The sequence below is a fragment of the Lithobates pipiens genome, unplaced genomic scaffold (genome assembly GCF_037356315.1).
Source record: "Lithobates pipiens isolate NorthernLeopardFrog02 unplaced genomic scaffold, aLitPip1_a1.2 Scaffold_25, whole genome shotgun sequence".
Lineage (NCBI taxonomy): Eukaryota > Metazoa > Chordata > Amphibia > Anura > Ranidae > Lithobates > Lithobates pipiens.
The window spans coordinates 222544376-222688554 of NW_027507787.1; the positions used below are offsets into that span (position 1 = coordinate 222544376).

A 144179-nucleotide genomic window follows, 5' to 3' on the forward strand; every position below is an offset into this window, starting at 1 on the left:
TAGATATATATATATATATATATATATATATATATTATACAGTATATATATATATATATATATATATATATATATATATATATATATATATATATATATATATATATATATTATACAGTATATTTTAAAGGTATGTTTTCAAATGTTTACAAATTTATATGTAAATATAATATATATAGATATATATATATATATATATATATATATATATATATATTATACAGTATATATATATATATATATATATATATATATATATATATATATATATATATATATATATATATATATATATAAATCTATAGTTAAAAATTATATATAAACTATTTCTATACTATATATAAATACATACATAGTTTTATATATTATATATAGTATAGAAATAGCATACATATAATATATAGTGTATATAATATATATATATATATTATATTATATACAGTATATATATATTATATGCACTATATATTATATGTATGCTATTTCTATACTATATATAATATATAAAACTATGTATGTATTTATATATAGTATAGAAATAGTTTATATATCATTTTTAACTATAGATTTTTATACACACACACACACACACATATATATATATATATATATATATATATATATATATATATATATATATATATCTATATGTATATATATATTTATATATATATATATATATATATATATATATATATATATATATATATATATATATATATATATATATATATATATATATATTTATATTTATATATAAATTTGTAAATATGTGAAAACATACCTTCTACAGATACAAACATAATAACTGGAAGTAAGTACATACCAAGTGGTAAACAACATACATGGTGATGGTAATGATACTATTTGCATGCATTTTAAAGTTACTGAATTGTTTCTGTAGTAATAATAATAATAATTATTATTATTATCATTATTATTATTGTTATTGTTATTAAAGTTTAAAAATGAATTGAAAAGGGAAAATATGTTATTATTTAAGTAAATAAAATTAAAAAATGAGAAGGAAACTCAAAATAATTAGTAGGGAAGATGATGAAAGAAAAAAAGAATTTGAAAAACAAAAATAGAAAAAAAAAAAAGATAAAATAAATAAATAAATAAAAATGAAAAAGATGATTCATATAGTGATTTTATTTTTGTATGCTGCTGTCATCCTTGTCAATACTGCTGATTAATAATTATTGTTACTCTCTTCATCAATTTTTATTGCCATCTTCCTAGCTGCTGTGTGAGTCACATTGATAAGTCACATGTCCCTGGCAGCTGTATGGCAAAAGGTGGGAAAATAAATAAATAAATAAATCTCTGCATCTCTCAGCGCACAATTTATCGCACAGTTTGGTTTAAACGCTTCGCATATTAAAATGGTTGATTTCCTGAGGAAGGTAAACATGCAAATCGCTTCATTGACAGAGCTCATTACCCTCACAATCAGGATTTGGGAGGAGAGAGAATGATACGTTTGTCAGCCTCATCTCTGGCTCGGTCATTGTTTATCTGCCAATGTCTTCAGCCAAAAAAAAAAAGCTGAGCTAGAACAGGTGTGTGCGGTGCCCGGCGCTGCCAGGGCGTTCACCCATTTCACCCATACACCGACACCAACCCACCGCATCTCCATCATAGGGAAATACAAGAAAATACAATAAAATGCTGGACTTACTTGCAGGAGGCAGCATAGACACAACCATTTCCATTCTAGGAATAAATACCGCCTATTGCAATCAAATCAAAACACTATCATTAAATATTAAATGAACGAATCATTCGTCTGTTATACTAATAATGTGTTTATTAGCCTTTTTTGGGTTTGATTATATATAATTGGTGGCGTTTGGCATTAGTTTTATCCGTATGTCTGGATCGTTCCCAGTTTATGGATCTGACTTTATATACAGGAAAAATATATATTTTTTGTACCTGTCATTAGAAAATAATTTAAAATTATGCTTTTGCATTTATAACGACAGTCTTGGAGCAAAGGGGGGGGGGGGGGGGGGGGTATTTAAATTGTTGGGATAAACTGAGCATGTATTTTTTTTTCTACCAATGAAATAATAATGAATATAAATGTGATTGTTGTTGTTTTGGTTGTCATTTTACTGTTACATAGAATTAAAGCACAAAATATGAAATAAAAAAAATGTATTCATTGATATGAATTGAAGTTTTGAAAATATAATATTATTTAATTGAAGTATTATTTCGTTGACATATATATATATATATATATATATATCTTAATGAAATAATACTATATATATATATATATATATATATATATATATATATATATATATATATATATATATATGTATATTATTTTCCACAGCATTCCTCCCCACATATATTTAGTAAATTTTTCTTGAAAACATTAGGAGAGCAATCTTGCCAACCAGTTTAAAACATATTTATTAAAAAAAAATAAAAAATACTATGTACAAAGATTGACGCTTTCCCTTATTCCACATAGGCATCTGTGCCAGTCAGTCGTCAGGACAAGGGTTAAATATTCGTGCAGTCCTTTTGTACAGAGAAAGGGAATAGGTGGGGAGAGGTAATAAAAAATTATATATAATAAAATTGTCAAATACCAAATGATAATACATTAAAAAAAAAAATTGTCGCAGCAAGGCGGGACAAAGGAGACCTAGGTCTGGTGTATCTTCCATTGTGGTTTTTGAGGGCAGAACAGGGACACTGGTAGTCCAGAGGGCAGGATTGGGGCACTGCTTAGTAGTCCAGAGGGCAGGACTGAGGCCCTGATTAGTAGTCCAAGAGGGCAGGACTGGGGCCCTGTTCAGTAGTCCAGAGGGCAGGACTGGAGCACTACTCAGTAGTCCAGAGGGCAGAACAGGTACACCGGTAGTCCAGAGGGCAGGACTGCGGCACTGTTCAGTAGTCCAGAGGGCAGGACTGGGCCCTGTTCAGTAGTCCAGAGGGTAGGACTGGGACACTGCTCAGTAGTCCAGAGGGCAGAACAGGTACACCGGTAGTCCAGAGGGCAGGACTGCGGCACTGCTCAGTAGTCCAGAGGGCAGGACTGGGGCACTGTTCAGTAGTCCAGAGGGCAGGACTGGGGCACTGTTCAGTAGTCCAGAGGGCAGGACTGGGGCCCTGTTCAGTAGTTCGAGAGGGCAGGACTGCGGCACCGTTCAGTAGCCAGAGGGCAGGACTGCGGCACTGCTGGGTAGTGCAGAGGGCAGGACTGGGGCACCGTTCAGTAGTCCAGAGGGCAGGACCCGGGCACCATTCAGTAGTCCAGAGGGCAGGACTGGGGCACAGTTCAGTAGTCCAGCTTGCTGTTGTATAAATTATAGAGTGGCAAGGACATGTTGCTGCCAGGGTAATAGAGAGGGGCAGGGAAGGCTATAGACCTGGGTACTGGGACCCTCAGGATTGAATTGTCCCTGAATACCAGTGGCATGCTTACAAGAGTCTGTGCAGAGGCGTGTGCCATGTTGGCAGCCTCGAGCTCGGCGGACAGTTGCCTTTTCCATTTGTTCCTGCGGTTCTGGAACCAGGTCTTCACCTGGGTCTCTGTCAGCTGGAGGCTGGAGGCCAGGCATGCCCTCTCCGAGCTGCTCAGGTACCTCTTCATGTCAAAGGTGGACTCCAGCTGGTAGACTTGGCTCCTGGAGAACACCGTCCGGGTCTTCTTCTTGGAGCAGCCCTGCTTGTCCCCGGATGAAGGGGTGCGATGTCTCTCCCGGTCCCTAGGGTAGTCCTGGGGGCTCCTCTCTGAACCGTGCGATCCCCGGGAATTGTCTGCCAAAGAAAGAGAGAACAAGCCGGTCAGTGTCAGCCTGGGAGTCCCACCGGGCACCGAGATCGTTAATGCCCTCTCTGCGGGGGGCACCGGGGCGCTACAAGGGGCTAATCTGACACTCTCCTGAGCCAGGAGGGCCACATAAAGCGCTTATCCCCTGTATGAGTGGGGGCACCCTGTGTGCCAGCTATAGAATCACTGGTACTTTCATCAGTTATAGACTATATATATATATATATATAGTATTATTATTATATATATTATAAACACACACACACATATATATATATATATATATATATATATATATATATATATATATATATATATATATATATATATATATATATATATATATATATATATCCGCACGTGTGAATGTATTTAGCATTTGCTAATTTTATATTCTTTTTCTATGCAATCTCAATTTTTCAAATTACTGTGTATATATATATATATATATATATATATATATATATATATAGATAGATAGATAGATAGATAGATATAATATCTTTATATATATATTTGCTTAGTGACATACATAGAATTTATAGCACAGTACGTCACAAAAACAAAACATATATACAATTTCTACCTTAAATTAGCATTAAAACAATTATCTATCTATCTATCTATCTATCTATCTATCTATCTATCTATCTATCTATCAGTCAATCTTACTATCTGTATATTTATCTATCCATCATATTTATATTCATTATTTTTTCTCGCTTTTATCTATTCCTTTATCCAGTTATCAATCTATCTATTATCTATTATTTTTCTCTCTCTTCTCTATATCTTTATTCAATTATCTGCTTATCTATCTATCTATCTATCTATCTATCTATCTGTCTGTCTGTCTGTCTGTCTATCTATCTATCTATCTATCTATCTATCTATCTATCTATCTATCTATCTATCTATCTATCTATCTATCTATCTATCTATCTATCTATCTGTCTATCTATCTCTCTCTCATCTATTTATCTCTCTCTTATCTTTATATCTTTTTATCTATCCATCTTTCTATCGATATATTTATCTATCTATACATGGTATATCTATTTAGTATTTGTCTCTCCCGTATATTCCTTTATCCATCTCTCTCTCTCTCTCCTTCTCTCTCTCCTTCTCTCTCTCTCTCTCTCCATCCATCCATCCATCCCACCATTTATCTGTCTATTATGCACTGTATGTCCTTATCTCTCTGCTTTATTAGTAAGCAGCAGAATCCATAGAGAAGGATTTGTCTGGGTTTGATTGATGACATTTTCTTTCTCCCTATGTTCCATTATTAACCCTGTGGTGTCCCCCCCCCCCTCCCCCAGGCCGGTGTACTTGTCTATGGTGGAGATGAATGGGGGGGCGATGGATGAGAGCACATTATCCTGTGTGGTGAATTATTCAGGGCAGGAAGCACAGTGGTGTCACACTGGGCAGATTGAGGAGGACTCCGGGAGGTTGGTGTCAGTGTGAGCCTCCATCACAGCTCAGCCTCCTCCTGACATTTTCATCTCATCTCTTTTACTGCCTAATATAAAAGAGGACGGTACACAGCACTAAACGCCGCACCAAGCCTAATAAAACCCAGGCTGGGTCCTGGCAGGGGGCTGGCAGGTGGATCACGGAGTGCCCCATGCCCAGGTAAGGTGGGTGCTCACTGGGAAAGAGTGCCCCTTCCCCTGGGTGCACCATGTTCAAATAAGGTAGGTGCTCACTGGGATAAAGTGCCCCTTCCCCTGGGTGCACCATGTCCGATTAAGGCAGGTGATCACTGAGACAGAGTACCCCTTCCCCGGGTGCACCATGCCCAGTAAAGGTAGGTGATCATTTAGACAGAGTGCCACTTCCCCTGGGGCCCCCATGTCCGATTAAGGCAGGTGATCACTGAGACGGAGTACCCCTTGCCCTGGGTGCCCCATGTCCAATTCACTTAGGTGCCCACTGAGACAGAGTACCCCTTTCCCAGACTGCACTATGTCCGATTAATGTAGGTGCTCACTGGGACAAAATGTCCATTTCCCTGGATGACCAATGCCCAGTTAAGGTACGTACTCATTAAGATAAAGTCCAGTTAAGGTCCCAGTTAATTAAACTACTTACTAAAACAGAGTGCCCCTTAACCAGGTTGCCCCAGTCAGTTAAGATAGGGTCTCACTGAGACAGAATGCCCCCTCCCCTCGGTAACCCCACGCCCAGCTAAGGTAGGTACTCACTAAGACAAAGTCCAGTTAAGGTCACAGTTAAGGTAACTACTTAGTGATACAGAGTGCCCTGTCCCCTTGGAGTCCTATGCACAGATAAGGTAGGTTTTCACCTGGACAAATTACCCTCTCCCCTTGGTGCCCTATATGCCCAGTTAAGGTAAGTTCTCACTGAGACGCATTGCCCTCTCCCCTTGGTTCCCCATAAAGGTAGTTACTTACTGAGACAGAGTGACCCATACCTTTGGTGCCATGTATACCCAGTAAAGGTAGGCACTCACTGAGAAGCATTACCCCCTCCCCTTGGTTCCCCATGCCCAGTAAAGGTAGATTCTCACTCAGACACATTATCCCCTCCCCTTGGTTCCCCATACCCAGTAAAGGTAGGTACTCACTGAGACACCTGTGCTGGTTGCAGGTATGTACGGCTGGTTCCCTGGGCTCCTTTCCGGCTGATTCAGAACAGAAGCATGTGCCTCCTCTCCATCCCTCGTCCTGGTCCTCGTCCTCTGATGATGAGCTGGGGCTGGGCTCTCTGCTGGTGATGGGCTCCCTGGCACAAGGCTTGGCACGTCCCCGCTCAGATGTGGTGCCCTGCAGGATGGACTGGATGGTGAAGCTGGAGAGGGTGGCTGGGGCGCACTTAGTGACCTCTTCCTTGCTGCTCATCCTGAGTACATAGGAAGAAAGAGGAGAGGATGAGGATGATGGAGATGCAGGGAGAAGGTGTGGTGGGAGGAGGTGGTGGGGGTGGGGGGGGGGGGGGTTGCTATATTTTATTATTATTTCTTTTTATTGGGGGGTGTCTTGGCTTCCAGTTTGCACACACAGGCTACACTCCCTCCCCTCCTCAGCACTAAAGTCCCCACTGATCTCTAGACTGCCTGCTGGTGTGGCTACATTTGCATGACACTCACAGCTCCAGAGGACCAATCACAGGCTGCAGACAGCCCCGGAAAAATTGAAATTCCAGGGTAGGCTCACAGCCCCCATACACCTGTTATCAGTGGTAGGGATGGCATAGCAGTGGATGAGAAGGCATCTCAGATCACTGCAGGTGAAAGGAGTTCAGGTTAGCTCTCCTGGGGTCCTTGAATCCCAACCAGGACACTATCTGCATGGAGTTTGCATGTTCTGCCTGTGCTTGCATGTGATTTCCCCCCACATGCCAAAGATATGCTGTGGTGGCTTAATTAACTCCTCTATAAATTGGCCCTATTATGTATTAAGGGATCTTATATTGCTCCTGGGGGCTTACATGGCTGCAGGCGCCAGGTTAGATCTCCTGATGTCCTTGAATCCCAACCAGGACACTATCTGCATGGAGTTTGCATGCTCTGCCTATGCTTGCATGTGATTTCCCCCACATGCCAAAGATATGCTGTGGCAGGTTAATTAACTCCTCTATAAATTGGCCCTAGTATGTATATGTGAGATATGGACCTTAGATTGTAAGCTCCTGGGGGCTTACATGGCTGCTTGCTTCAGGTTTGATCTACTGAGGTCCTTGAATCCCAACCGGGACACTATCTGCATGGAGTTTGCATGCTCTCCCTGTGCTTGCATGGAATTCCCACACTCCAAATATATGCTGGTAGGTTAATTAACTCCAGTCTAATTTAGCTCTATTATGTATATGTGAGAAAGAGACCTTAGAGTGTAAGCTCCTGGGGGCAGGGACTGATGTGAACATAAAATACATAAAAATTGCCTGCACAAATCTAAATACCCGTAATAAACAATCTGTGTGCACAACATTGGAAGCAAGAGCAGAGGACAATCTGGGCAAGGCAGCTCTGTATTTCTATAGTATTGGAACAAGTGGAGCTGTTATCAATAATCTTTTCTCATCTGGAAGATAAAACCTTCCGGGTTGCTGTTGACAACAGATCCACCATTGTGCCACTTTTCTTTCAGTAAATGAATCCCTGTGCCCGGTTTGTTTCATTAAACTGTGTCAGCTACCCACAAAAAAAAAAAAAACATTTAGGCTAGAGTCACACTTGGGTTAATAAATAATAATAATAATAAAAAAAAATATTCAATAATAATAAAAAAATGCTAATTGGTATGTTGTGTTATTGTTCATTTATTGCACTTTACGGGAAAATTAATTTGGACTTTGCTGTGATTTTTTACATTTTGTTGCCAGTGTTCTTTTTTTAAAACAAAATATTTATTGTTGTATAAAAGATAACAATTACAAAAAAACAAACAAACATGACATGCTTTAGTACAAAAAACAAAAAAGACAAAAAAATACAACAGAAAAATAACATGGACTAAGGATTCAGGTCTACCCCATTCCCCCAAATCCACCTACCTTCTCTCCAGGCCAGCTGTGAGCTCAGTGAACCTACCTAATTTTATCTAAAAAGGGAGAAATGGAACTCTGGGTTCGATTTACTAAAAATGTAGAAATCTGGTGCAGTTGTGCACAGTAGCCAATCAGCTCCTAACCTCGGCTTGTTCAATTAACCAGTTGCCGACCAGCTGCCACAGTCGCACAGCGGCAATAATGGCTCGGCTGGGCGAAACAACGTTATGTAACGTCGCTTCGCCTGCACGCGCGCCCCCTGCTCGCCCACGGAGCCAATGCGTGTGCCCGGCTCCCTTGATCGCCCGTGGCACATGGAGAACCGGGATTTGTGTGTGTAAACACAGTTTCCGGTTCTCTGAGGGGAGAAGAGACAGATTGTCTGTTCATACAAAGTATGAACAGCGATCTATCTCTTCCACTACACAGTCCCCTCCCCCTTCAGTTAGAACACACACTAGGGAACACAGTTAAAGCCGAGCTCCACCCCCCCCTCCATAATTGGCACCTTTCAGGGGGGAGGGGGATGCAGATACCTGTACAGTACAGGTATTTGCACCCACTTCCGGCAAGATATCCGCAGAATCTGCGGATATTTACGCCACTTCCTGCGGGTCCCCCGCTGTCTGCTGGGAAACACACGGATCCCAGAGACAGCGGGGACCATCTTTATTGTGCAGCGCGACTCGCGCATGCGCAGAAGGGAACCGGGAAGTGAAGCCGCAAGGCTCCACTTACTGATTCCCATACCTAAGATGGATGCGGCAGCACCCGAGAGACGATCGAGAGATCGGCTTCGGGTGCCGACATCGCGGGCGCACTGGGCGGGAAAGTGTCCTTATTTTAAAAGTCAGGAGCTGCAGTATTTGTAGCTGCTGTCTTTAAAAAAAAAAACGGCGGAACTCCCGCTTTAATCCCTTGATCGCCCCCCTAGTGTTAACCCCTTCCCGGCCAGTGACATTTTTATAGTAATTGATGCATTTTTATAGCACCGATCGCTGTAAAAATGCCAATAGTCCAAAAAATGTGTCAAAAGTGTCCGATGTGTCCACCATAATGTCGCACTCCTGATAAAAATCGCAGATCGCCGTCATTACTAGTAAAAATAATAATAATAATAATAAAATGCCATAAAACTATCCCCTATTTTATAGACGCTATAACTTTTGCGCAAACCAATCAATATACGCTTATTGCGATTTTTTTTAAATCAAAAATATGTAGAATAATACACATTGGCCTAAACTGAGGGAAAAAAATCGTTTTTAAAATATTTTTGGGCATAATTATTATAGCAAAAAATTAAAAAAAAATGTTTTTTTTCAAAATTGTCGCTCTTTTTTTTATGTTTATAGTGCAAAAAATAAAAACCGCAGAGGTGATACAAATACCACCAACAGAAAGCTCTATTTGTGGGGAAAAAAGAACGTCAATATTGTTTGGGCGCAACTTCGCGCGACCGCACAATTGTCAGTTAAAGCGACGCAGTGCCGAATCGCAGAAAAGTGCTCTGGGCAGGAAGGGGGTAAAATCTTCCGGGGGCTGAAGCGGTTAAAGGGTAACTCCACTTTTGTGGGAAAAAAGTTAGCAAATAAAAAAAATAATAATAATATAGCGTATAAAATTGTGACACAAGTCATACTGTAATTGAATATTATTAAAAATGACATTTCCTTTTCAATCTGCAGCTCTGTCGTTTTCTGGAAAATGCAATATGGCAACCTGGAGGCGTTCTGTACATAGACGGTGTACAGAACGTAATTTCCTGCTTGTGTGATTGGCTTACTGATTTTTCCAGAAGTCTGCACTAAGATACAAGTCAGATTTTGAGCATCTCCTGCAACAGAAATGTTATTTTTGGTGAGATACGCTCAAGGGGAAGCCGCGAACCTTCCCTTTCAATCGAAGACCCTGCAGCTTGTCTTATTAGAGCCCTGCAGGTGCAGCAGCTGATTGATAATTATAAAACCACTCCCATACAGATGGCACATGGACACAGACAAGCAAACAGCTATTCCTTCAGAATAGCAAAAGGTAGGAATCTGCAGCAACGTTTGTTAAAATCCTTGAAATGCACATAGATCACCCAGAGGGGAATGTATTTTTCTCAACAAAAGTGGAGTTATTATTATTATTATTATACAGGATTTCTATAGCGCCAACAGTTTACGCAGCGCTTTACACTATAAAAAGGAGACAATACAGTTATAATACAATAAAATACAAGAAGATTAAGAGGGCCCTGCTCAGAAGAGCTTACAATCTAATAGGTTACTCTTTAAGCGTTGCCAAAAAAAAACCTGGAACCCGATTGGCTAGCATGCACAGCTGCACCAGATTTTGCACTCTCCAGTCTTAGTAAATAAACCCCTGTCTCCCAGGTTAGGCTGGGTTCACATATATGCGGCTGCGGTTTTGCAGTCCGGAGTCCGGTGCGTTTCTGTTCACCGGTTCAGGTGCAATTCAGGTGCAAATTTTTCCCTGAATTCGCACCTGAGCCAGACCCAAAAACGCAAAGGAACCCTTTTCAAAACTGCACCGTGGTCACCCCCCCCCCCCCCATGTGCGAACCGACTCTCCATTGAAACCCAAATACATTCACGTGCTTTGCAAATTGGACGCGGTTAAAAAACGCATCCAAATTTGCATATATGTCAGCCCAGCCTTAGAGGATTGTAACTTAAATGTTGGGCCCAGGAGTGATGAACCCCCCCCCCCCCCCCCCCCCCCACTAAAGGCCAGAGGTGGTCTGTAGAATTTTTAAACACAAAAGCAGCAGAAATGTGCAGTAAATACAATATTTAATCTAAGGTGCTCATTTATAGCAGAATGCATTTTTAAACAAAGTGCAAACACATATACAAGATAAATGAATGAGCCTGGTTTACACCATTCACATGCAAAAAAAAAAAAAAGTATTTTTTTTGCATCTGAAGGCTCCAAAATGCATGTGAATGCACATAAATGCAGCATGGTACAAAAAAAAAAATGCAAAAAAAAAAAAAATGCACTGCAAACACTCTGCAAATACATGTAAATAGGGAAAAAAAAGACTAAAAATACACAGAAAATGCATTATAAATGCATGTAAGCAGGGGCATTTCTAGATCTACAAAAGATCTGGGGCTAGAGCCCATAGCAATGTAGTAAAGAAAGTCATACGCTTGGGAGGACATACACATGTACTGTATATAATATATGTGTGTGTATATATCCCCAGAGAGCCCCCCCCCCCTTACATCAGGGTCCCCAGAGAGCCTCCCCTTAAATCAGGGTCCCCAGAAAGCCTCCCCCTTAAATCAGGGTCCCCAGAAAGCCTCCCCCTTAAATCAGGGTCCCCAGAGAGCCTCCCCTTAAATCAAGGTCCTCAGAGAGCCTCCCCCTTAAATCAGGGTCCCCAGAGAGCCTCCCCCTTAAATCAGGGTCCCTAGAGAGCCTCCCCTTAAATCAAGGTCCTCAGAGAGCCTCCCCCTTAAATCAGGGTCCCCAGAAAGCCTCCCCCTTAAATCAGGGTCCCCAGAGAGCCTCCCCTTAAATCAAGGTCCTCAGAGAGCCTCCCCCTTAAATCAGGGTCCCTAGAGAGCCTCCCCTTAAATCAAGGTCCTCAGAGAGCCTCCCGCTTAAATCAGGGTCCCCAGAAAGCCTCCCCCTTAAATCAGGGTCCCCAGAGAGCCTCCCCTTAAATCAAGGTCCTCAGAGAGCCTCCCCCTTAAATCAGGGTCCCCAGAGAGCCTCCCCCTTAAATCAGGGTCCCCAGAAAGCCTCCCCGTTAAACCAGGGTCACCAGAGAGCATCCCCCTTAAATCATGGTCCCCAGAGAGCCTCCCCCTTAAATCAGGGTTCCCAGAGAGCCTCCCCCTTAAATCAGGGTCCCCAGAGAGCCCCCCCTTAAATTAGGGTCCCCAGAGAGCCTCCCCTTAAATCAAGGTCCTCAGAGAGCCTCCCCCTTAAATCAGAGTCCCCAGAGAGCCGACCCCACTTACATCAGGGTCCCAAGAAAGCCCCTCTTAAATCAAGGTCCTCAGAGAGCCTCCCCCTTAAATCAGGGTCCCCGGAGAGCCTCTCCCTTACTTCAGGGTCACCAGAGAGCCCCCCACTTACATCAAGGTCCCCAGAGAGCCTCTTCCTTAAATCAGGGTCCCCAGAGAGCCCCCCCTTAAATCATGGTCCCCAGAGAGCCTCCCCCTAAAATCAGGGTCCCGAGAGAGCCTCCCTCTTAAATCAGGGTCACCAGGGAGCCTCCCCCTTAAATCAGGGTCCCCAGAGAGCCCCCCCACTTACATCAGTGTCCCCAGAGAGCCTCCCCCTGCATCAGGGTCCCCAGAGAGTCCCTCACTTACATCAGTGTCCCTAGAGAGCCCCCCTTACATCAGGGTCCCCAGAGAGCCTCCCCCCTGCATCAGGGTCCCCAAAGAGCCCACCTTACATTAGGATCCCCAGAGAACCTCCCCCTTGCATCGGAGCTTCCAGAGATCCTCCCCCTTAAACCAGGGTCCCCAGACAGCCTCCCCCTTAAATCAGGGTCCCCAAAGAGCCTCCTCCTTAAACTAGGGTCCCCAGAGAGCCTCCCCCTTAAATCAGGGCCCCCAGAGAGCCTCCCCCCTGCATCAGAGTCCCCAGAGAGCCTCCCCTCTCCTTGGGGACCCCTGCAGAGACTCGGAGCTATGGGCCCCAGATTCTGGACTATAGCCCCAAAAGCCACCCCCTAGCGATGCCACTGCATGTAAGTATGCTTATGGAACCACGCCCTGCTCTAAACGTGATTGGTTGTAGCACTTAACTGACAGTCATAACTCCTTTTTATAAGATAGAAGGTTGCTGTGTTTGAATCAGTGTGTCAGTCAAGGCAAGCAAAGATTAACAATAATTTCAGTTGGTTAAAGTAATATTAAACCCAAAAATTGAATATAATGCGGCTTACCGATCATTAGATGTGGTGGCTGCGTTTGTTTTTTCTTTTTTTTTTGGCGTTTTCCCTCTGTTTTCACCTGATGATTTGGCCAGTAACATACCTTCTGTATTAGAATGTAGAATGCCCCCACTCTAGAAGAAGGAGCACAGAGGCACCTCTGGACAATGTACTAGATGATTTAGATACACTAACAAGTTGAAGCCAAACTCCAGCTAATTCTTTATAAGCAGTTACTTTATTCTTTTTGGGATAAAGGTTTTACATGCCAGTGGAAAATGGTTTGTCTCAACCGTGTAACTGCTACATATGCAGAATAGCTTGTTCTGTTGTGGGATCAACAGATGACAATAAAGGAAAGAAAGCCTAAAACAGAAAACCAATGCATCCATCACATGTAAGGATTTGTAAACTGCAAAATGAATGTTTGCTTTTGGATTTAATACTGCTTTAATTTTTTTTTTTTTTAACCTGCTTAGTAAACCAGGATAGAAATTAAAAAACACAGAATTTAATTTGCACATGATGCACTATTAGGTTATTTTTAATGGTTAGAAAATATTTAAAAAAAAAAATGAATTTAACTTGCACATGATGCACTAATAAGTTATTTTTAATGGATAGAAAATATTTAAAAAAATTGAATTTCATTTGCACATGATGCACTATTAAGTTATTTTTAATGTATAGAAAATATATATATAAAAAAAAGAAAAATAGAATTAAATTTGCACATGATGCACTATTAAGTTATTTTTAATGTATAGAAAATATAAAAAATATATAAAAAATATAAAAAAAAGTATAAAAAAATACAGTAAAATCCGATGTTCTAATCACCCACCCACAATGAACACCCCTCCGCGCTTTATGGACAATCGTCTACTAGTTTTTGAAAAATACAATATAACATGAGATATTGTCCCATATGAAGCTGCTGCTTATTTCAAAACAACATGTGAACTGGCAATATTTAAAAAAATATTTTTTAAATATTGCCAGTTCACATATAAAAAAAAATTGAATTCAATTTGCACATGATGCACTATTAAGTTATTTTTAATGGATAGAATATATAAAAAAATAGAATAAAATTTGCGCATGACGCACTATTAAGTTATTTTTAATGGATAGAAAATATAAAAAATATATATAAAAAAAATAGAATTAAATTTGCACATGATGCACTATTAAGTTATTTGTAATGGATAGAAAATATAAAAAATATATAAAAAAAAATAGAATTAAATTTGCACATGATGCACTATTAAGTTATTTTTAATGGATAGAAAATAAAAAAAGAAAGTAGAATTAAATTTGCACATGATGCACTATTATGTTATTTTTAATGGATAGAAAATATTTTTAAAAATAGAATTAAATTTGCACACGATGCACTATTAAGATATTATTATTATTATTATTATTTCTTTTAATAAATCATTATACAAAGATTAGTTATTTCATGTAATATTCTGTCACCAAAAACAAAGTAAAGATTTTTAGCATACAGCAGTTCAATAATAAGAAATACATTTTTGTTTTTTTGCCATTCTATTGGTATTCGGGTTAGCCATTTTGAATTTTTGTCCGGGCACAGGGCAGAGCTCCCAACTTCTTTTCATACAGTTATAGATTTTATTTAAAAGGCACCATTGATTTTCCATTGCATGTAACTACTTGGCAATGACAGCAGGACTTTACAGAATACAATGGCATCTGCTGCACATCTTTAAAATTTTTCCTTAAAATATTTTTATTTTTTTATTTTTTTAACATAAGGACTAAAAATGAAATTTAATTGCCGTCACCTCATGTTAAAAATTTCCAGAGAGCTTTCCAAAACTGAACACGTGTATAACAAATTCCTGCTGCTGAATGGAGCTATTTGATGACGCACCCACGACTTCCTAATCCCAGCCAATACAACTTTATCCGACCTCCTTTCTCTCTATTATATTTAATAAGAAGAAATTATACAATTCCCATTTCAGATTTTGTTTTATCAATTTCCATTATCAAAGTCATGGTGATTGCCAAGTCTGACAGATATGGGGGTTCCAGGCGTGGTATGCATACATTTTAATTAGCAGATTGAATTTTAGATGTACTGGTTCTTTAAAAAAAAAAAAAAAAAAAAAAAAGCAAAGACATTAATTCAGCAAAAAAAAAAAAAAAAAAAACAGAGATTGTGCATATAAGTTTTATTTTTCTTCCCTAATATCCCCCCTCCCTTCCCTCTTAGTGTGTATGATTGCTGGATGAGAGACGAGCGTCTGGCGCCTGGAACCTGAGACAATGCTATTTCATAAAGGAACCCTCTTACACCATCACCCAATGCCAGCAGCCGTGCCTGTCACCCAGCCCCCCAGCTCATCGGATTACCTGTCATCTTTATTGGGGGGGGGGGGGAGTAAGAGAAAAAAGATTCATGAATTAATGTTGCATTTGGTGGAAATGGTTTATTGATCCCCCCACAATGCCCCTTATCTGGTCAGAGCGCGTGGCTATTTTTAGGCGTCCGCAGGCTGGCTTCTGTAGTAAAATATCTGATTTACTAACAGGCTTCTCGAGGTCGTCATAGGTAAAGATCATGGCTACGTCTATGTGTTAGGGGATACGGTCATGTGTGTTTATGCAGAAATATAAAATATAGCCGAAAACCCGTGTCTGCACCTTGGCCACCCTAGGGGGAAAAAAATGAAAGATTGCAGGAATTGGAGACCATGTCAGATGTATTGCGGATTGTATTGTAGTGCAGACCCCACTGCCCACCACTGGGGGGCTTATCGATTGAATGGGTTATTAAGCCTTTTGCCATTGCTATTGGTCCCCCTTGTTTAACCAGCTAAGGTCTTTGCTCCTTCTGGTCCTCCTCCAACATAAACATGTACTCTTGGTTCTGCAAGTCATTGGGTTTCAGACAGAGCCACTGATAAGGCAGTTTCAACCAGCCCCCCAGTACTGGACCCGGGACCCAGCAATTCAAAAGGGGGTGGGGGCCCAGGCATCTGCTGAGCGAGAGGGCTGACTGTACTGTCCTACAGTCTCAAGGTAGTCACAGGTAAAGACCATTACTATGTCTATGCATTAGGGCAGCGGCCTCCAAACTGCGGCCCAGGGGCCTCATGTGGCCCCTTTGCTTTAATCAGGCCCCTTGGGACACTATTCCCCCCACTGATACAAGGCACTATTCCTAGTACACCAACTACGGGGCATAATTCCTGCCACGAAAGCCAGGGCCGCTGATAAGGCAATAGAGCCAGCCTTCCTGTACTGGACCCGGGGCCCCATCAGTTCAAAAAAGGGGTGGGGGCGGCCCAGGCATCTGCTGAGCAGCAGCCAATGAATTTCCATTATTATCACACCCCGCCAACCAGGAGGCAGGTCTGTGAGGCCTGTTTCCCGATTAGGCCAAAGAGGTAAGGCGTTCCTATTGGATGCCTAGCGCTTTGGGTAGAAGAGACACGCGGTGGAGAAAGCCGGAGAAGCTGCCCACAGCCCTGCCATGCGAGCGGGCAAGTAAGTGCCGAACCGTGCGCGCGCGGGGTGCTGTTTCAGTGCCACGCCACCGGGGGGAGGGTGTTGTTTGTTTGCCACCCCCCCAAAAAAAAAGAAGAACCCACCAGCCGCCACTGATCTGCAAACTTCTTGCAGCTCATTGACTCAGACATCAGCCCTCAGGCCAGGGAACTAGTATTTTCAGAAGGAGAGACTTTAACAGTTCAGGTTTTCCTTCAAGCATCTTTTTCTGCTTTTTGAAAATTACACGGCGTCTTTATATTCCGCATTCATGTAAAAAAAAAAATAAGAAAATGACTGGACACTATAGAAATCGATAAAGACAAATGTCGGGGTGTTTTCAAATGATATTTTCATTAACTTCAAACCGGTCTATTATGCGCACGTTATCGAATAAAGTGCCGGTAATGTTGTTAAATGTCCGTCACATGAGCACCGTTCTTTGAGCAGAAGTAGAATCTTTAAATACTCACTTGATAGATTTAATTAATGGACTAATTGATTCGAAGAAAAAAAAAAAAGAAAAGTGAACTATGCTCCGCTCGATCTTCCCTCCTCCCGCTCGTGTCTGTACATCACTAAACTCCCCATATTAGGAACTGGAAAAGCTTACAACAAAAAAAAGACAATCTATAGGGATATATCTATAGAAAATGTATTTCCAGGTATAAAAAAGTACAAACAATTGTAATATCCTTGTTCATTATCTGTCATAAAACTCTTCATCCCATTTAGAAGACACACATCGGTCTGCAGGACCTGCACTTCCAGTTTAAAACTGAAGTTTTTGCAGCAATGAACCCCAAAGCAAACATTTACAGTGGCTAATTGGCTTAAAAAAAAAAAGGGTGGGCTTGGGGGCGCAGAACACTGCGCCCTGAGCCCACCCAGTTATGTGACTATAGCGAATTAATATTTACTATTGTCTTCCTGATTCTCCTCCCAGCCAATCCCGGCTCTGGAAGCGGGTCCTGAGACCCGATTGGCTGAGAGGAGTAGCAATCCTATTGGCCACCGAGGAGGAGGAGGAATGAGAGGCAGGGGGAAGCCACGCCGTGCCGCTGTGAAGCCGAGGAAGGAGGAGAAGCCCGCGCCCTAGAGGGGGTAAGTGCCGCCACTGATCGAATGCCTTGATGGGTGGATGTCAGTCCGGAGCAGTGCATGTTCCAATGCAGGCTACATTTTCCATTCATTAAAACTTCCAACTTTTCACTGTCAACTACTCAGCAACAACAGAGTGGATATATAAAAATGAAAGAGAGATAGATAGATAGATAGATAGATAGATAGATAGATAGATAGATAGATAGATAGATAGATAGATAGATAGATAGATAGATAGATAGATAGATAAACAAATATATGGATAAAGGAAAAGATGAGAGAGAGACAAATAAAAAAATGATATACCATGTATACATAGATATATAGATAGAAAGACGGATAGATAAAAAGATAGAAAGATAAAAGAAAGAGGGAGTGATAGTTAGACAGATAGATAGATAGATAGAAAGAAAGATAGATAGAGCGATAGAAAGATAGATAGATAGATAGACAGACAGACAGACAGACAGATAGATAGATAGATAGATAGATAGATAGATAGATAGATAGATAGATAGATAGATAGATAGATAGACAGATAGATATGAGTCTGACTAGATGCAAGAGAGACACAGGGGTTGATTTACTAAAGCTGCAGAGTGCAAAATCTGGTGCAGCCCTGCATAGAAACCAATCAGCTTCCAGATGTTATTGTCAAACCTTAGTTGAACAAGCTGAATTTAGAAGCTGATTGGCTACCATGCGGAGCTGTATCAGATTATGCACTCTTCAGTTTCATGAAATCAACCCCATAGACACATAGATGCATACATAGATAGATAAATGGATAAAGGAAAATACAAGAGAGAGAGAAATAATAGATAGTTAGATAGATAGATAGATAGATAGATAGATAGATAGATAGATAGATAGATAGATAGAAATAGATTAGAGAGAGCGAGAAACATGCATACATAGATGGATAAATAGATAAAGGAACGGAAAAATAATAGCTAGAAAGATAGATAGGTAGATAGATAGATTGATTGATAGATAGATAGATAGATTGATTGATAGATAGATAGATAGATAGATAGATAGATAGATAGATAGATAGATAGATAGATAGAATAAAATAATATATTATAATATCTTAAAAAAAGAAATAAAAAGGGGATTTATGTGGTTCCCAAGGCAGGAAGTTAGGGGATATTTGGGGGGGGGGGGGAGAGAGAGAGAGAGGGAGTGATATGGATAGATAGATAGATAGATAGATAGATAGATAGATAGATAGATAGATAGATAGATAAACAAAGAGATATATGGATAAAGGAAAAGATGAGAGAGAGACAAATAAAAATATGATATACCATGTATAGATATATATATATAGATATAAAGATATAAAGATAAAAGAAAGAGGAAGTGATAGTTAGATAGACAGATAGATAGATAGATAGATAGATAGATAGATAGATAGATAGATAGATAGATAGATAGATAGATAGATAGATAGATAGACAGAGAGATAGATAGATAGATAGATAGATAGATAGATAGATAGATAGATAGATAGATAGATAGATAGATAGATAGATAGATAGATAGATAGATAGATAGATAGAGAGATAGATAGATATGACTAAATGCAAGAGAGACACAGGGGTTGATTTACTAAAGCTGCAGAGTGCAAAATCTGGTGCAGCCCTGCATAGAAACCAATCAGCTTCCAGATGTTATTGTCAAACCTTAGTTGAACAAGCTGAATTTAGAAGCTGATTGGCTACCATGCAGAGCTGTATCAGATGCACTCTTCAGTTTCATGAAATCAACCCCATAGACACATAGATGCATACATAGATAGATAAATGGATAAAGGAAAATACAAGAGAGAGAGAAATAATAGATAGATAGATAGATAGATAGATAGATAGATAGATAGATAGATAGATAGATAGATAGAATAATAGATATATAGATAATATAATATAATATCTTAAAAAAAGAAATAAAAAGGAGATGTGTATGGTTCCCAAGACAAGAAGTTAGGGGATATTTCCCCATTGTGGGCACAGGCAGCAGTAAAAACCTGACAGGGGTTCTTACGCTTTCTAGCACTATCCAAAATGTAAAAAAAAAAAAAGCAGCAAAAATGCTGAAAAGATGTGGAATGATGAGGCCATCAAAGAGCAGCAAATTGAAACCACAGAACATCGATATTGATCGTAAAAATGCTGCGATGAACACAATGAAGAAAATAGTCACAGAAAGTGAATTTGTGTCGGCAAACAGATCAGAGAGCTTAATAAATAGGCCTCATGGTGGCTCTTGGCTCTGTCAGCTTGGAACATTTCTCCTTGTATGGCCCAAGTGATGAAGCAGCCCTCCGCCCAGGAGCAGGCCGGGTCCCGGGTTGTTGATGAGAAGTTTTCAGTGCATTGCCTGTAGATGTCAGCATTTCTTATTATAGCCTTGGAGGAGGTTCATCTGAGATTTAGGGTTACTACTAACCATCAGTCCTTCCATAGGCACCCTTTTTGAGTCTCAATAAATTCAGCAAAACATTAATTAAACATTTCTGTGCAAACTTAAAACCTGTGCTGACAAGATACAATACATAGACTACCTCAATGCTTTATGAATCACTGACCCAGAACAAGTACCCAGATCTGGAGTTTCCTCTGACTTTACCAGGTGCCTGCTTTGATATGCAGCTGACAGTATTGAAGTCAGAGACAGGCAGGTACAGTATCCAGCACTTTCAGAAAAAGTCCAGCAGTTGCAGTCCATGTATTTACTTCAGTTCATCTCTTTTTAAAATGTCCACAGACATTATTTCAGCTTTACATTCAGACATTTCTGTAAAGTTCTATATAGTCTGCCTTATTGTCTCTTGACAGTAATCTGAAGATCTTAGAACACATTCTGGTGATGCTGGAACACACTTGATGGTGATCTTAGAAGACACCTGCTGGTGATCCTGGAACACACCTGCTAGTGATCCTGGATCACATCTTCTGGTGATACTGGATCACATCTGCTGGTGATTCTGAAACACATTTGCTGGTGATGCTGGAACACACCTGATGGTGATCCTAGAAGACACCTGCTGGTGATCCTGGAACATGCCTGCTGGAGATCCTGGATCACATCTGCTGGTGATTCTGGATCACATCTGCTGGTGATTCTGGATCACATCTGCTGGGGATTCTGAAACACATGTGGTGGTGATGCTGGAACACACCTGATGGTGATCCTAGAAGACACCCACTGATGATCCTGGAACATGCCTGCTGGCGACCCTGGATCACATCTGCTGGTGATTCTGTAACACATGTGCTGGTGATGCTGGAATACACCTAATGGTGATCCTAGAAAACACCTGATGGTAATTCTGGAACACGCCTGATAGTTATCCTGGAACACACCTGATGGTGATTCTGCATCACATCTGCTGGTGATTCTGAAACACATTTGCTGGTGATGTTGGAACACACCTGATGGTGATCCTAGAAGACACCTAAAGGTAATCCTGGAACACACCTCATGGTTATCCTGGAACACACATGATGGTGATCCAGGATCACATCTGCTGGTGATGCTGGAACATCTCTGCTAGGGATATCAGAACACATTTGTTAGTGATCCTGGAACACAACTTATGGTGATCCTAGAAGACACCTGCTGGTGATCATGGAATACATCTATGGTGATCATAGAAGACACCAGATGGTGATCCTGGAACATACCCGATGGTGATCCTGGAACACATCTGCTGGTAAGGATGGAACGCACATGCTGGTGATGCTGGAACACCTTCCTTGGAGTGTTTAGCAAATAAGGCATAAATGGAATTCATATCCAAATTCATCTTTTGCTTTTATACTGTATCGAGTACAGTAGATTCATCAGCCATAGCATAGCTTTCGAATGGAACACCAGACTAAACTTTTTTTGTTTTGGATAGCGCGTGGATAGGTTAGGACATACTTCAGATTTTTGCTACTGTCTGTGACTCGGTTGGGAGGAATTCCCTGCACCTCCTGTCACATCGGTGTCCACTGTTAGGGTTACAGAGAAGATTAGGGTTAATGTTATGGGAAGAATTCGTTTTACAGGGAGGGTTGATGTTTACATTATAGTGAAAGGTTGGTGTTACGGTTAAATCAAGGGCTAATATGAGGGATACAGGGTGGATTAATAATATTAGGGTTACAGGGAGGATAAGCTAGAGGGCTCAATGAGGGTTTAGTGTTAGGGTTACAGAGGGGATTGGTGTGAGGGTTACAGGGAGGCTACAGTAACAGAGAGGGTTAGTGTGGTGATTAGTGTTACAGGCAGGATTAGTGTTAGGGTTACAGGTAAGAGTTACAGGGTAGATCAGTATTAGGCTTACAGGGAAGGGTTAAAGTGGGAGTTACAGGGTAGATCAGTGTTAGGCTTACAGGCAAGGGTTAAAGTGAGGGTTGCAGGGTAGATCAGTGTTAGGCTTACAGGCAAGGGTTAAAGTGAGGGTTGCATTTAGATCAGCGTTATGCGTACAGGGAGTATTAGTGTGAGGGTTAAATGGAGGTATAGAGTTAGGGTTACAGAGAGGATTAGTGTTAGTATTACAGGGTATTTTAGCATTAGCGTTAGAGGTTGGATTAATGTGAGGGTTACAGGGAGTTAAGTGTAGGGATTAGTTTTACAGGAAGGATTAGTGTTAATGTCACATGGGTTACATGGTAGGTTAGTGTACAGATTAGTGTTGCAGAGAGGATTAGTGTTCATGTCACAGAGGTTACAAGGAGGCCAAATGTTGAGATTAGTGTTAGGGTACAAGGAGGGCTAATGTTGAGATTAGTGTTAGGCTACAAGGAGGGCTAATGTTGAGATTAGTGTTAGGGCACAAGGAGGGCTAATGTTACGATTAGTGTTAGGCTACAAGGAGGGCTAATGCTGAGCTTAGTGTTAGGGCACAAGGAGGGTTAATGTTGAGATTAGTGTTAGGGCACAAGGAGAGTTAATATTGAGATTAGTGTTAGGCTACAAGGAGGTCTAATGTTGAGATTAGTGTTAGGCTACAAGGAGGGCTAATGTTGAGATTAGTGTTAGGGCACAAGGAGGGTTAATGTTGAGATTAGTGTTAGGGTACAAGGAGGGCTAATGTTGAGATTAGTGTTAGGGCACAAGGAGAGTTAATATTGAGATTAGTGTTAGGCTACAAGGAGGGCTAATGTTGAGATTAGTGTTAGGCTACAAGGAGGGTTAATATTGAGATTAGTGTTAGGGCACAAGGAGAGTTAATATTGAGATTAGTGTTAGGCTACAAGGAGGTCTAATGTTGAGATTAGTGTTAGGCTACAAGGAGGGCTAATGTTGAGATTAGTGTTAGGGTACAAGGAGGGCTAATGTTGAGATTAGTGTTAGGGTAAAAGGAGGGTTAATGTTGAGATTAGTGTTAGGCTACAAGGAGGGATAATTTTGAGATTAGTGTTAGGCTACAAGGAGGGATAATTTTGAGATTAGTGTTAGGCTACAAGGAGGGCTAATGTTGAGATTAGTGTTAGGGCACAAGGAGGGTTAATGTTGAGATTAGTGTTAGGCTACAAGGAGGGCTAATGTTGAGATTAGTGTTAGGGTAAAAGGAGGGTTAATGTTGAGATTAGTGTTAGGCTACAAGGAGGGTTTATGTTGAGATTAGTGTTAGGGTACAAGGAGGGTTTATGTTGAGATTAGTGTTAGGGTACAAGGAGGATTAATGTTAGTAGAGCATTTAGGCAGGGCATCATTCTGCATCTTTCGGGATGTCTATGAAAAAAACCAACATCCCGGATCTCCTGGCACAGAAAGCTAACATATTGTAGAAAAGATTTAACCCTAAATTTGTGGTTGAGCAGTTACATAATCTCTTTTATCTTCTTCATTACTAACCTCTGTTGGGTCCCTGTATATTTTCCAACTTAATCTGTCAATTTAGATCCTTTATCTCGGTCAGTGTCTTCCTTGTGATCATACTATTAGACCTCTCACCTTCCTCTCTAATAGTGTATCTTCCACCCCTTTGTTACTCTCCCCAGGCCCCCCGCCGTCGCCTTTCTCTGCCTAGAAGAGGGGCAGGTGCAGGATAAAAAGGCCTCTTCTTTTAGAACATTAACCTTTTCAGGACTCTACCCCATGGACCAGACACATTACAAATGGTCAGCTTTAATCATGATGTCAGGTCATTAACCCTGGGAGACCTCCTCATTGAAAAAACTATCAGAGGGTCTGTCCTCCATCAGACCATGTGCAACTCCAAATTCATTCACACATTCAAAAATGTAGGCATTCTCCTAGGCCAGTTTATAAAATCATTTAGGGAGTGCATAACAGAGGTGTTTGTTTAAAAAAAAAAAGTACTTAAAGGGTCAGTCCATCCATTTTGGTTTTTGGTTGATGGAGGAGAGTTGCGTTGCTTAAAGGGGGTTTCCAGTGACCTCAGCGGGAAGATCTCTGCAGTTGCGCTCCTAGGAGCACGAATCTGCCATGGGATATAAAGGGACCCCCTTTCTCTTACTGGATTTTGTATAATTGAATTTATGAGCCAGAAAGCCACCTCAGCTGATAAAGATATCCATGTACTTGATTTCATTGGTACAATGTGAGATACATACTAGACATGTGCGATTCGTTTCGTACGAATCTCAAATTCGTACGAATTTCCCTAAATTCGTACGTACGGGAGGATCCGAAATACGAATTGCCATGCGTCTGAATTCTGTACGAAATATGAATTTTTGTTTACGAATCCGAAGGAGGAAGTCAGCACAGCACAGGGATGGTGGGAGCCCCTCATCTAACGAAAATTCGTATTTCGGATAGGAAATTCTTCAACGGAATTTCGTATTTCGGATATAAAAACCAAACTTCCATCAGCATCGACTGTCATATTGAGGTATATTTTTGCCGTTAAATTCATTGTAACGAACGTTCGTACAAGTTAACGAACCTAACGACAATTCGTATTTCGTACGAATTGAAACGAAATTTCGGACACGAAATACGAAGTACGAATTCATTTTAATACAAATCATAACGGAACAGAACGAAACTGATTTATTGACGGCCCCCATGTCTAGTACATACAGGATCGGAGTTGGACCCTCAGGTATCCCTGGCTTTGTAGTGCTGTGCACCAAGTTCATTAGTTATCGTGGATTCATTTGGGTTAGAGTCATCATGTTTGCCATTTCTGGGAAATGCTTGGAGGTCAATGGGAAAGGCATAATTAAGGCGGTTTTCGGTCCTTTTTAATGGTGCAGTGGGCTTTGAGAGTTATGAAGGCTCCACAACTCTGCCCCCAGCTACCATCAATAGCCTAGTCTCAAAATACCAACCTAATCATTCTGTTTGTTCCTCCCAAGACCTCCTGCTCTCTAGCTCCCCTTGTCACCTCCTCCCATTTTCTCCTCCAGGACTTCTGCAGAGCCTCTCCCATCCTATGGAACTCCCTACCCCAAACTGTCCGATTATCTCCTAACCTGTTTGCTTTTAGATTAGGGTGTCATTGAGGCCTCAGCGTACAACCGAAGTGGGGATCGGCAAAAATGGCCAGCCTTGGGCAGCCTCTCTTACCCTCCCGGAACATTATCATTATTATCTTTTGCCCATTTTGATTGGCTAGGCCTGGGTGATTATTTCAGGCCAAGGCCCGGGTTCCGATGCTATATGATTGATCAACAGTACAAGCTACTGCATGCTACTTGTTTAGCTAACTATTTAGCGCTATTCCTGGCAATTAATCCCTAGCCATTTTGGTAGAGTGACTGAGCTAATAAATATATCCTAAGTAGACCTAAGCTTGGCATATAGCAGTAGCATTTTGTTAGGAAAAAAACAAATGGTTTTCAGAATGTTCATTCTTGCTTTCCATATGAAGTGCAGCCATAAATGTTTGATAAAATACAATAAATGTTTAATAAAATACAATGGATATATTTGATGCTTTAATTTATATTTTTCTTTTGTTTTTTGTTGTACAACTAAAGTTGTCGGACTATAGGCTTTCATATTTAAACAAATGAATCATCACGTTCTTTCCTGAAGAAGCCATATGGTGAAACGTGTAGGAAAAAAAATATGGACGTGACTACAGTAAATCACTGTTATTTATAGAATGTTTTGCACACATCTTTGGCTATGATTATATTGCATGTACTGTTTTTATGACATTGTTCATTTAATAAAAATTGTATATATTTTTTTATACATTGTTGATTCATATTTTGTAATTTTTAACCTTTAAAGTCCCACGTCTCCCAAATGTTTCCATCAATTTTCTAATGCCGCTAACACACGACCAGACTTTTCGAGGGACTAGGTCCGACGGTCTTTCTGACAGACTTTCGAAAGGATTTCCGACTGACTTTCCGAATGAACGGACTTGGCCACACACAATCACACCAAAGTCCGACGGATTCGAACGCGATGACGTACGACCAGACTAGAATAAGGAAGTTCATAGCCAGTAGCCAATAGCTGCCATAGCGTTGGTTTTCGTCCGTCGGACTAGCATACACACGAACGTATTTCTCGGTCCGGTGGAAAAATTTAACACATGTTCTATTTCTAAAGTCCGCCGGATTTTTGGCAAGCAAAGGTCCGATGGAGCCCACACACGATCGATCGGACTCGTTCCATCGGATCTTTGCTGTCAAAAAGTCCGGTCGTGTGTACGTGGCATAATAGTTAATGGGGTTGAATCCATGCTTTTTGGACCATGGTGTTAAGGAAAAGCAAAGGAGAAGGATGAAAAATGATTCTAAAAACCAACGAAATTCCAACTGTGGATGTGATTTTATTTTAGGAAAAAAATTATTGTATTGTAATGCAAAATCAAAACATTGGCGTGGCAATTGGATAAAAGTTTTCCAAATTTTCATTCGAAATTTGCCATAAAAGTATTATCAAATGTTCTGAAAAAATTTTTTTTCTGAATTTCCATACCGTCGTTCAGACTAAATTCTACTAGTATATGGCCAGCTTTGGTAATAGCATCTCACCTGTAGCATTCCTGCAGGTTATGTCAGACGTCTGGCAGATCACTAACAGAAGATGTTTGTATGGTGCAGCCATTGTTACAAGTGCAAGAACAGGTGTATAATCACTGGTATAAGCAGAAGTTATTTACAAAAGACTGGAGAGTGTCTGAGATGTCTCTTATCTTCTAGTATGGGGGTGAGGTACATGATACCAAGAAGATAACCCAAACACTGATGTTTCATCAGATAATCCACCTACTGTGTGTATGTGTAAATAGGGGAACGTGCACATGCACACAAGGAGGCATGCTTACTGTATATACCCAAAATAGAAAATGCAACTTTTAAATAACCCTTCGGATCACCGAACCAGAGACTGCTTTGTACTAGTTCAGACCCTTCTTGAATCTCCAGCTCACACCGCTAACTAGTTTTCACCTGTCAACAGCAGTTTTGGCACTAATCAGTCTACAAGAAGAGGAACACGTCATCTGATTCTCCTAAGTGGAGTGCACTTATCATAAGCGACAATTGTTTTTTCTCAAACTTGAGCATTAAAAAATAAGACATACAAAAATCCAAAACACATTGGATATGGAAGACAGCAATCAACAGCACATAGGCGCTGAAAACAATGTATGTACCCCATGCCACATACATTGGTGTACGCTGTACAGTTTACGTATAAAATAAGGATAATGAAGTGTCATTCCTTAACAATATCAATATTCCTTATGCAATATCAGCATAGCTATTGAAGTAGATGGTCCATGACTAGGTCCACTGGAGCTAACCCAGGAACATATAGCCACGAGGAACACAATTTGTCAAATTTTCCCCTGCTACCTCCGTGTTGGTAAATTAACTTTTCAAGTTGGATGGTATCACCTATTTGTGTAATCCATTCCTTCGCAGTAGGCGGTTCTGTGGACTTCCAATGCCTCAAAATTAGTTTATAGGCTTGAAAAAAGGCTCTGGCTATATCCTGCCTTGGAATATCCTCAACCAGAAGGTCATCTAAGATACCCAACAAACAATATTTAAGGTCTTCTGGAATCTGGACTTGAAAAACCTTATTAAGAGTATCTATGACCTTCTTCGACAATTCCTGTTCTTCAAAAAATAATTAATGCAGAATCAGGGAAAGGGTTAATCTCAAAAACATACTTATATATCAATAAGGGGGGAATGGGAGGGATGGAACGCCCTTTGTATAGGCGAAAATGGGAAAAATACGTGGGAAACATCCCTGAAACTCAGTGGAACAGAATCTTGGAACTGGCCCCATTGGTCTCGCTGCACCCCTCTCAGAGGATGTCACATCTGTTCTTGCTATATAGAACCTATTATACCCCTCGAAAACGTTATCAGTTTGGCTGCCGACCAGACTCAAGATGTCCTAGGTGTGGGGACTTAGAGGCAGATGTGTACCATATGTTCTGGAGATGCCCGAAGTTGTTCTGTTACTGGACGGGGGTGACATCGATTATTGATCGGACGTTTGGAACTTCCACTGAGTTGGAAGCAAAACATTGCCTACTAGGTTTACTGGATGGAGTGGGATACCCAGGAAACAGTGAGCTAGCTGCTATGAGATGCTTATTTCAAGCTAGGAACTTGATAGCCCAGAGATGGCAGTTGGTGTCACCGCCATCCAGTGGAGAATGGCTAAACAGTATGAACGAGGTAATTCTCAAGGAGAAATCGGTATATATAAAGCATGGAGCACTAAAGAAATATGACTCGATCTGGAAACCCTGGTGGGAAGCAATAGGGATATATCCATACATTTTATTAGTGTACAGAAACACACAAATGTCGGGCAGTGACCCAAAAAAAAATATTTGGACCGTGAGAGAGTGGTAGATGAACGAATGAGAGGAATGGAGGGAGTTGTGAGTGGCAAGCGAATGGGTTGGGATTTGAGCTATAAATAGAACCTTAGACAGGACCCCTTATAGGAGGCCTACTCTGCCCCAGAACCTCCCATAAAATGCTCACCAGTTTATCTATATTGCCTATTTGAGGAATGGGAAGCACCGGAGAGGGAGATTGGGCCCAGGAGGTAATGTCTGTTTTTATATCCTGTGTTAATTCTTCTGGAAAAATTTCAATAAAGAAATAAAAAAAAATAATCTATGACCTTCTTCCAATATAAGTGCAACTTTGGGCACCTCCATAGGAGATGTATCAATTCTCAATAGGATTTTCCGACAACAAAAATGTGGATTTTTTTCTGAAGGATGTTGGCTCAAACTTGTCTTACATACACACAGTCACACAAATGTTGTCGGAAATCCCGAACGTCAAGAACATACAACGACAAGCAGTGAAAAATTAAGTTCAATAGCCATTGTGGCTCTTCTGCTTGATTCCGAGCATGCGTGGACTTTTGTGCGTCGGAATTGTGTATGCACGCTCCGAATTTCTGACAACAAGTTTTGTTGTTGGAAAATTTGAGAACCTGCTCTCAAACATTTGTTGGCAAAAATTCCGACAACAAATGTTCTATGGAGCATACACACAGACGGACTCTCCGACAACAAGTTCACATCCAACATTTGTTGTCGGAAAATACTATCCTGTGTACAGGGCATTAGGGCAGGTGGGATCCGATCGCACCCCCATGCGAGCCAGTCTGACCGGTGTATAATGCTCCCTCAGAACTAATTGGGAAAGGCATTGGGCCACATTTAGTGAGCACTGGGTAACGGATTGTAGAGCCTCTTCCCAGGGCCGTCTTTAATATTGATCAGACCCATGGCAAAACTTTTCTTGGGCCCCCCCACCCCCCACCCCATGCAGTTTTGCGCTCCACCTGCTCTGAGACATACAATAAATAGCAGCTAGACTCAAAATCAGTTTACCGAATCAGATCAGGCAGCCCTTGCGATTGGTTGCCAGAGGTTACAGTGTATCATTACCGCTCACTGAATGGTTGCTAGAGGTTACAGCACACATTACGGTTCACTGATTAGTTACTAGAGGTTACAGCACATCAATTCTGCTTGTTGAGTGGTTGCTAGAGATTACTGTGGATATAACTTCGGAGGGCATGATATACATATCAATGCCGACAGCCACCGCTATTTACATATGAATGCCACTGCTATTTACATATGAATGCCGGTAATTTAAATGTAAATGCAGGGTCTGCAGGTGAGTCATCTATACACAACAAAAGGGCAGAGCTAGGCAGCATTAGTAGCAGCACTTCACACTGAGATGTTGAGACACAGCACAGGACTAAAACCTCAAGGGATGAGGGAATTTAAACCAGGATAGTTGGCAAGTATGAGACAGCTGCTTTGGGCCCCACAACAATGACAGGGCCCGGGGCAGCTGCCCCTTTTGCCCTTCCTTAAAAACGGCCCTGCCTCTTCCCATTGTTCCTCCTCAAAGGCCCCAACATCCTGCTCCCCTCGGGACATTACTTTAAGAGGTGAATCTGGAAGAAACGTATTTAGTAACATAGCATGTCACAAAATAACCAGGTATAGAGCACCAGGGAAGGGGTTACAAATGGTAAAAGAAATTGGATCATACTAGAGTAGTTAAAAAAAAAAAAAAAGTATTGTATGGCAAGAAATGGCACAATCTAAGGCCAATAATGGAAAAACAGCTTCACAATAATTGGCTAGCAACGTTTCTCCATTAGTAACATAGCATAACTGCTGGAGATAAACCCTTTGTAATTGGAAACCTCCAACATATAATTAAAGATAGGGGTAGGCTCAGGTACCCATTGATTGTCCAAGATTTTTAGAAATATTACCATTACTGTATGGACCTAGAATCTTTGGCTCTGGCATTAACGTTTAATTCCATATTTTAACATTTTCATTTACAAGAAACACAAATGTACCAAAACCACAACTTAAGCTGGCCATAGATTTTCATACGTAGGTTCACACAAACATCATCATCAGAACATTCAAATTTTGTGTGAAAGTCCTGAAAAATTTTGTTCAATTGCTACGACAATGTTGCAAATTTTAACGTTCAATTTCAATCGGATAAGGAACGAGTAAAGTTTCCCATTCCTCTCCTTTCATTTTCTTCTTCACCGCGGTGGAAAATGATTGGCGATTTAAGCACAGTAATCATTAGAAAATCAAACAAACATTTTTAAAATGGCTGTTTATGAATTCATTTTTACCACTGTATAGCTAACCCTAATGTAGTTGTCAATGAGGCTGCAAGAAGTTGTAAGATTCATTAAATTTGTTATTATTTTCGGCAGCCTTGAACTCTCTATCTCTGTTGCTCAGCACAAGTGGTTCTCAAGCTGCAAAAATCGCTTTTGGACCAGGAAAGCAAGTTGGTGCTGGCATGAGAGAGATAATATCAGTCATAGCGAGACATTACTACTGCTAAAGATAGTGCCAGCTTTGTAATTACAACAGGACAAAAGTACGGGGATGAATCCAGTGGTAGCATTCACAATGCTTTAACAGCTTTGCCTGTATGGAGGATGGAGGTAAGAGTTTTCTTTCCCATAGATATGGGCCATTGAAGTCATAACCCAAAGATGTAGGTGAATGGCCTATACAACCAACATATTAGACATGTGCTAGCCTTCCTTTGTATAAAGAACAGGGCCAAAGAACATCTTTGTAAAGACACTGGACCTTGGAACATTTGTATAATGGACAGTCGACCAAAGAACAGTTCTATAAAGGACAGTGGACCAAGGAACATTTCTATAAGGAACAGTGGTCCAAGGAGTATTTGTATAAATAACAATGGACCTAGGAACATTTGTATAAAAACAGTAGACCAAGAAAGATTTGTTTGAGGACGTTGGACCCGAGGAACATTTGTACAAAGGACAGAGGACCCAGGAACATTTGCATAAAGGACAGTAGATCAAGGAATATATGTATAATGGACACTGGATTGAGGAGCATTTGTGAAATGGACAGTGGATCAAGGAGGGTTTGTATAATGGATAGTGGACCAAATAACATTTGTATAATGGACAGTGGACTGAGGAACATTTGTATAAAGAACAGTTGACCAAGAAACTTTTGCACATTGGACAGTGGACCTATTAACATTTATATAATGGACAATGGACTGAGGAGCATTTGTATAATGGACAGTGGATCAAGACATTTTTGATACTGGACAGTGGGCCAAGGGTCAAGAGACATTTGCATAATGGACAGTGGACCTAGGGACATTTTTAGAATGGACAGTGGACCTCGGTAAATTTGTTTAAAGAACAGTGAGCTAAGGAACATTATAATGGACTGTGGGCCAAGATTTGTATAAAGGACAGTGGTGGATTCAGGAACATTTGTATGATAGACAGTGGACCAAGGAACATTTTTAGAATGGACAGTGGACCTAGGAACATTTGTATAAAGAACAGTGGACCTCGGTAAATTTGTTTAAAGAACAGTGAGCTAAGGAACATTTGTATTAAGAATAGTTGCCTTAGGAACATTTTTATAATAGACAGTGGACCTAGGAACATTTTTATAATGGACAGTGGACCTAGGAACATTTTTATAATGGACAGTGAACCTTGGAACATTTTAATAATGGACAGTGGACATTGGAACGTTTGTATAATGGACAGTGGACCTAGGAACATTTTTATAATGGACAGTGGACCTTGGAACATTTTTTTAATGGACAGTGGACCTTGGAACATTTTTATAATGGACAGTGGACCTTGGAACATTTGTATAATGCACAGTGGACCTAGGGACATTTTTATAATGGACAGTGGACCTTGAAACATTTTTATAATGGACAGTGGACCTTGAAACATTTTTATAATGGACAGTGGACATTGGAACATTTGTATAATGGACAGTGGACCTAGGAACATTTTTATAATGGACAGTGGACCTTGGAACATTTTTATAATGGACAGTGGACCTTGGAACATTTTTATAATGGACAGTGGACCTTGGAACATTTATATAACGGACAGTGGGCCAAGGAACATTTATATAAAGAACAGTGGACCTTGGAAAATGTGTTTAAAGAACAGTGAACTAAGGAACATTTCTATAATGGAGAGTTGGCTTAGGAACATTTTTATAATTGACAGTGGACTGAGGAGCATTTGTATAATGGACAGTGGACCAAGAAACATTTGTAAAATTGACAGTGGACCAAGGGACATTTGTATAATGGACAGTGGACCTAGGAACATTTATATAATGGACAGTGGACTGAGGGAAATTTATATAATGGACAGTGGACTGAGGAGCATTTGTATAATGGACAGTGGACCAAGAAACATTTGTATAATGCACAGTTGACCTAGGATTATTTTTTTAAAAGGTACATTTGTATACTCTGATTTCACTGTACTGTACACTTGTAGGCTTCTCACAGTGTGCATTAGAAGCTGCGGCACATTAGATAAAGCTTGTCTCATTTCCTGGCTGGAGGACATCCAGCATCATCAAGCTCTTTCCCTCCCAGGCATACTGTACATGGCCTACCCTTCCAATCAATAGATTTGGGTTCTTTTACTCAGTAAGGCTCAACGTCAAATGTGAGCATTATCCAGGGTGGTCTACATGCAAATGCAGAGTGCCCAGGAACGCTGACTCTTGACACCCACCCATCAATGCATTTTGATATTTGCATAACAGCTCCAAAGGGTCAGGCAAATGCTTGTATCAAGTCTAAAGGCTGTAAAGAGGAGAAGGCAGTGTACTGCAATGTTTTCTTGAACCTAAGTAGAGCACCCTGGCAGCCCCTCCCACCAACCATGAACTATGATGTCACTGAGACTGAAAAAAGGTATGTAATGAAAACAGAAAGGTCCTATTTAAAAATTCATTAGTATGTTGAAAGGAGAGAGAAATCGGGGAAGACAAAATAGATGTAGATTAAACCTCAGGGGTATTGTGAAAAGGACCTCTTTAGTAAATTAGTCATAATATTCCAGACTTTATGGGCGTCTATTCTTTTTCTGTACCAATGAACAAATCTCAGTCATGGTTTTATTGGTGCAACATGGAGAAAGAAAAAAAATATTCACATTCAGGGTTTAAACTAAAACAAACAAAAACACATTCGGTTTGCTATGCTACTGTGGTGTCTCATCAACTTTCATCTCCATCCACCAATCAAATTGTGAGAGGCGACAGACAATAGATGTATTCACATAGATCCAAGGTGAAACCTAAAATTTCCGGTCTGGTTATCTATACATACAAATAACAATCATTGTATGAGGGAGTTAAATCTATCATCTTCTATCATCCAGTACATTATCCCCACCATGGTCAGCATTGCAGCCATTTCGTTATTTTAGTTCAACTCCTGCAAGAATTTCCAGTGGCCACACAAATGATTTGTGTCTCCAGTGGAAAAGCGTGGCAGGTTAATTCCATTATACAACAAAGAGGACTTGTTTCTAAAACATGATCCTGGACAGAGGAAATTCTTGTATAGGGCCATCTCTAGAAAGCTCAACTTTTATCTTCTACAGAGGGCATGAGTTACCGGAATCAGATACCAATTGTTATTCAGCCTAAGAAAAAGCACACTGAGAAATTTGAGTTGCGTCTGCTCTCTCCACATGCATGCTAAGTTGTAATTTACAATCTGCAGGAACATGGCGATTTCCATTTAAAGGCAGAGTAAACAGGAACTACAACTGCTTTGGGTAAAAAAAGAAAAAAAAAATATATATATTTTTTGAGTTGATTTTGCAATTAGAACCCCTGTCAGGTTTTTACTGCTTTCTAGGCTTCCGTTAGTTAGAAGGTAAAAAAGAGACCTTAACGCCTGAACGAGGTTTTGCAATGTGTTACTAAAGCTCTACATATCTTTGCAACTACAGTACTTAGACCCCTTTCACACTGAAGCACTGCTAAAACAAAAACTAAACTAAAGCACCCAGGGGCGGACTGACCATTTGGGCACTCGGGCATAGCCCGAGGGCTCCATGCCACTAAGGGGCCCCATCAGGTTTGCCAGCCTCAATAAAACCAGGGACAGTATGTAAAAATCTGTGTTTTTTAAAAAAAATCCCAAGATTATAGCTGCCCCGCCTCTCCAGTACCTTTGTGTGTATGTGTATTCTGTGTGTGTATACTGTGTGAGTATATTGTGTGTCTGTGTGTGTGTATACTGTGCGGCCCCATAATCCATTGCCTGGGGGCCCCATAATCTCCTATTGCCCGGGGGCCCCATAATCTCCTATTGCCCGGGGGCCCCATGAGTTGTCAGTCCGCCCCTGAAAGCACCGGTCTTTTTTTGCAGTGGTTTAGCGGAGTTTTATCTGTGCTTTTGCTGCGCTTTTTTCGGGCACTAGCGGGCCGCTTTTTTTTTTAACCGCTTTAGCCCCGGAAGATTTGGCTGCTTAAGGCCCGGGCATTTTCCGATACCCAAATAAAATTAACGTCCTTCTTTTCCCACAAATAGAGCTTTCTTTTGGTGGTATTTGATCACCTCTGCGGTTTTTACTTTTTGCGGTATAAACAAAAAAAGAGCAACCATTTTGAAAAATATATATATATATGTTTTTTTTACTTTCTGCTATAAAACACAGCCAATAAAAAAATTTGAAAAAAATAATTTATTCATCAGTTTAGGCCAATATGTATTCTGCTACATATTTTTGGTGAAATAAAATCCCAATAAGCGTATATTGATTGGTTTGCGCAAAGGTTATAGCATCTACAAAATAGTGGATAGATTTATGGCATTTAAAAAATATATATATATATTTTTTTTTTACTTGTAATGGCGGCGATCAGTGATTTTTAGCAGGATTGTGACATTGCGGCGGACAGATCGGACACCTAGCTGACACTTTTGACACTTTTTTGAGGACCAGTGACATTATTACAGTAATCAGTGCTAAAAATGTGCATTGACACTGTATAACAGACACTGGCAGTGAAAAAGTTAACATCAGGGGGCGAGCAAAGGGTTAACTGTGTTCCCTCCATGTGTTTCTAAAGCCTTGTAGACACGATCAGATTTTCGGACGACCGAAGGTCCGTTTTTTTTTTTTTGTTGCATGCTTGTCTTATGTCGAAAGTGAAGAGGTTACTTACTCACCATACGAAAATTCTCGTACGACAGAATACGTCAGAAGTGATGTAATGTGTTGAATAGCTTTGTATGTATTGTTTAGTTTCTGAGCATGCGCAGTCTTGCTTCTTTTTTTTTTTTAGGAAAACCATACTAATTAAACAAAAATCAGACGTTGAATTCACGTCCGACAAAAATGTTATAGTCTGTACAACCAGCTTTTGTCTGACCAGATCCTGCAGTGCCAGACGTGCCCCCCTGCTTAAGCCAGTACATGTCCGGGCCCGTCTGAGGTTTGCTAAAGAGCATTTGGATGATCCAGAAGATGATTGTAAGAATGCCATATGGTCAGATGAAACCAAAGTAGAACTGTTTGGTAGAAACGCAACTTTTTGTGTTTGGAGGAGAGAGAATGCAACCAAAGAACACCATACCTACTGTGAAGCATGGCGGTGGCAACATCAGGCTTTGGGGCTGTTTCTTTAAAAAGGGAACAGGACCATTGATCCGTATATATGAAAGAATGAATGGAGCCATGTATCGTGAGATTTTGAGTGCAAACCTCCTCCCATCAGCAAGGGCATTGAAGATGAAACGTGGCTGGGTCTTTCAGCATGACAATGATCCCAAACACACTGCCCGGGCTATGAAGGAGTGGCTTCGTAAGAAGCATTTCAAGGTCCTGGAGTGGCCCAGCCAGTCTCCAGATCTCAACCCCATAGAAAACCTTTGGAGAAAGTTGAAAGTCCGTGTTGCCCAGCGACAGCCCCAAAACATCACTGCTCTAGAGGAGATCTGCATGGAGGCCAACATACCAGCAACAGTGTGTGACAACCTTGTGAAGACTTAGGCCGCGTACACACGGGCGGACTGTTCGCCCAACTTTGTCCGTCCAACAGTTTCGGCAAACAGTCCGCTCAAAATTAGCATGGACGGACATGGCCACACACGACGAACGAACAGTTTGCTGAAACCGTGCGCGATGACGTGAACGGCACGTACGACGGGACGAAAAATACGACGTCCTATACACTGCATTATAACTTTCGGCGTGTAAATCCTTTCTGAGCATGCGCGGAACTTAGTTTGACGAACAAGCCTACACACGGGCGGACTGTTCGCTGAAACAAGGTTTCAGCGGACAGTTTTACGGAATTTCCGAAAAACCTTGTTCGTCAAACTGTCCGCTGAAACTGTCCGCTGAAAGCCCACACACGAGCGGACTGTCCGCCCAAACACTGTTCAGCGGACAAAGTTGGGCGAACAGTCCGCGCGTGTGTACGCGGCCTTACAGAAAATGTTTGGCCTCTGTCATTGCCAACAAAGGATATATAACATATATTCTCCAAAGTATTGAGATGAACTTTTGATATTGACCAAATACTTATTTTCCACCATAATTTGCAAATAAATTCTTTAAAAAATCTTACAATGTGATTGTCTGGATTTGTTTCCACATTTTGTCTCTCATAGTTGAGGTATACCTATGATGACAATTACAGGCCTCTCTCATCTTTTTAAAGTGGGGTGCACCCTTAAAAAAAAAATTTAAAGTCAGCAGCTACAAATACTGCAGCTGCTGACTTTTAATAATCAGACACTTACCTATCCCAGGGTCCAGCGATGCTGGGGAACGAAGCTCCGCTCGTCCCCCCCACCCCTCCGCTCGGCGGCGCCGGCATTCTTACTGTGGGCACCCAGCTGTGGCTTCACAGCCGGGCACCCACTGCGCATGCGCAAGCGGCGCCAGCTCGCCGTGACACCTGTCATGTGTCCCAGATGACTGATTGCACCGAGGGGAAGTGACGTCGGGTGCCCGGGCACTGAAGGAGGCAGACTACGAGGGACCCCCTAGCAACAGGCATTTAGAAGTGAGTGAAAAAAAAATGCAATTAATTTTTTTAAATTTTTTGGGGAATTTTACTCATATTTTTATTTTTTTGGGGGAAACACCACTTTAAGTGGGAGAACTTGCATAATTGGTGGCTGACTAAATACTTTTTTGCCCCACTATATTGCCCCACTATAAAAAATATATATAGACTTGCACCTAAATAGGGAAACCGTAGTCCTTGTAAAAATGTATAGAGTTATATATATATATATATATATATATATATATATATATATATATATATATATATATATGGGAATTTTACTCATATTTTTTTTTGTTGGGGGGAAACACCACTTTAAGTGGGAGAACTTGCATAATTGGTGGCTGACTGAACTATATATATATATATATATATATATATATATATATATATATATAAACTCTATACATTTTTACAAGGACTACGGTTTCCCTATTTAGGTGCAAGTCTATATATATTTTTCATGAGCTGCATATTCCCTCACACTCACTTTTACTTTAGTTTAATGACAGGTAATTAAATAAGAGTCCCAGCAGCAATGACAGCATAAAGCCAATCCAGCATATGTCCGGCCCTGGTATCTCAGCTGTCAAGATAAGGTGTTACAGTAATTAAATGTGTGATAACGTCTTTGTATCAATTACCTGTCAGCCCTGTGGACAGCTATTATGCACAATGAACAGGGAAACACAAGCAATAAAGGAATATCTAATAACCTTTGGTGAGAGGTAACCAAAAGGTGGGCATGGATAAAAGCTGAACTCTACAGCCGGCCAAAATGTGAAGGCCCGGGGGTCAGAAGTGCAGTTTTGGGCCTTTAATTCCAGATATTAATAGATCTGCCCCGCAGTTTTATATAACTCTGGCAGGTTTATTTAATGAGGCGAAGACTGCGGTGCAAAGTGCGGTAACCTATAGGAACTACTCAGCATTGATTTATTGATTGGAACCTCCAATCAGAGGTCTGATTAGTTGGTATGGGTTAGTTCAGTTTTCACACTAGATGCTCAATTCACAAAACTAAGGCCCCTTTCACACGGGGCGGATCAGTAAAGATCCGCCCCGTGATGATCCGCTCGCTCAGCGGGGATCGCTCCTGAGCCGGCTGCGGACAGGGCGGTCTCCGCACACTGTGCGGGGACCGCCCTGTCAGCTCTCTGCTCTCCTCTATGGGGATCGGACGAGCACGGACCGTGTGTCCGTGTTCATCCGATCCGCTCTGCAGACGGACAGAAAAATAGGATTTTCCTCCGTCTGCAGAATCGGACATTTGCGGAGGCGGAAGATATCGGGTGTCTGCGGATGCTCATTGTGCTTGCGGATGCTCATCACACTTTGATTTTCAAAAAGTGACAAAGTGTGAAAACCCAAAGACAAACATTGATATTATTGCAGCTTACCAGTTTTTTTTTACACTTCCTTTCCTAGGGTGACAACGAGGTGGAGAGGCAGAGCGGTGAAGTCACACTATCCACCTTGTCCAATCAAAGAACGCTTTGCATTCATTTAGGACAGGAGTCTCCAATTTTTTTAAGCAAAGGGCTGGGAGACTGTGGTCAATGGAAGTAGAAATGCCCCAGCATGCATCAGTGGGAGTAAACAATTCCTTGAGGATGGGGGTCAGTAGGAGTAAAAAAATAAAATTACAAAAGAGCATATTGTAAATAGGAGGAGGGATAATGCCCTCCTCCTACTAATTAGTATTGGTGGGAGGAATAGGGCCCAAGCATTGGTGTCAGTGGAAGAAATAGTGCCCAATTGTTGGTGTCAGTGGAAGAAAAAGTGCCCCATTGTAAGTGTCAGTGGGAGGACTAGTGCTCCACTACTGGTGTCATTGGAAGGAATAGTTCTCCACTACTGGTGTCATTGGAAGGAATAGTTCTCCACTACTGGTGTCAATGGGAGGAATAGTTCTCCACTACTGGTGTCAGTGGAAGGAATGGTACCTCAACCTTATCGATAGTAGGAGGAATAGGGCCTCGTATCAGTTGGGAGTATTAGTGATCCAAAGGCTTGATAAAGGCAAGCAAAGGGCCACATCCACCCCATGACCCAGTTTAGAGACCATCGATTTAGGACATGCAAAGCATTCTCTGAATGGTGCCCATTCCCAGTAGCCAATCTGCTGTGTTCACAATGCCATTCAGCAAGGTATATGAAAGAAAGTGGGGATCACTGGAGTAGTGGTGTCTACTTCAGTGATTTCCAGCTTCCAGTGGCATCGGCCAAGTATGGTCCAGTGCCTTGAAAATGTATTCATACCCCTGGAAATGTTCCACTTTTTGTCATGTTACAACCAAAAACGTAAATGTATTTTATTGGGATCTTATGTGATAGACCAACACAACGTGGCACATAATTGTGAAGTGGAAGGAAAATGATAAATGGTTTTCCAAATTTTTTACAAATAAATATGTGAAAAGTGTGGTGTGTATTTGTATGGCGCCCCCCCTGAGACAATATACTTTGTAGAACCCTCTTTCCCTGCAATTACAGCTGCAAGTCTTTTTGGGGATGTCTCTATCATCTTTGCATATCTAGAGAGGGACATTTTTGCCCATTCTTCTTTGCAAAATCACTCAAGCTCAGTCAGATTGGATGGAGAGCATCTGTGAACAGCAATTTTGAAGTCTTGCCACAGATTCTCAATTGGATTTAGGTCTGGACTTTGACTGGGCCATTCTAACACATGAATATGCTTTGATCCGCTGGGAGTCCCTTCAGTTGTGACTCATTGAACTCTCATTTAGGGTCCCATTCTCTGTAGGGTTCCTCCAGAGGTTGCAGAGGATCCTTTGAGCTGTGGCTCATTGACCTCTCATTTAAGGTCCCATTCTCTGTAGGGATCCTCCAGAGGTTTCTGGGGATCCCTTGAGGTGTGGCTCATTGACCTCTCATTTAAGGTCCCATTCTCTGTAGGGTTCCTTCAGAGGTTGCAAAGAATCCCTTGAGCTGTGGCTCATTGACCTCTCATTTAAGGTCCCATTCTCTGTAGGGATCCTCCAGAGGTTTCTGGGGATCCCTTAAGCTGTGGCTTATTGACCTATCATTTAAGGTCTCATTCTCTGTAGGGTTCCTCCAGAGGTTGCAGGGGATCCATTGAGCTGTGGCTCATTGATCTCTCATTTAAGGTCCCATTCCCTGTATGGTTCCTCCAGAGGTTGCACGGGATCCTTTGAGCTGTGGCTTATTGATCTCTCATTTAAGGTCCCATTCTCTGTAGGGTTCCTCCAGAGGTGGCTAGGGGTCCCTTGAGCTGAATATGATTGACCTCTCATTTGATCATGCCTGTATAGTTCCAAGGCCAAGGACACTCGGCGCAGCCCATGGCAAGACACCAATGATCTTTTTAACTATCTATGAGGAGGACATTCTGACCACCACTGGAAGGGGGGACATTTTCCCACTACCCACAATGTTTTTTGTTTTGTTTTTTAGAAGGGGTTCCCTAATATCTAAAAATAATTTAAAGGGTTCCTCTGGAGACAAAAGGTAGTGAAAGGCTGCCCTTTTCTCTTCTTATAAAAAAAGTTCTTGTTTAAGGTTGGATAATGGCCACGGATGTGACTTTACCATCTACAGTTGTACTATTGACAGACACTCATAATGGCGGAGTATGTGGATCAGTGTTCTAGGCCTTCCTATCCTGGGAAAGACAAGCCTGTTAGGGGGACATTAAGGTTCATGAAATGAAGATGGTTTGTAATGGGCCTGCCAGTCAATAGCATCCAGCATAGCGAGGCATATGTTAGGAGCGGGGGGTCCCTGCCTGCCATGGCTAGATACATCGGGCTACTTGGCTGAGGCACAGTTGGGGACAGAATTTACAACCTCTCTAGACAGGCCGTGAAATCTCCTCTGTCAGAGCTAAATGGGCAGGTTTTATACACCCATTTCAGCTTCAGCTAGTTAAATGAGCACATCTGTCAGCTGAGCGGAGGATCTCAAAGGCCTTTCGGGCTGGTTCTTCAACTCTGTAACTAGGCATACTCCACAAATCAAAGTCTTATTCCCGTTTTAGACACCTCATATCCAGGCCGTACAGCAGCCGCGTCTACATGGCGGCAGCCCCGGCTCTTCTGCAGGGGGGAAAGTGAAACGCACACTTCTCACTTAATTCAGGAGGCTTATGAAAAATTGATTCCATTGGACAGCCGCTACTAAAACCTGAGCGCCGGGGCCTGTTTCATAAATAGCCTGAATAACTAGATTGAGGCCTGGCTAAACTGAACAATGTAAAAAAAATTAGGACTTTGGAGAGCAGAATGGTTCTTTTCGTTATTTGAAGCAGAACTCTACATGGTTGAACTGTTTCTACCTGCGAACATATTCGTAATTCTGTTCGGCCAGTCCTCTAGTTCACACATCTCTGCCTTTATTGCCAGGGCAATGTCACCACCGGAAGCCCCAGAGAGATATAAAAAGCTGGTGAAGTCAAGTAGGCCACATCCATAAGTGACATATAATCACACACATAGGTTGGACTTGATGGACTTGTGTCTTTTTTTCGACCTCACCTACTATGTAATTCATATATCCGTTTTTGGTGGACAGAGTAAATAAAGACTAATGATAGGTAAAAAGAGAAAAGTGATCTGGATAGTATTTCAATTTTCTGGTATGTTCTGGATCCCTCCTTGGGGCACCATCCACCTATTACCAGGCAGAGCCTTTGGAATCCACACTTTATTCTGAAGTGTGATGAAATATTTACAAGTCCAAGAAAGTGTGGAGGGGGGGTTGTAGCAGCTCAGGTGTAATCCAAGAAGAAGCATTGACTCCTTCCAAGCTGGGAGCCTGCAAGATGATCCTGAGCTTAAGCCGGCTTTGGGAGCCCCAGCGCTGCAAGAGTATAAAGCACAGCCCCCCCCCCCCCCCAATGTACCCTCGAAATGCCAAAAACTGCGTGCACACCGACGGAACCCTCTGCAGTTACCCAGCTACAGAGCTCAGCTTATGCAACCTGGTTAATTTACTAAAGGGAATGTTAGTGAATAAGGTGAAGCTTTGTTTAAGCTTAATCTTATGTAAGGGAAATTGAAATAAAAAAAAACAGGGTTTTTCTAAGCCCCTGTACGCACCGTCGGAGATTTCCACAACCAAATCTGTCGGATTTTGCCCATCGGATTTTGTCCGTCGGATCTTGTCCGAAACTGTTGCATACACACGGTCAGACAAAGTTGGCAAAAAAATCCAATCTTTCAGAACGTGATGACGTAATTATTCAGGCTAGTAGCCAATAGCTTTGATGTAGGAATTTGATCTGAGCATGCGTGGCACTTGGTCTGATCAAAATTCTATACACATGATCGGAGTATGTCCGATCGGCCCACTTGGTCGGGAAATATTTCCAACATGTTGGAAAATTGGGTCCGACGGATATTCCGACGGAATCAGTCCGATGCATTTCACATATCACAGTCGGATTATTCGACGACACGGTCCGATAGGACACATTCCGACCGTGTGTACAAGGGCTTAGACATGGTTGGCTGATCAAAGTGAACGCTTTATTTTACTAAGCTCAGCGAACAATTCACTTTGCTAAGAGAACATTCATTGTGCCAAGTGAACTTTTCCTTTAGCCCTTGTACACATGGAAAATGTCCAATCGGACCATGTTGTCGGATAATCCGACCGTGTGTGGGCTCCATTGTTCTGTTTGCGTCGGAATATCCGACCAACAAAGTTTTAGAGCTGGGCTATAAAATTTTCCGACAACATGGTCCGATCGGACTTTGTCCGATCGTTAGTAGAGAATTCCGATCGGACAAAGTGCCACGCATGCTCAGATCAAATTCCTAGACTAAAGCTATTGGCTACTAGCCTGAACGTAGTCCCGTCCTAACGAAATAACGTCATCACGTTCTGAACGATCGGATTTTCCAACAACTTTGTCTGACCGTGTGTATGCAACATCAGTTTCGGACAAAATCCGTCTGACAAAATCCAACGGATTTTGTTGTCGGAATGTCCGACCGTGTGTACAAGGGCTTTAAGTGGTTGTAAGCCCTTACAGACCACTTTTGTGCTACAGGTAAGCCTATAATAAGACTTACCTGTAGCTACCCCAGATATCCCCTAAACCTATACGATTCAGGAGATATCCCCTGTATTTGCATGTGCCGACGTCATCGACACATGCGCACTGACATAAACTGAAGCAACGGCACGTATGTGCCGCTGCTTCAGTGAGTGTGCCGTTACCGTGAACATGCGTGGGAGGGAGGTCATAGCAGCTTCCGGCCAATCACAGCGCCAGAGCCGCGATACCTGGAAGTAATCCCTGGAGTGATGTCGCGGTGCTGGTGCTGTGTACGGGCACCACAGTGAGGGCTTCGATCTCAGGCGAGTATTACATAATGAGCTAGTGTGCTATGCATACTAGCTCATTATGCTTTTTTCTTGCAGGTGTTAGTTTTTTTTTGACCACTTCAGCCCCGGAAGATTTGGCTGCTGAATGACCGGGCCATTTTTTGCGATTCAGCACTGCGTCGCTTTAACTGACAATTGCGCGGTCATGCGATGTTGCATTCAAACAAAATTGACGTAATTTTTTTCCCACAAAGAGGGCTTTCTTTTGGTTGTATTTGATCACCAAATACTTAGATTTTTTTGTGCTATATACAAAAAAAAGCACCATTTTTTTTCTCAGTTTAGGCCGATATATATTCTTCTACATAATTTTGGTAAAAAAAAATTGCAATAAGTGTATATTGATTGGCTTGTGCAAAAGTTGTGCAAAAGTTGTAGTGTCTACAAAATAGGGCATAGTTTTATGGCATTTTTATTATAATTATTTTTTTCTTATTAGTAATAGCGGCGATCTTGCGATTTTTATCATTATGGCGGACAGATCAGACACTTTTGACACTATTTTGGGACCATTGACATTGATACAGTGATCAGTGCTATAAAAAATGCACTGATTACTGTGTAAATGACACTGGCAGGGAAGGTATTAACCACTAGGTGGCGCTGTAGGGGTTAAGTGTGTCCTAGGGAGTGATTCTAACTGTGGGGGGAGGGGCTACCTAGAACATGACACTGATCACTGCTCCCGATGACAGGGAACAGTAGATCCCTATCATGTCACAAGGCAGAATGGGGGAAATGTTTACAAAGACATTCTGCCTCTCCACACTGCAAGCGTGGGCCACTGGCGAACATCAAGGAGTGATTCTAACTGTGGGGGGGGGGGGGGGGGGTGGGCTACCTAGGACATGACAGCGATCATTGCTCCCGATGACAGGGAGCAGTGATCTGTCACGTCACTGGGCAGAACGGGGAAATGCCTTGTTTACATAGGCATCTCCCCGTTCTGGGGCTCCGTGACACGATCGCTGGGGACACCAGTGGACATCGAGTCCGCGGGTCCCGCAAGCACGGTACACGGTGCGCACGCCCGCTAGCCCTGCCATTTAAAGGCAGGTACGCCCATTTTTCCACCGCTGCCATTGTGCCGACGTTAAGGCTTGATTCCCACCTATGCATTTTTAGTGCTTTTTGCATTTTGCAGATTTGCACCACAGCCCATTTATCATGGTTTCCTATGGAACACGTTCTGTAGTGCAAATCTGCAAAATGCAAAAAGCACTAAAAATACCATAGGTGTGACTCCAGCCTGAGCCCTTGTACACACGGTCGGACATTCCGACGGAAAATATCCGATCGGACCGTGTTGTTGGATAATCCGACCGTGTGTGGGCGCCATCGGACTGTTTCCGTCGGAATATCCAAACGACAAAGTTTTAGAGCTGGGCTGTAAAATTTTCCGACAACACGATCTGATTGGACTTTGTCTGATCGTTTGTAGAGAATTCCGATCGGACAAAGTGCCACGCATGCTCAGATCAAATTCCTAGACCAAAGCTATTGGCTACTAGCCTGAACGTAGTCCCGTCGTAACGAAATAACGTCATCACGTTCCAAACGATCGGATTTTCCGACAACTTTGTCCGACCGTGTGTATGCAACACCAGTTTCGGACAAAATCCATTGGACAAAATCTATCGGACAAAATCCGACGTATTTGGTTGTCGGAAAGTGTACGACCGTGTGTACAAGGGCTCAGAAAGATGAAGAAAAGATGATCCGCTCTCCGGTGATTGCTCTTAAAAAATGTTGTATTTATTAAAAAGCCACAGTGACCAAACGCAAATACGAAAGTTTGACGCGTTTCAGCCTTTAAGGCCTTATGCAGGCCATACATGGTCGAGTTTCAAATTAATTTTCTTTTCTAAATCAGAAAATTCATTTTTTTTTGTGATCCGATGGTGCCACCATTGATTTTCGAACTTCGGCCAACCAAGCCTTCCATTTCACCTCCATGTTGCTACAGAAAAGAATTTTCTTGGCCGGGAATCTTCTTTTTCTCTCCGTAAATTTTCTTTTATCTCCGTAAATTTTCTTTTCTTATTACATTTCTCGCACGATTCTCCCATCATTGGTTAGAAAATCGTTTGTTTTTCAAAAAATTTCCAACATGTCCGATTCCTTGAATTTTATTTCCACACGAAAATCAGATGTGTTGCTGCAGCCCACTAATGGTGCGAAATTCATACGAAAATTCTTAGATACGATTTTCGAAAAAGAAAATTCTTTCGAAATTCGAACCGTGTATGGCCGGCATTAGTCATAACCACCCGACGTATATTGGCGAGTGGCTATAAAAAATAAAAAAAAATTCTACTGGTGTATGGCCAGCTTAACTAGCCAATAATCTGCACCCCCAGCTTGTCCAGGGGTGTACCGGCTGTCCAATCAGAAGCCTCCCCACCCTGCAGTAAGTAGCCAGTAAAGCTCCGCAGTATCCGTTTCTCGCCATCAGGGAAGGGTTAACGTGTATTGGCTCAGCAATATTGTTCCCATCGAGGTTAGCTGTGAGCTTTCATGAAGCCTTAATAAAAATTGATCTTTTTCTCCTCCTCTTTTTTTTTTTTTTTTTTGCTGCACTTAGAAAATAGGCTTGTAGCTCAGCTGTTATATTGGGAGAAGTCTATGGGGCTAAATGACAGATGGAATCATAAACACGTTTGATCTTGGAATCAAGCTTTACTAAATATTAAGCACAGCCTGCTCCCTCTCGTCCCCCCCCCCCCTTTTAGATTTTTTTTTTTCTTTGCTAACAGGGACTGAGGTTATGATATATGACATGTCCAAACTTTAAAATAAGGAAATTACCAGAGAAAATGATTGCAATAAATTTTCTAAGTATAAACGTTGATTATTTTTCGATTTTCATTCAGAAGATATTTTGGAGCAAATGGCACTCTGGCTAGAGAGGGAGGGGGAAGGAGGGAGAAAGGGAAGGGAAAAAAAAAAAGGGGGGGGGGGGGTTGGTGGTCTTTTGGAGAACCCTGAGCCCTAGAGGTGTACAATTTATGTAATCTGTGCTTGGATAATGAATTGGGTAATTTATTGGAAAACAGAAAAGTCCTACAGATTGGATCAGCATTGCTTTAGCCTGCCTCTCCCCCCCCCCAGCCTACCCCCCCTCCTCCATCCATCAAGTTCCAATTAACGGTCCAGCCAGAGAATGCCTTTTAATGGCTTTCCAATCTAGTTGCCTGATAAACCCATCAATTCCTCTGGGAGGAATTAAGAAAATCGACCGGCCCTCGGCGTTGTAGTGTCATTCTTTTCTGCAACTATATGTCAAATTAAAAACACAATTAAAATTTAAACTGTTCCAATCAGGGGCTGCCCTCCAACCTATGTTTCACTTAATAGAACTTTGATGAAATTCTGATGCCTTGTGCTCTATCAAGAGGGAGCTGAGCAGACAAGGGGGGGGCAGGCTGGGATGGTACCGCCAGGAGCCGAGCCCAGGGCAGGAAGAGGCGGAAGGGGGGGGGGGGGCAGGCTGGCAGGCAGAACTCCGTCTCTGTGGGATACATAGGAGGCACCAGGTGACAGCAGAGCAAGGTGGTTCCGCAGGGTGGAGCACAAGGGGTTAAAGGGGTAGCTGGAAGAGTCAATAGAATGAATGGGCTCGTCTGTCCATTGACATGCAACGCTGGTCCACAATTAAGGCAGAAGTCAAGGACGGTTCCTGAGGATTCTGGGATTTTCTTTCTTCCAACCACGGCAAATATATGAAAACAGGAGCTCATAGTAACGACTTGCGATCGACAACGGCTAGTATAGTGATGGGGTTTGTTGGGACTTGTAGTAGGGCCTCCAAGGCTGTCCATCATTGACTGGATGTGTGAACCTTGGGGGGGGGGGGGGGTGTTGGTTCTGGAAACCAATCAGATTTCAGCTCCAGTTTTTCCTCAGCTCAGTTTCATAAATATAAGTTATCAGATTGGTTGCTGTGGACAACGGTCACGTTCTCTCTTTGCTCCACTGCCGTTTAATAAATCAGCCTTAGTGCTCTCAGTATACTGCTTGCAAATAAATCTTTAAATTGGTTGTAAAGGCACAAGGTTTTTTACTATAATGCATTCTTTGCATGAAGGTAAATAATCTTCTGTGTGCAGCAGCCCCACAACGCAATGTCCACAAGAGCCTTGGGCTCTCCCGGACTCGCCCTCCTGATTGGCCCCCTAATACTTACCTGAGCCCCCTCTCTATCCAGCAACGTCCACACAAGCCTTGGGCTCTCCGGGACTCGCTATCCTGGTTGGCCCCCTAATAACTGAGCCCCCTCTCTATCCAGCGATGTCCACAACAGCCTTGGGCTTTCTAGGGTTCGCCCTCCTGATTGGCCCTCTATTACTTAATTGAGTCCCCTTTCTATCCATTGTTGTCCACAAGAGCCTTGAGCTCTCTGTGACTTGCCCTCCTGATTGGCCCCCTAATACTTACCTGAGCCCCCTCTCTATCCAGCGATGTCCACAAGAGCCTTGAGCTCTCCAGAACTTGCCCTCCTTATTGGCCCCCTAATACTTGCCCGAACCCCCTCTCTATCCAGCAATGTCCACAAGAGCCTTTTTGCTCTCCGGGACTCACCCTTCTGATTGGCCCCCTAATACTTAACTGAGCCCCCTCTCTATCCATCCAGTATTCGCCCCCAAACCATATACTTACCTGAGCCCCCTCTCTATCCAGCAACATCCACACGAGCCTTGGGCTCTCCGGGACTCGCCCTCCTGGTTGGCCCCCTAATAACTGAGCCCCCTCTCTATCCAGCGATGTCCACAACAGCCTTGGGCTTTCTAGGGTTTGCCCTCCTGATTGGCCCTCTATTACTTAATTGAGTCCCCTTTCTATCCATTGTTGTCCACAAGAGCCTTGAGCTCTCTGTGACTTGCCCTCCTGATTGGCCCCCTAATACATACCTGAGCCCCCTCTCTATCCACCCAGAACTCGCCCCCAACCCATATACTTACCTAAGCCCCCTCTCTATCCAGTGATGTCCACAAGAGCCTTGGGCTCTCCCGGACCCGCCCTCCTGATTGGCCCCCTAATACTTACCTGAGCCCCCTCTCTATCCAGCGATGTCCATAAGAGCCTTGACTCTCCGGGACTCGCCCTCCTGATTGGCCCCCTAATACTTACCTAAGCCCCCTCTCTATCCAGTGATGTCCACAAGAGCCTTGGGCTGTATGGGACTAGTCCTCCTGATTGGCCCCCTAATACATACCTGAGCCCCCTCTCTATCCACCCGGAACTCGCCCCCAACCCATATACTTACCTAAGCCCCCTCTCTATCCAGTGATGTCCACAAGAGCCTTGGGCTCTCCCGGACACGCCCCCCTGATTGGCCCCCTAATACTTACCTGAGCCCCCTCTCTATCCGGCGATGTTCACAAGAGCCTTGACTCTCTGGGACTCACCCTCCTGACTGGCTTTTGACAACAGCAGAAGCCATTGGCTTCTGCTGCTGTCAATCACAGCTAGTGAGCCAATCAGGAGACGAAGGCCGAGCCATGGCTTTGTGTGTGAACAGACACAGGGAGCTGTGGCTCAGGAAAGCACCTGCTTGCTATGGGGGCACCCGGCAGGAGGGAGGGGCCAGGAGCCCCAGCGAGGGACCCGAGAAGAGAAGGATCTGAGCTGCTCTGTGCAAAACCAACTGCACAGAGCAGGTAAATATAACATGTTTGTTCTTTAAAATAAAAAACAAGACTTTAATATCGCTTTAAGTAAAGATTCAGACAGTGGTTCCCAGCAAGGCATACTGGGAGCTGAGCTTCAGCAAATGGCAATCCGGGGCTGCTAGCTCAACTATGACATCATTCTTTCAGTTACAAGTAACAGGACCATTTTAAAGAGATAGTAAACCTAAAACCAAAAATGTAACATATTGCTGTTTACCAATCAATAGATTTTTCTTTTATTCGCTTTTTCCCTGGTGATCTGACCACTAACACACCTCCTATCTTAGCTAGATGCAACTCTGGAGGAATGAGAAGAGGAGGCACATCAGACAGCACCATTGTCAGTCGGGGGGGGGGGGGGGGGTAGTGTTAACTGTGATTGACAGACTGGATTCATATGAACTGAGTGTGTTTCTAATTAATTATTATGTCGGCACAGAGTGGCACTGTGGACATAAAGAGTAAGCCCCGTGCCTCGTCCCTTACTGGGAGAAGTGTTTTGGAAAGAATTCAATGGGACTTAATGGGCACCATATTACACATAGTCAAAAATAGTTAAAATGTTAGAAATGTATTGAAAAAATATTAAAAACACAATGTAGATATATAACACATACTGATAGATAACCCCGTCCAAAGGGTAGCTGACAATGCCACAAGCCTTCAGCATTGGCACTGGGCTAGCGGCATTGTCAGCTACCTTTTGGACGGGGTTATCTATCAGTATGTGTTGTATATTTACATGGTGTTTTTAATATTTTTCTATATTTTAATAAAATTTCTAACATTTTAACTATTTTTTGACTTTTAATCTTTACAAAACACTACTGAGTGTGTTTCTTTTTATTTTTTTTTCAAATCTTTTATTTATTTCAAGAAACACAAAAACACAAAACACACACATCTTCTCTAGATATGTCCTAATAAAAAAATAATAACAATTCAAATATATCAAATTAACATGGTTCATCTAGAATCATAACATTTGAAAATATCATAATATATATTACATAATGACCATATCTACCCCTCCTAACAGACACCTTCCCACGTTATTTCTCTATACCTCGATATCTATTCCGTCATATTATAACCTATTGCCGAATGTGTTCCTATGCCTCAAATTTTCTCAAACTTAATATACAAAAAAAAGAAAAATGTGTGTTTCTAAGATACTTATCAAGAGCCCCCCCTTTAATTTAACTACCATGCTGTCTTTATGGTGACTAAAGCCTCGTGCACACGATCGGATTTTCCGCAGACAAAACCTCAGACATTTGTCCGAAGGCGTGTGCTTGGATTTTGTCTTGCATACAAACGGCAAGGAATTGTCGGCCAACAAACACGAACATAGTGACGTACTACGTGGTTTTTCAGCTCTTGAGCGCCACCCTTTGGGCTCCTTCTGCTAATTTTCATGCTAGTAGAAGTTTGGTGAGTGTTGATTTGTGCTTTTCAGTTTGCGCTTTTAATTTCGTGCTTTTCAGTTTGTTTCTGAACAGCCGTTTGTCAACGAGACATGTTGCGGAATCAGAGGAGATAAGGTGTTATTTATTATTGGCCTTGGAGTTAATGCTTTGACCAGGGGCAGACTGACAACTCATGGGGCCCCCGGGCAATAGGAGGGTATGGGGCCCCCAGGCAATCAGACATTATGGGGCCAAACAGTATACACAAACACAAACACAGTATACAATCACACAGTATACACAGACATGTTTCTATTAGCTGAGAAGGTACTGGAGAGGTGGGGCAGCTATAATCTCTGGATTTTTAGACCAAAAGGATGTCGGTGAGGGACATTTCAGAGACAGATGTAAAAAAAACACAGATTTTTACATACTTTCCCTGGTTTTACTGAGGCTGGCAACCCTGATGCAGTGCCCGAGTGGCCCAATGGTCAGTCTGCCCCTGGCTTTGACCCGAGTCCAGCCCGGGAACAGGAGGAGGAGGATTTCTTGAACCAAAAATTGGTTGCTTTATTAATTGTAACCAATTATGTAAAATGCCTTTGCTGCGGTAGCTCCAGGAGAATAATCTGGATGATTTTCAAAATTTTCAAAATTATCTACGGACCCCTGCTTTCACCAGCTCTTGGCATTTTTGACCCCCTATATTAAGAAGCAGGACACATACATGAGGCTTTTATTTTATTTTTTGGTTGAATAATAATGATTTGATTTGTTATATTTTCTATATTTTTGGATGCATAGAATGCACTTTTTTGGTTAAATTCTATTGGCAGATAGCATGTCTAATTTTATTTTATTTGTTTTCTTTTTTTAACCTCACGAGCGGTAACCCCGAGCCAGACTCGGGATCGCATCGCTGGATACAGGGAGGACACAGGGAGAGTTGCTTACCTTGTCCCCTGGATCCAGCGATGTCCTCCGCGCTGTGTGATCGAGCCGTCCTCCACTCGATTCACAGTGCCGAATGCCACCGAGCTCCATTCCCTGCGGCGTTACGACGCACAGGAGCGGAGATCGGCGCCAAATTAAAAAAAGTAAAAAGACACAAAACACACACAGTACTGCAATCTTACAAATTACAGTACTGTATAACAAAATTACACACCCCCTTTGTCCCTAGTGGTCTGTGCAGTGCGCTGCAGGCACTTTTATATTATAAATACTGTTTTTTCTGCCTGAAATTTGGAGATTGTCCATAGCGACCAAAAAGTGTCCCTTTTTCACTGTTTTAGGATTTGATTACATTATTGAATAATTTTTATTATTCTTTATTATATTATAAACTTTATCATACCCGGGATGTCCGCTAGACTCTGGTTTGAACAGATTAAGGGAGTTATTCCTAAGAATTACAGGACTACAATATAAAACGCCAAATTTCCATGCAAAATAATTGTACCGCTTTCAGCACCTAAAACCAGAACTAATCACACCGCCAGGGAGGTTAATACACAATATAAAAATAGTGTAGAATAATACTTGGCTATGTGTTTTACTTCAAATGAGAGTTTGGGAGTAGGCAGTTACATTTAAAAAAATACAAAGTAAAATTGACAAGGAACACCAACATAGATGTATCTTTGATCGTAAAAACTACGGGATAATGGTGTTGTGGTAACTTGCCCAAAAAAACAAAAAAAGCAAAAACAAGCATAATAATATTATTCTTGATATCACTAGAAAAAAAAATCCTTTGAAAAAGCAGCTGCATTATTATCCCATTATAGAAGAAGAGAATTGTGCGCTGCATTTCCAGATTTCATCATTTGCCGCGTCACGAATGTTAATTCTCCATTACGAACGCTAGTTTACAAGACCGACCGCTTCCGGCTCATAACCTTGCTTCCGAGCATGCGCGTTTGTACTTTGGACTTTTTTTCCGGCGGACTTGTGTACACACGCTCGGAAAAATCCAACAACCGACATTTGTCCTCGGGAAAATTTAAAAACCTGCCATCCAACATTTGTTCACGGAAAATCCGACAACAATTGTCCGATGGAGCGTACACACGGGTGGATTTTCCGCCAAAAGCCTGACATCACACAATTCTCGTCGCAAAATCCGATCGTGTGTAGGAGGCTTTACTCACATTGGGCTGGAATGGTTCCCCACTGGAAAGTTGGTCCTCTTATTTTCAGATTATGTGTAGAAGGCCATTGGGGGTTTACTGAATGTACCGTCGTTTTCCAGCCGAGAGGCAGTGCTTTCACCTCGGCTGACTCATTTGCACCTCTATGGGCAACATACACATTCTATGAATTCTAGTCTACTCTACTGGCTGATATTACTCTATTAAAGATTAGAAGTGGGTTCCAGTGTATTGATTCTGTATCATGTGCTCCTGAAGAAGGATTCCTGAAATACGCCAAGTCCACATGTGAACTATAAGTGGAATATTTGCATGTTGTGAACCTCTATGGGGATGGTAATTTTTAATGTTGTGTAATAGATTTTTAATGGTACATAATTAAACAGTTTTAATATTGATTGATGATGATTTTCTAGGAGGTGGACAAATAGAAGGAGATTTACTAAAACTGGAGCACTCAAAATCTGGTGCAGCTGTGCACGGCAGCCAATCAGCTTGTTCAATTAACCACTACAGCCCCGGAAGATTTTACCCCCTTCCTGACCAGAGCATTGTTTGCGATTCGGCACTGCGTCGCTTTAACTGACAATTGCGCGGCCGTGCGACATCGTACCCAAACAAAATTGACATCCTGTTTTCCCCACAAATAGAGCTTTTTTTGGTGGTATTTAATCACCTCTGCGGTTTTTATTTTTTGCGCTATAAACAAAAAAAGAGTGACAATTTTGAAAATAGAAGCAATATTTTTTTACTTTTTGCTATAATAAATATCCCCAAAAAATATATAAAAAAAACAATTTATCGCTCAGTTTAGGCCGATATCTATTCTTCTATATATTTTTGGTAAAAAGAAACAATCGCAATAAGCGTGTATTGATTGGTTTGCGCAAAGGTTATAGCGTCTACAAAATAGGGGATAGTTTTATGGCATTTTTATAAAAAAATTTTTATTAGTAATGGCGGCGATCTGCAATTTTTATCATGACTGCAATATTATGGCGGACACATCGGACACTTTTGGCACTATTTTGGGACCGTTGTCATTTATTCAGCGATCAGTGCTATAAAAATGCACAGATTACTGTGTAAATGACACTTTCAGGGAAGGGGGTTAACACTAGGGGGCGATGAAGGGGTTAAGTGTGTCCTAGGGGAGGTGTTCTAACTGTAGGGGGGGTGGGCTACCATCGACATAACAGCGATCACTGCTCCTGATGACAGGGATCAGTAGATCCCTGTCATGTCACAAGGCAGAACAGGGAAATGCCTTGTTTACCAGGGCATCTCCCCATTCTGCCGCTCCACACAGCAAGCGCAGGCCACCAGCGAACATTGAGTTCCCAAAACCCGCGGGCACGCGCCTGACGCACACCATGGGAGCGTGCCCGCGGGTCCTGGGAACTCAATGTTCGCTGGTGGCCCGCGCTTGCTGTGTGGAGCGGCAGAATGGGGAGATGCCCTGGTAAACAAGGCATTTCCCTGTTCTGCCTTGTGACATGACAGGGATCTACTGATCCCTGTCATCGGGAGCAGTGATCGCTGTTATGTCGATGGTAGCCCACCCCCCCTACAGTTAGAAGACCTCCCCTAGGACACACATAACCCCCTCACCGCCCCCAATAGGCGGTAAATTTAAAGGTACGTACAGGCACGCCCATTTGCCTGCCTGTTCCACTCTGCCGACGTACACCTGTGTGCGGCGGTCGGCAAGCAGGTAAGCTTTGATAATAAAACCTGGAAGCTGATTGGTTTCACCAGTGCTTGCACGCTCTCGTTTTATGCCCCATACACGCGGTCGGAAATTCCGATGGAAAAAGTCCGATCGGATTATGTTGTCGGAAAATCCGATCGTGTGTGGGCTCTATCGGACTTTTTCTATCGGAATTTCTGACGGAAAAAGTTTGAGAGCTGGATCTAAAGTTTTCCGACAACAAAATCCGATAGGACTTTTTCCAATCGTGTGTAGAGAATTCCGACGCACAAAGTGCCACGCATTGCTCAGAAAAAATTTGGAGATGAGAGCTATTGGCTACTGGCCTCTACGTAGTCCCGTCGTACTTGATTTACGTCACCTCCTTCCGAACGATCGGATTTTCAGACAACTTTGTGCGACCGTGTGTATGCAAGACAAGTTTCGGCCGAAATCCGTCGGGAAAAAAATCTGACGGATTTTGTGGTCGGAATGTCCGACCGTGTGTATGGGGCATTAGTAAATAACCCTCTATAGCACACGCAGTCTGGGCTTCTCTCCCGCTATAGGTTTTTTTTGATTCTTGTCTGAGAGGCGCAAAAAGAAAAAAAAAGAAAGAAAATCTCTCAAATGTGAGGGAAAATCTCCTCTTAGACAGTTGTCATTGGAACAGGTGTCCCCGTTACACGATTTCCCTTGGTTTTCCCGTTCTGGTGAAAACTACAATTTTCAATTACCCTTCACTTTCTGCTCTTTGGACAATGAGCACCAAGACAAATAGAGGGGTGACTCTACCCAGCGGGGACATAGACCGCAATACAAATCTGGGGTACAGCCCTGGAAACGTGATCTTTCCTGACCTCTGAGGGTCAGCTGCGCCAATCTTCACATCATCGATCTACCGTTCATTATAATTATAAGCAACGCTTATATTATATATATTGAAAACCAAGAATTTCTCCCAAAGACACTTGATTTCCCGTAGTAACCCAATTAACCAAGCTTCTTTTTTAGATGTGGTGTTTACAAGTTAAAAATATATATATTTTTTTGCTAGAAAACTACTTAGAACCCCCTAAAATTATACATTTTTTTCTAACATCCTAGAGAATGAAATGCCGGTCGTTGCAATACTTTCTGTCACACCGTATTTGCACAGCGGTCTTACAAGCGCACTTTTTTAAAAATAATACACTTTTTTGAATTAAAAAATAAGACAGCAGTAAAGTTAGACCAATTTTTTTTATATTGTGAAAGATAATGTTACGCCGAGTATATTGATACCCAACATGTCACGCTTCAAAATTGCGTCCGCTCGTGGAATGGTGACAAACTTTTACCCTTAAAATTTTCCATAGGGGACAATTAAAATTTTTTACAGGTTGCATGTTTTGCGTTACAGAGGAGGTCTAGGGCTAGAATTATTTCTCTCACCCTACCGATCGCGGCGATACCTCACATGTGTGGTTTGAACACCGCTCTCATATGCGGGCGCTACCCACGTATGCGTTCGCTTCTGCGTGTGAGCTTGTCGGGACGGGGTGCGTTTAAAAAAATGTTTTTTTCTTATTTATTTTACCTTTTACTTTTTATTTTTAGACTGTTTAAAAAAAAAAAATCTGACACTTTTATTCCTATTACAAGGAATGTAAACATCCCTTGTAATAGAAAAAAAAGCATGACAGGACCTCTTAAATATGAGATCTGGGGGTCAAAAAGTCCTCACATCTCATATTTACACAAAAATGCAAAAAAAAAAAAATAATTCATTTAAAAAAATTCAAAAAATAAAATGCTCCTTTAAGAGCTATGTGCGGAAGTGACGTTATGATGTCACTTCCACCCTGCAGTGTCATGGAGATGGGTGGCAGCCATCTTCCCCACACTCGTCTCCATGTCAGCCCAGGGGACAGGCACGATCGCTCCGGTAAGCGGCGGAGGGCACCGGATCACGACTGGGGGGGGGGTGGCCCTCTCCCGCCATAGAAAAAAGTGATCTTGCGCCGAATCCGCCGCAGAGACCACTTTTATCTTGTATCGGACCACCGGCCGAACGCGGGGATACCAGGGTTATGACATAACATATGCCATAACAACGATATCCATCCCCAAAGTAGGGACGTACATCGGCGTGCGGCGGTCCGGAAGTGGTTAAAGTGTAATTAAAGAAAAAAATATTTTTTTTATTTTGGGTAACCCCCCCTGGCGGCATGATTATGTCTGATTTTTGAATGTCAAAGCGGTACAATTTTTTGCATGGAAATTTGCCATTTTACATTGTAGGCCTGTAATTCTTAGGAATAACTCACTTAAATCTTATTAAGTCTAGTGGACATCCCAGGTATGATAAAGTTTGAAACACAAAGTCATAAATTATAATATAATAAATAATAATAAATAATATAATATAATATAATATAATAAATAACTATAAAAAATAATAATATAATGTATGATGACAAATTTACCCAACAAACCACTATTGCTCAATTCTGCAAGTTATTCTAATTCATCATTATTGCTGCGCTTGAAAATGATTCCCCTTTATATCCCATATACAATGCCTTGAAAAAGTATTCATACCCCTTGACATTTTCCACATTTTGTCAGGTTACAACCAAAAACGGAAATGTATTTTATTGGGATTTTATGTGATACACCAACACAAAGTGGCACATAATTGTGAAGTGGAAGGAAAATGATCAACGGTTTTCCAAATTTGTTTACAAATAAATATGTGAAACGAGCGGGTGACAGCCCCTCTGCTTTACCAATAAAAACTGACCACACTAAGCAGGGGAGCACAGTGTAGTCAGTTCTCTAGCTGTGCTGGGAACTCAGCCTGCTCTACCTCCAATGAACAGCCTTTCACTGGGCTCAGTGTACCGTTGCTTCTCCTCCTCCAGCTCTTATGCAGCTGAGAACAGAGGAAACACAGAGAATGTCATCACTTATAAGAAAAGGGAAAAAAAGGAATTTATGATGTTTTTCTTTAATATCTATACACAAATATTTTGCCTTTAGTTTCTATTTTAACCGCTTGCCGACCAGTGCGCGACGATATATGTCGGCACAATGGCACGGCTGCGCAAATGGGCGTACAGGTACAACTCCCTTCTCATTGGCTTACCACTAAATAGGCTATCCCCACTTCAGTCCATCATGAACGCTGCTGCCAGACTCATCCACCTCGCAAACCGCTCAGCGTCTGCCATACCTCTCTGCCAATCCCTCCATTGGCTGCCACTCAACCAACAATTTAAGTTAGATACTAACAATAACTTACAAAGCCATCCACAACCTGGCCCCCAGCTACATCACTAACCTAGTCTCAAAATACCAACCTCCAATGGTTCTCTTCACTACTCCCAGGACCTCCTGCTCTCAAACTCCCTTTTCACCTAATCCCATGCTTGCCTTCCGGACTCCTCCAGAGCTTCTCCCATCCTCTGGAATGCTCTACCCCAATCTGTCCGACGTTCTCCTACTTAGTCCACTTTCAGACGATCCCTGAAATCTCAAACCCTTCAGAGAAGCCTATATGGCCCCCACCTAACAACTATACATTTATTTTTCTCCATCAGCACATCCCCCGCAGTTATTACCTCTTGTATCTCTTGGCCTTCCCTCTAATGCCGCTTACACGCGATCGGAATTCTCATCGGAAAATGCTCTGAAGGTTTTCCCGTCGGAATTCCAATGGAATTTCGCTCAGACTGTCTTGCCTACACACGGTCACACCAAATTCCGACGGTCAATAACACACGACTTACAACGCGTTCGACGGCACTATAAAAGGGAAGTTTAATGCTTCTGAGCATGCGTCGAATTGTTTCCGAGCATGCGTCGGAATTTTGCGTGACGGAATTGAATCCGATAGAAAGGTTTTCCGTCTGAAAAATTAAGAACAGGCTCTCAATCTAAAGACCGTCGGAAATGCTGACAGAAAAAGACCGATGAGCATACACACGGTCAGAAAATCCGATGCAAAGCTCCCATTGGACTGCTTCCATCAGAAATTCCGGCCGTGTGTATGCGGCATTAGATTGTAAGCTCTAAGGAGCAGGGCCCTCTGATTCCTACTGTATTAAAGTGTATTGTATTTGCACTCTCTACCCTCAAGTTGTAAAGCGCTGTGTAAACTGTTGGCTCTACATAAATCCTGTATAATAATAATAATAATAAAAAAAAAACTACATTCTTACAAACTGTGGGGCCATTAGAACTAATGTAGCCACCCTCTTACAGGAAGTTGGATCACAGCAGCAATAAACGAATAAAGAATAAGGCTTTTACTGATTAAAATTTTGGTGTTCGATTAATCGATTTTTTTTAATCGATTAATTTCGATTAATTATAACACACATACAAATCCAACTACTGTTTGCTGATATCCTTGCATTGCAACTCTGCATTAGTCAGTGGTAAATGTGGTATACACTATATACAATCACCCGACACTAGTTAGTTTCCACAATCCATGACTTAACTTCACAGTTCACACAAATACATTTTAAATTCAAACTGTAGCACTGACGTAAGTCATTTTTTTCCACATTAGGTTGACAATCCCTCCACCTCCGGTCTAACTAATCCCTCTCACCTTATGGCATGGACCCCTGTGCAAACAGGTGGTCATGCAAGCGGGTATCAAAAAGGTTAACACAAACTTCTCTCACGTCTCCTTAGATCTCAGCAAGGACTCCAGGTCATGGGTAGAAAGAAAAGATCTAAGTGCTCACCGCTTAAGGGTCGGTTCACACAGGGGCGACCCGTCAGGCGACTTAGCCGCCTGATAAGTCGTGTTCCGCTCTATGCAATGGAACCATTCTAATCGGAGCGACTCAAGTCGCTCCGACTTAGAAAAAGGTTCCTGTACGACTTTTGGGGCGACTTGCATTGACTTCTATACAGAAGTCATTTCACAAGCCGCCGCTAAAGTCGGATCCCGGTCGCCTGAGGCAGTCGCGCTGCAAGTCGTGCTGCCTCAGTGTGAATGGGCTCTAAGTAGAAGATTTAATTTTTGTGTTCAAACACAAACTACTCACATAAACATGATAAAAAAACACAGCATGTAAAGCTGACAATCGTGTTGGTTCCGTAGGGCAGCAGCGGGTGACGTCATGGGTAGCTCCTCCTCCGTACGCGTTACGTTCAATCAAAACTTCGACATCACCGGACTCCTCCCCCTTCCCTTCGTTAGCAGACGGAGGCACTTGGGGAAGGGGGGAGGAGTTCGGTGACGTTGATGTCTGTGACGTCACCGGATCTCCGACGGAATTCCCTGAAGACCCGGAGAGGTGGGTACCAATCAAAAGAATTTTGATTGATCAAAAAAATTTCATCGATTAATCAAGGAATTAATGTTTAATTTCCACAGCCCTAATAAAGAGTAATAAAAAAAAGGAATTTGGAGATTTAAAGGAGGCAGAGTAGGTACTTTTTTAGGATTTATTTTTAAAACCAGTTTAGCATAACTTTTTTTTTTTTGTATGGTCAGAAACAGCTTCATAATCTGGAATGGAGACCCTCATGAGATATGAAGAACCCATGAGTGACTCAGTCCATCAGTCCATCAGTCTCCACACACAACTGTAATATGAATATGAGGTTTGGTGGACTGACCTTTCAATGAAATGGTATTTTATGGTGTGTTCAGTGCAGGTGCTCTAAGCTATCCCCCCTCTCCTTCCCCATCCCACAGTGGCATACTTTACATTGGAATTGAAACATTTGCTGCTTGATGGGAAGGTCACATAGGATGAGATACTGGAGGTAAGGGGGGGGGGGGGGGTGCATAATATTACAGGGGACATTTAACTAAGTGCTGTTTAGGAGGGGAGGGGGGTGATTGTGAAAATCCTGAAAACATAACACAGATGAATAGGGCCCCTGTTCCTGAATGGTGACCCTGATTCACACACAGCCTCCTAGCCTGCAGTGCTGTTTGTTAAAACTTGTTAATCTAATAACAGCCATGAAAGGCTCATTTGGCTGCTGGAGAACAAACCAAGGTCACTATAAGTGACAGCATAGCATGGAACAATTCATTTGAAACAATATTTTACAGACATTTGACGATCAATATGGACCGGAGCATTATGCTGCAGCAATCTGTTAATGTTTCTTAATGGGCTGCTCATTGGCTTCGCACACTCTTCCCAGTCGATAGACTAAAGTGATTATTTGCTGCTACACTCCGGCTTCATAGTCGGCTGGATGATGAGGATGATGGTGATGATGATGATGGGACAGGTTTAGCATATGCAAAGCTGCTGAGAGGGTCATGTCTGTCCCCTGCTTGGTCATTGTCATCCTCACAAGAAGGGGGGGGGGGCACTTCCCAATGCAAGATCAGGACATGAATGAAGGGGAATGAAACCCCTCTTTTTACATGAACTAAAGACCTGATGTGGGTTATATTTAAGGAGAGAATTGGGATAAAAGTAGAAAAGTATTGCTGAGGAATAGTAAATGTGGTAAATGTGGGGTCTCTCTTTACAAATTCTGCTCTGATCAGCCTCAACCCTTTAATTGTCCGTATCTCTCTCTCTCTCTCTCTCTCTCTATCTCTCTCTGTATATATATATATATATATATATATATATATATATATATATAGATATATCTATAGATATATATCTATGGATATAGATATACAGTATATATATATATATATATATATATATATATATATATATATATATATATATATATATATATATATATATATATATATATACTATATATATACTATATCTATATATATATATATATATATATATATATATATATATATATATATAGTATACTATATATAAACTATATCTATATATATATAGCTAGATATAGATAGATAGATAGATAGATAGATAGATAGATAGATAGATAGATAGATAGATAGATAGATAGATACTGTATATCTATCTATCTATCTATCTATCTATCTATCTATATAGCACAGAAAATATATGTGTAGAGGGTAGAGGTTCTCTTTACAAATCCCCACCCCCACCCCTGATGAGTCCTATGGAGGAAAGACGGTCTAAGGCTGGCCATACATTATACAATTTTCTTGTACAATTTTCCTTTAGATTGACCAAAACCCATATAATATGAGGTCAGACCTAACCACTTTCAATTTGTATGCAGTTAGGTAGGCCCTTGTACTACTACATAGTTTAAGGTAAATCTAAAGGAATATGAATAAGTAAATTGTATGATGTATGGCCAGTTTTAGCATATATCTCCTTTAGCTTTAATTAGACACGTGTCTCAATAAATACTATAAGTATATAAGTAATAAGTACTGTAGAGGAATTATATGTGTGCATGTATGGGGTTTCCCTTTACAAATCCATGCCCGGTGAACAAAGGAGAGACATCTTTAGCATACACACCCTTTAACCAGCTATATATATATATATATATATATTGCAGAGAAGTTATATGTGTTTAAGGTTCTCTTTTCAGGTATTCAAGTCTTTCCCTGATGAGCCCTAACAAAGGAAAGGCAGCCTAAGGCTGGCCATACATTATACAACTTTCTTGTACAATTTTCCTTTAGATTTACCAAAGCCCATATAATATGAGGTCAGACCTAAACACTTTCAATTTTTTATGCAATTATGCAGGTCCTTGTACTACACAGTTTAAGGTAAATCTAAAGGAAATTGAATAAGAAAATTGTATAATGTATGGCCAGCTTCAGCATATATCTCCTTTAGCTTTAATTAGACATGTGTCTAATTAAATACTAAAAGTATTGCAGAGGAATTATATGTGTGGGGTTTCTCTTTATAAAATCTTTATAAAATCATGCCCTGATGAGCCCTAATAAAGGTTGATTAGCTGTATATATATATATATATATATATATATATATATATGTGTGTGTGTGTATATATATATATATATATATATACATATACATATATATATATATATATATATATATATATATATATATATATATATATATATATATATGTGTGTGTGTGTGTGTGTGTGTGTGTATATATACATATTTATATATATATATATATATATATATATATATATATATATATATATATATATATATATATATATATATATACACACACACATATATGTTTGTGTGTGTGTGTGTGTACTGCAGATGAATCATCATATGTTTGGGGTTTCTCTTTAACAAATAGCACCCACCCCCTCCCCCAAAAATAAATAAATGAAGTCTGCTCTGATGAGCCCTAACAAAGGAGCAAAAAAAAAAAGAGCAATCATATCATACATAACCTTTAATTAGCTGTAATTAAGAATATAGGCATATATAACACTATGACAAAATTCTATACAGTTTAGCCTTTGAGTGGCTATTTTTTAATTGATTCAAAGGAAAATCTTTCAGATTGCTGGAAGCTCAGACAAGAGAGAAAGAAGTGAAAAGACATGCTGCTCTATTCTCTTTAAAATGTAACATGTATCTATTAGAGGTAACCCCCTGTTAGGTATAAAAGACCCCCTGTAGGCTATACCTGACCCCCCCCCCCCCCCCCCCAAATATTAGCCTACTTACTGGCTTGTCATTGTAATTATAATGTGCACTGTAAAATGATCTCACAAAAAGTACAAAGCACCCCCTAAACCATTTTCAGCTATTAGTCCATAACTGGCATCTTGCAAGAGTACCAATTCTGGTCACCCCAGTGGCACTAGTGAGAGCTGTAGCAAAGAGAGGGTTAAATTCCCCCCTATCCCCGGTTGGTATGGCCCACAGTGTCACTGACCTGTCCAGGTGAGGGTGAGTCCAAGCAGTGCAGGCGGGTGAGGCTGGCAGAGGTTTGGCTGAGCAGCCTGTTGGCAGCAGCATGCGGGTCTCCTGGCTGAGTGCAGAGCACATCGTGCTGGTCTGAAAGTTTATATATTTCTGCCAATGTTTGCTATACAAAGACGCGGAGTATTTACTATCAAATAAAAGAAATACATGTGTGTTGTTAATACAAACAGGCAAATCGAGTTCTGCTCAGCTTGATTTGAAAACACTGGACACGGGCCTGGCTCCATCTCTTTAATTGGAAACAAACGCACAGATTGAGAAGCCAACCTCAGGAATCATCACAAGTGGCCGGGGATTTAAGAGATTGGGAGGGGAAGCAGGACAGGTTTACTAGATTGCCCCGATCAAAGAGTGGGAGAGCCAGGCGCGCAGCCATGAAGGGTGGAGGCGGTTGCAATGGGCGCCTACAATGAAATGCGCCATGCACTGTGCCAGGCATGCCACCTCATCATTCACCCATCATCATTATTCAACTGGCCACGGTGATCTGCCTTCCAGAATAAAGATACATCTCTACATCTCTATTCCACTCTTCCTGGCTTTTCCTGCTGCTGGCACCACTGTGCCCCTATTCTTTAACGAATCCCTCAACACAACCCCCCCCCCCCCCATATTTATAGCCTTTTCCTCTCTTGTCCTTAACATTTTATACAAATTTGACCTTTCACTTTAGACTTTATATAGGATCTGTGCCATCCAATCACCACGTGCCAGTCTCTGTGCCAGGAGGTCATTGTGCCACTTCAATGACGCAGATGAATGACTGGCAGACAAATCCCTGGTAAGGATGGCACATAGCACCCACCACTACTGCCTAACTCGATAAGCAGGGTGGGCACTATTGGAACATTTTGCATAGTAATATGTGCCAGGCATACAACTTGGACCTTGTGCCACCTTCTGATTGCGCTATGCCAGTCTGGCCAAAATCTGGAGAGGGTTGCACTAGGTGGGGGACGGGACACAGCCCCCTCCATCTCCCCCCAGATCCAAGCAAGGGACCAGGAAGAAGAGTCCTTATCCCAGCCCTGTAATTGCATTTCTGTAGAAGAAGGCAGCTGTCATTATAATAAACAGGAACGCACTTGTGGCTCTGCGCTCAGGACACAAAGATCTTCATTTTCTGCTCCCCTTTTGTCCCCTTTTAATAGTTTAATTTGCTTATTCAGGGGGCTGGGTATTTACCTCGGAAATTTCACAGGTGGTATAATGTGGGCTCCTGACTTGAGCCTTTTATCTGGAAATAATACAAAAAAAAATCTTTTTTTAGATTTTGTATCATGAATATCCCTCATCCCTGACTACCTTCCAATCTGCACTAAAAGCACGACGCGCACATTTAATCATGACACTCCAGCACCTAATTGCAGGGTCATTAATATAGAAAAGGTTTTAACGTACAGCATAATGCAGCCAGAATAGAAAAGAATTCCATGCCAAAGCCTGTATCCCAAATCATTGCTCCTCCTATAATTGGATTCTATGTCCCAGCACAATGCTCCTCTATGGAATTCTTCATCCCAAATACATCGCTCCTCCATAAATGAGACTCAATATCCCAACATATTGCTCCTCCATAAATGAGACTTTATATCCAACACATTGCTCCTTCATAAATGAGACTCAATATCCTAACACATTGCTCCTCCATAAATGAGACACTAAATCCCAACATATTGCTCCTCCATAAATGAGACTTTATATCCAACACATTGCTCCTTCATAAATGAGACTCTATATCCCAACACATTGCTCCTCCATTAATGAGACTCTAAATCCCAACATATTGTTCCTCCATGATATTCTATATCCCAAAACATTGCTCCTCCATAAATGAGACACTAAATCCCAACATATTGCTCCTCCATAAATGATATTCTATATCCCAACACATTGCTTCTCCATAAATTAGACTATTATATCCAACACTTTGCTCCTCCATAAATGAGACTCTATATCCCAACATATTGCTCCTCCATAAATGACACTCTAAATCCCAACACATTGCTCCTCGGTAAATGAGACTCTAAATCCCAACATATTGTTCTTCCATAAATGAGATTCTATGTTCCAACACATTGGTCCTCCATAAATGGGTCTCTATATCCAACACATTGCACCTCCATAAATGAGACTCTATATCCAACACATTGCTCCTCCATAAATTATATTCTATATCCCAAAATATTGCTACTCCATTAATGAGAGTCTATGTCCCAACACATTTCTCCTCCATAAATGATACTCTCCCAACACATTGCTCTTCCATAAATGGAATCCTGTATCCCAAAGACATTGCTCCTCCATGAATTAGATTCTATGTGCCAACACACTGCCCCTCCATGAATAAGATCCTATATCCCAGCACATGGCCTCTCCATAAATGAGATTCTATGTCCCAACACACATTGCTCCTCCATAAATGAGATTCTATGTCCCAACACATTTATCCTCCATAAGTTAGATTCTATATACCAACACATTGCTCCTCCATAAATGGAATTCTGTATCCCACAGACCTTGCTCCTCCATAAATTAGATTCTTTATCCCAGTACATGGCTTCACCATAAATAGGATTCTATATCCACGCAGCACATTACTCCTCTGTAAATGAGATTCTACATCTCAAATACATTCCTCCTTCATAAATGAGATTCTATATCCCAGCACATTGCTCCTCCATAAATAAGACTCTGTATTCCAACCGTTTGCTCCTCCATAAGTGAAATTATATATCCCAACACTTTACTCCTCCATAAATAAGATTCTACCCCAAACACATTGCTCCCTATTGGGTTCTGCATCCCAAATACATTGCTCCCCCATAAATGGGATTTTGTATGTAAATAGAATGCTCCTCTATAAATGGGTTTCTGCATTTCAAAGCATTGCTCCTCTGCAAATGGGAGACTGCATCCTAAAGACATTGCTCCTCCAATAATGGTATTCAGTATCCCAACACATTGTTCCTACAAAAATAGGATTTAATATCCCTAATATATTGCCCTTAAATTGGATTCTGTATCCCTAAAATATTGCCCTTGTATAAATGGGGTTCTATATCCCTAAAATATTGCCCTTGTATAAATGGGGTTCTATATCCCTAAAATATTGCCCTTGTATAAATGGGGTTCTATATCCCTAATATATTACCCTTGTATAAATGGGAATCTGTATCCTAGTACATTGTTCTTCCTTAATGGAATCACAAATGTCACAGCATCGCCTAGGTGGATCAGGAAGAATTTTAAAATCCTAAAATATTCATATTCTCAGCTTTGTTAGAACCTGAGCTTGTGATCCTAAAATATTTAACTACATAAAAAAATAAAGGCAGTAAGATAGATAAAATAAAGTGTAAGCTCCAGGGTGGCATCTTTCTGGCGCAGCACAGTACTGATCCGGAGTCCTGGCAGTCAGACCAAACCTGACTCACCTGACTCCTGTGGGCATCATCTCTCATTTTCCTTCTTTATGAATTGCTGCTGCTTTTATTATCTTTTATTTTTATTTGTATTCTCTTTTCATTAATTCTTCTTATACATGCAGGCGTCATCCACAACATTTATTTAACGCAAAGGACACCTGTTAGCTATTTGTAGATAAATACAGTGTTCAGTTTATCTGCAGATTGAGTAGGGTCTGTTTTATTGTTCTGTGTTCAGTTCTGGAACCGGTTTTGAAGCAATAAACCGGATTTGTGTCCTCTTAGCGCTGCGCTAAAAGTAACAACAATCCAATTTGCTACAGGAGAGGCACAGCCTGTCCTCCTCCTTCCACCATCCTCGCCCTCTACTAGTGAGGACTGGCTGAGTCAAGAAGACACAAACCCCAAATAAAGAAGTTATTTTCTTCTGATTTGGTAACATGGGAATCTCTGGGTTCGATCAGACGATTGTTTGGGATTGACACAATTTAATGAGCGCTCTCTGACTTCTACAAAAGTTGCCATTGCAAACAAATAGACGCATCCCAATGTTGTGAGCACACACACAGGGGACATAGTTTGACTCGAAATGTTTATTTTTTTTCCATTTAGGTCACATGCCAAGGTTTTCATTTCAAACTCCCTGCAAATCAACTTTGATTTTTTTTTTCTTTCTTTTATTTTTTTTTTTAAGATTTGGGGTTATTGTGAAAACATTTAACCAGAACATACACACTCCAATTATTTCAAGGGTTCTCCTATCAAGCAGAATTGATGGCATTCTTTTTTTTTTTTTTTTGCTGTCTCAAATGCTTTGCCAGGAGCAGAGAAGGTGACATAACGTGAAAACAGGTACTGGTATTTACTATAACTGCTGGAGTAATAGGACAAGGATTGTAGACAACTGCACACACACGTACCCATTTTTAAAGTGTGTACAGAAAACACCAAAGGAAATGCCATCCACGTGCCAAATTTTTTTTCTGCTGTTTGCGTTTTGGGAGATTTTTTTTTTGTGTAAAAAAATAAACACCAAAAATATATATATATATATATATATATCTATATATATATATATATATATATATATATATATATATATATATATATATATATATATATATATATATATTATATAATATATTATATATATATATATATATATATATATATATATATATATATATTATGGTAATGATTATATATATATATATATATATATATATATATATATATATATATATATATATATTTTTGTATTTATTTGTTATTTTATTTTGTATTTGTTTATATATATATATATATATATATATATATATATATACTGTATGCAATTATTATTAGTAACTAGGCTTAATGTATTGCAATGCATTGGGACATAACATTGAAGCCCATTTTCATTTTATTTCTTGCACCTGATAAGCTCGCCTCTACAAAGCATGCTAAGCCAAATCTTTAGGTGCCATCCAAGTGATAATAAATGCCTTTATATCATGTCTTTACACCATCTCCCATCAGTTCCTTCCTGGAAATGTGGCAATAAGTAACATATTTTAATTGCTTTGGGTAAAGGGGCACAGTCATTGGAATAGAAGTATTTTCGTTTATATATATATATATATATATATATATATATATATATATATATATATATATATAGGCATACCCCACTTTTAAGTACACAATGGGGTTTATTTACTAAAGCTGCTGAAAAGTGCAAATTCAGGCTCATTTCTGCATAGAAAACAATGAGCTTCTAACCCCAGCTTGTTCAATTAAGCTTTGGTAATAAAACCTGGAAGCTCATTGGTTAATATGCAGAAGTGAGCCTGATTTTGCACTTTCCAGCTTTAGTAAATATACCCCATTGTGTACTTAAATGTGAGATATGCCAGTATATATATATATATATATATATATATATATATATATATATATATATATATATATATATATATAGGGCATTGTGTATTCATTTGGTCACCTGCTGTTTTATCTATTACTTTGTAGTCAAGGTGTCCTCCTCTTCCCCCTTTTTCTTAATTTGGGTTTTGAGCTTTTGGTTTATTGCATTTGTGCAGAGCTACTTACCTCCCCAATTCCCCCCAAAAAAATGGACAAAGTTTTTTTTCCCAGCAAATGCAATTTTATTTTATTTTTTTGATGCGTTGAATTATAGCTGGAGCGTCGGTCCCACTCCACATCCATCTCCAAATTCATTTCCAATGGCTTATATATTTTTATGTCTTCAATTTAGGAATTCACAGCTATTGAACTCAACGTCTCAATAAATTAGGAATATTAAAAAGGGAATAAATATGCGAGGATAGACTTATCTGGGGTGGCTCGGGGGTGGCAAGGTGCAAAACGTTCTATGGAGACACTGAAAATTCTACGAGGTGTGAAATTATTATATTTATAGTTATTGCACGTTAACATCCTATAGACTGAAAAAACGACAATACTGGAAATAATAATAATAGTAATAATAATATTAACAATTAGTAGTTTCCTGATCCATATTCGTTTTTGCCAGTTTACATTTCCATCCAATATGTTGCCTAATTACATAGATTAAATTGTAATAAAAAAAAAAACTGTCTTAAATGTAAATGATGAGAAATAAAGGGGCTGAAGCCCAGACACCTGCTGCAATTTTGGAGAGCCCTGACCGTTGCGCATAACTGGCAGCCCCCCCAAGTGCTAAAATCAAACAGAGACTAGGGAATAAAGAAAGTGTATTTTTATTTCATTTTCACAACAAACATTAATTTTTACAAATATATCTTATTTAAAAAGAGAATCAAAAGAAAATGGTTGCAGTTTTGTCCCAGATACAAGAGGGGGAGATGGTGCCCTGCGCTATGCCAGGATCCTTGGAAGCCGGAGGTGGCACCGAAAGACCCAACTCCCACCATGTATACATACTGTACATTAACAAAATAACTTAAATTACATCATTGATTGTCCCTTTAGTACAAAGCCCAGCTTCAGTTCTCAAGGAATAGGACACTCTCACATTCCACACCCCTGTCATTCTCTTTTTTTTTTTTTATATTTTTTTTTTTTACGTTTGTTTTATGTTGTTGCCTTTTGCCAAATTTATGTTATTAGTTTTACATGTTGTCATAGTCTTATATTTCTTGTTTGTTTTTTGTTTGTTTTTTTGTTTTTTTCATTCATTGGTAATTGATCACAGATAACCAGGGAATCAGCGAAGGGCTAGCAATTGCCTTTTCCTATTGCACAATCCAAGAAATATATTACAACACAGTTATTTTCAAATAAAATAATTAAAGCAAAACAAAAAAAAATATGAAATGTACAGTTTGTTTCAAGTCAAAATGTTCGTTTGAAAAAAGGAGGGGAAACTGGGAATAAAATATGACCTGTCCTGTAAAGACTGTATAATAAATAAGTCAGTGTTAAAAAATAATAATAATATTAATAATAATTAAACACATGAAACAGGAGATACAAAATTGAGCAAAACAAGTGTGTGTATGTCTTTTTCATTTTTTTTTTTTTTTACAAATGATGCAATTTTTGTAATTGTCTTTTTTTTTATTTTATTTTTTTTTAGAAAACAAAAATATTACAGTGTTGAAGCTTGACATGTCTGGGGTGACTCTTGTCATTGGATTCGACTCTAGTTATTTTTTTTTATTTTGGCAAATTGAACAGTAAATATATTTAACATTTGCCCTTTTTTTTAATTTTTATTTTTTTCTAGAAAAATGAAAAATAATACGGGGAGTGACAAATACCTGCGCGCTTTGTTCACTTAGAAGCTGTGAGTTTAGACCTGTATTGTGAAGTCCTCTTTTTTTTTTTACCACTGCCCTGGCGTGGCCCCTATAGGGGCCAGTTCTCTTCAAGTTCTGCAGCTTTTAGGTGTCTGGTGGATTGTCCTCTCCACCCAACCAAGGTGGCTTCTCCTGAAACAAGTCTATCCCTAACCTTGGTGCTTAAAGGAGTCCTCCAATCCTCACACTGGTCTGAGTAAGGGCACTGAAGTGACTACAGGGTGAGAGTAATAAACAGGATGGGGAAATGTCAGTAGGGGCTGGCTGACTGGCACGTTGGCCCCAGAGTTGACACTCTCTGTGCTGGAGGAGTTCTCATGGTACAAGATGGGCACCCTGACGATCCTCTGGGCAGCGGCGTGGCTCAGGTTGGCAGCCTCCAGTTCTGCTGCCAGTTGCCTTTTCCATTTGTTCCTGCGGTTCTGGAACCAGATCTTCACCTGGGTCTCAGTCAGGTGTAGAGAGGCCGCTAGTCCCGCCCTCTCGGAGCTGCTCAGGTACCTCTTCATGTCAAAGGTGGACTCCAGCTGGAAGACTTGGCTCCTGGAGAACACCGTCCGGGTCTTCTTCTTCCTGCAAGGCTTCTTGTCTGAGGAGTCGTCCAGCTTCTTCCAGTCCTCACCACTCTCATCCTTCTTGGACTCCTCAGGTTCGCTCTCCTCTAGGATGATCTCCTCTGGGCTCTTGGAGTCTCTCTCTTTGGAGTCCAGGTCCTGCTTGAGGCTGTGGGGGGGCTCTGGAGAGTCTCTTTCACCCCCAGAGACCGGGGAAGAGGGGCACAACAGCAGGCTCTTCTCAGGAACTAAAGGAGGACAAGCAACAACAAGTCATCAGTCACTGTCACCATAACATGATCACTGTCATCATTACATTCAATGACCAAAAAAAAAAAAAAAGCTCCAATTATCCAAAGCTGGACATTTTACATACACCAGATCACACCCTGCTTTGTATACTGACCAGGAGCTAAAATAAAAACCAGAATGGAAAAGAAGTGGCAGTTTGATACATTTTGTGCCAATTTGTCATATATTTATATTGTGTTTTATTTTTAATTCATTTTGGTAAAGGATAATTTGATGTAAAACGTTAAGGTAGGCATTGATGTAAAAATTATTTTTGGTAAAAGATAATTTTTACCAAAAATATATATATTTTTTGGTAAAGGCATTGATGTATTTGCACCCTTGAATGTTTTTTTATTTTATTTTTTATATCTGTTCCTTATTTGAGATTGGCAGATCTGCTCTAAAAAAAAAAAATAATAATAATAATTTAAATTGATCTTCCTATGCACAAAATCGCCCTATTTCCGATCCCTATTTACCTAATTATCTCACTTTTCATCCATCAAACTATCCCGACAAAAAGCTCTCTGTTCCCTATTAATACACCTGTCCATTAGTACTGCAGTCACTGCTTAAAGTGTTTTTTCTACAGTAAAAAAAAAAAAAAAAATATATATATATATATATATATATATATATATATATATATATATATATATATATAAATATAAATATATATATATATATATATATATATATATATATATATATATATATATATATATATATATATATATATATATATATATATATATATATATATATATATATATATATAAAGATACCATTACCATGATATGAAAACGTTAACATAATATATATGTTAACAAGAGACATATATAAACATTACCATAATATAAAAGCGTTAATATAACATAAAATAAAGCAAATTAAATAAAATAAATTATATATATATATATATATATATATATATATATATATATATATATATATATATATATATATATATATATATATATATATATATGTGTGTGTGTGTGTGTGTGTGTGTGTGTGTGTGTTTTGTTTATTTTTTTTTACACAAAAAACTCTCCCAAAACGCAAACAGCAGAAAAAAATTTGGCACTTGGATGACATTTCCTTTGGTGTTTTCTGTATATATATATATATATATATATATATATATATTACAAATTACAAATTCAGCTTCCCCACCTGCCTTGTGTTAAAACATCCTAAAACAATTCATTTGCATGCAACCTTTGTTTTTGTTTTTTTGTTACAATTGCGCACACGAAAAAAACAAATGAATGTTCCTACACTGTCACCCAGTTTATTTTTTATTTTTGTGTGGAACTATAAGTCCCAGGACAATAATAGTAGCTGCAGCAGGTATAAGTTCAGAAGTTATAAAGTAAGTGTCTAGATAACCCCTTCTTCCCCTGGCCCCCTTACACCAAAACTTCATGGTGGCCCATTTGGGAGGTTCCTACCTTCTGTCCTGGGTGTGTGCCCTCCATGGGTCAAGGTGTAGGAGTACCACCAAGCCGGGGATCTCTCCAGGTAATGTGCAGGTAAGGCGAACCTCTGGGTAGGTATCTCCAGCCGAGGGAAGGACAGGTCGGTCAATGGGGACAAGGCGAAAGCTGCTCCATCAAAGGTCCCCTTGATTGGGGTGAAGAGAGCCTTTGGTGGCCTGACGGCTCTGGAAGGCTCACAGGTCAGGAGGCTCTTGATGGAGAAGGGGGACTCCTTGGCTGGGGTGGTGCTGCTTTCTTGTCCAGTTTCAGGCATGGCTGACAGCAGCTGAAACCATCAACCAAAAATAAAATAAAAACTAATAAAAAAAAAACTGAACAAGCCTTGTTTTCCAGGGGGCACCCCCAAATCCAGAGCTAGGAGAGGCGTTAGGGATGAGGAAGGTGACTCAGGCTAGGGGACCAAAAGCCACATGGGGAAGGCCAGGAGACATCAGCTTGAGGGTGACCAACTTATACAGCCATCCGGGAAGTCAGAGCGAACTGAGTGAGGAGGAGGATGACAGCAACTGGGAACAGGAGAGAGGAGGAGGAGGAGGAGGAGTAGAGGGGAGAGGGGAAAGGAGCAGGAGGTGGAGGAACAGAGGAGGGACCAGGGATGGACTCAGCAGGCCACTCCAACTCCCTCACTCCGCTACAACTCGCTCCTTATTGGCTTTATATAGTCCAATTAGGCAGCAAATGAGGACAAGGCTATTAACCCCCCCCCCCCCCCCCCCCCAAAAAAAAGAAAAAGGATATTGGCTTTAGGAAAGCGTCACCAGACAAGCTGCACGGCGCTGAGTGTTGGAGAAGTTGGGACTTTTCTGTACATCCTCCATGTGGCTCATCCTTCTCTGGAGGAGGGAAATGAAGAGCGATCCACACTGTCATCATCAGCCTACCCACCTTGGCGTCACCCATTTATCACCCAAATAAAAATTCCAAACGAGCCCCCTTCTCACATTCATAAACTCGCAGCAGTTAAAAGCAATTAATAAACTTGCTGATTACTTCGCTTCCGCTACATAATGAAATCTCATTTATAATAAGCGTTTTTCGTGCACAGAGAAGAAACGCTGCGTAGACGCGCGCAGATCATTTGGAACGCGTTCTACGTCAGGATTCTCAGCACTTGTAATCTGGATAACATTTCTGAATTTTTTTTTTTAAGTACATTCTGTTTTTCAGTCTCATCCCACTAGACCTGACCATTTGAATTAATGTGCATTTTTTTTAGGTTAAATAAACGTGTCCATTAAAGTCCAGTACAGGATGATTAACATAGGTGCTGTAAATCAGGTATTGGACTCCAGCAGATATGATACAGCACTGGTCTCTAGAAGACCTCCTATCTGAAGGAATATGAAAAACCAGACCTGTCCTGTCCTTGCTTTACTGGTCTGCCTGTCCTGTACTGGTCTGCCTGTCCTGAACAGGTCTGCCTGTACTTGTCTACCTGTCCTGTACTGGTCTGCCATGTACCGCACTTGTCTGTTCTGCACTGGTCTGCCTGTCCTGTACTTGTCTGCTTGTCCTGTACTGGTCTGCCCTGTATTGGTCTGCCTGTCCCGCACTGGTCTGTCCTGAACCGGACTGCCTGTCCTGCAGTGGTCTGCCTGTCCTGTACTTGTCTGCTTGTCCTGTACTGGTCTGCCTGTGTTGTACTTGTCTGCCTGTCCTGTATTGGTCTGCCTGTCCTGTATTGGTCTGCCTGTACTGCGCAGGTCTGCCTGTTGTGCCCTGCTTAACCTATAGTTCCTTGGTCTGCCCATCCTTCACTGGTCTGACTGTTGTGCATTGCTTAGCCCTTTCTGCCCTGGTCTAGCTGCCCTGGACCAGATTACTGCCCTGCTCTTTTCTGCCTGTCCTGCTTTGGTATGCCTGGCTGTTCTGGTCTGATTGTCCTACCCTGATAATCCTGGCCTGCCCATCTTACAATGTATTTTCTCTACTGTCATGGTGTACCTGTCATGCCAAGGTCTTCTTGTCCTGTACTGGCCATCTGTCCTACACTATCTGGCTGTCCTGCACTTGTCTTTCTGTTCTGTACTGATTTGTCTGTCCCGTCTTAGTCTGTCTGTCCTTTCCATATCTTTCTGTTCTATACTGGTCTTTCTGTCCTGCCCTGTGCTGCACTGGTTTGCCTGCCCATCCTGTCTGCCTGGCCTTTACTGGTCCTCCTGTCTTCTGCTAGTATATCTGTCCTGCCCTGGGCTGCCTGAACCATAGTGAGGAAGTCAGATATCTATCTGTGCTCAGACCTTCCAGAACAATTGCAGAACAGTGAAAGTGTCTGTGGTCATCTCCTCCCCGGGTGATGATGGATGAATGTCAGCTCTGCTGTATAGTGGAGACAGGGGTGTGTGTGATTCATGCTCAGGGATCAGACCTTCCTCAGTCTCTGCCAGCCCCCACCCCCAATCAGTGATTTTGTTTTGTAACGTTTTTAGCAAACTTTTTATTGTGTGTTTGTAAATAGTGATGGACGAACTTCCGACGGGACGTTTCGCGAACGCGAAATGCGAACGGACCCAAACGTTCGCGAAACCGACCGTTCGCCGCGGGCCCCATTGACTTCAATGGGAGGCGAACTTTGCAAACCTTCATGTCGAATTTGCGGCCACGTGGTAATTATTAGGGGGTAAAACGTAGTCCCACCATCTGGACAATGACATAATACATGTATGAGGTGAATTTGGGATCGATAACTACAAGCATTTTTATTTTATTTGGGAAATTGTTCTAACAATTCAGGACTATGGAGCTAATGAAGGCAATGGAGGAGAGGGAAGGTCAGGGACCAGGGTAGGCAAAGAAGAGGGTGCAGGAGATGATCACCAGCAGCGTGACATACCGGAATGACACATGCACCGTGATAGAGGCATCTGACAGCAGCACCGTAATACAGAGCACTGACAGCAGCACCGTGACATACAGCGCTGACAGCAGCACCGTGACATACAGCGCTGACAGCAGCACCGTGACATACAGCGCTGACAGCAGCACCGTGACATACAGCGCTGACAGCAGCACCGTGACATACAGCGCTGACAGCAGCACCGTGACATACAGCGCTGACAGCAGCACCGTGACATACAGCGCTGACAGCAGCACCGTGACATACAGCGCTGACAGCAGCACCGTGACATACAGCGCTGACAGCAGCACCGTGACATACAGCGCTGACAGCAGCACCGTGACATACAGCGCTGACAGCAGCACCGTGACATACAGCACTGACAGCAGCACCGTAAGCAGCCCCAGGAGGAAGTCAGCACAGCACAGGGATGGTGTGATCCCCTCATAATAAGAACCCCCAGGAGGAAGTCAGCACAGCACAGGGATAGTGTGATCCCTTCATAATAAGAACCCCCAGGAGGAAGTCAGCACAGCACAGGGATATCATAAGCAGCCCCAGTAGAAATATGACACCGCTCAACCTCTTCAAAGAGGAGGGTAGGGGCATATAGTACGGTGTGCTTTTTTGGGTCAAGGAAGTGAGCCAAATGAATTAAGAAGGTCTGTGTGCTTGATTAAAAAAATAGTTTATAGACATATACATGGTCTACTGGTCACATGTGTTGAATTCCTCCGAGATCCATGCCTCATTCATTTTTAGAAATGTGAGGTAGTTAACACTGTGGTGAGCTAGGCGAGTACGCTTATCGGTCACAATCCCCCCTGCTGCGCTGAACGTCCTTTCGGACAGGACACTGGATGAGGGGCAAGCCAACAGTTCGATTGCAAATTGGGCAAGCTCTGGCCAGAGGTCAAGCCTGCCCACCCAGTAGTCTAGGGGTTCATCACTCCTCAGAGCGTCCACATCGGCCGTTAACCCAATGTAGTCGGACACCTGACGGTCTAGGCGTTCCCTGATGCTGGATCCGGATGACACCTGTCGATGGGTCGGCTGAAAGAATGACCTCATATCCGAAGTCACCAACACATCTTCAAACCGGCCTCTTCTTGCAGGCGCTGTTGGATTGGTACCCGCAAATCCTTCTCTGGGAGTGGGAATTGCTCCTCTGCCAGCGCACGCAAAAGCAGAATGCAGCATTTCTCGAAGCAAGGCCTGGAAGTGCTGCATTCTGACAGCCCTCTGCGACGGCGGTAACATTTCCGCCATTTTGTGTTTGTACCGGGGGTCTAAGTACGTTGCCACCCAGTACTGGTCCTTGACCCTCATGCTTTTTATACGGGGGTCCCTATTAAAACACTGGAGCATGAAGGCCCCCATTTGCACTAAAGTGGAAGCGGTGTGGTGGCCTGGCTCCTGCTCATCATCCAGGATAATGTCGTCCTCTTCATTCTCCTCTCCCCATCCTCGCACAACAGGGATCCCAGAAAGGTTTAAAGCATGCTCTTCTTGCTCCTGCTCATCCGCCCCGGCACCATCCTCCTCTGACTCCTCATCAGACTCCTGTTGTTGACTTGTCTCAGATAGAGTAGCCCCCCCTGGGAATTCATCCAGCATTGCGACTTCCTCATCTTCCCGCTCCTGCTCCTCCACAGCCTGATCAATGACACGACGCAATGCACGCTCCAGAAAGAAGGCATAAGGTACCATGTCACTGATGGCGCCATGGCTGCGACTGACCAGTTTGGTGATCTCCTCAAATGGCCGCAGAAGTCTGCATGTGTCGCGCATGAGCAGCCACTGGCGCGGTGAAAAAAAACCCAGCTCCCCAGAACCGTTTCTTTCGCAGAGTTCATACAGGTAGACGTTAACTGCACGTTTCTGCTGGAGCAGCCTATCAAGCATATAGAAGGTTGAGTTCCATCGCGTCGGGCAATCGCAAATAAGACGTCTGACCGGCAGATGGTGTCGCCGCTGAATGTCAGCAAGGCGAGCCATGGCCGTGTAAGATCTTCTGAAATGGGCCGAGATTTTCCTTGCCTGCCGCAAGATGTCCTGGACCCCAGGGTATTTGACAAGGAATCGCTGCACGACCAAGTTTAAGACGTGTGCCATGCACGGCACGTGCGTGATTTTGCCCTGTTTCAATGCGCTAAGCAGATTGGCACCGTTGTCACACACCACTTTACCAACTGTCAAATTGAGCGGTGTTAGCCACTCATCTGCCTGTGAACGCAAAGCTGAAAGGAGTGCCGGGCCAGTGTGGCTCTTTGCTTCCAGGCACAACAGACGCAGCACGGCATGGCAACGTCTCACCTGGCATGTGGAATAGGTTCTGGGGAGCTTGGGCGGTGTAGTGGAAGAGACGCTAGCAGCGGAAAAGGAGGAGGCAGCTGAGGAGGAGAGGGAGGAGGATGGAGTAGGAGGAGGAGAAGAAGAGTCAGGCCTGCATGCAATCCGTGGCGGTAAAACCAAATCTACACGGGTGCCACGGGTTACATGCTTGACGGCCGTCAGAAGGTTCACCCAGTGGGCAGTAAAACTGATATACCTTCCCTGCCCGTGTTTGCTAGACCACGTGTCTGTGGTCAGATGTATCTTGGCACCGACACTGTGTGCCAGAGATACATTCACTTGCCGCTGAACATGGCCATATAGCTCTGGGATGCCCTTCTCTGAGAAATACTTCCTTCCTGGGACCTTCCATTGTGGTGTTCCAATGGCCACAAATTTGCGAAAGGCCTCCGAGTCCACCAGTTTATATGGCAGTAGTTGGCGGGCTATGAGTTCTGACAAGCCAGCCGCCAACCGTTGGGCAAGAGGGTTATCCGGCATCATCATTTTTTTACGCTCAAACATTAGGCCCACGGAAGCCTGCCTTTTTGCAGAAAAATGTGAGCTTGGCGTGATGGAAGGTGGAGTGGAGGACAATTGTGAGGAGAGAGGAGAAGGAGAAGTAGAAGACGAGGCTGGACGGTGAGAGCCTGCAGTGTGGCTTTGTGTGTTCCGTTGCTCCCACTGGGCTCGGTGATGGCTGCTCATGTGCCTTCTTAAGGCGGTCGTCCCTAGGTGAGTATTGGGCTTACCGCGACTAACGCGTTGACTGCAAAGATTGCAGATGGCAACGCTATTGTCAGCAGCGGACACGTTAAAAAAAGCCCACACTGCGGAGCCATGTGCCGGTGTCCTGGGAGCGCCAGATGTGACCGTACATGGTCGATGACTCGCTCCTGATACATTTGCAGTCTGCTTTGTCCCTGCTGTGCAATGTAAGTCATTGCTGCTTCTCCTCCCTATCTGCTGGTCCATATCTCCCTCTGAACTCCCCTCCTCTTCCTCTCTTGTGGGCACCCACGTGACATCACTAGACACGTCATCATCAACGTCACCTTCCCCACCGCTATAAGTAGAGATCTCGGAGTAGGCAGCAACACCGGGGACCAACCTCCTCCTTGGGCTGATCTGGGTACTGGCGTCAGACTGCTGAGTAGCGCTTGTTGCTACCTCCTCTTCCTGATCCAATACCAAGAGTGGCTGCGCATCAGAAATGTCCTCTTGATATGGATCGGAAAATAATTCCAGTGACTCAAGCGGAAGGTATGTGGTGGTGGTGGTCGTGTTGTTGGTGGTAGTGTCTTTGGGGGTGCACATAGCAGAGAGTGAAGAAGAGGGTGCAGATCGAGAGGATGAGGAGGGTGCAGAAGAGTAAGGCTGAGCGAGCCACTCAACCAAGTCTGGTGCATCCTTTAAAGTAATTGAACGCACCTTCTGCAACTTCCCACTTTGGCTCAAGCCTGTTGCTCCTGCCCTACCCCTACCACCCCTGCGGAAGGGCCTGCCTCTTCCTCTGCATGTCATTTTTTAAATGACCCTGTGACAAAACTCTTAGTCCCTATACCGCTGAAGGACTGCTGCAGTATAGGTGAGCGGTCAGCAGTGGTGCACGTCAACCCTATCTATTGTGGACCTATAGCGGTCCTTACAGAACAGCAGACTGTACCGCACTCAAGCCTATGTACCGTAGCACCCTATACCAAGTTACCAGTCCTTATAAGAACTTTTGTGGACCAAGCAGGTTGTGTATTAGTGTTTAGCAGACTGTACGTCAGTCCCTATACCGCTGAAGGACTGCTGCAGTATAGGGCAGCGGTCAGCAGTGGTGCACGTCAACCCTATCTATTGTGGACCGATAGCGGTCCTTACAGAACAGCAGACTGTACCGCACTCAAGCCTATGTACCGTAGCACCCTATACCAAGTTACCAGTCCTTATAAGAACTTTTGTGGACCAAGCAGGTTGTGTATTAGTGTTTAGCAGACTGTACGTCAGTCCCTATACCGCTGAAGGACTGCTGCAGTATAGGGCAGCGGTCAGCAGTGGTGCACGTCAACCCTATCTATTGTGGACCGATAGCGGTCCTTACAGAACAGCAGACTGTACCGCACTCAAGCCTATGTACCGTAGCACCCTATACCAAGTTACCAGTCCTTATAAGAACTTTTGTGGACCAAGCAGGTTGTGTATTAGTGTTTAGCAGACTGTACGTCAGTCCCTATACCGCTGAAGGACTGCTGCAGTATAGGGCAGCGGTCAGCAGTGGTGCACGTCAACCCTATCTATTGTGGACCGATAGCGGTCCTTACAGAACAGCAGACTGTACCGCACTCAAGCCTATGTACCGTAGCACCCTATACCAAGTTACCAGTCCTTATAAGAACTTTTGTGGAACAAGCAGGTTGTGTGTTAGTGATTAGCAGACTGTACGTCAGTCCCTATACCGCTGAAGGACTGCTGCAGTATAGGTGAGCGGTCAGCAGTGGTGCACGTCAACCCTATCTATTGTGGACCGATAGCGGTCCTTACAGAACAGCAGACTGTACCGCACTCAAGCCTATGTACCGTAGCACCCTATACCAAGTTACCAGTCCTTATAAGAACTTTTGTGGACCAAGCAGGTTGTGTATTAGTGTTTAGCAGACTGTACGTCAGTCCCTATACCGCTGAAGGACTGCTGCAGTATAGGGCAGCGGTCAGCAGTGGTGCACGTCAACCCTATCTATTGTGGACCGATAGCGGTCCTTACAGAACAGCAGACTGTACCGCACTCAAGCCTATGTACCGTAGCACCCTATACCAAGTTACCAGTCCTTATAAGAACTTTTGTGGAACAAGCAGGTTGTGTATTAGTGTTTAGCAGACTGTACGTCAGTCCCTATACCGCTGAAGGACTGCTGCAGTATAGGTGAGCGGTCAGCAGTGGTGCACGTCAACCCTATCTATTGTGGACCGATAGCGGTCCTTACAGAACAGCAGACTGTACCGCACTCAAGCCTATGTACCGTAGCACCCTATACCAAGTTACCAGTCCTTATAAGAACTTTTGTGGAACAAGCAGGTTGTGTGTTAGTGATTAGCAGACTGTACGTCAGTCCCTATACCGCTGAAGGACTGCTGCAGTATAGGTGAGCGGTCAGCAGTGGTGCACGTCAACCCTATCTATTGTGGACCGATAGCGGTCCTTACAGAACAGCAGACTGTACCGCACTCAAGCCTATGTACCGTAGCACCCTATACCAAGTTACCAGTCCTTATAAGAACTTTTGTGGAACAAGCAGGTTGTGTATTAGTGTTTAGCAGACTGTACGTCAGTCCCTATACCGCTGAAGGACTGCTGCAGTATAGGTGAGCGGTCAGCAGTGGTGCACGTCAACCCTATCTATTGTGGACCGATAGCGGTCCTTACAGAACAGCAGACTGTACCGCACTCAAGCCTATGTACCGTAGCACCCTATACCAAGTTACCAGTCCTTATAAGAACTTTTGTGGAACAAGCAGGTTGTGTGTTAGTGATTAGCAGACTGTACGTCAGTCCCTATACCGCTGAAGGACTGCTGCAGTATAGGTGAGCGGTCAGCAGTGGTGCACGTCAACCCTATCTATTGTGGACCGATAGCGGTCCTTACAGAACAGCAGACTGTACCGCACTCAAGCCTATGTACCGTAGCACCCTATACCAAGTTACCAGTCCTTATAAGAACTTTTGTGGAACAAGCAGGTTGTGTATTAGTGTTTAGCAGACTGTACGTCAGTCCCTATACCGCTGAAGGACTGCTGCAGTATAGGTGAGCGGTCAGCAGTGGTGCACGTCAACCCTATCTATTGTGGACCGATAGCGGTCCTTACAGAACAGCAGACTGTACCGCACTCAAGCCTATGTACCGTAGCACCCTATACCAAGTTACCAGTCCTTATAAGAACTTTTGTGGACCAAGCAGGTTGTGTATTAGTTTTTAGCAGACTGTACGTCAGTCCCTATACCGCTGAAGGACTGCTGCAGTATAGGTGAGCGGTCAGCAGTGGTGCACGTCAACCCTATCTATTGTGGACCGATAGCGGTCCTTACAGAACAGCAGACTGTACCGCACTCAAGCCTATGTACCGTAGCACCCTATACCAAGTTACCAGTCCTTATAAGAACTTTTGTGGAACAAGCAGGTTGTGTATTAGTGTTTAGCAGACTGTACGTCAGTCCCTATACCGCTGAAGGACTGCTGCAGTATAGGTGAGCGGTCAGCAGTGGTGCACGTCAACCCTATCTATTGTGGACCGATAGCGGTCCTTACAGAACAGCAGACTGTACCGCACTCAAGCCTATGTACCGTAGCACCCTATACCAAGTTACCAGTCCTTATAAGAACTTTTGTGGACCAAGCAGGTTGTGTATTAGTTTTTAGCAGACTGTACGTCAGTCCCTATACCGCTGAAGGACTGCTGCAGTATAGGGCAGCGGTCAGCAGTGGTGCACGTCAACCCTATCTATTGTGGACCGATAGCGGTCCTTACAGAACAGCAGACTGTACCGCACTCAAGCCTATGTACCGTAGCACCCTATACCAAGTTACCAGTCCTTATAAGAACTTTTGTGGAACAAGCAGGTTGTGTGTTAGTGATTAGCAGACTGTACGTCAGTCCCTATACCGCTGAAGGACTGCTGCAGTATAGGGCAGCGGTCAGCAGTGGTGCACGTCAACCCTATCTATTGTGGACCGATAGCGGTCCTTACAGAACAGCAGACTGTACCGCACTCAAGCCTATGTACCGTAGCACCCTATACCAAGTTACCAGTCCTTATAAGAACTTTTGTGGAACAAGTGAGTTGTGAATGTTTAGCAGACTGCAGCAGAAGGGCAGCAGTCAAGTATAATATCCTTTCTATATTTGGAAGAAAGAATATTATACATGTACAAGCCTGTTACTGTACCACTGATACCAGTCCTGAAAAGAACCTTTGTGGAACTAATAATAACAGCAAGTCTTTAAAATTACCCTCACTGCCTGACAACACTGCTTCCTTCCTGTCCCTATACAAATTGGCAAAAAAAGAGAACGATTAGTGGTTACTGGAACAGCTCTTTTGTGGACCTTGATAGTAACAGCTAATGATGATGATGATGATGATGATGATGAAAGACTAATCTGGCTGTCCCTGTAGCATACACCGTCCTTTCCCTTTCTCTAAACTAACAAAAGACACTCAGGCTGCTGCAAGAATCAGCAGCACAGCAAACCTATCAACACCTAACACCTATACCAGTCCTGAAAAGAACTTTTGTGTACCAAATAGCTAGTGGTTTATCTCTCCCTACTCCACACAGGAACCTGTCCCTATCTTAACAGAAGAAAGAATGTAAAATGGCCACCGGATCGGGTGTATTTATAGGTTAGGGGGAATGTACAAGTGTCCATGTGCTGTCATGTCTCAATTGGCTGTCCTGTATCACATGATAAACGTGTCACCAAAGGTTAAAGTTCTTGTATACATTAAACACGTAAGTCCGCCGCGGCGAACGACGGAAAAAGGCGTTCGAACGTGCGGACCGCGAATGTCGGAAATTCGCCGCGAAACGACCGCCGGGCGAACCGTTCGGCCATCACTATTTGTAAATACTGAGAAGACCCAGATGAAGTGTATGTGACACCATGACAGCTAGGGTGACACCGACATCTGAGGATGGTCAGAGTGTGATGCCCTTCCAGACTGGCACAGGGATCCCTCATATACCCATCCTGTCTACAATCTATTGATGGATGAATATGATGATCTGTGGAGCTCTAGCAATGGATGTCTGTCATTTATCTCTACATGTCCATCCATCTGTCTATCTGTATAGATATATATCCATTCACTTACATCCATGTATTCATCTGTCTACAATCAATCAATCTTTTTTCCTCACTTTTATGTTTCTTTCTTTCTTGCCAGGCACATATTTGCACCTATCCATCTCTCCCTCCAGAGCAATCTCTTATTCTCAGATTTTATTTTACCTATGCATTTCCCCTATCTATCTATCTATCTATCTATCTATCTATCTATCTATCTATCTATCTATCTATCTATCTATCTATCTGTCTATCCAGAACGAAGACATCTCTTTTTATTTTTATGTTTTCTTTACAAGCAACCATATAATATTTGTTTTCTATTTATGCATCCATTTTATATATTCTATGTATAACCATCCAGACATTTTCTATTTCCCTCCTGTCTATCTATCTATCTATATATCTATCTATCTATCTATCTATCTATCTACATACATCCACTCACCTCTTTCTCTGGCTGTCTAACCTATGAATATCATTATCATCTTTTTATACATTTACTTTTATGCAACTCTTTCTTTCTTTCTTTCTTTCTTTTCTAACATTATCTATCTATCTATCTATCTATCTATCTATCTATCTATCTATCTATCTATCTATCTATCTATCTATCTATCTATCTATCTATCAATCTATCTATCTATCTCTGCTATTATATCTTATCTATCTGTATATCTATCATAAATATCTACCATTATCTCTTGATATCTATCTATCTATCTATCTATCTATCTATCTATCTATCTATCTTGTCTATCTATCTATTACTGAATATATATCTAACATTTCTATCTATCTATCTATCTATCTATCTATCTATCTATCTATCTATCTATCTATCTATCTATCTATCTATCTATCTATCGATCTATCTATCTATCTATCTATCTATCTATCTATCTATCTACCTATAGCTGCCATTCTCCCCTTTCTTTCTTTCTTTCTTTCTTTCTTTCTTTCTTTCTTTCTTTCTTTCTTTCTTTCTTTCTTTCTCTCTTTCTTTCTTTCTTTCACATATTACATTCTCTATCTATCTATCTATCTATCTATCTATCTATCTATCTATCTATCTATCTATCTATCTATCTATCTATCTATCATCAATATCTACCATTCTCCCTGGTTTGTCTATATATCTGTCTCTGTATCTATCATTCTCTATTGTCTGTCTATATATCTACCATAGATATTTATAAATATCTAGCCTTCTCTCTTGTCTGTCACCCTCCCTCTCCATAGAAGAAGTGTTGTTTTCGGTAGAATGTTCTGTATGGCACAGAGTGATTTGGATCGGGTTTCGGGTGACAGATGCTCGGGCTCCTGGAATAAATGACTCGCAGTTGCTCGCGATCATGATTGAATGATTTTCGGGGCCACCATTCAGTCCTGGAAGAATGACAATGTTCTCCCCGGAATGTTTGTTCCGTTTCCCTCCATGCTATGGAAATATCTGCGCCGTTTAATCTTCTCCGAATCCAAATCGTTCTTTTTATAGGCGAATTCTATTACAACAAGGCACAAAGAATGACTTCCTCCGGTGTGTAGGAGTTCTTTACATTTTTATGGATGCTCTAGAACGACAAATGTTTCCTAAAACGAATTTTCAAACGCTAACAGTATTGTTTAATATGGGCACTAGGTAAATAAGTCATAAAAATCAAAAATAACAGCCATGAATTTGTACATTTTAGTGGCTCTTGAGAAGAGAAATAAAGGGAAGAAATTGGTGTTGGAGCGCCCCCTGCTGGCCGAGTGCCGGATGAGCTCACAGGCAGCTCTGCAGCATCTTGGTTGTCCAAGGGGGGCCTGGGCTCACTGGATCATGGAGTCTGGGGGGGAGTAAGGGAACCTGTGGGGGTGTTTATAGAGTGCTAAGCACATGTTTTGCCACAAAGTGTCTTAACTTGCTCTTGGCCTATTTATTAAATCAGGATTGGTCCTACTTGATTGAATTTTCCACATTTACTAGGGATTTACCGCGACCACTCATGTGCCCCCTGACACATCTCACTGTTTGCTTTTTCTATTTTTTTTTTCAGCTTTATTGAAATGTACAAAGTGACATTTCATTCACCGCTGTACTGTGTCGCAGTACACTATAATGAAAAAAAAAAGTAGTACATGCAGAGCCGGTACGGGGGGGGGGGTATGGTCTGCAGGGCAGAAGGGGTAGATGCCCTGGGCGGTACAATTTATTGGGGGTGGGGGGACGCAGTGAAGTGTCCTTCTAAAACAGCCATCACTAGTTTGGTGGGACTGCGGGTTTCCCCAGCAAATAGTGGCGCTGAGTGTGTGTGCCCGCCCGAAGTTGAGTTGACCAAAGACCAACTCGCATTCACGTGCTGCGAGCAGGAGCGTGACGTCACATGCGTGCCCCTCGCCCCGCCGCTACTCGCGGTTCCCGGGTCCTGGCTCTCCATATCACGCAGCTTCCACCCCTTTGGTATTTCAGTTGTGTCCTCCTGCATTCAAGGTATGTGGGCCACATGTTAACAGGTGATCACTAATGGGCATATTTTTACTGTGCACACTGCTGGGCATATTTTGTTAAAGGTCACGCTGATGGGCACCTTTTTTTTATGTTAAGGGGCACTCTGATGGACAAATTTTATTTTAAGGGGCACGCTGATGGGTATATTTTTAATGTGCGCACTGATGGGCATATTTTCTTAAGGGGCACACTGATGGACACATTTTATGTTAAGGGGCACTCTGACGGGCATATTTTATTTTAAGAGCAACACTGATGGGCACATTTTGTATTAAGGGACACTCTGATGGCCAGATTTTACGTTAAGGGGCACGCTTTGTTGTGTCCATCAGAGTGCACCTTAATATAAAATGTGCCCATCAGGGTGCCCATCAGAGTGTCCCTTAATATAATAATAAGTATATTCTTGTTTTGAAACGGTATTGATTCTTTCTTAAAAGGTAGGGGGGGGTGCAGTTTGCCATCTTCGCCCTGGGCACCAAATGGCCTTGTCCCAACACTGAGTACATGTCCTACTTTTCAGCGTCACAGGACTCGGGGTAAATCACTTTGTCCATGGGAAAGATTAAAGCCTCGTACACGCGATCAGATTGTTGACCAACAAAACCGTGGACTTGTCCAAAGGGCGTTGGCCCAAACTTGTCTTGCATACACACGGCAAGGAATTGTTGACCAACAATCACGAACGTAGTGATGTACTACTTTGTTTTTCAGCTCTTTAGTGCCACCCTTTGGGCTCCTTCTGCTACTTTCTTGTTAGTAGAAGTTTGGTGAGTGTTGATTCGCGCTTTTCCTTTTGTGCTTTTCAGTTAGTTTCTGAACGGCCGTTCGTCAACCGGACATGTTGCAGAATCGGAGGAGATAACGTGTTATTTATTATTGGCCTTGGAGTTATTGCTTTGACATTATTTTTTTGGTTGAATAATAATGATTTGATTTGGTATATTTTCTATATTTTTGGATGCATAGAATGCACTTTTTGGTTAAGTTCTATTGGCAGATATCATGTCTAATTGTATGTGTTTTATTTTTTTAATGCACAATAAAAACAATTGATGAGAATAATACTTGGCTGTGTGTTTTACTTCAAATGACAGTTTGGGAGTAGGCAGTTACATTTAAAAAATACAATGTAAAATTGACAAGGGACACCAACATAGTTGTATCTTTGATCTTAAAATCTACAGCATAATGGTGTTGTGGTAACTTGCACAAATAAAAAAATACAAAAACATAATAATATTATTCTTGATATCACTAGAAAAAAAAGCCTTTGAAAATCTGTTTGCAATAACTCCATCAGTATCACCAGCAAAGCAGCTTCATTATTATCCCATTAAAGAAGAAGAGAATTGTGCGCTGCATTTCCAGATTTCATAATTTGCCGCGTCACCGATGTTTATTCTCCATTACGAATGCTAGTTCACAAGATCGACCTCTTCCGGCTCGTCCTTGCTTCTGAGCATGCGTGTTTGTACTTTGGACTTTTGTCCGACAGACTTGTGTACACACGCTCTGAAAATCCGACAACAGACATTTGTCCGCGGAAAATTTTAAAACCTGCCATCCAACATTTGTCCACGGAAAATCCAACAACAATTGTCCGATTGGAGCGTACACACGGGCGGATTTACTGCGAACAGCCTGTCATCACACTTTTCCCGTCCGGGAAAATCCGATCGTGTGTACGAGGCTTAAGGCTCGATTCACATCTATGCATGTTGCTTTTGAGCGTTTCTGCAGTGCTTTTTGCGGTGCTTGCCGTGTTTTGGGACACGCGTTTTTACCGCGTTTTGCGTTTTTTACATTTTTTTTTACACTTTGGTTGCTTGGCAACCAGCTATATACAGTGTAAAAAATGTAAAAAAAATGCAAATCACGGCAAAAACGCGGTAAAAACGCGGTACTTGCGTTTTGGATTGCGGTGATTGCATTGACTTCTATTAGGCTGGAGTCACACCTATGGCATTTTTAGTGCTTTTTGCATTTTGCAGATTTGCACTACAGAACGTGTTCCATAGGAAACCATCCTAAATGGACTGTAGTGCAAATCTGCAAAAATGCAAAAAGCACTAAAAATGCCATAGGTGTGAATCCAGCCTTACATGCAAAACGCTGAATTTTACATGAAAAAAAGTCCCCGACCCTTTCCAAAAACGCAGAGGCACAAAAATGCATTGATGTGAACATGTTCCATAGGAGCGCATGTTAAAAAATGTCCCTGGATCTCTGCAAAATGCAAAATGCATCAAAAAACGCATTAGAGTGAATCAAGCCCCAGACTTGATTCACACCTATGCAGGTTGCAGTTTGCATATTGCAGGTGCACTTTGCGTTTTTCAATACACTTTTTTGATCCATTGAAGTCTATAGAACCAAAAACCAGAAACAAGTCCCTGGCCCTTATCATAAAATGCACAGATGTGAGCTACATCCATAGGAAACCATGCTGGATGGACTGTAGTGCGTTTCTGCAAAGCTGAAAACGCAACAAAAAAAATGCATAGGTGTGAACCAGACCTTAGGCCCCTTTCACACTGGGGCGGTGCGGGCGTCGGTGGTAAAGTGCCGCTATTTTTAGCGGCGCTTTATCGGCCTTTTTAGCGGCTATATGCGGCCGCTAGCGGGGCGGTTTTAACCCCCGCTAGCGGCCGAAAAAGGGTTAAAACCGCCCGCAAAGTGATTTCAATGGGTAGGAGCGGTTTAGGAGGGGTGAATACACCGCTCCTTCACCGCTCCAAAGATGCGGCAAGCAGGACTTTTTTTTAACCGTCCTGCTAGCGCACCGCTCCAGTGTGAAAGCCCTCCGGCTTTCACACTGGAGTGAAAGGGGCGGTTTTCAGGCGCCTGTGTAGCGCCTGAAAACCGCCCCAGTGTGAAAGGGGCCTTACTCAAACCTGATTCACACAGAATCTGGTGCAGCTGTGCATAGTAACCAATCAGCTTCTAATTTCAGCTTGTTCAGTTAAGGCCCCCCCTTTCACACCTGAGCATTTTGGAGTTGCGGGACAGAATTGCGCAATTCTGCCTTGCGATTCCAGAATGGCAGCGAATAACGCAGAATGCGGTTGCAGTGCCATTATTTCCTAACGGCACCCCAAATTGCGATTGTCATGCGAAAAAATGCAGGAAAATCAAGGGCAAAAAAACGCCATGCCAAATGCGCCTAGTTAAGTGCCAACATTTGGTACATGAGCTTCTTTTAGATTTTTTGGAGCAGAGAGAGGCCCATTCAAAACGAATGGTGTTGCTCCAAAAACGCACCACGAAATTGCGGAAAAACATAAAAAAAAAGAACGCTGCTTCAGCATCACTTTGTGTCACTAGAGGTATGAATGGGGCCTTAAAGCGTAACTCCATTTTTGTTGAGAAAAAACATTCCCCTCCGGGTGATCGATGTACACTGCAAGGATTATAACAACCTTTGTTGCAGATTCCTACCTTTTGCTATTTTGAAGAAATCCCTGTGTGTTCCTCTGTGCCTCTGTGTGGAGTGGGTCTAATGGGAGTGGCTTCATAATTATCTATCAGGTGTGCAGCTGCAGGGCACTAATGAGTAAATCTGCTGGTCCTGCATCCCTTTAGACGTGTTCCTATTGAAAGTATCCCAACAAAAATCAGGCTAACGTTAGTGTTTTTTACATTTTTTTTATTCATGAAACTGTTTTTTTCCCCCAAAAAAATTGCGTTTGAAAAATTGCTGCGCAAATACCATGTAACATAAAAAGTTGAAACAACCAGCATTTGTTTCCCCAGCGCAGGGGTCTCAAACTGGCGGCCCTCCAGCTGTTGCGAAACTACAAGTCCCATCACGCCTCTGCCCGTGGGAGTGGTGCTTGTAACTGTCAGCCTTGCAATGCCTCATGGGACTTGTAGTTTCGCAACAGCTGGAGTGCCGCCAGTTTGAGACCCCTGCCCTAGGGTGTCTGCTAAAATATATTTATATTTATAAATATTTCATGTTTGGGGGTTCTGAGTAATTTTCTAGCAAAAAAAATAATGATTTTTTACATGTAGGAGTGAAGAGTCAGAATTAGCCTGGAGGAGAGGAGGAGAGCAGAGGGAGGTCCCCGCGAACGCTCAGCGGTGCTGTAAATAAGTTTTTTTTTTTTTGCACAATAATGTTACAGAAACACACACATTGCACATTATATAATCCTTTAACAGGATTGTACAGACACTTTAACTAGGGCTTATTTTTGGGGTAGGGCTTATAATTGCAGCCATCCTGGAAAATCACGCTAGGTCTTATTTTCAGGGTAGGTCTTCTTTTTGGGGAAATAGGGTAGATGGCGCTATAGGGAAATGGTGGTTTAAAACATAATGGCCATCTGTATGCCCAATCATTACATTGCTTATTATCTCTTCTCCCTTGCCTCTTTGTGGGATGAGAAGAAGAATGTAGAAACAACAAACATATGTTCTGTATACAGCAGGCAACATCTCACCAGGGGACTCAATACCAGATAAAGACCTTTAGAAAAGGGGATAAAGAGATCGTGAAAATAATGGCACAGGCAGGCAAATGGGCGTACAGGTACGACCCTTTAAATTTGCGTCCCTATCGGGCATGCGCCCGCTGCACGCCACGGGAGTGTGCCCGCGGGTCCTGGGAACTCAATGTTCACTGGCGATTGCAGTATGGAGAGGTAGAATGGGGATATGCAAACAAGGCATTTCCCCGTTCTGCCCTGTAACACGACAGAGATCTACTGCCCCCTGTCATTGGGAGCGGTGATCGCTGTCATGTCCTAGGTAGCCCCTCCCCCCCACGGTTAGAATCACTCACTAGGACACACTTAACCCCTTGATCGCGCCCCCCCTAGTGTTTAACACCATCCCTGCCAGTGTCATTTACACAGTAATCAGTGCATTTTTATAGCACTGATCTCTGTATAAATGACAATGTTCCCAAAAATTTCTCAAAAGTGCCCGATGTGTCTGCCATAATGTCGCAATTCTGATAAAAATCGCAGATCGCCGCCATTACTAAAAAAAATAATAATGAAAATGCTATAAATCTATCCTTTATTTTGTAGAATCTATAACTTTTGCGCTAACCAATCAATATACGCTTCTTGCAATTTTTTTATTACCAAAATTATGTAAAAGAAAACATATCAGCCTAAACTGAGAAAAAAATAGCTTTTAAAAAAAATTAAAAAAAATAAATGGGGATATTTATTACAGCAAAAAGTACAAAATAATGTGTTTTTTTTCAAAATTGACGCATTTTTCTTATAGCGAGAAAAATAAAAACCGCAGAGGTGATCAAATTCCACCAAAAGAAAACTCTATTTGTGGGAAAAAAAGGACGTAAATTTTGTTTGGGTGCAATGTCACACGACCGCGCAATTGTCAGTTAAAGCCACGCAGTGCTGATTCGCAAAAAAAGTGCTCTGGTCAGGAAAGGGGGTAAAATCTTCCGGGACTGAAGTGGTTAATATACTGTACATATACAGTATAGTCTATCACTGTAGCACCTGAAAAGCCCCAGAGAAGATTGTTTCAATGGCGTTCTCACTTCAATACTATTAGGGGCGTTGTGCAATAACCAATGTGCTGGTTTGGATCTATATTTTATATGGGTATAGGGGTGGGTGTCGCTGCCCGTCACCTGAAGAGTGATCATCCACACTGAGTCACTCTTCCCAGGTGAGTGTGCAACCGATACGTGATAACCACTACCGTCACCTGAAGGGTAATCCTCCAAAGTGAGTCACCCTTTTAGGAATGAATAGTGAGTGCTAGGTAGTGTAGTTAATTACTGTGTAGAATGTATGTCATAAAGGGCATTCTCACCCTGGGCTTGAAAGAAGGTATACTATTAAAGCTCTATTCTATTCCGAGCTGTCCCTGAGTATTTCCAAGGCTCTCTGGTGCCCCCCGCCATCCCTGGCCACATGCGGTATTGCATGCAATGGAAGTCAATGCAGAACAAATTATCTTCGTTTGGGCTGATTGCAGACGTTTGTGCCAACCTGTACCATTAAAATAAATGTGCTTAGTGTAGTGGTGAATACCCTTCACCCAATCAGCAGTTGAATTTTATCCTAAACAGTTCATCCCAACTAATACATCATAAATGTGCAGAAAGGATCAATTCTGTCCAAATTGATTGTGAAGATCGATAAATGCATTAACACATTCTAGTAAATTTTTTTTTTTTCTAGCGAAAAAAATTATGAATACATTCATAATTAATTCATTATATGTTCAGTTTGCAAAAATGGAAATATTCCAAGTGACTTGTGCTTGTCCAAATGGGATCTACAGTGGAACCTTGGTTAACGAGTAACACAGATAACGAGCGTTTTGAAAGAGGAGCAACTTTTAAATCCTGACACGGTTTGTGAGTGTTGTCTCGCAAAACGAGCAGAATTCAAGCTAATGTGGTGTGCAGTACCCCATTTGGCCAGAGGTGCGGGGGGGGGGGGGGTGCCGGTGACACTCTGAGCAGTTCGGAGCCATTTGAAAATATTTAAAATCACTCGGAAATACTCAGAAACACTCTAGAGCAGGGGTAGGGAACCTCAGCTTTCCAGCTGTTTTGAAACTACAAATCTCACCATGCCTCTGCCTTGAGTCATGCCTGTGACTGTTAGGGTCTTGCAATGTCTCATGAGACTTGTAGTTTCAAAACAGCTGGAGAGCCAAGCTTCCCTACCCCTGCTCTAGAGGTTCCCGAGTGTTTCCGAGGGTTTCTAAGTTCAGCTGAGCTGTCCTTGAGTATTTCCAAGGCTCTCTGGTGCCCCTGCCACCTCTGGCCACATGCGGTATTGCAAGCTATGGAAGTCAATGCGGAACAAATTATCTTAGTTTCCATTGACTTCTATGGGGAAACTCACTTTGATATGCGAGTGCTTTGGATTACAAGCATTCCCCTGGACACTAGGAGCGGTTCAGAGCCATTTGCAAATACTCAGAATCACTTGGAAATACTCGGAAACACTCATAAATACTCTAGAACAGGGGTAGGGAACCTCGGCTCTCCAGCTGTTTTGAAACTACAAATCCCATCATGCCTCTGCCTCTAGGAGTCATGCCTGTGACTGTTAGGGTCTTGTAATGTCTCATGGGACTTGTAGTTTCAAAACAGCTGGAGAGCCGAGGCTCCTTACCCCTGCTCTAGAGGTTCCCAAGTGTTTCCGAGGGTTTCCCAGTTCAGCCGAGCTGTCCCTGAGTATTTCCAGGGCTCTCTGGCGCCCCCTGCCACCTCTGGCCACATGCAGTATTGCATGCAACGGAAGTCAATGTGGAACAAATTATCTTTGTTTCCATTGACTTTTATGGGGAAACTCACTTTGATATGCGAGTGCTTTGGATTACAAGCATTCTCCTGGACACTCGGAGCGGTTCGGAGTCATTTGAAAATACTCAGAATCACTCGGAAACACTCTAGAGCAGGGGTAGGGAACCTCAGCTGTCCTCTGCCTCTAGGAGTCATGCCTGTGACTGTTAGGGTCTTGCAATGTATCACGGGACTTGTAGTTTCAAAACAGCTTGGAGAGCCGAGGTTCCCTACCCCTGCTCTAGAGGTTCCTGAGTGTTTCCGAGTTCAGCCGAGCTGTCCCTGAGTATTTCCAAGGCTCTCTGGTGCCCCCGCCACCTCTGGCCACATGCGTTATTGCATGCAACGGAAATCAATGCGGAACAAATTATCTTCGTTTCCATTGACTTCTATGGGGAAACTCACTTTGATATGCGAGTGCTTTGGATTACCAGCATTCTCCTGGAACGGATTATGCTTGTAAGCCAAGGTTCCACTGTATATTTAGTTATAAACATGGTTGTATGTATAAAATGAATACAGTTTTGCTTCACTTCTCCCCACGCCCCACTTTAGTCAATCAGATCCAAGTTGTGGAATCCCATCATTGAAGAATGCTGGTGAAACTCTTGAGCCCATGCACAATGTTGGGCTTATCTCATATGAACCTATTATAAAAATTCACACTTCACATGAATCAACAAGGATCACATCAGGATTACCAAATCACATTTACAATTTTGTGTAAAAAAAAAGGTCCATGTTTTTTTTTTAATTTGAATGAGAACAGTGCTCCGTCGTGTGAACTAAAGTCTTGGCAGCCTAAATCACATGTCCTCCGGCTACCAAGAGCTTATCATTGAAATTCTCACTTCACATAAATCAGTAGGATCCATTAACCAAATTACTTTTTTATTTCAAGAACCTCTTTATTACCATGAAAAATCAAAAATATACCGAAGGCAGGCCATACATTATGCACATTTTTTCTTTTTTTTTTTCTTCTTTCCACCGCAAGTGTAAGGAAAGGAAATTGCTTGATTCAACCATCAACACAGCCAGTCAGTGTTGATGGGGGAATCCCTCCTGCAGCACTATTGTGTTGTGCCGGTGGGGAGCCTTCCCCGCTGGCAGAATACAATGCTTAGAATACAAGGGCCTCTTCCCGACAACCCTGGCCATTGGTTGTCGGGGTCTGCGGGAGGGGGGCTTATCGGAATCCGGGAGCCCCCTTTAATAAGGGGGCCCCCAGATACCGGGCTCCCCACCCTATGTGAATGAGTATGGGGTACAATGTACCCCTACCCTTTCACCTGTGAAAAAAATGTAAAAAAAAAAAAAAAAACACACAAGGGTTTAAAATAATTTATTGCACAGCTCCGGGGGTCTTCTTCCGACTTCGGGGGTCTTGTCCCCCTCTTCGGTTCTTCTTGCCGGGCCTCCGCGCCTTCTTCCAGCTCTTTTACAAGCAGTGGCCTGGTCTTCTATCGCCTCCGCCGCCTTCTCTTCTTCTTGTTCTTGTTCTTCTTTTTCCTTGAGATGTTGACTCAACGCGCTCTCAGCATCCTCTGGGACTGTGACATCATAAGGGGCAGGGACATCACCCGGTGATGTCCCTATATAAGTCGCCGCACACCGCGTCCCTGTCATTGCGGCCAGAGAGCGCGTCGAGTCAACATCTTAAGGAGGAAGAAGAAGAAGAACAAGAAGAACAAGAAGAGAAGGCGGCGGTGGCGATAGAAGACCAGGCCACTGTTTGTAAAAGAGCTGGAAGAAGGCGCGGAGGCCCGGCAAGAACCGAAGAGGGGGACAAGATGCCCGAAGATGGAAGAAGACCCCCGGAGCTGTGCAATAAATTATTTTAAACCCTTGTGTGTTTTTTTTTTTCATTTTTTTCATAGGTGAATGGGTAGGGGTACATTGTACCCCATACTCATTCACATAGGGTGGGGGGACGGTATTAATAAGGGGGCTCCCGGATTCCGATAAGCCCCCCTCCCGCCCCGACAACCAACGGCCAGGGTTGACGGGAAGAGGCCATTGTCCTCATCAACATGGGGACAAGGTGCTTTGGGGTGGGGGGGCCGCGCGCCCCCCTTCTCCACAGCACCCCCCCATGTTGAGAGCACGCGGCCTGGTACAGCTCAGGAGGGGGGGGCACTCGCTCGTCCCCACCCCCTTTCCTGACCGGCCAGGCTGCGTGCTCGGATAAGGGTCTTATATGGACTTTGGGGGGACTTCCACGCCATTTATTCGGCGTAGGGCTTCCCCTTTAAGTCCATACCAGGTGACGGGGCCAGCGACGTGCCAATCTCGCCGCCGAAGGTGACATTGACTTCCTTCGCTAGTCCCATCTACCTGGAGCCGCGTTCAAAATGAACGGACTTTCCTCCGTGTCTGGGCAAGTCCGTTTATTTCAAAAGTCCGGCGGACTCCCGCCATAGTCCGGCAGACCTAGTCCGCCAGAAAAGTCCGGTTGTGTGCGGGCAGGTCCGGAAGACTTTCCGGCGGTTTGTCCGTCGGGCTAAGTCCATCGGACAGTCTGATCGTGTGTACACGGCATTAGGGCAACTTCCCCGGCAAGTGTGGGAGCCAGGTCAGGATATACAGCTATGAACTGTCCAAGCTGTATATCCTGATCTGGCTAAATAAAATGTATTTATTTCTTTAATTACCTTCTTTCCTTAGCATTCATTTCAATCGGTTTTATGTTTTTTTTTTTTGTTTTTTGTTTTTTACATTTGAGTTATTTTGTGCTTGTAGCTCCAACATGGCTTTGTACCAAAAAAATAATTCTAGAGTTAAAAAAAAAAAAAATAGCAAAATAAAAAATGTAGTTAACCTTAGTTTAGTGTTTTCACCCTAAAATGTGTAGTTAAAGTTTTAGTTACCCCCGCTTTTTATTACCTCTTTCATTACCTTGCCTTTGGTTTTTTTTTTTTTTTTTTACTTATTATAAACAATTTAACTATGGGGGTTATTTACGAAAGGCAACTCCACTTTGCACTGAAAGTGTGCTTGGAAATGCAGTCACTCTAAATCTAAGGGGTAGATCTGAAATGAGGGGAAGCTCTGCTGATTTTATCATCCAATCATATGTAAGCTAAAATGCTGTTTTTTATTTTCCTTACATGTCCCCCTCAGATCTACAGCGACTTTACTTTCAAGTGCACTTGCAGCGCAAAGTGGATTTTCCTTTAGTAAATAACCCCCTGTTAATTTTTGCTGAATTAAAAAGGTGCCCTGCACTGTATTCAACTAAATGTCTAGAAGTATAACTGAACTATATATAGCCCCCTTTTATAAAGCCATGCAAAGAGCACCGATGATGTGTAAGGTGCAGTAACCCCCCATGCCCTCCCCCACCCTGCCCCCACTTCACCGATGCTATGGTCACAAATAATAGAGAATTATTACCCAGGTAAAGCAAATGTGTGTAACTAGGGCTGATTTACTAAAGGCGTTGAGCATCTTCACATAATAAATTGTGTGAATATTCACTTCTATTTTCCAATCACGTGTAGATGAAATAAGTCATTTTTATTTTACGATTGGATAACTAAAGTACATATTTAAACAAATAAAGAAAACAAGCAAAAAGATTTTTTTTTCTGGTGACAAGAGCCTGATGTGAGGATTCTTTACCAAAAATATGGGGGAAAGAAATCTAGATTAAAATTGTGCGTTTGTGAGCTGGCAATGGTATATATGAGCATAGCCTAACCCGTAGGGCCCTTTCACATGGGCGTTCTGATCAGGTCCACATGTCAGTTGTCGGGCAGACCTGATTGGAAGGTCCATTCATCCCTATGGGAATGTCCATTCAGCCCTATGGGGAGGTCCAGTCATCCCTTTGGGAAGGTCGATTCAGCCCTATGGGAAGGTCCATTCAGCCTTATGGGAAGGTCCAGTCATCCCTATGGGGAGGTCCAGTCATCCCTATGGGAAGGTCCATCCACCTATATAAGAAGGTCCATTCATCCCTATGGGAAGGTCCATCCATCTCTATGAGAAGGTCCATTCATCCCTATAGGAAGGTCCATTCAGCCCTATGGGAAGGTCCATCCATCTCTATGAGAAGGTCCATTCATCCCTATGGGAAGGTCCATTCAGCCCTATGAGAAGGTCCATTCATCCCTATGGGAAGGCCCATTCAGCCCTATGGGAAGGTCCATTCATCCCTATGGGAAGGTCCATTCATCCCTATGGGCCCGCTCAGGTCCCCTAAAAAAATGGAAGGGGACTCCATTCTCTTCCCTTTAGATGGAGCAGATCGGAGGACAGTGGAGTCCGTTAACCTGGCCGCTCATACAGAAGAGTGGGCTCTCTCTGTGTCCACTCTGCAGAAACCGAGTGATGAACACGAATGTGTCATCAGCCCACTCAGCTCCGGTCAGCAGGGAATCTGTGAGCTGATCGAAATGGAATTTGTTTGGGTCAAATGGGACATACATCCCTATAATCACTACTATACAATCAATTAGGGGTGCCTGGGCACCCCCCTTCTCTGCCAGGCCACCCCTCTATATGCAAAATGGATAGGTTCATGCTATGCAAGAATGGCCACACGGCCACCCTTATTCATGCAACCGGCCTCTTCCAGGGCACCGGGTGCATAAATTCCAGCAGCAGGGGATTTTTTAGAAGCACCAGAGGCTCCAATATGCTTCAAAATAGGGTGGGCTCGGGTCGTAGAGCATGCTACCAGAACCCACCCAGGTGTGTTAAAACAGCGAATGAATATTCGCTGTTGAAACACTGATCCTCAATCTGGCCAATCAGATTACGGGTAATGGAGAGCAGGAGAGTGGGAGGCCGCGGGTGATGGAGAGCAGGAGAGCGGGAGGCCGCGGGTGATGGAGAGCAGGAGAGCGGGAGGCCACGGGTGATGGAGAGCAGGAGTGCGGGAGGCCTCGGGTGATGGAGAGCAGGAGAGCGGGAGGCCGCGGGTGATGGAGAGCAGGAGACCGGGAGGCCGCGGGTGATGGAGAGCAGGAGTGCGGGAGGCCTCGGGTGATGGAGAGTAGGAGTGCGGGAGACCGCGGGTGATGGAGAGCAGGAGAACGGGAGGCCGTCGGTGATGGAGAGCAGGAGAACGGGAAGCCGCCAATGATGAAGAGCAGGAGAACGGGAGGCCAAAAAATCTGATAGTGTGTATGGGGCTTAGGGCTTCGGTCATACTGAATCCGTCTTTGGAATCATGCAGCTTCAAAAAGTCGCATATCAGTGTGACTTCAGGTGCGACTTGAAAGACATCTGTGTGATTTCATGCACAGATGTCAATGCAAGTTGCACCTGAACTTGAAAAAAGTTGGGCAGGAACTACTTTCAAAATCGGCACAACTCAGATGGATTCGGAGTCGCACCAATTTGCCCACTTCCATTGCGGACAAGAGGGTGCACTCAATGTGACCAGGCGGCTAAGACAGGAAGAGGCAGATTTACTAAAACTGGAGTGCACAGAGTATGGTGCAGCTCTGCATAGTAACCAATCATCTTCCAGGTTTTATTGTCAGAGTTTAATTGAACAACCTGAAGTTAGAAGCTGATTGGTTACCATGTACAGCTGCACCAGATTCTGAGTGCTCCAGTTTTGGTAAATCCCCCCTCCCCCCAAAATGTATTAATGGAAGGAACACCAGGAGCAGTGGCGGTCCGTCCATTAGGGACGTCCAAGCACCGTCGCCTCTATCCACGGCTGCCACCCTCTCCACCTTCTATCAATGCGGCAATGCCTTGCTCTATCCATTGCTGCCGCCACCCCCTATTCATGTGTCTGGCCCCTCTCAGGACACCGGGTGCCCGAAGTACAACAGCGGGGGGTGTTTTTGTTTGAAGCACCTGATTAGAGCCAGAAGCTCTAATAGGCTTCAAAATAGCCATGCGCCATGAGCCCACCCAGGTGTTACAACACCTGGCCAAATCGGGAACTGGGTCTGATACCCAGGGCACCTAGGAGGAGGGGAGGAGAAGCATGGCTGAAGCGAGGAGGAGAAGACACAGAAGCTGCTACCAGGGGCTGATCCAGGGGGGGCAACGGGGCAATGTTTGCCGCCTCCCAAGCCAAAAACCACGAACCGCCACTGACCAGGAGCAAATAAAGGGAAAAAACAAAAAAACAAATGCAGTCACCACATCTTGTGGTGAGCTGCAAAATATTATATTTTTCTTCTTGGGTTTAGCTACATTGCAGAATGCAGTTCCTCTTAGTAATCTCAGTGGACTTTAGTTGCATCCAGTGCTGTACAGAGGTTTTGCGCTGCCTACTCTTGTACCGGTTCCCTCTTTGCTCCTTGCACGGTATTATTGAATAAGGCTGAAAGTATTATTTCAGATTGAGAGTGACAGAAGCACCCAGCAAATCCTATATATCAGGGGTCATTTCACAGCCCGCCATAAATTGTCCCTGGTTTCTTAGGTCACTTTCTTCTGACTTAATCTTAGTTGGGGGGGGGGGGAGGGGTCAGATAATAATTCAGTCCAAGCGCATCCTTTAAACCAATAAAAATTTGATGCTGTGATCTATGGCTGGAGGAGACCATATGCCCACCTTTCCACCGGGCCATAAATTACAGGGCTGACAAGAGGCAATGATGGGGGCTAGCAAAACCTTCACAGCCCCGTTCCGAGCTTCAACCATCCAAAGTGCTGCTAACACCTTCCAACAGACAATATAATTCCAGCTTGAATGAGGGAATTAAACTGTTTTTAAAGGGAATTTGTCATCAAGAGCACAGCTTTAGACATGCAGCAGCTCACTGATTACATAAACTAACATAATTCTCCGCAGCCTGTCACAATCTTGATGAATATTACTATGTGATATAAAAACCACTCTAGGACCAGGCCGAATCCCCATCTGCAGGCACACCATCGACACCGGCTCTGTGCAGATTGCCTGTAGACAGTTGGAAAATTTGAATTAAAACTGTTAATTTTCCACTGTTATCCACCCTGCAATGGTAGCGGCAAAAAATCGTAAAGTTAAAATTAGTTTTAATCCACGCCGGATCTATCATCATGGATTCACATACGTCAGGATCGCGTCAAAAGGATTTTTAGCTTATACACATTTTAATTCATATTTCAACTTTTATCTTAAAATGATTTTTGCTGTGGCTTTTAAATTTTTTTTTGCATTATTGCTATTCCATATTTCATAGTTTCATAGTTTCATAGTTTCATAGTTAGTTAGGTTGAATAAAGACACCAGTCCATCAAGTTCAACCTGAGTGTCTACAATTGTCCCTATCCCTGTACATTGCACACTCACATTGGTCCCTACCCTTAAGGAGCCCACAATCCAAGGTCCCCATTGATATACTATGGCCAATTTTTTTTTGACAGAAGCCAATTAACCTACCTGCATGTCTTTGGATTTATATTTATTTTCATTCAAAACGAGTTTGCTCGTTCAACGTTTTTTTGGAAATTTTTTATAGCATTTTTATTATTATTATTATTTTTTTTACTTTACTATTGGTGGCGATCTGCGATTTATATCAGGACTGCGACATTATGACGGACACATCGGACATTTTGACACCTTTTTGGGACCATTGGCATTTATACAACGATCAGTGCTATAAAAATGCACTGATTACTGTAAAAATGTCACTGGCAGGGAAGTGGTTAACACTAGGGGGCGCTCAAGGGGATAACTGTGTTCCCTGGGAGGTGATTCTAACTGAAGGGGGAGGGGACTGACTAGAGGAAGTGATGGCTTGTGGTTCCTAGCTAATAGGAACTTTACAGACACACGTCCTTGTTCTTCCTCTCGTGCTTGCAATCACTTTTGGCCAAGGGTCACCGCGACCACCGGCCACAAGCATCGACACCCCCCACAGTGCAGTGGGCGCATGCGTGCTCCTGCTATAGCGATCACGCGAGCCAACGTATAGCTACAATGGTTCGCGGGATCTGGCTGACCTGCCGCAGTAAAATGACGACGGCTGGTTGGCAAGCGGTTAACCTAAAAAGAAACATTTGGAGCAAATTTTTTTTTTATACTTACCAGAATCGCCTTGTTGCTATGTAGTCCACCTAATATGCCACTTCCGGGTTGGTGGAGCTCCCTTGTCACTTCCTCCCTCGTCTGTGCTCCTGGGAAATTATGTGTCATCATTTCCCAGGAGTCTGTGCGCAGTACTGTGATCAAAACCACGTTATTTCCTGACATCAAAGCGCCGTTTTTAAAAAGGGAAGAAAGCTCTTTGTTGCCATACCAACAGAACGGCACCTTCCTCCGTCGCCGCCCATTGTTATGGCAGCTTCAGAAACAGTCGGCGCCACAGGTGAATCGCGCATGCGCACGATGAGGGTGAATCGCGCATGCGCACGATGAGGGGTGCATGCTGGTTACCCAGCATGCACCTCTCCTACGCTTATCCAGGAAGAGTTAGCGATTGGGCTTCACCTGCCCACAATTATGATGGCAACGGCCAAAACAGGATGGAAAAACTTGTGAGTAGTAATTTAATATTTTAGCAACATCCTCTTTTTATATTGTATAAACGTATTTTATTTAAGAATGAATGATGCGTGGATCATTAAAAAAAAAAAAAGATTATCTGAGAAGAACCATTATGGAGAAAAAGCTGCCACCATACCAAATATATTGTATATAAAGAAAAAGGAACCCCCCGGTACAAAGGGACTTTAAGGGAAAACTTTTAACCTCCCTGGCGGTACGATTATTTCGGATTTTAGGTGCTAAAAGCGGTACCATTATTTTGCATGAAAATTTGGCGTTTTATATTGTAGTCCTGTAATTCTTAGGAATAACTCTCTTAAATCTGTCCAAACCAGAGTCTAGCAGATATCCCGGGTATGATAAAGTTTGAAAAATGAAATCATAAATTATAATATAATAAATAATTATAAATAATTGTACCAAATAATAATATAACAATAATAAAAATTATTCAATAATGTAATCAAATCAAAAACACTGAAATTTGCTCAGTTGCAGAATTGTCACTGTCATTACTTTTCAGTATTTGATGACGGATCTCCCCACAAATCAATATCCCTCAATTCTGCGATTCTGTGATTATAATTTATTATCGCTGTTTTCTAGCTGGTCTAAAACCATTTTTGATGTAAAATGACAGTTTTGGTTGCTATGGACAATCTCCAGTTTCCAGGCATAAAGAACAGTTTTTATATTATAAAACTGCATGCAGGACACTCGGCAGACCACTAGGGACAACGGGGATGTGAAATATTTACATACAGCAATGTAATCTGTAAGATTACATTATACTGTATGTTTACTGTTTGTTTCACTTTTTGAATTTGGCGCCGATCTCCGTCCCCGTGCGTCGCAACGCTCGCAGGGCACGGAGATCGGCGATGTGATGCATCGAGCGATACACGGCTCGCTCGTACAGCGGGGAAACAACGCTGGATCCGAGGGAGAAGGTAAGTAAACCTCCTCCTGGATCCAGCGATGCGGTCCCGAGTCTGGCTCGGGGATACCGCTTTTGGTATGAAAATTCCACCCCGAGCCAGACTCGGGAATACCGTCAGGGGGGTTAAAGACACAATATTTAAATTTTTTTTTTTAAATGTATTATTTCATAAAAGCGTTGTGATGGTCAAAGATAACAACCATACACAAAGTGATACATAATATCCATATATAGTATATAAGGAAAGAACACTTCTCCTATGGACCGACGCGTTTCGGGAAATTCAAGGTACATAAAAAAAATGTGTCTGGAACTCCGTCTTTAAATAACAAATTTGAAAAACAAATTTACAAAGTAGCATAATCAAAGGATTAGCAAAAGTGCACTCAGTTAAGCGTACACACAATCAAAATATTGTACAAAAAATACCGCATTTGAATCGATCGTACGATAATCTGATCATTAGTATACAGCTTTTTGTCCGAAATTATCTGAAGGGACAAACACAAAAATTTTTCTCGTAGGATGCCAGATCTTTACGATTTTCGTATAACCCCTTAAGGACCGGAAGGATTTACCCCTTTGATGACTAGGCCCTTTCTTGCGATACGGTACTGCGCCACGAGAACGAGCTGACCTGCCGCATTACAATGATGGTGGCTGGTCGGCAAGTGGTTAAATAGCAAACTTACAAAACAAATTTACAAAGTAGCATAATCAAAGGCTTAGCAAAAGCGCACTCATTTAAGCCCCAGTACACACGATCACAGAATATTGTACAAAAAATACCACGATCGTACCATTATCTGATAGTTATTACACAGCATTTGTCTGAAATTATCTGTAGGGACAAACATTAAATTTTTTCTCGTACGATACCAGATTGTCGCTTTAACTGAAAATTGCACGGTCGTGCGACGCTGTACCCAAACAAAATTTATATCCTTTTTTTCCCACAAACAGAACTTTTTTTTGGTGGTATTTGATCACCTCTGCGTTTTTTTATTAAAAAAAGAGCATCAATTTTGAAAAAAAAAGCTATTTTTTTTACTTTTTGCTATAATAAATATCACCCCAAAAAATATATATAAAAAAAACGAATTTCTTCATCAGTTTAGGCCAATATGCATTCTTCTACAAATTTTTGGTAAAAAAAAAAAAAAATCACAATAAGCTTATATTGATTGGTTTGCGCAAAAGTTATAGCGTCTACAAATAGAGAATAGATTTATGGCCTTTTTATTATTATTATTTTTTTTTACTACTACTAATGGAGGTGATCAGTGATTTTTAGCGAGACTGCGACATTGTGGCGGACAGATCAGACACCTAACTGACATTTTTGACACTTTTTTGGGAACCAGCGACATTATTACAGTGATTGTTATTGTACTAATGACACTGTCAGGGAAGGCATTAATATCAGGGGCGATCAAGGGGTTAAATGTGTTACCTGCTTGTGTTTTCTAACTGTATGGAGGACAGTGTGACTGGAGGAACCACACAGATCCGTCTTCCTGCTAAGCAAAAAGATAGGATCTTTGTGATCTCCCCTGTCAGAACGGAGATCTGCTTTGTTAACACAGGCTGATCCCCGTTCTGTCACCGTGGGGAACGATCGAGGGTGGCCGGCGGACATCGAGTCCGCCCCACCCGCTGATTGGCTCCCCCCCGCTGGCCAGTGGGCATGCGTGTGCCCACAAAATAGAGTTCCACAGCCGACGTACAATGACGGCGATTCGCAGGAACGAGCCGACCTGCCGCAGTACAATGACAGCGGCTGGTCGGCAAGTGGTTAAATAGCAAATTTACAAAACAAATTTACAAGTAGCATAATCAAAGGATTAGCAAAAGTGCACTCAGTTAAGCCGCCGTACAGACGATCAGAAAATTGTACATAAAATACCGCTTTCGAATCGATCGTACCATAATCCGATCGTTAGCACACAGTTTTTGTGCAAAATTATCTGAAGGGACAAACGCAAAAAAATTTCTTGTACGATACCAGATTGTACGATTCTCGTACAGTTTTTGTCCGAACATACAATAAAAATGCATGACATCACTTCCAAATTTTTATTCGGTCATACGAGAATTTTTGGTACTTTAGTAACCTATTCGTTTTCGATATTGAGTCTAGCATGCAAAAAAATATAAAAAATGTGTCTGATAATCTCTGAGTATTATCAAGTATCAGACAATACTAGAGGTTAACAATTGTGTTTGGTAGAAACGCACAATTTGTCGGTACTTACATACTTACGTACTTAGTTACTTGTATTTAATAACTTGATATTGTAATTAACAAGAAGGAGGAGTAACGCAATTTTAAATTCCTTGTAAAAAAAGATAAAAAATTGATCATCAACAGAGCGGAGATTTCTTTTCTTTTTCCTTTGGCCCGGACATTTAGCTTTGGCAATGTGGAGTTTGTTAAAGCGGTTGTATACCCGCTAATGTTTTTTTTTTTTTACCACCGGTATCGCGGCTCCGGCGCTGTGAGTGGCCGGAGCCGCGATATCGTCACTCTCGCGCATGCACATGGGAGATTTCATCCCAGCAGGGTCCGGCGACTGCCGGGCTTTCAGCCGAGAATCCCCTTGTGCGCATGCACCACTGCAGTCGGCGGCGCATACCGAGGGGAATATCTCCTAAACCGTACAGGTTTAGGAGATATTTTTTTACCTAGAGGTAAGCCTTATTATAGGCTTTCCTGTAGGTAAAAGTAAAAAAATTGACTATACAACCACTTTAAGTGAGTAGTGAGTATTAACACTTTGCTGTCCATGTCCCCTTTCCCCTGTTATCTCTTTTTGCTATTGAGGTTAATTTATGTTCAATGCTATATATTCTTTTCACAGAACTGTTACATGCATCAGCTACTGATGAGGCGGTATTATTCCTTTAAACGCGTAGAGCTTGCACACCCTAATAACGCTATTTGTGAGGATATTCATTCCTTTTTAAAGTTTTATATGAAGCTGTACATGGAGCAATAACGGGAATGTTATCATATACTGTCTACCACTTTTTGTTTAATGATTTTATTGTTTTTGCGTTTTTGTAAATATTATTTTTACCGCAATATCCGTTTTTGACTGTATGATGTCATGTTTATGGTTGGTCAATAAATGATCATTTCTACATCCGGTTCCTCTTTGTGCCTCACTCAAAGCCCCAAACTGTCCCCTTCCTTATGCAGATCTTGGCAATATGAAGAGATAGGTTCTTCCAGGCCTTGCCAATAGTTGCATTAATTGAATTTCAATTTGTGTAGATGTGGGGGTTTACAATTAGGCAATACAAAGCAATCTCAGGCCATATGTAAGTGGTGTAGCCAACCATTTGGATAGAATATGGGAGGTCGAAGGCCTTGCTGCCCTCCTCGGGGAGGGCGCACCGACCTTGCACATTATTTAAATAAAAACAAGAGTCATACTCACAAACAAAAGTTATAGGCTTAACATTGCTTAGAGAATTCGGAACCGTGTCTTCTAGACACCAGCAACCTGTATCGGGTATTTGGAGGAACCAGATGCTATCACAAACGGCTTACGCATTACGAGGGAGTACCCTCTTCATCAGACCTCCTGCGATAGCAAAACTAACTTTCTCTAGGTTCCCTCTAAATAGAGCCATTCACATGTCTGAGTGATGCCCACCAGAGCCTGCCACTCCCATCCAGGTGGGCCCGCCCACCAAACAAATCCATCTAAATATACCATATGGGGTAGATCAGTATTTGCAGATACAGGTAGCCAGCATGTAAGAAGAACACAGTCTTAGCCCTTGTACACACGGTCGGACATTCCGACGGAAAATGTCTGATCGGACCGTGTTGTCGGATAATCCGACTGTGTGTGGGCTCCATCGGACTGTTTCCGTTGGAATATCCCACGGACAAAGTTTTAGAGCTGGGCTATAAAACTTTACGACAACATGATCCGATCGGACTTTGTCCGATTGTGTGTAGAGAATTCCGATCGGACAAAGTTCCACGCATGCTCAGATCAAATTCCTACACCAAAGCTATTGGCTACTAGCCTGAACGTAGTCCCGTCCTAATGAAATAACGTCATCACGTTACGTACGATCGGATTTTCCGACAACTTTGACCGACCGCGTGTATGCAACACAAGTTTTGGACAAAATCCGACGGATTTTGTTGTCGGAATGTCCGACCGTGTGTACAAGGGCTTACATGCTGGCTACCTGTATCTACAAATACTGATATACCCTACCCCACCCCTCTCGCTTTCAGACAGTAATGCCACATACACACGACCGGACTTTTCGACAGACTTGGTCCGGCGGACTGGAATCCGTCGGACAATTCGATCGTGTGTGGGCTCCAGCAGGACTTTTTCTTCCCAAAAGTCCGGCGGACCTAGAAATAAAACTTGCTTCAAAATAAATCTTTCCGACGGACTCGAGTCCCGTCGAAAAAGTCCGGTCATCTGTGCGTTAGTCCGACGGACTAAAACCGACTCTAGGGTAGCTATTGGCTACTGGCTATGAACTTCCTTATTCTACGTCATCACGTTCGAATCCTTCGGACTTGTGGAGTGATCGCGTGTGTCCAAGTCCGTTCGCTTGAAAGTCCGGTGGACCTCAGCTGCAAAGTCCGTCGGATTGTCCGCCGGACCAAGTCCGTCGAAAAGTCCAATAGTGTGAAAACGGCATGAGACTGACCTCATTGGGGTCTCTCTTGCCTCAAGATTTTCCACCCAGCCTTCCAAACGTAGTATTAGTGCTCATCAAAGATACTAGGATTAAATCCAATTTGAACTAATACTCAAAGTTACTCCCTCTGCAAGAAATCGGCTTCAGCTCAGCTTTGGATATTTTTGTTCCCCCCCGGTGGGCAGAGGGAACTCTGGGCCCGAGCTCTCGGACTGTTGGTGGTTCTTTGGTAGCATGCAGGTGCAAATTCTTCCTTTCATAGATTGTATATGCGGTCTTGGTTCCTTCATCTCACCATACAGATGGACATCCTTTCAGGATAATCTTGTACCCCTGAAGAAGAAGCAATTTATTTAATGCTTATTTCGAAACGCCTTGGGTTTCCGTATCTGCCTCCACCATTGGATGGACGACAGAAATGTACGATTATCTGTTTCTATCTACTGTCCATTTTTTCTTGCAACCGCATCTACATTGGTTTTAATCTTTGTATGCTCACCTTTTACATGTACTAATTTGTATAATAAAGCTTTTCTACTTTTATTACTAGTTTCGCCCATTTTAAAGTCCCATTTAGAGGTTTTCTCTCTCTGTGGTCTATTGGCAGGGATGTGAGGCTTAAAATATTCCCCTGTTTATTAATAATCGCTCCCTCATTAGGCAAAAAAGAAGCACCAAAACGACACCCGTGGTTTTCTTCTATGGCATAACTGGATGGGACATTATCTTTTTATTGGAAGATATCTCCTCCTTAATATTACACCATAATGTGTTATCCTTTTACATGTTTGTCTATGAATGTTTTTAAACCTCTATCTTCAATAAACAATCTCTTCCTATTTCCTTGTGTGGTTGCCCTTTCATCAACAAGGCTAACACTATAGGAGCATTTGAAATTATCTTCAATGCTTCACTTCCCAATGTAAAGTGTAATTTATTGGCGCGCAGAAATAGGACCGTATTGATTATTGGGCTTTAACACTTTAATATTTTGATATCTTTTAAAGCATAAAGTGTCACTCGAAGTGTGCTTAATAAATTGTGAACCATTATGGCTTGCCTAAATGGTGCATTCGTTTTCTTAATAGGTCGTTACAGATACCAGGAGGTGAACATTTTCTATGAGTACAGAGCGGTGCTTTCATATTGTGCTCCCATATCTTCCTTAGACTTGGTACAAGCTTTATGCTTTTAGATATATTCTAAACACATTCCTTTAGTATGTATTCCTTTAGACGTATTCATTTAGAAACATCATAGCATAAAGTACTGTATATAAAATATTACTTCGGACAAGTTACCTTCTAATAAACATCATCCATATCTCAAGTGACCATATAACATAACCACGTTTTAAAATAAAAACATTTTTTTCGTATTTTTACATGTAGCTCTGACAGGCAAATACAATAAACAGCATGCAGGTATGTTACTATCTAGACCTGGGAGCTCCCTTATTTAAAGTCTAACGTAAGGTCTCACTTAATGTATTTCCTCCTTTATCTTCTTTCTTCGCTAGCTTAAATAGTTCCTCAGATAATTGTAATCCAAAGGGGTAAGTAGAGAAAGTTAACTTAGAACACTCCAGGTATAACTCCAGAAACTTGTAATCCCACTTAGATACTAAAGTAAAACGGGCCTCAAGCCTATTAAGTGTCAGTTACTCAATTACGCTTCCGTGGAACAACAGGCCTATTAGTAAGTCTAAGTAAGTGTAATAGATTAAACAGTGGGCCGCAACCCACTCACCAATCGGATCAGAGTTCTGAGTGATGGCTTGAGTCCTACAACTGCAGCTTGCTTCCGCTGACTAGGCCAGATGCTCCACGTCCAACAAGCGTCTCCGATCCCCATCGATCTGATCACCAGCTCTTGGCACCGTCAAGTCACCCAGCAAACAGTCCGAGTTGCACTCCGTGGTGACTATCTACCGATGCGTCTGAGAACCTTACACACAGTTCCGCACAGGCAGGCAACGTGGTTCCAAGATACCAAATATGGCCGATTCAGTCCCTTTTATACCATCCCCAACATGCACTGCATATCAAAGTGTTCATGGGTAGGTCACACAGACTCCTGGGTAGATGCGGTCAAATGACCAAAGTAAACACAGTCACTTCCTGTTATCTTTCCAACACCATAGAAAAGGAAAATAGCTAAAGTCCATTTCCAGTTTTGGTCACTAGATGGCATCCAATACTAGTGAATAACATTGTCCATAGATTTACATTGTACTTCACATTAATACACAATTATATCCCCGCTACATACTCCTCTGCTTTCCACATATGCTGTGGTTAGAGGGATTCTTTATGTCGATGATGATGTGATAGTGGGAAGGTTGTGATAATTCTCCCGCTCTAAAAGACTCTGGTCCGGCCGCACCTGGAGTATGCTGTCCAGTTCTGGACACCAGTCCTCAGGAAGGATATACTGGAAATGGAGTGAGTACAGAGAAGGGCAAGAAAGCTGATAAAGGAGCGTACATATTGGCCAGCACACCATGGATCGGCAATTTTTCTTGCCAGAAGGTTTAATGGAGAGAATCACATCACAAAAGAAAGTGCAACGTTTCGTAGCCGCGCAGGACGCCTTCATCAGGTATGACATCATCATCACATGCCTGACGAAGGGGTCCTGAGCGGCTCCGAAACGTTGCACTTTCTTTTGTGATGTGATTCTCTCCATTAAACCTTTTGGATGAAAAATTGTCGATCCATGGTGTGCTGGCGAATATGTACACTCGTTTGATGTTTCCAGGACCCAACTGGTAATCGCTGCAGCACCCACTACTTTATGAGCCACAGATACCAGGAACGTGTGCGATAGGAATATCGATTTGAAAGCTAATAAAGGGTCTGGAGGATATTAGTTATGGGGAAAGGTTGCGAGCACTGAACTTATTCTCTCAGGAGAAAAGACGCTTGAGAGGGAATATGATTTCAACTCATAAATACCGTACTGGTGACCCCACAATAGGGATAAAACTTTTTTGCGGAAGGGAGTTTAACAAGGCACGTGGCCACTCATTAAAATTAGAAAGAAAAGAGGTTTAACCTTAAACTACGTAGTGGGTTCTTTACTGTAAGAGCAGCAAGGATGTGGAATTCCCTTCCACAGGTGGTGGTCTCAGCAGGGGGGGGGGGGCATCGATAGTTTCAAAAAACTATTAGATAAGCACCTGAATGACCACAACATACAGGGATATACAATGTAATACTGACCTATAATCACACACATAGGTTGGACTTGATGGACTTGTGTCTTTTTTCAACCTCACCTACTATGTAACTATGTGGGCAGTCTGTCAAAGTCCATGCGTTGCGACCATATTAGTGTGACCTTTTGGCTATTGTTAGAGCTGGATGTAAAGGCAGTTGGGTTGATATGCTAAAGGACTTGAGATACTTCACTGATTAAAGTGTAGTGGTGTTCACTTTGACTACACAATCATGTGCAGATGAAATAAGTAAACACTAAATTTCTTTTCGCATGATTGGCTACTTAAAGTAAACCTTCATTCTCATGAGGTCATGTAGTCATCATCGGTAGGGTGGTCCAGGTGACTAGGAAGAAGAAGCAAGGCCATCAATAACACAGAGTTTTAAAATGGCGGCGCATACTTTCTGGCATGGGGCTGTTAGAGCAAGGTCACAGCAAGTCAGGTCAGGTAAGTCACATTACTAATATTAATGAGTATCCTGTATTCATTTAATGGATGCTGGCAATTTTTAAAAAGGGTGCAGGAGGTCCAATTTCACCACTTGCCTGGTGGGCACTTTCACCCCCTTCCTGACCAGGCCAATTTTCAGCTTGCAGAGCTATATATATATATATATATATATATATATATATATATATATATATATATATATATATATAAAAGGATTGACCAAGTCAAAAAATTGGCAGACTTTTTGGGCACACAATGAGAGGGAAAATCAATAAAAAAGTATAAATTTTATTACATCATATTTAAAATTTAATTTGGAAAAAAAAAAATCAAAATACACAGCCATACACAGCGAGGGAAGCCGTACATAGGGGGGCAGTGCCAGAGGGGGTTCATTTTCCCCTGCTTATGCAGCAATACTGATCTGAGCCCTAACAAAAGGTCCCCCTCCTATGGGATAAGTGCACTAGTCACATATTCAGACATGCTATCTGTCTCTATCCACTTAGTCCATAGGCCCCTTTTTGCGATTCACACTACGTCGCTTTAACTGACAATTGCGCGGTCGTGCGACGTGGCTCCCAAACAAAATTGACGCCCTTTTTTTCCCACAAATAGAGCTTTCTTTTGGTGGTGTTTGATCACCTCTGCGGTTGTTGGCTAGCAGGTTTTCACATTTTCTGTGGACAAATGTCTGTTGTCGGATTTGCCGATCGTGTGTACACAAGTCTGTTGGACAAAAGACCAAAGTACAAACACGCATGCTCGAAAGCAAGGACGAGTCGGTCTTGTAAACTAGCGTTCATAATGGAGAATTAACATTCGTAACGCAGCAAATTATGAAATCTGGAAATGCAGCGCACCATTCTCTTCTTCTTTAATGGGATAATAATGAAGCTGCTTTGCTGGTGATACTGATGGAGTTATTGCAAACGAATTTAAAAAGGCTTTTTTTTCTAGCAATATCAAGAATAATATTATTATTATTCTTTATTTTTTTTGGTCAAGTAACCACAACACCATTATCCCGTAGTTTTTTATATCAAAGATACAACTATGTCAGTGTCCCTTGTCAATTTACATTGTATTTTTTAAATGTAACTGCCTACTCCCAAACTGTCATTTGAAGTAAAACACATAGCCAAGTATTATTCTACACTATTTTTTTTTATTGTGCATTAAAAAAAAAAAGAAAACAAATAAAATTAGACATGCTATCTGCCAATAGAACTTAACCAAAAAGTGTATTCTATGCACCCAAAAATATAGAAAATATACCAAATCAAATCATTATTATTCAACCAAAAAAATTATGTCAAAGCAATAATTCCAAGGCCAATAATAAATAACACGTCATCTCCTCCGATTCTGCAAAGTGGCTGGTTGACGAACGGCCGTTCAGAAACAAACTTAAAACTGTAAAATGAAAAGTGCAAAAGGAAAAGTGCGAATCAACACCAGATTAACATGAAATTAGCAGAAGGAGCCCAAAGGGTGGCGCTAAAGAGCTGAAAAACAACGTAGTACATCACTACGTTCGTAATTGTTGGCCAACAATTGCGTGGCCGTGTGTATGCAAGACAAGTTTGGGCAAACGCCAAAATAACACGGTTTTGTTGGCCAACAATCCGATCGTGTGTACGAGGCTTTAGGACTTGTTCACACCAGCAGCTGCTCCGAATGCATATCAACTGGTCCGCATTGGAACAATGGCAATGTGCTGATCCTGTACAATGCACTGTTCAGTTTTTTCTATTTTTGTGAGAACTTTATTGAAAAGTTCTTTTGGTTGCAGATTGGTTTGATGTGGTGGTGGACTGCGTTGCACAGACTGCACTGAAAAATGCAGTACTTGTTTCGGTGCACACCAACGCAGCACAGTAGTCTAGACTGGAAATAATAGGGCACAAGGCTTATTGACTTGTCTTGCGTTGGGACTGCTTTGAGCAAGTCTGCCTGCTACAGTCTCAGCACTACAAAAAAAGGAGTCCAATGCCCCCACCTATAACTGGCCATTGCAGCAAGCAGCAATGGAAGGCAACATATGATAGAAACAAAGCCAAGGATAAATCCAAGGAAATCTCCAAGCTTAATTCACCGACCAGCCCGCGGACCACCAAATCAACCTGTCTAACAGTATTCGTTCAAAACAAGGGTTCAGTCTGCACACATTTACAAATACATGAGTAAGCTACAGGCCCTGCCAAGGCACCCTGATTTACGCATGTACGCCTCTCAAAGAAGGTCCAAATCGCATAAGGTAAGAAAATTACCAGATATGTAACATGTACTCAGTCGGCAAACAAAGTCCTAAGCCTCTGGCTGGCCAGATAACATCATCTCCTGAAAAGTGCTCCTATGCCTTTAAAAGATCCTGCGTGTGTGCCTCATTCACAGGGGGGGGGGGGGGGGGATATAACGGAATCTCTCATACTGTGGTATGTAATATATTTTTTAAGAAATCAGATCAACCGGAAATGTCTCGGAAAGTAACGCCCAGCGCGTTTCATCAGCATGTCTGACATCATCAGGGGTCACATGTCCGGACACGTCTCATTCACTCTATACACTATATTACCAAAATTATTGGGATGCCTTTACACGCACATGAACTTTAATGGCATCCCAGTCTTAGTCCGTAGGGTTCAATATTGAGTTGGCCAACCCTTTGCAGCTATAACAACTTCAAATCTTCTGGGAAGGCCATCCACAAGGTTTAGGAGTGTGTCTATGGGAATGTTTGACCTTTCTTCCAGAAGCACATTTATGAACAAGAAGGCCTGTCTCGCAGTCTCTGTTCTAATTCATCCCAAAGGTGTTTTATTGGGTTGAGGTCAGTCAAGTTCCTCCACCCAAAACTTGCTCATCCATGTGTTTATGGACCTTACTTTGTACACTGGTGCGCAGTCATGTTGGAACAGGAAGGGGCCATCCCCAAACTGTTCCCACAAAGTTGAGAGCATTAAATTGTCCAAAAATATCTTGGTATGCCGACGTCTTAAAAGTTCCCTTCACCATCACTAAGGGGCCAAGCCCAAACCCTGAAAAGTAACCCCACACCATAATCCCCCCTCCACCAAATGATGTGGACCAGTGCACATGGCAAGGTCATATAGATATGGATAAGCGAGTTTAGGTTGGAAGAACTTGACTGTCCTGACCTCAACACCTTGCGGAGACTGTGAGCCAGGCTTTTTCGTCCACATCAGTGCCTGGCCTCACAAATGCGCTTCTGGAAGAATGGTCAAACATTCCCATAGACAAACTCCTAAACCTTGTGGACGGCCTTCCCAGAAGAGTTGAAGGTGTTATAGGTGCAAAAGGTGGGTCAACTCAATATTGAACCCTACGGACTAAGACTGGTAAACTGGAAAAGATGAAGGAATCTAGGATGGAAAAGGACCTGGGGGTCCTAGTGGATGATGGCAAAAATGACATGTAATGCCAAGCTAACAAAGCCAAACTAACAAAGCAAACAGTATATCGGCATGAATTTAAAAAATGGGATTCATTCCAGAGATAAAACAATAATTCTCCCACTCTACAAGACTCTGGTCCGGCCTGGAGTATACTGTCCAGTTCTGGGCACCAGTCCTCAGGAAGGATGTACTGGAAATGGAGTGAGTACAAAGAAGGGCAACAAAGCTAATAAAGGGTCTGGAGGATATTAGTTATGAGGAAAGGTTGCGAGCACTGAACTTATTCTCTCTGGAGAAGAGACGCTTGAGAGGGGGGATATGCTATCAATTTATAAATACCGTACTGGTGACCCCACAATAGGGATAAAACTTTTTCGCAGAAGGGAGTTAAACAAGACACGTGGCCACTCATTAAAATTAGAAGAAAAGCGGTTTAACCTTAAACTACTTAGAGGGCTCTTTACTGTAATGCCGCGTACACACAATTGTAATTCTCGTCGGAAAAGCCTTGGATGGTTTTCAAAGCTTGTGTTGCCTACACGCGGTCACACTAAATTACGTCCATCAAGAATGCGGTGACATACAACACTATGACAAGCTGAGAAAATTAAGTTCAATGCTTTCTGAGCATATGTCTAATGCCCCATGCACACGGTTGGACATTCCGACAACAAAATCCATCTGATTTTTTCCAACGGATGTTGGCCCAAACTTGTCTTGCATACACACGGCTGCACAAAAATCCAACTCTTCAGAACTCAGTGACATATAACACGTACAACGGGACTATAAAGAGGCCAGTAGCCAATAGCTTTCGTCTCTAATGCCACGTACACACGACCAGAATTTCAGCCAGCAAAAGATCGATGAGAGCTTTTCATCGGAAAATGCGACTGTGTGTAAGCTCCATCGGAATTTAGCTGTCCGAATTTCCGTCAGCAATAAATTGATAGCATGTTCGGAAATTCCGATCGTGTGTATGCAATTCTAACACGCAAAAACTCACGCATGCTCAGATTCAACTACGAGACGGAAGCTATTGGCTACTAGATATTGAACTTCCTTTTTCCAGTCCCATCATACATGTTGTACGTGACCGCGTTCTTGACGGTCGGAATTTGACGTGACCGTGTACATACAAGACAGCTTGAGCGAAATCCCGTCGGAATTCCGTCAGGAAAACCATCAGAGCTTTTTCCGACGAGAATTCCGATTGTGTGTACGCGCCATTAGTCTATTCAGAGCATGCGTGGCACTTTGTCCGTCGGAATTGTCTACACACAATCGTAATTTAAACAATCAGATTTTGTTGTCTGAAAATTTTAGATCCTGCTCTCAAACTTTGTGCGCCGGAAAATCCGAGGGAAAAAAGTCAGATGGAGCCCAAACACGATCGGATTTTCCAACAACACGATCCGATCGCACATTTTCCGTCTGAAAATCCGACCGTGCGTATGGTGCATTATTGTTTCCGAACATGTGTAGGAATTTTCCGTGTTGGAATTTGTACAGACGATCTGAATTTCCGATCGAAAAATGTTTCCGTCGGAAAAATTGATAACATGCTTTCAATTCTTTTGCTGCCCGAATTTCCTCCAGCAGAAGTCAGATGGAGCATACACACGGTCGCATTTTCTGATGAAAAGCTCTCATCTGTCTTTTGCTGGCCAAATTTCCGATCGTGTGATTATGGGGTCCCTGGGCAATAGGAGATTTTGGGGCCCCCGGGCAATAGAAGATTATGGGGCCATACAGTATACACACACACGCACACACACACACACATAAAGTATACACACACACGCACACCCACACACATACAGTATACACACATACACACACACACATACAGTATACACACACACGCACACCCACACACATACAGTATACACACACACACACCCATACAGTATACACACACACGCACACACACACACACATACAGTATACACACACACACATACAGTATACACACACAGACACACATACAGTATACACACACACACACACACACACACACACACATACAATATACACACACACGCACACATACAGTATACACACACACATACAGTATACACACACACGCACACACACACATACAGTATACACACACAGACACACATACAGTATACACACACACACATACATACAGTATACACACACACGCACACACACACATACAGTATACACACACAGACACAAATACAGTATACACACACACACATACAGTATACACACACACACACACACAGTATACACACACAGACACACATACAGTATACACACACACGCACACACATACAGTATACACACAGCATACACACACATACAGTATACACACAGAATACACATACACACACCGAAAAGGTACTGGAGAGGCGGGGCAGCTATAATCTTGGGATTTTTAAAAAAACACAGATTTTTACATACTGTCCCTGGTTTTATTGAGGCTGGCAATCCTGATGGGGCCCCCTAGTGGCACGGGGCCCTCGGGCAGTGCCCGAGTGCCCCAATGGTCAGTCCGCCCCTGCACACATAGGTTGGACTTGATGGACTTGTGTCTTTTTTCAACCTTACCTACTATGTAACTATGAAATAGAGACAGAGGGACATTGCTCCAACTCAGGGACAGTCCCTCGAAATCAGGGACAGTTGGGAGCTATGCACGATGCCATAAAAGTTTCCTAGGTTCTGTTCTTTAAAAATAAAAATGTGGCGGAGGGCAGGCACAGACATAAAATGTTAAATGTAAAGTATTATAGTACACACTATAACAGTAGTTTGCTGAATAAGCCAAATAAAGATCTCTTATTTTTTTTTATCTTCTTACTCTATAGAAATTTAGATTAGCTTCTTTGATGGTCGGCCATTGTGAGTTCATAGGGTGCTCAGCCAATGCCAAGGTAGATCCGTCTCTGGCAGGAACGCCGAGCCCTTGTGGTGTGTGTGATGATGAATATTCCGTTCAGCATTTAGTGTGGCTGGAGGGGCAGCTGTGCCCCTGATCACCGGGCTCCTCGGCCTAACTTCTACTTAACAGGAACTGAAAGGGAAAAATAATGTATGGGGGAGTGTTAAATTATTAATTTCATAGCCGAGATATTGATTCTTCCAGTGTGAAAATGACAAATGGCGCTGAGCAGCCACTGAGTCCTATTAAAGCGATGATGAGAATGGTAGCCTGCTGTATGGTTAAAGGTTTTAGTTTAGGTATTTTTATAGCTAAGCATCCATCATCATCGAACAAGTAAATGATGAAAAATCTCACCCCACTAACAATTCTTTCTCCTTGACTTTTATTCGCAATCTACAAAATATATCTAAAAAATAATAAATAGAAAAAGGACTCTCTTTGATTTTTCTTTTGCACCCCTGGTGTGTGGTTTTTGCTCCAATTTTTCACCTTGGTGCAAAATATTGACATAGTAGAAATTAAAGATACAAAGGGGAAGCATTACCATTGTAAGGACTATTACTTTTTTTTTCTCTCTGCGTGAACAAAAAAAGCAAGAATGGCACCTCTCACTTAACCCTTTTAGCCCCCCAGCTTTTTTTCTTTTTTTTTTGCTTCTGTGTTAAATTAAATTGCAACCCTTTAAGTTAAGTCAACTGATCCCTGACAACCCTGAAGTTCTGCCAACCTTTATTTAGGGTCCAAGGGATTTAACCGCTTACAGGCCGGAAGATTGGATACAAGCTCATTATGCCTTTGTCTTGCAGGTGTTAGTTTTTTTTTTATTATTATTATTTTTTTGTTTTTACATAGCACATTATGCTTTTGTCTTGCAGGTGTTAGCTTTTATATATATATCTATATATATATATATATATATAGATATATATATATATATATATATAGATATATATATAGATATATATATAGATATATATATATATATTTTTTTTTTACATAGCACATTATGCTTTTGTCTTGCAGGTGTTATTTTTTTTTATTATTATTATTATTTTTTTTTACATAGCACATTATGCCTTTGTCTTGCAGGTGTTAGTTTTATTTTAATTTTTTTAATTTTTTTTGTTTTTTTACATAGCTCAATATGCCTTTTTCTTGCTGGTGTTTTATTTTTTATTTTTTATTTTTTACACCCATTTTAAATAAATAAATAAAGAAGACGTTTGATAACGAAACGCGCGTAAGGCATGGAGTCAGGCACTGACGTCATTTCCGGGAGTGAGCCTGTGGAGCGCAGCATGAGCGCACGCTGCAAGCGAGACACACCACGGTGTCTGAAGCTGTCACTTCTCCCGTAGTTGTGGGACTTTGTGAGGAGTTTCCATAGTATGGAACATTTGTTTTTATTTTTTACTTTCACTTTTTTTGTCTCTCTTTTTTTTTTTTTTTACTGTTTTAATTTTGGAATAAAAACATAAGACTTTGGTTGGATTGATTTTTTTTATGTATTTTTTGGACTTGACACGCTCATTTTTTGGGGGTCGTTTTATATCATTTCAACTATTTTTTATTAATTAATATTTGTCTTACACTTTTGGGACTATTTTTATATATACATTTATTTTTATTTTTTTATTTTTTATATACTTGCATTTTTGTTATTGGAGCATCACGGTTTATGTATCACTTTTAAACATTTATTTATATCAGGTTCATATTTATTTGGCAACTTAGTGAGGTTTGCACCACTGGTATATGGACATTAGTAATTTATTAGGATTGCACTATTGGTATACGGGCATACCCCACTTTTAAGTACACAATGGGGTTTATTTACTAAAGCTGGAAAGTGCAAAATTAGGCTCACTTCTGCATAGAAACCAATGAGCTTCTAACCCCAGCTTGTTCAATAAGCATATATAGAGTGGTTTGCGCAAAAGTTAGTGTCTACAAACTATGGGAAAGATTTATGGCATTTTTATGGCATTTTTATTATGAATTTTTTTTTCTACTAGTAATGACGGTGATTATAATAAATAAATAATAAATATCCCCCCCCAAAAAAAACAAAAAACTAATTTCTTCATAATTTTAGACCAATATGTATTCTTCTACATATTTTTGGTAAAAAAAATTGCAATAAGCGTATATTGATTGGTTTGCGCAAAATTTATAGCGCCTACAAACTATGGGAAAGATTTATGGCATTTTTATTATTTATTTTTTCCTACTAGTAATGACGGTGATTGCTATAATAAATATCCCCTAAAAAAAATAAAAAAATAAAAAATGTATTCATCAGTTTAGGCCGATATATTTATTCTTCTACATATTTTTGGTAAAAAAATTGCAATAAGCATATATTGATTGGTTTGCGCAAAAGTTATAGGCTCTACAAAATAGGGGATAGATTTATGGCATTTTTATAAAAAAATATTTTTTTACTAGTAATGGCGGTGATCATCGATTTTTAGCAGGACTGCGACATTGCAGCGGACAGATCGGACACTTTTTTTGGGACCACTGACATTTATACAGCGATCAGTGCTATAAAAACGCACTGATTACTATGTAAATGTCACTGGCAGGGAAGGAGTTAACACTAGGGGGCAATTAAGGGGTTAAATGTGTTCCCTGGGAGGTGTTTCTAACTATGGGGGGATGGGACTGACTGGAGGAGGAGAAAGATCGCTGTTCCTGATCACTAGGAACAGCAGATCTGTCTCTCCTCCCCTGTCAGAACGGGGATCTGTCTGTTTACATTGAGAGATCCCCGTTCTGGCTCTTTTTCCCACCAGCCATGCGCATTGGGCCCCCCCCACGCAGCGTACGCGCCTGCTATGGCTCTTAAAGAAGCTGATATATACCTACGGCGGTTTTCCAGAACGAGCCTCTGATGCAGTATAATGATGGCGGCTGGTCGGCAAATGATTAATGGTGAAAGTTCTGAGGGATAAAACCAGTGGCGGCTGGTGGTCAGGTCACGGATGGCACCCCCCCCCATTGATCGGTCGGACGGGTCACAGGCGGCACCCCCCCCAGGTTGGTCAGTCAGTAGTAAGGTCCCTGCGCTTACTCCACCTTGCAGGCAGTGCTCTAGGTGTCGACGGCTTCTCTCTGGGCTGCTTCCTCCCTTCCCCTTCTGTCTCCTCCCTCCTCCCTCTGGTGGCCAATCCGATCGCATCTCCTTTCGGCCAATCAGGTGATGGGTCTTATGACCCACTTTCTGATTGGCCTGGAGGAGAATTAGTGGTACAATAGCAAATATCCATTTAATATTGTTACACAACTGGGTGGGCTTTAGGTGCAGTGCTCTGCGCCCACCCTTTTCTGAAGCCTATTAGAGCCTCTGGCTCTAATCACGTGCTTCTAGAAAAAAAGAAACCTGACTCGACTCCAAGCGTCCGGCACATGGATGGGGGAGTGGTGCCCATGCGCCCTCCATGGATGTGCCACCACTGGATAAAACATACCAGGAGAGACTGCAGGAGCTAAAAGTGGAACTGCACTGTATGTGAGCACCACAGACCAAAAATGCTATGTAATTCACTTCTAATATTTAAAGCAAACTCCTCCATCCATCCATGTATCCATGCTTTATTTTTCTGAGAAATCATTTTGAAAAACATCCCCTCCCCCCCCCCCCCCAGCATTTCTGGCAGTGACCATCTTAAGTAAGGGCAGAAGGTTCATGCAGCATTTACTTCCTGGAATTAATCTGCCCTTAGCTCCCTCGTCTCCTGAAGATTCCTGGGATGTATGACATAATTTGCCTAGGCGGGGAAACCAAGAAGTAACTGAAGAATTGCAAAAAAAAGGTTAAAACAAGTAAAAATGATATACTTTCCCATCTATTTCATAAAAGGCACAACACCAAAGTTATATAAAACCAATATTTAATAGAACATATTTAAAAATATCTTCTGACGGAGTGTATCCAGTGAGCAGACATCATCCATTGACAGATAGGCGTATAACCCAGTATCATCTGGTAAGTGTATTTCCTATCATCTAGTAAGTGTATTTCCTAGGGGGATTGTAACACATGCAGTGTGGAGGAGGCGATTGTTTTGAATTACTATCTGCAACATTTTTTTCTGTGATGGACAATCCTACATTTACATCTGCCTCATTTTATATATAAAGCGGACTTCATACTTATTTAACTATTTTAGTGAACATTTAACAAATCCTAAAATGTTTGGATTATTTTATCGCTGCCAATGTGATGGTATTTGTTGCTGTGACATATTTCTGCTTTAGTGTTTTATTATCATAGTAGCTGCTTTTGTTATTTTAAAGTAACAAGTTTCCATGAGCGCTGAGGGAGAGATACCAACTGAGTGTTGAATTATTTGTAATTTTTCTGATATTTAAAAATATATATCACTCACACAAGTGGTGATCTGTTAAACCACACAGAGCAAAATTAAATTGCATAGTCATTGCAAACATTTCAAAGTGCATAAATTTACTATGTTGTCCAAATTTTCTCTAGTATTCGGAAAAGAATCTTCGGTACCCGACGCCACAAAAGACCCCACATCTCTCCATAAAGAGGACCTGTCACCAGTGTTGGTCATCTTACTTAAAAAAATTAATTAGTTAAGTTACAAATTACTTCTCCCAAAAAGTAATTGCGTTAGTAACTCAACTATTACATTGGAAAAGTAATTAGTTACTCAGCAAAGTAATTGTGACTTTTTTTTAAATATTCTATAATGCAATTACGTTCTATAACATCTTTAATATCAAAGATGTTTATATTAACTGATCGAAGAATAAAAACACTATATACAGTATTTTAGAACATTTGGTATTTATTTGAACCCAAATGTTGAGGGGGGTGGCAGCGGTGGTACTTGAGGGGGTGGCAGAGGTGGTACTTGAGGGGGGGCAGCGGTGGTACTTGGGGGGTGGCAGTGGTGGTGGTATACTTGGGGGGGTGGCAGCGGTGGTACTTCGGGGGTGGCAGTGGTGGTGGTATACTTGGGGGGGTGGCAGCGGTGGTACTTGGGGGTGGTAGCGGTGGTACTTGGGGAGGTGGCAGTGGTGGTGGTGTACTTGGTGGGGTGGCAGCGGTGGTACTTTGGGAGTGGCAGCGGTGGTGTACTTGGGGGGAGTGGCAGCCAGCGTGGTACTTGGGGTGGTGGCAGCGGTGGTGGTGCCATCCTCTCCCAGCACCTCTGCCTCTTACTGATCCCATCCCCCACCACCACTGATCTTATCCCTGCCCTATCCCCCCCATCACCTCTGTTGTAGAAGTGATGGTGGGTGGGTAGGGATGGGATCAGTAAGAAGCAGAGGTGGTGGAGGACTTGGGATGGATCGATTGCACTGCAATTTGAATCATCAGACAGTCACTTACTTGAATGCCTCCAGGGATGCCTTTCCTCATTGGGAGAGAGAGAGACCCTCCCCTTCACTCGATTGGTGTCAGCTGACTTCATTTTTCAGTGTCCACCCCGCCTCCCTACATTCTCTCTCTCTGGATAGGCGGAGCGGGATGGGGCAGTCCAAACAGTCTCTCTGAGTCTCAGCTCAGCGGGCAAAAGCCCCCCCTCCCCACGGCAGAACGAGCGGCCAGGCAGCGCGGCCACGGCGGGGCCTCCTGGGCGGTAGATATAATTGAGGTAATGCCGCCCAAGTAATGGGAACTGAGTTACCATAAGGGGAAGAGTAATCAGTTAGATTACTCGTTACCCTCTAAAGTAACTGCGTTAAGTAACGCTGTTTATTTTAACTCAGTTACTTACATCACTGCCTGTCACACACTATTCCTATTACAAGGGATGTTTACATTCATTGTAATAGAAATAAAAGTGATCAAAATATATTTTTTTTAGAAAGCGTGAAATAAAAAAAATCTAAGTAAAATAAAGAATAAAAAAAAAAATAGAAAAAATATAAAGCAGCCCCGTCCCCACGTGCTCGCGCACAGAAGCCAGCGCATACGCAAGTCCCACCCACATATGTAAACACCATTCAAATCACACATGTGAAGTATCGTCGCGTATGTTAGAGCGAGAGCAATAATTCTAGCCCAAGACCTTCTCTGCAACTCTAAACATGTAACCTGTAAAAAAAATGTAAAAACATTGCCTATGGAGATTTTTAAGAACCCGAAGTTTGGTGCCATTCCACGAGTGTGCGCAATTTTAAAGTGTGACATGTTTGGTATCTATTTACTCGGCGTAACATCATCTTTCACATTATGCAAAAAAATTGGGCTAACTTTACTGTTTTTTTTTTTTTAATTCATGAAACAGTCTTTTTTTCTAAATACAAAAAAAACGCTTTTGAAAAATTGCTGCGCAAATACTGTGTGACATAAAAAGTTGCAAGGACCATAATTTTATTCCCTAGGGTCTCTGCTAAAATATATATATATATATATATATATATATATATATATATATATATATATATATATATATATATATATATAAAATGTAATTTTTTATAAAACAAAATGATGATTTTTACATGTAGGAGCCAGAATTGGCCAGGATGGAAAGTGGTTAATTTATATGTATAAACTTGCTCCAAAACAAACAACTATGAAGAAAATACATATAATAAATAAATATAAATAAATAATAATAATAAATAAATATTTTTTATTAGTTTTTTTTTAATTATTATTTTAGGCATGAATGTGAACATATAACAAACATGTAGATTGAATTTCTCAAATTTATCTACAGTAGTGGACATACCCTTTAACTGATTAAGCAGCTTGAGAAAAGACAATACATGTATTCTTTATTTGCTGCAAAAGGGTTTTCCTACTGATTTGACCGCATTAAAGTGTGATCTAATTGGCTGATAGGGGTTCATGCACTCAGTACTAAGAAAGTCTGTTGTGGAAAGCGGGAAGGGTTCATTCCTCCATCTGTAATAGATGAGTTGCAGGGTTCATACAGATGATACAAGCACGGGACCCACATCTAGCCCCAGGCTCCAGTCCCCATCTGACCCTATTATTGTCCCATATTGTTGTACACAATGACTCAGCGGCACCCTCATGAGCTGCTATAACCTAATGACATATTAATACCACCGTGACAGAGATGATAACATCTGTTTCTGTAGTGTAGCTGCTTCTGGATAGCACAATGATAGAACATTGGGGGTCACCTTTATAGAATTTGATGTCAGGTGCCCCCCCCCCCCCCATCCAATATGCACACATAGAAATACAAAACATTCAACTGACAAAACTGGGGATTATTTAAAGTAGTTGCAAACCATAACTGAATAAAGTTGTGTTTGCCAAAGCCTTTATTTTTTTTATTAAAATAGGGGTGCATAAAAAAAAAAAAAAAATCTGATTTTTTTAAAAATGTAAATAGATTTTTATGATTTTTATCACATTTATTTTAATATAATGCTTTTGGAGTAATAAAATCTATCTAAGATAGTTTGCTATTTACGATACATTAACCACCTCAATACTGGGCACTTACACCCCCTTCCTGCCCAGGCCATTTTTCAGCTTTCACACTTTGAATGACAATTGCGCGGTCATGCTACACTGTAACCACGTGACATTTTGTATAGTTTTCTTCACACAAATAGAAATTTCTTTTGGTAGTATTTAATCACTCCTGGGTTTTTTATTTTTTCCTAAAAAAGAAAAAATTTGGGAAAAAAAAAGTTTTTCTTAGTTTCTGTCAGTAAATTTTGTAAATAAGTAATTTTTCTCCTTCACTGATGGGCACTGATGAGGCAGCACTGATGGGCACTGATGAGTTGGGACTTATGAGCATTGATTAGGTGGCACTGATGAGGAGGCACAAATATGCCACACTTATGGGCACTAATAAGCACTGATAGGCAGCACCGATGGATGGCACTGGTAGGTACTGGGCACAGATAGGCAGCACTGATGAGGTGCCACTTATGAGTATTGATTAGGTGGCACTGATGAGGAGGCACGAATATGCTGCACTTATGGGCACTGATAAGCACTGATAGGCAGCACTGATGGATGGCACTGGTGGGTACTGGGCACAGATAGGTGGCACTGGTGGGCATTGATGGGTGGCATTGATGAGCATTGATGGCCAGCAGTGTTGGGCATTGATGGGCAGCACTGATAGTCAGCACTGGCTGGCATCACTAATGGCCACTGATTGCTGGCAGTTGTGAAGAAAAGGTGAATCAGGAAATGCCACATCACTGCAAATGGATAGAGCTGATGACTTTCCTTTGCTCATCAGCTCCATCTGGTGGCCATAATGCAGCATTTTCCTGATTTAAGTTATTTTTATGAATGCAATGACATCACATCACTATTTACATTAAACCCAGTGAAGTGAATAGCCTCAGATGATACACATATGTTTTACACGTATATCTGCTGTCTTCATCTTTATATACTGTTTAGAAAGTTCAGATCGTGTTAGGAGATTTTCTCTTCCTGGTCGGCACTGCAGTGAGGCCTGAGCATACAGCCAAGACAGCTGATTGGAGGAAAGGCACACACCCCCCTCTCCTCATAGGTAGAGCCTTTCAGCTCTGTTTGTTGAATGGCACTCTGCTAATCTGTTTATAGCATCCTCCCCAATACAAAACTCCGGCTGCTTTTATCACATGTGATGGAGAACTTGTCAGGAGTTATCAGGCTGATAACAGAAGAACGGAGCAGGAGACAGCTACGGGACAACGTGCTTTGAAGAGAGATAAGAAAACACTGCTGATATATGTGCCCAGCTCAAATTTCATGAATCCGGTTTACATCCATTTTAAGGGACTAAAGACTGGGATGCCAGTAAGGTTCATGTGTGAAGGCCGGCGCCCCAATACTTTTGGTAATATAGTGTATATCCCTATTACTGCCCACAAATCTTTGTCAATCCAATCAAAATCAGAGCCAACCTTTCATATAAAAAAAAAAAATGGTGTTAATTTAACGATTTAATATTTGGACAGATTTTGTCACTGCTCTCCTATTCACTCGCTTAGCTTCAAAACCAGTCTACTCTTTTTTTATTTAGAGGATATATTTTCGTGTATTTGAGGTACTTTATTTTATTTAATATTTTTATATTTTTCCCCTTTTCTGTTTGTATAATGTAATTTTTAACTTTATTTTCTGCTGACGTTTTTTTTTCTTACCTGCAAATATATATATATATATATATATATATATATAAATATATTTAAAAAGTAAATAAATAAACAAATTATATATATATATATATATATATATATATATATATATATATATATATTTATATATATATTTATAAATAAATATATATATATATATATATATATATATATATATATATATATATATATATATATATTTATAAATATATATATATATATATATATATATATATATATATATATATATATATATATATATATATAATTTTTTATTTATTTACTTTTTAAATATAAATATATATATATTTGAAAAATAAATAAATAAATACATAAATATATATATATATATATATATATATATATATATATATTTTTTTTTTTATTATTATTTACTAGAAATAAATGAATATATATAAATAAATAAATAAATATATATATATATATATATATATATATATATATATAGGGTTTATTTACTAAAGCTGGAGAGTGCAAAATCTGGTGCAGCTGTGCATGGTAGCCAATCAGCTTCTAACATCAGCTTGTTCAATTAAGCTCTAACAAAAAAAAACAAAAAACTGGAAGCTGATTTCTTTGCAGAGTTGTTCCAGATTTTGCACCTTCCAGTTTTAGTAAATAAACCCCACATATATATATATAAAACAGAAAGAGGAATAAAAAAATAAAGTTAAAAATTACATTATATAAACAGAATTTATATACTCAAAAAGGATAAAAAAAAAACATTAAATAAAATAAAGTACCTCAAATACACAAAAACATACCCTCTAAATAAAAAAAATAGTAAACTGGTTTTGCACTTAAGCGAGTGAATTTAAGCGCATTGGTGAGAATCTGTCCAAAAATTGGTATTTTTACAGCGAAATCAATAATGGAAGGTAATGAGTGTCTCCCCAAAATGACCCTTCAACAACACATATCTGTGAGCTTGTAGAGGTGTGGAATGGACATTATTAGTTATTAGGCTCCCGGGGGGGGGGGGCAGGGATTGACGTGAAAGTTTTTCCACATCATATGTCGGCGCTATATAAACCCGGGAATAAATAAGCAGTGTCATCGCACTGCAAACATTTTGCCATCAGCCCAAGTAAGACGACCGGCTTTCCAACACTGTATCAGCAAGCGTGTGCTGTAGAAGAAGGGGCCAGAAATAAAGATAGGATGATGGATGACAGGCTATAGCTACTCTTTATACTAGAATAAACTCCATTTCAGCTCTTGGCAATTGTGCATTTTGACTTAGGGGGCCTTCTGCCAAAGAGGCTTATTTCCTGCTACTTGTCCGCTTACCCCTTGGTAGACTGCAAGCTTTATGAGGCATTTAGATAACCCAAGTCCTAGGAGAGGCTTCGGCTGTTTAAGGGCCGTAAAGCAAGACACTGGAAATTCGGCTGGAGCAAAGAAAAAATAAATAGACCTATTTAGAGTAAAAACACACTGGGGGTCATACGTATAACAAAAAAAAAAAAGAGAAGACAATAGCACTGTTTCCATTAGCAACCAACTATCAGGGCAAGGAATACACAGGATGATTATGGGGGTTTGGGTCTTTGCCCCTGGGGCAGCACTAATTGGTCCCCTATTGGCATTAAAGGTTAAGTTCACATTTTTTCCAGATAATAGCCTATACAGTCAAGGGGGCCCAGTAGATATTACAAAACGGAACAATTTTGTAAAATATTCATTAGTTATATTGTCATACTTGTAGGCCAATTGGGTCCCCCAGGAAGCCTGGTCAAAAAAACTTCCAGTTAAGTGGCCCCGGTAGGTATTAAAAAACAAATTTTATTGACATACCTGTAGGACAGGGGTCTCCAAACCTAAACAAAGAGCCAGTTTACTGTCCTTCAGATTTTAGGGGGGCCAGACTGTGGCCATCGGGAGTAGAAAATGTCCCGCTATCAGTTGGAGTAACAATGTTCCGTCTTTGGGGTCGGTGCGCCATCAATGGTGTCATTCGGAGGAATTGTTCCCCATCTTTGGTGTTATTGAGCCCCATTGTTGGTAACATTGGTGACACCAACTAAGTGCCCCATATTTGGTGTTAGTGGATGAAATAGTACATCAAGGACTGGGTGAAAGCAAGCAAAGGGCCACATCCAGCCCCCGGGCCACAGTTTGTATCCATTGCTGTAGGCCATTTGGGCTGCATAGGAAGCCTGGCCAACCTGGCCAAAAACTCTCAGTTATCAATCCCCAGGTCCTGCCTTAGATAGTAAAGCCATTGATTTTTTCTTCTACAATGCTGGGAGTGAGTGTCCACTGTCCAGTGGTTTTCACGACCTAGCAACAAGGCAGGATGTGGGGATAGCTAACTTATGCTGCGTACACACGATCTGAATTTTGGTCGGAAAAAGCTCTGATGGTTTTCCTGATGGAATTCCAACGGGATTTCGCTCAAGCTGTCTTGCATACACACGGTCACACCAAATTCCGACCGTAAAGAACGCGGTGATGTACAACACCTACGACGGGACTAGAAAAAGGAAGTTCAATACCCAGTAACCAATAGCTTCCATCTCGTAGTTGAATCTGAGCATGCAGGAGTTTTTGCGCGTCGGAAATGCATAAACACGATCGGAATTTCAATCGGAAAAATTGAGAACATGCTCTCAAATTTTTGCTGGCGGTAGATCAGCCAGCTAAATTCCGATGGAGCATACACGCGGTCACATTTTCCGATGAAAACTCTCATCGATCTTTTGTTGGCCGAAATTCCAATCATGTGTACGCGGCATAAGAGTTTTTTGGCCAGGCATCCTGAGGCTTGGCCAGGCTTCCTAAGGAACCCAAGCGGCCTACAGAGATGTCAATAAAATTAGTTTTTTTAATACCTACTGGGGCCCATTTACTTCATAGACTATTTTCTGGAAAAGGTGACCTTAATGCCAATACGGGAGCCGTTTGTGCTAACCCAGGGGCTAAAGCCCAAACCCCTTTTTAGTCCTGGTCTACTGTACTTACCACAGCATGTATCTTCCCTCAGAAGGATTTAAGCACCTTGCCTCATGGAAAAAAATAAAAATAACTCATGAACTACGCATTTCCATAAACTAAAAATTCTATATATTTTACAAAATGGAGGTCATTGTAATAAAACCCACTAACTGCAGGAGACACATTGGGTGCAAAGCCTTTGGAGCACTGAAGATAACTGATATGTAGGGTAGATGTTGGCGTTCGGAAAAATTGTAAATTCCACCAGATTCTTTTGAGAAAATCTAGAAGTGAGTACATGTGATGTTTATCAGCAAAGAGGTACTCACCGAGGCCAAGATACAGAGAGTGGTGGCTGTTGCGACTCAGCGCACACCACCCCTTAGGTGATACAGGGAGTGGGTTGCACCAAGAGGCACAAGCCTGGATACCTGACTTGTGTGAAGGTCTGGAAGAGGGCTCGTGCAGGATGGACCGGACCAGAAGGTAAGTAACAAGCAAGTCTGTAAAACAGGTAAGAAAAGTGCAGAAACAGGCTGAGGGTCAAACACAAGTAATCAGTCCAGGAGCCAGCAAGGCTGAGTGCAGAGGATAATCCAGAGGCATGCCGAGGGTCAAACACAGGTATCAGTCCGGGAGCCAGCAAGGCTAAGTGCAGCAGACAGAGGATAATCCAGAGGCAGGCCGAGGGTGAAACACAGGTATCAGTCCAAGAGCCAGCAAGGCTAAGTGCAGCAGACAGAGGTTAATCCAGAGGCAGGCCGAGGGTCAAACACAGGCATCAGTCCGGTAGGCAGCAAGGCTAAGAGCAGGACGTCCATTAAACAAGCCAGTGGTCAGGTCAGGACAGAATCAGCATAGTCTTCAGGCAATCCGGGCCACAACAGGAAGGGGTAAACAGGAACAGGAAGCAGAGGAACACAGATGAGCTGAGACAAACCAGCAACTTGTCTGTGTGCTAAGGATCCTTTTATAGGCTGGTCAGGGAATTCACGTTATGCGTGTGCTTGTGCGCACTCGCGCATGCCTCTCAGTAGGGCCGCGAATGTGCGTGCGCCGGAGCGCCGATCCATGGCAAATTTGTGTGCGTCTTTGCGCAGGGTGATGGTGAGTTTGATCCAAATTACTTCCCTGATAATGTTGAAGTACGCTTAGTTCAGGCGACCTCATTAATCAATATTGGTCAATGATGTCACCTGGGATTCCCTGACGGTTGCGGCATGGGGGTGGCGGATGAGGTTACGGCATGTACAGATTGGCCGGTGACAGGTCATTGTGATTTAGATCATTGAATTTCAGCAGCACATCACAAGCTCAAAACACAGCCATTTATTTGTCACAGGGTAAACATTTCGGAGAACTAAGCTCCTTCATCAGGCACACTACCATCACTGTTTGCCTGAAGAAGGAGCTACAAAATTGTGAAAAAATTGGCTGTGCTTTGAATGTATGATGTGCTGATGAGATTCAGGGGGTTCTAGATTTGTGACAAGTGGTGCCACCTACTCTATTCACTACAGCACCCAAATTGCTGGGCTAGATGGAATCCATTTAGAGTTCACTTTTTCTTTCTTCACATGTTGGGGTCATCATGAATGAGGAGGATTGCATTGCTGGATACCATGATTGAGGTGGTTTCATCAAGGAACTGAATCCAAGGACATCTCTGGCTTTTTACTCATAATGTTGCATAACGAGGCTACAGACAGAAAAAGCTGAACCCCAAGCATGGTCTTTATTGTATAGTTACCAGGGGCGGACTGACCATTTGGGCCCTCGAGCACTGCCGAGGGCCCCATGCCACTAAGGGGCCCCATTAGGGTTGCCAGCCTCAATAAAACCAGGGACAGTATGTAAAAATCTGTGTTTTTAAAAAAAAATCCCAAGATTATAGCTGCCCCGCCTTTCCAGTACCTTTTCAGTGTGTGTATGTGTATTCTGTGTGTGTATACTGTGTGTGTATATTGTGTGTCTGTATACTGTATGTGTGTGTATACTGTGCGGTGGGCCCCATAATCTCCTATTGCCTGGGGGCCCCCCATAATCTCCTGTTGCCCAGGGGCCCCATAATCTTCTATTGCCCGGGGCCCCCATAATCTCCTATTGCCCAGGGGCCCCATAATCTTCTATTGCCCGGGGCCCCCATAATCTCCTATTGCCGGGGGCCCCATGAGTTGTCAGTCCGCCCCTGATAGTTACATTGGTCCAGCTTGGACATAGTCCATACTGGTGGGGCCACTGTGGAAGCCAAGGATCACTGTCATCTTCTAGGTCCAATGCCAACCAGCTGCCCTTCTGCATAGTGAACACAATGGATCAGAAGACCGTGGTGATAATTGTAGTAGCTGTGACTGCAAGAGCGACTCTCTGCTTTTACAGGTATGGAATATGTATACTTACATTGGTCCAAGGCCCAAGTATTAACCACTTGCCGAATCTTATAACTTAGATATACGGCAGGAAAGTGGCACAGCTGCACTGGATCATGTACCTAGTTCGTGATCCGATACTTCCGAGTCTGGGGCGCGTATGCATGCCGCCACCGGCCCGCTCAGAATGTGATTATCCTACGGTACAGAGGGAGAACGGAGGTCTGCCTATGTAAACAAGGCAGATCACCGTTCTGTCAGTACAGAAGGCATGTATCTTGTGTTCCTGCAAACCAGGGACATGGATCCATGCTTTCTCCTAATACAAGCACTTCCCCCACAGTAAGAAAACAACAGCGAGGCACACAGTTAACCCTTTTATCATCCCTGATGTTAACCCCTTCCCAGCCAGTGTCAGTAGTACAGTGACAGTGTGTATTTTTTAGCACTGATATCAGTGTCACTGGTTCCCAAAATGTGTCAAAAGTTAGTAGCCGTTTTGTCCACCGCAATATTGCAGCCCCGCTATAAGTCACTGATCGCTGCCATTACTAGTAAAAAAAATAAAAAAATGAAAAGCAAATACATAAAAATATCCCATAGTTTGTAGACGCTATAGCTTTTGCACAAACCAATCAATATACTATATTGGTATTTTTTTATCAAAAATATATAGCAGAATATATATTGGCCGTAATTGATGCAAACATTTGATTTTTTTTTTTATTGGATATGTTTTATTGCAGAAAGTAAAAAAAAAAATTTATTTTTTCGAAATGTTCACTTTTTTTTGTTTATAGTGCAAAAAAGAAAAAAAAAAAAGGTAGAGGTGATCAAATACCACCAAAAGAAAGCTCTGTTTGTGAGGAAAAAAGGACATTCGTTTTTTTTTCAGGTACAATGTCGCACAACCGTGCAATTGTCAGTTAAAATCACGCAGTGCCGTATCGCAAAAAATGGAGGGGGGTAAATCTTCCGGAGGCCAAGGGGTTAAAGTGGATTTAAACCCTAATTGTTTATTTTTCCAAATCTCTATGGAGGAGATTTACTAAAGCTGGTGGTGTAATCAGTTTCTAGGTTGGCGCCCTTGTTCACATTGAACGTGGGTTTGAAATGGTGCGAGTTCAGCTGAACTTGCATAATTCCAAACCCCCCATCTCAGTGCAAGTTCAGGGGGCGGGGGGAATTTGAAAGATCGATTTGAAAGTTCAGTTTCCTACACAGATATCTACTGAAATCACCCCATACACCAACCCCCCCACCCCGAAGTTGTCAAAAGTAGTGCAGGAACTACTTTTTAAAATCGTTGCGGCGCCGCAAAGTCGTCGCACCTATTGGGACAGTGCCTTTGCCAGCAATAGGCTGCAATTTGGCATGCGATTTGACATATCAAATTGAGCCGATGTGAATGAGGGCTTATTGTCAAAACTTAACTGAACAAGTTGATTGGTTACTGTGCACATCTGATTCTGTGTGCACCACCTTTAGTAAGGCCCCTTTCACACTGGCGCTTCCGTTGGACAGAATCCGCTTGCTCAGCGAGGGATCGCTCCACTGAGCAGGCAGATGACAAGTCCGTCTCCTGAGCTGAGACGGACCTATCAGAGTCCCATTCTCCTCTATGGAGAGATCGGGTAAAAACAGACCGCCTGTCTGGATTATATACGGACAGGATCGGATCGGATATTGGCGGATGTCAATGGACATGTCACCGCTGAAATCCGACGCTCCATGGGGGGGTGAATGGTGCGTCCACTCAGGTCAGCCTGAAAAACTGACAGGCGGACCTGAACGGGCAGCCCGTATAAAAGGGCCCTAAATCTCCTAAGATTCATGAACAATTGCCATGTTTATTCAATAACAAAATATTTGTTTTACTCTTTTTTCCTTTTGCTGCATCTCAGTGCTGCTGATCTCTGGCGGCCTCTTTACAGCCACTTCCTAACTACATAAACCTCAGCATTATGCCATTTTTCATGGCTGATTTGCTCGTGTCATGTTGGGCTATAACCTCATAATAAGTGCTAAAAGGGCCACTTGTGGCCTCCATCAGAAGCCCATGTGATAGGGTGATAACACAGGGGCGCAATTGGGAGACAAGGAAAAATTGTTGTCACCATAACAGGAAGTGCCTAAGCAAAGACCTTCTTGGCAGGCTCACTGCATTATTTTAATGAAAAATGTTGAGGTAAAAAAAATCAAATTGAAATCACATGACCATGTTAAGGCTTATTGTGGTTTCACCAATGGTTTTTACATACGTTAGTTATTTAATAAGAATATATCTTCACGTATAGAAGTGCCTGAAGCATCCAATCATTTCTGACTTTTAGGTTGGCAGTGCAGTAAGGGGGGGAAGGGGAAGGGGGGCATCTAATGGCCATGGGCAGAGCTGTCTAAATGCACTGCCCACGTGCCCCAAGTGCATGGGGGGCCCTTTGATAATCTTGCATTACATTGTACTTGCCAACTGTCCTGGATTTGCTGGGACAGTCACACTTTTTACTAAACTGTCCCGGGATGGCTGTGTCCCAGGCAGCGTCCTGGAACCTGTACTGTGCGCCTTCCTGATACCAGTATTCTGTCCTCCTGAATCCCCCCCCCCCCCCATACTGTGCTTATGTGCCTCCCCACCTGTACTGTACCCTTCGTGTTGATTAACCACTTCAGCCCCGGGAAGGATTTACCCCCTTAATGACCAGGCCATTTTTTGTGATACGGCACTGCATTATTTTAACTGACAATTGCGCGGTTGTGCGATGCTGTACCCAAATAAAATTGACGTCCTTTTTTTCCCACAAATAGAGATTTCTTTTGGTGGTATTTGATCACCTCTGCCATTTTTATTTTTTGTGCTATAAACAAAAAAAGGACGACAATTGAAAAAAACAAAACAATTGTTTACTTTCTGCTATAATACATATCCAATAATAAAAATAAAAATAAATCAAATTTCTACATCAATTTAGGCCAATATATATTCTGCTACATATTTTTGGTAAAAAAAAAATCCCAATAAGCGTATATTGACTGGTTTTCGCAAAAGTTATAGCATCTACAAAATAGGGGATATTTTTATGGCATTTTTATTTTTACTTGTAATGGCGGTGATTAGCGATTTTTTTGCGGGATTGCGACATTGTGGCAGACACATCGGACACCTAACCGACACTTTTGACACTTTTTAGGGAGCCAGTGATGTTATTACAGTGATCAGTGCTAAAGATTTGCACTGTTATTGTATTAATGACACTGGCAGGGAAGGGGTTAACATGAGGGGCAATCAAGGGGTTAAAAGCGTTCCCTGCTTGTGTTTTCTAACTGTATGGAGGACAGTGTGACTGGAGGAAACACACAGATCCGTCTTCCTGCTAAGCAAAAAGATAGGATCTTTGTGATCTCCCCTGTCAGAACGGAGATCTGCTTTGTTAACACAGGCTGATCCCCGTTCTGTCACCATGGGGAACGATCGAGGGTGGCCGGCGGACATCGAGTCCGCCCCACCCGCTGATTGGCTTCCCCCCCCCCTGCTGGCCAAAAAAAGAGCAACAATTTTGAAAAAAACTATATTTATTTTTTGCTTTCTGCTATAATACATACCCCCCCAAAAAAAATGTATATATATAAATGAAAACATCAGTTTAGGCCGATATGTATTCTTCTACATATTTTTGGTAAAAAAATTCACAATAAGCGCATATTGATTGGTTTGCGCAAAAGTTATCGTGTCTACAAACTATGGCATAGATTTAGGGACTTGGACTACTGGTACTGGTGGCGATCTGCGATTTTTATCAGGACTGCGACATTGTGGAGGACAAATGTGACCCAAAAATGACACTTTTTGGGGATCAGTGACATTATTACATTGATCAGTGCTGAAAAAATACACTGATCAATGTAAAAATGACACTGGCAGGGAAGAGGTTAACACTAGGGATTAAATATGTTCCCTGGTTATGTTCTAACTGTAGGGGGGGGGGGGGGGGGCTACCAGGGACATGACAGAAATCGTTGTTCCTGATCACTGGGAACAGTATGTTCTTCTGTCCCTCATTCCTCCTCATTAGTTGTATATAAAATGCACTTTTTATCTTTCAAAAAGTGTTTCCCAGTGCTAAACCTTCCATCCAAATTCTAAAATTCTTAAGATGTTGGGAGGTACGGGTAGGGGCCCCATTGCATTACTTTTCCTGGGGGCCTATTAAGACAGCCCTGGCAATGGGGGGGGGGGGGGGTCCGGTACTTCCCATGCTTTTAAAGTGATACTAAAGGTTTGTTTTTAATTTTCTAAATATGTTCCTTTAAAGCGGGGTTCTGCTTAAAAAAAAAAAAAAAAATTAAAGTCAGCGGCTACCAATACTGCAGCTGCTGACTTTTAATACTCGGACACCTGTCCCAGGGTCCAGCGATGCGGGGGATCGAAGCTCCGCTGCTCTCCCCCTCCGCTCGGAGGCGCCGGCATTTTAACTGTGGGTGCCGGCTGTGGCTTCACATCCGGGCACCCACTGCGAATGAGCAAGCCACGCCGCACACCGTGACAGGCTGCGCAATCATCTGGGACCTGTGATGTGTCCGTGATGATTGACAAGTGGGAGGGGGGAGAGGCGATCTCCCTTCCTGCGCCGAGGGAAGTGACGTCAGGATTCCCAGGTGCCGAAGGAGGCAGACTACGAGGGACCCCCTAGCAACAGGCATTTAGAGGTCAGTAAAAAAAAAAAGATTTTCTCCAAAACTTTTTATTTTTCAAGCATATTAATAAGTTGTTGTTTTTTTTTGGGGTGGAACTCCACTTTAAGGTAGTGTACTGGTTCACTTAACTTTTCCTTCGTTTTCCTTTGTAAATGTTTTTTTTTTTCTGTGTGTGAATTTTCAACTTCCTGTTCCTCCTCTAGAAGCTTGCCCCCATCATCCGAGCCGTTCTGGCTTGGGGGGTTAGTCAGCGCGCTCGCCCCCCTCCCTTGGGACTACATCCCAGACACTGTGTGTGCGTTCACAGGCATGGGAGGCAGGGGAGCCGCGGGCGTGTCTAAGACGCTGTAGCTCCGCCTCCCGTGCCTTGCTATTGTCATCTGAATGACCATCTTAGCGCAGCCCCGCCTTTACTCTGCCCCCCTTTTTTGCTGAAGTGGAAGTGTGGCTCAGGTTCGTCGTCACGCGGCGAAAAAGCTTCCCTGCGCATGCGCGATGCCGCTAAGCGTCAAGGGAACTGTAGCTGCTTTGAATCCGTCACGTTGCCACGGGGAGCGCGCTCGAAAACCCAGAAGTTGAGGAGAACGTACGGAGGGGAGAGGAGGAAGTGCTGGTAAAGCCTATTTATCGAATAGGTAATGGAAAAATTTCGGCAGAAATAACAGCTAGATTCATGATGTATATAGCATATAGATATTGGTAATTTTTTTGTTTAGCATTTTTACAACCCCTTTAAGCCAGTGGCTCCATCCAGGGGCGGATTGACAACTCATGGGGCCCCCGGGCTGTAGGAGATTATGGGGCCCCCAGGCAATCAGAGATTATGGGGTCACACAGTATACACACACATACACGCAGTATACAATCACACAGTATACACATCAGGGCCGTCTTTAATATTGATTGGACCCTGGGCAAAACTTTTCTTGGGGCCCCCCGTTCCATGCAGTTTCACTCTCCACCTGCTCTAAGACATACAATAAATAGCAGCTAGACTCAAAATTAGTTCACTGAATCAGATCAGGCAGCTATTGCGATTGGTTGCCAGAGGTTACAGTGTATCTTTACAGCTCACTGACTGGTTGCTAGAGGTTACAGAACACATTACAGCTCACTGGTTTGTTGCTAGAGGTTACAGCACATGATTTCTGCTTGCTGATTGGTTTTTAGAGATTACTGTGGATATGACCTCAGGGGGGGCATGATATACATATTAATGCTGCCGGCCGCCTCTATTTACATATGATTTCCGGTAATTTACATGTAAACACAGGGTCTGCAGGTGAGTCATCTGTACACAACAAGGGTAGAGCTGGGCAGCATTAGTAGCAGCACTTTACACTGAGATATTGGGACACAGCACAGGACTAAAAGCTCAAGGGGCAAGGAAATTTAAACCAGGATAGTTGGCAAGTATAAAGCAGCTGCTTTGGGCCCCACAACAATGACAGGGCCCAGGGCAGCTGCCCCTTTTGCCCTGCCTTAAAAACGGCCCTGATACACATACATGTACACAGAGTATACACAGACATGTTTCTATTGGCTAAAAAAACACAGATTTTGACATACTGTCCCTGGTTTTACTTAGGCTGGCAACCCTGATGGGGCCCCCTATTGGCCCGGGGCCCTCGGGCAGTGCTCGAGTGGTCGAATGGTCAGTCCGCCCCTGGCTCCATCTGTAGAGTAAGCGCTCACGTGTCACCATTGCATTATCTTATCCGGTTGCTTTGGGCTAGCGCACACCATCGTTCTCTGCCTAATCCGAGACCGGGCTCTGTCTGGACGCGGTGAGCGCGGCGTCTGCCCTACACACCCGTCTGTCTGTCTAGGTGCCCCTCTGTCATTGACGGAGATGATGTGTGATTGGGGCCCAGAGGGCCGCTCCGGAGCTGTCAGCCTAAGATATAGATATGGACCGGATTACAAATTGCACGCAGCGCAGGAGAGAGGAGAGCCATCAATAAGGCAATTTCTGATGTCATAACAGCTGTGCTTTTTGCAAACCACCTTTCAAAAAATTTCCTTCTGAAAATGCTACAGCCGACCATTAGGGCTGGATTGTGAATTTAATGGATCTCGTACAAATAATATTCCATCGGAATGGAAAAGGTTGAAGCCACCGAAGACAGATGAAGCCATAAACACGTATAATTGAGAATCAAAGACCGATAAATTTTAAACTGCTATTCATTTTGCCTTTTAGATGATGATCTATGGCGTGGAGCTGCCGGGGAAAATGGAGGAGATTACTCGGGGAAAATTATAACAATAAATTTTCCAAACATACACCTTGATTATGCTTCGATTTTTTGGAGGCTAGGATTGCCGAGGAGCTCGCTGGCTAAATGGCTCCATAAAGCAGAAGCTGTGCAGAGTGCTGGGAGCAGGCTGTGCCCGCAGGCTGGATTCTCTCTGGGAAGCCGGCCCGGTAATTTATAGCGGAACGCAAGCCAGTCAGATCAGGCTCTATATCCCATCAAAAGGAGCGCTATTCATCAAACTCTAGTTAACAGCTTGAAACGCATAAACTGGACCTGCTAATAGCTTTCCAATTTATTAGATTGATAGACTAATGGCTTCCCAGGGGAGGAATTAAAACAAGGAAGGGAAAAAAAAAAAAGATTCACCCCTATCGGGACTCAGTGTCCCCTCTCCCCATCCCGTATTTTAAACTGCACATCCTCCCTGCCCTGGGGACCTGCCAGACGACAAACGAATGCTAGGCCGGGGGGGGCAGAAGAGCAGCCTAGTATATGTAGTACACCAACCCCCAAACCCAAGGTTTGCTAATGGATAAGCTACATCTACTGAGCAGTTTAACCAATTATTGGCCGTATCCCAAAGCAGCAATGCTTGTAAAGCAAAAGACTTTCTCTGATATACAGTATTTCACAAAATCACTCTCTGATTGTTTCTATTTCCCACCTTTCTACATTTTCCAGCTGCTGCAGACAAGCAGTGGATATTGAGATACCATGAAATACCAGGAGGCTTTGGCTTGGCATTAACAGAGAGTCTACGTAATATATATATATATATATTGGATCTGTATTGCGTTATAATTAACCAAGATTAGTCGATTAATTGATTAAGAAAAAAAAAATTATTAATCGAAAATGAAAATTTGAATCAGTAACAGCCCTAATATATATACACATATATAGGTATGTATATATATATGTATATATATATATATATATATATATATATATATATATATATATATATATATATATATATAGATAGATAGATATATAGGTATATATATATAGATATCCATAGATAGATAGATAGATAGAGATATATAGATATATAGATAGATAGAGATATATAGATATATCTTAGGGCTGTTACTGATTAAAATTTTCGTTTTCGATTAATCCATTTTTTTCTTAATTGATTAATCAGCTAATTTTGATTAATTATAATGCACATACAGATCCAACTACTTTTAGCTGATCTCCTTGCATTGCAACTCTGCATTAGTCAGTGGTAAATGTGGTATACGCTATATACAATCACCCGACACTAGTTAGTTTCCACAATCCATGACTTAACTTCACAGTTCACACAAATACGTTTTGAATTCAAACTGTAGCACTGACTTTATACAAATGTACACCTTAAAGTTAATATAACAAATTTTACATAGAGCATTATCAAACCAATTGACAAAGCTAATTTTATTTATTTACAACTGGAGTATTAAAATAATCCTACTGACTCACCCAAAACGTTTAACCCTCGACAAAAGAGACAGCAAATTTTGAGACACCCTCCACTGGGGTGACCCCCTGGGGGCGGACACGGGGGGGCAAAGCACAGTGAAGCAAACATCAGCTAGGGACAGGAGGTAATAATAAGACCAAGGTCAGTTTACAATGGTTATCAAGCCCTGTTGAAACGCCCATGGACAAAGTCAATCAAGATGGAAAAGTAGGTTAACGGTTAATAGAAACACCCACAAACCATATAGGACACCAGTGTGATCCATAGGCCGCATTAGCTAGTGATTTAAGATAGAAATCAAAAAATACTGCTAACATACCAATGCAAAAATCTGAACTCAGATAACAGCCAAATTAAAAAACAAGGTCCCGAGGTTAACCTACTTTTCCATCTTAATTGACTTTGTCCATGGGCGTTTCAACAAGGCTTGTAAACTGACCTTGGTCTTATTATTACCATGTAAAATTTGTTATATTATAAGGCGTATATTTGTATAAAAATTCTTTCTGTGTTAGATACTGTAGGTGACGACTCCTGAGGAAGCGGCATAGCCGCGAAACCGGTCGAGAAACATGTCTATCCTACATCAACGTGTCCCCACCCATTTGTGGGGTCCCCTGCAACCATTACAAACCTGATCATATTGTAAAGATCTTTTGTGAACTTTGTCATCTTTTTTCTGATTTATATATTTTTGTTAGTGTTTTTTAGTGTATTCAATAAATGTAAATGAAATTTTACTATCTGTGATTGCCATATCTGGGTACCGCAATAGTCCCCTCCATTGTCTATGCTCAAGGGCACCTTCTGGAGTAACCCTTCTATGAGCATTTTTTCTCCATATTTTTTTCTCCATATGTTATTATGGGATGATGGTACTCTTACCCTTCCCTATCTTTATCTATAAGTATCTGTTGAGGTGATTTCATCTCAAGTAGCGTGACAATCCCTCCACCTCCGGTCTAACTAATCCCTCTCACCTTATGGCATGGACCCCTGTGCAAACAGGTGGTCATGCAAGCGGGAATCAAAAAGGGTTAACACGGACCATAAACTTCTCTCACGTCTCCTTAGATCTCAGCAAGGACGCCAGGTCACGGGTAGAAAGAAAAGATCTAAGTGCTCCACGCTTAAGTATAAGATTTCATTTTTGTGTTCAAACACAAACTACTCACATAAAGATGATAAAAACACAGCATGTAAAGCCGACAATCGTGTTAGTTCCGTAGAGCAGCAGCGGGTGACGTCATGTGTAGCTCCTCCCCCGTACGTGTTATGTTCAATCAGAACGTCAACGTCACTGGACTCCTCCCCCCTTCCCTTCATTAGCAGACGGAGGCACTTGGGGAAGGGGGAGGAGTCCAGTGACGTCACCCGATCTCCGCTGGAACTCCCTGAAGATCCGGAAGCTGCTGGAGAGGTGAATACCGATCAAAAAAATTAACGATTAATCGAGGAATTAATCTTTCATTTCCACAGCCCTAATAAATAAATAAATATATATATATATATATATATATATATACAGAGAGAGAGAGAGAGAGAGAGAGAGAGATAGATAGATAGATAGATAGATAGATAGATAGATAGATAGATAGATAGATAGATAGATAGATCTAGAGGTATATATATATATATATATATATTTAGGCTTGTGCAATTCGTTTTCGTAACCAATCGAAATTCGGATGAATTTTGCATTTTTCAGACATTTCGGATGCATCCGAATGCCCGAATAAAAAAATAATGAATTTCAACAAATACGAAAGAAATTATAGCGAATATAACAAATTAATTTGACATGATTCGGTAATTCGTTAAAGATCTAATTACACAAAAGCTCAACTCAAAGTAAATCTTACAGTCCAATCAGCTGATTAATTTTGTGCTGGAGGTTGGATTTCTGGCAAAGTGCATTCATGAGAGCTGAGTGAGAAAGGTGCTGTATTGTATTTGAGCCGAGCAGAAGAGATATTGTCATTGTGTGTGTTAAAAGATAAACAAACGACTTTCCAAACTACGAATCATTATCACGAATATATATACAAACATAAATATCGAATTTCAACGAATACGAACTAAATTATAGAGCATATAACGAATGAATTCGACATGATTCGAGATTCTGTATAAGGAATATCGACACTCTACGAATAATAACGAATTATCCGAAAACATATTATCGTAACATAACGAATATAACAGAACGAAATTATGTATTTTACAAATGACAACGAACCGAAACTAAACAAAATTTTCCGTTGTGCACAAGTCTAATAGATATAGCTATATATATATTTAGATATATATCTATATCTATAGATATATATCTATATCTATAGATATATATCTATATATAGATATATATATAAATGTATATATACAGTATCTCACAAAAGTGAGTACACCCCTCACATTTTTGTAAATATTTTCAACTATCTTTTCATGTGACAACACTGGAGACGAAAATGAGACTGCTGGCAACAAAAGTGAGTACACCCCTAAGTGAAAATGTCCAAATTGGGCCCAAAGTGTCAATATTTTGTGCGGCCACCATTATTTTCCAGCACTGCCTTAACCCTCTTGAGCATGGAGGTCACCAGAGCTTCACAGGTTGCCACTGGAGTTCTCTTCCACTCCTCCATGACGACATTGCGGAGCTGGTGGATGTAAGAGACAATGTATTTTAGTATGTATTATTGTTGGGCTTTCAATGTACTTACCTATGTATATTAGCATTTTTTTCCCTGCTCTTAGAAGCTAAAAGCTAAAAAGCTAAATAGTGTTACCCTATGTGTCCATGCACACTACTTTAGGCTAATAGTGTTTTTTGAGCTTCAGCGTCTGGGAGCAGAAAGAAAAACAAATTTTGTATAGTTTCTTGGAACGTTTCTCTAGCAGAAATGCTCCTAAACTCTTCTAAATATTCCCAAATGCTACCAATAGTGTTTTTTGTAACCTTCTTTTCCTTTTACTGCAAAAATGCTAATGAAACGCCGCTAAACGCTCCTAAAACGCAATTACAAGAAGTTATTACCAGCGTTTTTTTA

General features: G+C 42.0%; 2 protein-coding genes across 2 annotated transcripts; both read right to left on the reverse strand.

Moving 5' to 3' along the window:
• Window positions 1-2353: 2353 nt before the first annotated feature.
• Window positions 2354-63850, reverse strand: HMX2 (H6 family homeobox 2). Its single transcript, XM_077455579.1, has 3 exons — window positions 63760-63850; window positions 6396-6670; window positions 2354-3789 (listed from the first exon to the last, which is right to left on the reverse strand). Exons 1-3 carry the CDS (start codon window positions 63840-63842, stop codon window positions 3308-3310), a joined length of 840 nt encoding a protein of 279 aa, XP_077311705.1. The 5' UTR covers window positions 63843-63850; the 3' UTR covers window positions 2354-3307.
• A 6115-nt stretch (window positions 63851-69965) lies between these two features.
• HMX3 (H6 family homeobox 3) lies at window positions 69966-74002 on the reverse strand. The gene is made up of 2 exons (XM_077455580.1): window positions 73346-74002; window positions 69966-71845 (listed from the first exon to the last, which is right to left on the reverse strand). Exons 1-2 carry the CDS (start codon window positions 73644-73646, stop codon window positions 71226-71228), a joined length of 921 nt encoding a protein of 306 aa, XP_077311706.1. The 5' UTR covers window positions 73647-74002; the 3' UTR covers window positions 69966-71225.
• Between the last annotated feature and the right edge of the window lie 70177 nt (window positions 74003-144179).

Coding starts and splice junctions, on each gene's coding strand:
- HMX2 (XM_077455579.1), bottom strand. CDS start 63,842: ATGCTGCTGCCAACAGGCTGCTCAGCCAAACCTCTGCCAGCCTCACCC. Junction 6,671..63,759: donor ACTCACCCTCACCTGGACAG/GTCAGTGACACT, acceptor CTATGTACTCAG/GATGAGCAGCAAGGAAGAGG. Junction 3,790..6,395: donor CAACCAGCACAGGTGTCTCA/GTGAGTACCTAC, acceptor TTTCTTTGGCAG/ACAATTCCCGGGGATCGCAC.
- HMX3 (XM_077455580.1), bottom strand. CDS start 73,646: ATGCCTGAAACTGGACAAGAAAGCAGCACCACCCCAGCCAAGGAGTCC. Junction 71,846..73,345: donor GCACACACCCAGGACAGAAG/GTAGGAACCTCC, acceptor GTCCTCCTTTAG/TTCCTGAGAAGAGCCTGCTG.